The sequence below is a fragment of the Musca autumnalis genome, unplaced genomic scaffold (genome assembly GCF_047663935.1).
Source record: "Musca autumnalis isolate F117 unplaced genomic scaffold, ASM4766393v1 scaffold_1, whole genome shotgun sequence".
Taxonomy (NCBI): domain Eukaryota; kingdom Metazoa; phylum Arthropoda; class Insecta; order Diptera; family Muscidae; genus Musca; species Musca autumnalis.
Genome location: NW_027411644.1, coordinates 31601904 through 31746082, shown reverse-complemented (window position 1 = coordinate 31746082; position 144179 = coordinate 31601904). Strand labels below are relative to the sequence as shown.

At 34.6% G+C, this 144179-nt stretch overlaps 2 protein-coding genes and 19 non-coding genes across 21 annotated transcripts; 8 read left to right on the top strand and 13 right to left on the bottom strand.

Annotated features, from left to right (window-relative positions):
- Positions 1-10071: 10071 nt before the first annotated feature.
- On the bottom strand, positions 10072-10143 carry TRNAP-UGG (transfer RNA proline (anticodon UGG)). The gene has a single exon. It is a non-coding gene; the product is annotated as a tRNA-Pro (tRNA).
- A 29033-nt stretch (positions 10144-39176) lies between these two features.
- LOC141390414 (attacin-A-like) lies at positions 39177-39893 on the top strand. Its single transcript, XM_073963324.1, has 2 exons — positions 39177-39396; positions 39453-39893. The coding sequence occupies exons 1-2, from the start codon at positions 39233-39235 to the stop codon at positions 39850-39852; spliced, it is 564 nt and encodes a 187-aa protein (XP_073819425.1). The 5' UTR covers positions 39177-39232; the 3' UTR covers positions 39853-39893.
- A 13409-nt stretch (positions 39894-53302) lies between these two features.
- Positions 53303-55434, bottom strand: LOC141390413 (NACHT, LRR and PYD domains-containing protein 3). Its single transcript, XM_073963323.1, has 6 exons — positions 55002-55434; positions 54478-54900; positions 54207-54384; positions 53837-54033; positions 53525-53775; positions 53303-53466 (listed from the first exon to the last, which is right to left on the bottom strand). The coding sequence occupies exons 1-6, from the start codon at positions 55396-55398 to the stop codon at positions 53326-53328; spliced, it is 1587 nt and encodes a 528-aa protein (XP_073819424.1). The 5' UTR covers positions 55399-55434; the 3' UTR covers positions 53303-53325.
- Positions 55435-62091: 6657 nt separating this feature from the next.
- TRNAV-AAC (transfer RNA valine (anticodon AAC)) lies at positions 62092-62164 on the top strand. The gene has a single exon. It is a non-coding gene; the product is annotated as a tRNA-Val (tRNA).
- A 5329-nt stretch (positions 62165-67493) lies between these two features.
- LOC141391620 (U6 spliceosomal RNA) lies at positions 67494-67600 on the bottom strand. The gene has a single exon (XR_012409700.1). It is a non-coding gene; the product is annotated as a U6 spliceosomal RNA (small nuclear RNA).
- A 2417-nt stretch (positions 67601-70017) lies between these two features.
- On the bottom strand, positions 70018-70091 carry TRNAT-AGU (transfer RNA threonine (anticodon AGU)). The gene has a single exon. It is a non-coding gene; the product is annotated as a tRNA-Thr (tRNA).
- A 559-nt stretch (positions 70092-70650) lies between these two features.
- Positions 70651-70757, bottom strand: LOC141391619 (U6 spliceosomal RNA). The gene has a single exon (XR_012409699.1). It is a non-coding gene; the product is annotated as a U6 spliceosomal RNA (small nuclear RNA).
- Positions 70758-74881: 4124 nt separating this feature from the next.
- LOC141391618 (U6 spliceosomal RNA) lies at positions 74882-74988 on the bottom strand. Its single transcript, XR_012409698.1, has one exon. It is a non-coding gene; the product is annotated as a U6 spliceosomal RNA (small nuclear RNA).
- Positions 74989-81141: 6153 nt separating this feature from the next.
- Positions 81142-81248, top strand: LOC141391617 (U6 spliceosomal RNA). The gene has a single exon (XR_012409697.1). It is a non-coding gene; the product is annotated as a U6 spliceosomal RNA (small nuclear RNA).
- A 20406-nt stretch (positions 81249-101654) lies between these two features.
- On the bottom strand, positions 101655-101727 carry TRNAA-AGC (transfer RNA alanine (anticodon AGC)). The gene has a single exon. It is a non-coding gene; the product is annotated as a tRNA-Ala (tRNA).
- Positions 101728-101924: 197 nt separating this feature from the next.
- On the top strand, positions 101925-101996 carry TRNAP-UGG (transfer RNA proline (anticodon UGG)). The gene has a single exon. It is a non-coding gene; the product is annotated as a tRNA-Pro (tRNA).
- Positions 101997-110253: 8257 nt separating this feature from the next.
- TRNAA-AGC (transfer RNA alanine (anticodon AGC)) lies at positions 110254-110326 on the bottom strand. The gene has a single exon. It is a non-coding gene; the product is annotated as a tRNA-Ala (tRNA).
- Positions 110327-115310: 4984 nt separating this feature from the next.
- On the bottom strand, positions 115311-115383 carry TRNAA-AGC (transfer RNA alanine (anticodon AGC)). Its single transcript has one exon. It is a non-coding gene; the product is annotated as a tRNA-Ala (tRNA).
- Positions 115384-115836: 453 nt separating this feature from the next.
- On the top strand, positions 115837-115908 carry TRNAP-UGG (transfer RNA proline (anticodon UGG)). Its single transcript has one exon. It is a non-coding gene; the product is annotated as a tRNA-Pro (tRNA).
- A 518-nt stretch (positions 115909-116426) lies between these two features.
- On the top strand, positions 116427-116498 carry TRNAP-UGG (transfer RNA proline (anticodon UGG)). The gene has a single exon. It is a non-coding gene; the product is annotated as a tRNA-Pro (tRNA).
- A 1234-nt stretch (positions 116499-117732) lies between these two features.
- Positions 117733-117805, bottom strand: TRNAA-AGC (transfer RNA alanine (anticodon AGC)). The gene has a single exon. It is a non-coding gene; the product is annotated as a tRNA-Ala (tRNA).
- A 3286-nt stretch (positions 117806-121091) lies between these two features.
- Positions 121092-121164, bottom strand: TRNAA-AGC (transfer RNA alanine (anticodon AGC)). Its single transcript has one exon. It is a non-coding gene; the product is annotated as a tRNA-Ala (tRNA).
- Positions 121165-123986: 2822 nt separating this feature from the next.
- TRNAP-UGG (transfer RNA proline (anticodon UGG)) lies at positions 123987-124058 on the bottom strand. Its single transcript has one exon. It is a non-coding gene; the product is annotated as a tRNA-Pro (tRNA).
- An 8483-nt stretch (positions 124059-132541) lies between these two features.
- Positions 132542-132613, top strand: TRNAP-UGG (transfer RNA proline (anticodon UGG)). The gene has a single exon. It is a non-coding gene; the product is annotated as a tRNA-Pro (tRNA).
- Positions 132614-132886: 273 nt separating this feature from the next.
- On the bottom strand, positions 132887-132959 carry TRNAA-AGC (transfer RNA alanine (anticodon AGC)). The gene has a single exon. It is a non-coding gene; the product is annotated as a tRNA-Ala (tRNA).
- Positions 132960-133217: 258 nt separating this feature from the next.
- LOC141391615 (U6 spliceosomal RNA) lies at positions 133218-133324 on the top strand. The gene has a single exon (XR_012409696.1). It is a non-coding gene; the product is annotated as a U6 spliceosomal RNA (small nuclear RNA).
- The last annotated feature ends 10855 nt before the right edge of the window (positions 133325-144179 follow it).

The window sequence follows — 144179 nt, the reverse complement described above, 5'->3', positions numbered from 1 at the left end:
CCCCAAAAACCAACCAACAAACTGATTTGGGTGATTTGTTTTGTAGGAGACCAAAGGCCACCAGCAGCAGCAAACGTTTTATCCTTTTTACTGTTTGGTCCACCAAGCTAATCACTTTACACGCTTGAATTAACCACAAATTTTAATGGTGGTCCGTTCGTTCGGTTGTTATCTTCTGTCAGAGAAAGAGATTTTCATGGAAATGTTTAATTTGGGAATTTAATGAGGAATAATTTATATTATTCTAAATGTTTTCTAAAGACAGAAGACTTTCTAAATACCCTTTAAAGGTGTTCTTAGAAAATAAGACCTTCTAAAGGTCCTCCATTGACATTAGGCCCTATAACGGTCTTCTCTGGACAGAAGACCTTTTAAAGGTATTTAATGGACTTAAGACCCTCAAAAGGTCTTCAATGAATGGAAAACATTCTAAAAGCCTTCTATGGACCTTCAAAAGGAATATTTTATGGACAAAAGATTTTTTTAATGTTTTTTATAAATAAAACACCTAATAATCTCCTATGGCCAGAGACTGTCTTCTATGGAAAAAGGTCCTTTGAAAGGTCTTCTATAGACAAATCATGTTATAACATTGTTGTACAGACAGACGGACTTCTTTAGGTCTTATATAAACAGAAAATCTTCTAAAAATCGTACAATAGTTGTCTTCTTAGGGTTCTCGAAAGCCTTTTAAAAACTTCTAAGAACATGTGACCTTCTAAAAGGACTTTTAAGGACGGAATGCCTTTCAATGACAAAAGACGTTCTAAGGACGGTAGTTTTCTAAGGACAGAATATATTGTAAGGAAGCGGTTTTCTATGGAAAAAAGGAACTTCTAAAGATATTCTGTGGACCAGAGGCTTTTTGGACAAAATATCATCTAAGGGGTTTCTATAGACTTAAGACCATCTAAAGGTCCTCTAAGAAACGAAGACCTGTTGAAGGTCGTCTAAGGACAAAGAACCTTCTAAGGGCCTTGTATGGACAAAATATATTTTTTAAAAACCTTCTAAAGGTCTACTATTGACAGAAATCATCTGAAGGTCTAATATGGACAGAAGACCTTTTCTAAAGGCCTTCTATGGCAAAAGATCTTTTAAAGGTATTCTATGGCTGGAAGTCCTTCTAAAGGTCTTCTATCGACAGAAAACCTTCTAAAGGTCTTCTAGGTAAAAAAAACCGTCTATAGGTCTCTTACTACAAAAGATTTTCTAAAGGTCTCTTACGAAAAAATACCTCCTAAAGGTCTTCTATGAACACGAGACCTCCTAAAAGTCTTCTATGGACAAATTACATTGTAAGTGTTTTCTATGCAAAAAATACCTTCTATAGGTCTTCTATGGACGAAAGACCATCTAAAGATTTTTTCTTTAGGTCTTTTAAAGACAGAAGACCTGCTAAGAGTCAGTATACTCATTACAAAAGACTTTCTAAAGGTCTTTTACGAAAAAATTGCTTTTTTGTTTTTCAAAATAGTCAGGCTTAATCCCATAGTCGTTGTTTTAATATTTTATTAAAACAACTTTAATTTATTAGTGGGAAAAAATTGGCGATGTTTACCAAGGAGTAAGGCAGGGAAGACTATAGTTTCAAATCTCGCCACAGATCTTCATCAGTTCCCTTGTTCCTTGTTTTTCAACAAAAAACTTTTTATACACAAGTGTCAATTGCCCGCTCAAATAGATACGTGTGCAAAGAAACACTGATCGAGAATTTCTTTGGCACTACCTAAACTTAAGCAACTTCACTTGCAAACAAAACCAAATCCTTCCCACTGCTATGGGAAAGATCTTCTATGGACACGAGACCTCCTAAAAGTCTTCTATGGACAAATTACATTGTAAGTGTTTTCTATGCAAAAAAAAACCTTCTAAAGGTCTTCTATGAACGAAAGACATTCTAAAGATTTTTTATGGACGAAAGACCTTCTGGGGACAGAAGACCTTCCAAAGGTGTTCTATGGGCAAACTACCTTATATGGACCTAAAACCTTCTGAGGGTCTTCTATGGAAAAAAGACCTTCTAAAGGCCATCTACGGACATAAGACCTTCCACAGGTGTTCTATGAACAGAAGATCTTCTAAGGGTCTAACGGCTATAATATCTCTTATACAGTGTTGGCCAAAACTAAAGCACCCCCTCAGTACATTTTTTTTAAATGATAATTTTTTTAAGAAAACAAAGTTATAAATTTATTTTTTTATTTTTCTTTTTTATTTATTTATATCTGTATTATTGGAAACACAAAAATAAGAAATTCAGAATTTAATAAACAAAAGTTAAAATTCAAAAAAAAACATTTTAGGTCGCAAATCTAAGCGGACAAAACTAAAGCACCCTCCCAATTTGAGGTACAACAAAAGCTATTGAAAGCAATATTTCGTTGCGAATACTCTATTCTGGATGACACAAGCACATCTTTTAAGCATAGAGGATACTAAATTATTAATTATTGCAGGCGAAATAATTGCTTTTCGGAAAATTTAGCTTAAATCTCCAAAATACTGAAAATCGGGAGGTGCAGTTATATGGGGACTATACCCTTACGTGGACGCAGGTCGACGATTTTTGTTGGAAATGTTTTGTGACCAATAGGAACCCTATGTACCAAATTACAGCTAATTTAGTAGGGAAATGTGGCTTAAATACCCAAAGTACCAAAGTTCGGAAGGTACCGCTCTAAGGGGGCTATACCAAAACATTGGCCGATATTGTTCATATGCATTCAAAAATGATGCTACAGCATCTCTGGTCCAATACAAAATTGCTTAGATTTAAAAATTAGCAAAAGAACGATTCACAGAAGAACGGTAGACGCCGGCTCATTCAGTCGACGGCCAGCAAAAAAAAACCTTTCATATCGACAAAAATGAAGGAGTCAGACTGGAATTCGCCAATCCCCCTTTGAACTGGATTGTAAAAAATGGAGGACTTTGCTGTCTTCCGATGAATCTATGTTTAATTTAAAGTATTTAGATGGTAAAAGGCATGGAGCAAATGGGCAACGGTTAAATCCTAAATATTGCAGACACTGTATACAAAAAAAAATATTTCAAGAATTTTTACATATTTTCGTTCGAGATGTAGTTTTTCATATTGTACAGGAACATACCTCACATAAGATACATGTGCAGTTTCTTATTTCCATCCGAAAGCCCTATGTGGGGAGGGTATTATAAGTCGGTTTTGGCCAAAAAGTTTGTAACGCATCGAAATAATGGTCGTAGACCCATTAGTATGAATGAAAATGAATGTCTCGACGAGCTGAGTCGATCTGGCTATGTGTGTCCGTCCGTCCGTCCGTCCGTCCATCTAAACCTTGTAATCACGCTACAGGTCGCAATTTTGATAGGATCGTCACCAAATTTTGGGTGTTGATGAGGGTCCCGGAGGGGAAGAAGCCTATTGATTTTAGAAAATATCACCTTTACAAATATGTAAAGTAGGTTGTCGTAGGTGGTCAAACAACAGAGATATCGCAATAGTCGGTAATACTTTCCATTTTCCGATTTTTTGTAATCACGCTACATGTCGCAATTTTGATCGGATCGCCACGCAATTTTGGGGGTTGATGGTGGCCCCACAGAAGAAAAAGCCTATTGCTTTTGGTGATAGTCGGATAATATTTAGGGGTCGGAATGGGGAAAAACGTATGAGGAGACAAATTCAAAGTTTTATTCTTTGTGAATACATCGGCTTCTAGTAGGGGTATTCCAACGGTAAAGCCTGTTAATGGAAGAATAAAATATTACCTTTACATTGGAGTATAGTAGGTAGGTGGCCAAACAAGTGAGATACCACAATAATGGGTAATGCATCCAATTCTTCCATTTTTTTGCAATTGCGTTACAGGTCGCAATTTTGATCGGATGGTCACGAAATTTTGGTTGCTTATGGGGGTCCCAGAGAGAAAAAGGGAATATTATGTTTGGTGGTAGTCGGATTATATTCCCTAAATGAAATGTTTACCAGTGAAAAGCTTATGCAGAGGGGTAGTGGTGTAAGGTTTCACATGGTCGGCCCCGTCCCGACTATAGCCTTTGCTCACTTGTTTTGCTTTATAAAAGGCGTTCATAAAATGCAGAAATTTTAACCTTGGCAAGACTTTATGAACACTATTCCTGAAATGCAGTAATTATTGTTTTCTGTGTAGATATTTAAAAATATTGATTCACCAAAGATTGATTCCAAAATCGGATGCGCATCAACCGACTTTGAATGATTGTAATTTCAATATTATTCTAAAGTTCCTATCATTAAAGTTATCAGATTATTGTATGGGATTTCAGCGAAATAGTTGGAAAACTCCCACATATTTGTTTCTGATTTTCCTAATTGAACCAAAAAATATTTTTGGAATAATATTTAAAAAAAAGTTTTTTTCTTTTGTTGTTGCTACATTATTCAATTTATAAAGCCAATGTTGTTGCTGTACGTTTTTTTTTTATTAATTTATATTTAAGAGGTTTATACGGACCCTGGGGTAGTATAATTTAGATATTCTTCCAAATACTCCACTCAAGCAATCCAAAATATTCTTCCAAATTTTTTTATTTTTTTTTTTTTTGATTTTCCGCGAAAATAAAAACAAATTTTAGAAATTATTGTGCATCTACGGATGGATGTCAAATGCCGTTACTGAAATATGCATACATTTTATCAATGCAAAAAATAAGAAATTTTAAAATATTTTTTTCTTTATAAGTAGACAGCGGAATCCTATGCAAATGCATATATGGTTAGGATGGTCGTAGAGAAAATCTGATTAGACAGAAACTTGTTTTATCACAAAATAAAACGAATAAGGTCCAGAAATGTTTGCATATTTTGCATTTCGTGCATATTTTGAAATATTTTTACATATTTGCATAAAATGATCTTGCATACGATCATTACCATAGAACCATCTGCAAAAATATATACAAGGATTTGTGGTCTAAAAATCCCACCGAAATGGCTGAAATGTGGTATTAAGTCTTCGTTAGGGGTATGAAACGTTACACCTGAAATTTGTCCTCATGTGTCCACGTCTTCATATAGACCCCATTGAACGGTACCTCCCGATTTCCGATATTTTGAAGGTTGTGGCCTCAACATCAGACTTAAATGGCTGACATTTTGAATTCTTTGGGAGTATAAAACCTTCCACCTGAAATTTGTCGGTATAGGTCTACGTTTCTAGCCCCCATAGAACGGTACCTCCCGATTTTCGGTATTTTGAAAGTTGTAGCCTCAATATCCCACCGAAATGACTGAAACTTGTATTTAGCCTTCGTTGGGGGTATAAAACTTTCCACCTGAAATTTCTCGGTATAGATTCACGTCTTCATATAGCCCCCATAGAACGGTGCCTCCGGATTTCTGGTATTTTGAAGGTTGTGGCCTCAACATCCCTCCAAAATGGCTAACATTTGGTATTTAGTCTTCGTTGGGGGTATAAAACTTTCCACCTGAATTTTGTCGGTATAGGTCCACGTCTTCATATAGCCCCATAGAACAGTACCTCCGGATTTCTAGTATTTTGATGGTAGTGGTCTAATATCCCGCCAACATGGGTGAAATTTGGTATTAAAACTTTCCACCTAAAATGTGTCGGTATAGACCCACGTCTTCATATAGCCCCCATAGTACGGTACCTCCCGATTTTCGGTATTTTGTGCGCACGATAACTCTTGAAGGGAGTAACAGATTTGGTCCATACTTTGCCCATCGTGAAATGTGTACCAGGCTTAGATAAGGTTTCAATATGGACTTAATATACTCCTTCGGGTACCTCCCACACAAAATTTCGGAAAAGTTCAGTTTAGGGCCATCTCTCGAATCGCTTTGATTTTTGTTTTAGCATCTTGTATTCACTGCCCTTCATACAACGGTACAAGTTTCATCAGGGGCAAGTCCACACTTCCTGAGAAAATAGCCTGAAAGTTGCAAAAAAAACCCCTGTGACACCGTGTGAGGTGGTTGGAGCGCAAGATAACTCTCGAACGGATCTGCCGATTCGGTCCAAAATTTGTCCTTAGTAATATTTTGTCCAAACATAGTTTAGGTTTGAAGATAAGCCAAATCGGTCCACTCCTTCAGGTACCTCCCCCACTAAAGTTCAAAAATGTTCGGAAAAATTGTTCCTACGATAACTCATGAAGGGTGTAACCGATTTGGTCCATACTTTTCCCATCGTGAAATATGTACCAGACTTAAATAAGGTTTCAATATGGACTCAATCGGTCCACTCCTTCGGGTACCTCCAACACAAAATTTCGGATAAGTTCACTTTAAGACCTGCTATCGAATCACATTGATTTTTGTTGAAGCAACTTGCATTCGCTACCTCAATTACGATGGTAAAAGTTTTTTAGGGGCAAGCCCATACTTCTTGAGCAAACAGCCCGAAGAGTGTAAAAACCCCCTATGGCACCATGTGTTGTGGCTGGAGATCCACTTCCATAATGGTCAATGTCGATCCATTCCTTTTAGTATCTCCTCGGCAAAACTTTTGATCTTTAATCCTAATCAAAATTTTTTTCGGTTCAAACGCCCAAAAATACGTATTTTGGGAAAAAATAGTTTCAATATTCACAGCCTGAGGGTATATCTCTGTCGGCAAAGCCGACTGATACTTTTTTACTTGTTTCAGGTTTTTTTGACTAACGGATTCCAGAAATATCGCGCCTTGAAAATGTCGAGTTCTCTAAAAACTATGTACAAAGTAATACTCACAACTTCTCTAATATTGGTCCAATTTTAAAAATATTTTTTTTTTAATTTTTTTGTTATTTTATCAGCTATTTATTAATATTTAAAATCAATTTTTAATAATGATTGTACTTTTCGATTTTCTAGAATTTTGGAATTTGGGAAGTTTGCGAATTCTGAATCTACAATGTTCATAGATGAGAAAAATCAAAACACAAAAAAACGAACAAGTGAGCAAAGGCTATGGTCGGGACGGCGCCTACTATGTTATACCCTACACCACTACCCCTGTGCATACGATTTTCACCCGTAAACATTTCGTTTAGGGATATACTAAAGTTTTCACCTATCTGGCTTTTATACCAAATGACTTGAAGCGAACTGAACCAAAATAATTAATATTGAATTTTATGTTTGACTACTGTCGACATCTACCTGGTACTGATTGATAGCTTTACTGGTCTTCTTGATTAGAATTTTACATGTCTTTAATACACTAAATAGAAGCGGGGGTATTTGTCATTAAAGTAAAAACTTCAATATATTAAAATTGTGATAGTTTAGCACCTTTTGCAATAATTCTGATATTTTACCATAAATGCCACATTTTGTAATAATTTAAAGCTCAGATGGTTTAGTTTCATTATCAAGCTCTCTCCTTGGAATATATTGAGCAGAAGCAGAAATATATGACATGGAAATAAAATTCCATAAATTGGAAATTGGGATATCCCAGCGTCTTGTTCAACATCACAAGCATTTCACCAATTTTGGTAACGCAATTAGGAACATTTTTAAGCTTAGAATGTCTATATTGCTGTCTTCTATGGACAGCATTTCTTCTAAAGATCTTCTATGGGCAAAAGAACTTACAAGGGTCTTCTATGGATTGAAGACGTCCAAAAGATTTTCTATGGAAATAATATCTTGTAAAGATTATCTATGGACAAAAGACATTCTAAAGATCTGCTATAGACAATAGGCCCTCTAGATGTCTTCTATGGACAACAGACCTTCCAATAGTCTTCCATAGACAAAATATCTTCTAAAGGTCTTTTATGAACAATAAACCTTCTTAAAGTCTTCTATGTCTTCGAAGGACAGAAGACCTTCTAAAGGACTTCTATGGACAAAAGTTCTCCTAAAGGTCTTCTACGGACAAAATACTTTCTAAGGTCAAAGGAACTTCTAAAGATTTTCTGAGGACATAAGATATTATCTATAGACAAAAGATCTGCTAAAGGTATTCCATGGACAAATGCCCTTCTAAGGGTCTTCTAGGGACAAAATGCATTATAAGGGTCTTCTATGGACAAAAGGCCTTCTAAGGGTCTTCTATAGACGAATACCTTCTCAAGGTATTCTATGCACAAAATACATTCTAAAGGTATTATATGGATAAAAGGCTTTCTAAAGGTCATCTAGAAGTCCTTCTAAAACATGTTTATGGACAACAGACCTCCTAAAGGTCCTTTATGGACAAAAGACTTTCTTCTGTGGACAAAATGTCTTGCATGGATAAAAGAAACTTCTAAAGGTCTTCTGTGGACAAAATACATTATAAGTGTCTTTTATGGATCGTAGACCTTCGAAAGGACTTTTGAGGACAGAATGTCCTCTAACGGCCTTTTATTCACAAAAGACGTGCTAAAGGTCTTTTATGGATCTTCTAGGGATATTCTATGGACAAAAGACCTTCTATTAAACTGTGTGTAATTTTTTGTGTCATGGAAAATTAACCACATTCTGAAACAAGGTCAAAATCGTTAAAGTCAAGTTTCCGTTATAATTTTTTCTCAGATTTTGGCCTACAGATATCAAACCGATCAAAATTGAATCAAACAACCAACTACAAAAATGTCCTTAGATCTCAGTAAACAACTTTCTAGAACATACGAACCCTGTAGAAATGGTTCTTAAAGGTCAAAATGGCAAAACAAATGCAATTTTAATTTTCTTCTTTCGGTTTCTGCTCCATAGAAATTAAACCATTCAAAATTCAAGAAAACATTCAACCACAATAATGTAGCGAATATATCAGTATACAACTTTGTGGAACATCAGAGCACACTACGAACTGTTCTTAAAAGTCAAAATAGCAAAAAACTTTAGAAAATATTCGATTTTTATACTTTTTTCTCCGATTCTGGTCCATAGATACCGAACCGTTCAAAATTCAAGAATACAAGCAACTACAAAAATTTACCTAAGATCTCAGTTAACAACTTTCTAGAACATATGAACATTCTAGGAGCGGCCCTTTAAGCTCAAAATTCCATTAGTTTTACCCATTCTTTACTGGTCAGGTCCGTAAATAACAAACCTTTCAAATTTTCTAGAGTGTTGAACAGTTTGTTATTTCCAGACCTGAGCATTAACCATAATATAATTGTTAGTGAATTTTGAACATGAAGGACCGTTCCTAGAATGTTCATATGTTCTAGGAAGTTGTTAACTGAGATCTTAGGTACATTTTTGTAGTTAATTTTATTTTTGAATTTTGAACGGTTCGGTATCTATGGACCAGAATCGGAGAAAAAAGTATAAAAATCGAATATTTTCTAAAGTTTTTTGCTATTTTGTCCTTTAAGAACAGTTCGTAGTGGGCTCTGATGTTCCACAAAGTTATATACTGATATATTCGCTACATTATTGTGGTTGAATGTTTTTTGAATTTTTAATGGTTTAATTTCTATGGAGCAGAAACCGAAAGAAGAAAATAAAAGTTGCATTTGTTTTGCCATTTTGACCTTTAAGAACCATTTCTACAGGGTTCGTATGTTCTAGAAAGTTGTTTACTGAGATCTAAGGTACATTTTTGTAGTTGGTTGTTTGATTCAATTTTGATCGGTTTGATATCTGTAGGCCAAAATCTGAGAAAAAATTATAACGGAAACTTGACCTTAACGATTTTGACCTTGAAGATAAGGTTGAATGGTTTTTATGTCTTCACAATTATTATTCTTTAAGATGAGAGCTACAGCTTTGCCTCCACGAGTAAATCGAAATTCTTAGCGGTTTAGAAGATATGAGCCTGACAAAATGGTCCTTTTTGACATCAAGGCCTCAGGTCTTTGGGGGCCCATAACCGCGAAATTCGAAGTAACAGGGAAAAACGCCGAGACACGTGTCTTCTTATTTTTCGTCTTCTATCACGCTGCGGTGTCAGAATGTGGTTAATTTTTTTCGTGTCGCACAGTGTTATGGTATTCTATGGATTGAAGATTTTTTAAAGGTCTTCTATGGAGAAAAGATTTTCTAAGGGTTTCTATGGATTGAAGGGCTTCTTAAGGTCTTCTAAGAACAGACACCCTTCTAAAGGTTTTGTTCGACAAATTATCTTCTAAGACTACTAAAAATATGGCAAAAAACTGGTCGGGCTCAACCGGGATTTGAACCCGGGACCTCTCGCACCCAAAGCGAGAATCATACCCCTAGACCATTGAGCCGCTTGATATTATATTTCCACAAATAATACATTCAATAAAAGTTTTTTAAATTTTTTTTTTTATTTTTTTAATTTTTTAATTAATTATTTGAATCTTTTTGCTTGGGTTTTTTCAATAAACCACTTGAAATATTATATATTTTCTACCGATATTATCTGTGTTGGCAAGCATTTTGACAGGCTTCACTGTCAGCGGCACTTAAATGATAGTGATGCAATTGTTTACATCTATATGGATAACTAATAATTGTAAAATGCAGTAGTTACTAACGTAAAAGTATTTATTTTTGTTAAACATTTGATACAATTGTTGCCCCTTAACTCCCTCTATACCTACCTTGCCAGAATCCCAGTGGGTGATTTTATATCTCTCTGTACGTGGTTGACCAAATATTGTTTGTTATGATTTAGTACAATTTTCATTTTGACCATGTTTAGTTGGTTTCCGTTTGTATTCTTCTTCTTATTCCCATATTGGTCAGCATCTCTTGCCTTTTTTAATAAAATTGTTCTGTAATAAAATAAAGTTATTGTTTTCAGTTAGTTAAGCTTATGTGGTTATCTGGAGAAAGCAAACATTTTCACTTCACTCCATTTGAATATCCTTTGACCGACCGACAATATGAGGAGTGTGTGTTCCGAATGTATTTTCTGGTAAAGAAGTTTTGTCCCAAAATCCGCTTAAATGCCATGACAATTCTATTCTCGTTGCTTATTGCTTTAGTGAGACGAGAAGGGTGAAGAAAATGTTGTGTGGACAACTGATAAAGTTAAACAATGATGACGATGATATATATTTTTTAATATTAAAAAATGGTTACTTATATAAATATGGAGTTTTATTTTAATCCGATGCTTAAGTACTCTCCTCATGTGTGTTGTGGTGTCTGTGAAAACTAAAATGTAAATGAAAACTATAAATTATTACGAAATAGTAGAGTGTAAAGCTTATTTTTTGTTTCAGGTGGCCTGGAGGACAATGGACTTACATTGGGAAGGGGGGAACGTAAGAGGTCAATAAACGTGAATTGCTTGAAGAGTTTTGACGGGGACACAAGAAGACAAATATAGTGGACATCATCAAGTTTTCCTAAAAGGAATGATACACTGATTTAAATCATTCATTTTGGGAGGATAATAATAATCAAAATTTATGGTTTTGAGGTATCAAAGAAATCTTTAGAGACTTTAATTCATCTCCCCTTTGGTTTATCCTTTCCAGCAATAACATTGATTTATTCTAATAGCAAAAGAAAATTCATAAATTGCCAAACAAAATTAAACCGGAAATCAGAACTCATAAACCGCAAAAATATAAATTTCAATGTGTGCTTTTCGCAATGCAAATATGTACCTTGTATTCCATTTGCAGCAAAAGGTTTTTAATGTAGCCAACATTTTGCCAAAGATATGTAGTTAAGGCAGATAGGGTGAGTCTAAGTAAATGTTTGGCATTTTATAATGTGTAACCTTTAACGTCAATTTTATGCAAATTATATTGTTCAGAATTGTTTAATGTTCGGAAGGAGGAAAGTGGTCTTCCACACACTTCTCTCTCTTCGTGCGTACAATCCACATTTGATATAACTTTAGTGAATGACTTGCTTCAATGAATTCCCAGCTTTTCATGTGGAATACTTACTGTCCCTTCCCCTTTGTTACAACATAGCAAATATACTCGTTGTACTTCGTCTTATTCAATAAACACGATGCTTTTCCTAAAAAGAAAAATATAAAAGTTTACATAAAATGAAGAAAGTGCAAATAATAATAATAATCATCATCGTCGTTGTTGTAGTCATAATAACGACGAGCCGACAAGTACTTATTGTTTGATTTATGCGTCTGTGTAGACATAGGCGAATATACTCGTAGTATCTACAATAACAACCGCAATTACCATACCGCAACAACAGCAATAACAACCATATCCTTGGGAAAAGATCTTCATAGGCAAGTTTTCTGAAAGCCCCACACCCAATAATGCCAAAAAAAGTGCAAAAGTTAACTAAGGCATGCTTCAAGTGGGATCAAGAAATTATGATGTACGACTGACTGCTCCATGAATGTTACTCAGGAGAGATTTTCACCAAGCTGCGAGTGGCATCATGGTTTCCAAAACTCATTTGCATTGCATAAGAAGAAGAACTTTTGAATGTTTGGAAAAATTAATTACATTACATGCTCTTATTTGCAGGCTAAAATATTAATTACAATGGAATTGGCAAGTGAATAATAAATGTGAGATTGTTTCAAGGGGTATAGGTACGGTAACCAATCGTACTCTATTGTAGAGCACAGTACCCTATTTTGAATAATATTGCCTTGGTTTAAATGAAATCACTGATTTTTCTGTTGGTTTTGGATAGTAAGTTTTTAGTAACAGAAGCATTATTAAGCGCCAAAAAAGCAATTTTTACAAGAATTCTACTTAACTTTTTAGACAAATTTTTCATCTGAAAGCTAATTCCGGATTTATTTTTTCGAAAATAATGATTTTTTTTACAAATACGCGTATACGAGACACTGCTTTACTGAAGCAGTTTGCGGTGCCCACGAATCATTATGAACCTAAAAATCTTCTTCTTAAGCAAAAAAATATTCGTTTAAAAATAGTGAACTGTCAAAGTCAACATTTCGATTTTAACGGAAAAATTGATTGTTTTTTCCTATAAATACGGACAACGAAAATATATTTTTTTATTATGTTTTTAATAATCCAAAAAAACATATGAAGATCGGATCATCTGTTTTCGACCTACATGTGTTTCATTTTTTTTTCACTCATGGATAAGTAGTGAATTAAGCTGTTATTGGGCGCTTTTTGAAGGTAACGAAATCCGAATGAATATTACAATACATATAGATGGAATTCTACCGGTATTTACCCAAGTTTTAGGTAAATACCAAATAAATATTTTTTTTGGATGTTTATTTGGGTAAATAAAATTTTATTTTGAAATCAAAATTTTGTTTTTTCTGTCAGACAGAAAATCAAAAAGAATACCAGAAAAGCGGTAAAACCACGCGTACTAAACTTTTTATACATCAAATCAGTCGTTGGAGTTGCTTGTGCGAAACAGGAGGAGGACTCAAATCTCAAGATAATACGCTGAAATTGTGATATATCATAAAGTTTGGATTTCGATCCAGCATTTATGATTTTCTGCAAGAAAATATACAACAAATTGCTCTAAAAATTTTCAAATACCGAAAATATGATGTCACAATATATGAGAGATTTATCATATTTTAACTTGCCACGTATCCAAAAACGGTAATTTTATTCCTAGTCATTTAAAATTTGGCAAAACACTGCGTTTTCGCATCTAATTTCATGATTTAATTTCTGTAGTTTATACCCACAATTTGGGTAAATGCCCATATTAATGTTATTTACCATTTGGGTATTTACTCATTTCCTACCTCTAACAATACAAGACCCATAAAGAATATCGTAAAAATTTCAAGGAATTCACCATCAGTAGTTGAAAAGTTTTAATTAAAGTTGACAGCACTATTGCTATCGGAAGGAATTAACTACTACTAAATTTAGGTTGCTATCTTACCGAAAAATTTCGCTAATTACTGAAAAACTAAGATACCGAATTCCACTACAGATAACCATTGCCGTGTATAATAAAACAGAACAGATAGGTGTAATACAAATAACCTGGGCTTCTTCGCACAAACAACACAACGCACAATGCATTGTGGTTCCGCCCGTGGACAAAAATTAAAAAAAAATTATGTAGACAAATTTGACTGCGATTGAAATAAATATTCTCTAAACACATTAAATTTTTATTATCCAGTATTAGTTTTGCCAATTTGAGATTTGTATGTGGTACCTTAAAAACGAAAAAAAGATCCGCAAAGCATTCGTAGCTTATGAGTGAAATTATAAAAAAACAAGTAAAAAAGTGTCAGTCGGCTTTGCCGACAGAGATATACCCTCAGCCTGTATATATTGAAATAATTTTTCCCAAAAAACGTATGTATTTAGGGGTTTTTAAAAATATTGGGAATTTGAACCGACAAAAATGTTCGTTAGCAACATTTTGCGGAGGAGATACTTAAAGGAATGGATCGACATCGAAGTGGATCTCCGGCCACTACATATGGTGCAATAGGGGGTTTTAAAACCTTTCGCGCTGTTTGCTCAAGAAGTATGGACTTGCCCCTGAAAAAATTTTACCATCGTAATTGATGCAGCGAATGCAAGTTGCTTCAACAAAAATCAACGTGATTCGATTGCAGGTCTTAAAGTGAACTTATCCGAAATTTTGTGTGGGAGGTACCGGATGGAGTGGACAAATATAGTCCATATTTGAACTTGATCTATATCTGGTAGATATATTAGGATGTGTAAAGTATGGACCAATTCGGCCACTCCCTTCAAAAGTTACCGTGCGAACAATTTTTCCGAACATTTTTGAAGTTTTGTGGGGGAGGTACCTGAAGGAGTGGACCGATGTGGCTTATCTTCGAACTTAAACTATGTTTGGACAAAATATTACTAAGGCCACATTTTGAATCGAATCGGCAGATCCGTTCGAGAGTTATCTTGCGCTCCAACCACCTCACACGGTGTCATAGGGGTTTTTTGCAACTTTCAGGCTATTTCCTCAGGAAGTGTGGAGTGTGTGTGCCCCTGATGAAACGTGTACCGTCGTATAGGGGGCAGTGAATACAAGTTGCCGAAACAAAAATCAAAGGGCTTTGAGAGCAGGTACTAAACTGAACTTATCCCAAATTTTGTGTGGGAGGTACCCGAAGGAGTGGTCCGATTGAGTCCATATTGGAACCTCATCTAAGTCTGGTAGAAATTTCAAAATGTGCAAAGTATGGACCAAATCGGTTACTCCCTTCAAGAGTTATCGTACGCACAAATTTTCCGAACATTTTCGAACTTTTGTGGGGGAGGTACCGGAAGGAGTGGACCGATATAATCCATCTTGGAACTTGAACTAAGTTTGGACAAAATATTACGAAAGTCAAATTTTGGACCGAATCGAAAAATCCGTTCGAGAGTTATCTTGCGCTCCAACCACTACACACGGTGTCATAGGGTTTTTGTAACTTTCAGGCTATTTTCTCAGGAAGTATGGACTTGCCCCTAATGAAACTTACAGCGTCATATAGAGGACAACGAATACAACTTGCGTAAACAAAAATCAAAGCGATTCGAGACCAGGTCCTAAACTGAACTTTTCCGAAATTTTGTGTGGGAGGTACCCGAAGGAGTGGACCGATTGAGTCCATATTGGAACCACATCTAAGTTTGGTAGAAATTACACGATGTGCAAAGTATGGACCAAATCGGTTATTCCCTTCAAGACTTATCGTGCGCACAAGTTTTGCGACAATTTTTGAACATTTGTGGGGGAGGTACCTGAAGGAGTGGACCTATATGGCCCATCTTCGAACTTAAATCGAATCTGGACAAAATATTTCGATACCCAAAATTTGAACCGAATCGATTAATCCGTTCGAGAGTTATCGTGCGCACCAGCCAGCCAGACAGACGGACAGACAGACAGACAGACAGACAGACGGACGGACATTGCTAGATCTACTCAAAATTGTCTGAAACGGATATCGTACAAACATACTTGGGGTCTAAAACCATTATTTCGATGAGGCACATTTTTGGTCGTATCAAAGTGTAAATACCCTCTTTAGCCTAAAGGCTGAGGGTATAATTAAGAGGTAAATATACCATTTCCAAAATGAAACTTATAGTTGATGGTATTGACAGTATTCTTACGAAAAAAAAAAACAAATTTAAAATTCGTTTTCTAAGTTCCTTAAAAATAAATTCTTTGTAAATGACTTTTTGCGCTTTTTGCTATACATTTATGTTGAGTTTTACTAATGTTGGGCCCGTAAGGACAAGTCCAACTTTTTTTTTTTAAATACAGGGGAAAGTCTCTAGTTTACGATAAAAAGAAATCCAGCTGCCACCATCTGCCAACCTGTAAGTTATTCCCCTTATACCACGCCTGTAAAATCGCCAAAATTCCAAAAATCGGGAGGCACGGTTTATATGGGAGCTATACCGAAACGTGGACCTATATTGAACATTTTTTGCAAAAAGGTATGGTGTTCCCTCAGAACTTAAAATGCAAAATTACAGCCAAATCGGTCGGAAAATTTGGCTAAAATAGTCAAAATACCGAATATCGGGAGGTACGTTTATATGGGAGCTATACCTAAACTTGGACCTATATTGAATATTTTTTTGCACGGACGTAAGATATTTCTTCCGAAGTCAAAATACAAAATTACAGCCAATTCGGTTAGAAAATCTGGCTAAAATCGTCAAAATACCGAATATAGGGAGGTACGTTTATATGGGAGCTATACCTAATAGTGGACCTATATTGAATATGTCTTGCAAGGTGGTATGTTGTTCCCTCAGAACACAAAATGCAAAATTACAGCCAAATCGACTGGAAAATTTTGCTAAAATCGTAAAAATATAAAAAATCGGGGGTACCTTTATATGGGGGCTACAGCCAAATGTGGACCTACTACATCCATTAAATTTGTTTTTCTCCCTTTTGGGCTCGTTATAAAACTATGTTTAAAATTTCGAGGCGTTAACTCGATTAGAACTATTTTTGGCAGTTCTTCCCATACAAGTGGATCCACTGTGCAACCGGCGTATCTATAATCTTTCTTAAAATATATAAAGTTATTTAAGACTGGCATGATGTTCTAAATTAAACTTCCTAATCGGCTAGACCGACTTTGATGAAATTTTGGTTGCAGGTTTATAAGGTGGAAGAATACCGAAAATGGAGGGTGTGGGGGACCTCCCCCACAACGGGTTTAACAAATCGCGAAATCTTAGAGATTATTAGACGTTTTAGTATTTAATACAAAAACAATTGTGGTCTCTGCCATTTATGTGTGTTTTGGAAGCAGAATACTGCGTCCAATTTTTGAAAACTTTATTCTTACTGATTAGATTTACAAATTTAGTAAGTGGGACAGCAAACATGCCATAAACATTTACTTTAATTCTTGGAAAAAAACGATCAGGACCACGTTTTTAAAATTTTTGAAGTCATTTTTATGAATCACTGATGTTTTCATGTTTAGGAGTGTTATATAATAACATGTTCCATGAAACAGCACTTTTTAACAACAAGTTCGACGACGTTAAGTTTTATATATTGAAATCAGGTTTCAGCAATTTCGGTTGAATGATGTGGCTAAAATATTCAAAATCGCTAAAACTTCGATTGGTATCGTTTCATGTCCAACGACAATTCTCTGCTAAAATATTTGATACCTCCAAGGGAGACTAAATACCTCCAAGGGAGACTAAATTTTGAGCTTAAAGGGCCGCTCCTAGAATGTTCATATGTTCTAGAAAGTTGTTAACTAAGATCTTAGGTAAATTTTTGTAGTTGCTTGTATTCTTGAATTTTGAACGGTTCGGTATCTATGGACCAGAATCGGAGAAAAAAGTATAAAAATCGAATATTTTCTAAAGTTTTTTGCTATTTTATCTTTTAAGAACAGTTCGTAGTGGGCTCTGATGTTCCACAAAGATGTATACTGATATATTCGCTACATTATTGTGGTTGAATGTTTTCTTGAATTTTGAATGGTTTAATTTCTATGGAGCAGAAACCGAAAGAAGAAAATAAAAATTGCATTTGTTTTGCCATTTTGACCTTTAAGAACCATTTCTACAGGGTTCGTATGTTCTAGAAAGTTGTTTACTGAGATCTAAGGTACATTTTTGTAGTTGGTTGTTTGATTCAATTTTGATCGGTTTGATACCTGTAGGCCAAAATCTGAGAAAAAATTATAACAGAAACTTGACCTTAACGATTTTGACCTTGAAGATAAGGTTGAATGGTTTTTATGTCTTCACAATTATTATTCTTTAAGATGAGAGCTACAGCTTTGCCTCCACGAGTAAACCAAAATTCTTAGCGGTTTAGAAGATATGAGCCTGACAAAATGGTCCTTTTTGACATCAAGGCCTCAGGTCTTTGGGGGCCCATAACCGCAAAATTCGAAGTAACAGGGAAAAACGCCGAGACACGTGTCTTCTTATTTTTCGTCTTTTATGTGGTTTCAGAATGTGGTTAATTTTCCATGACACAAAAAATTACACACAGTGATATCTTATGGTGGAGGCTATAATAAAAGTAATCTGGAGATACCATTTCATGAGGGTTTTACCAAAACATCGACTTATTGTCAATTCGATTCGAAAATCTAGAGGGATCAATATTAGATAGATAAATTGTAGATAGATTACTTAGGGTCAGCAACGCGGAACCGGGTCAGCTAGTTTTTTTTTATAAAATATAAAAAAATTTAACACAGACTAAAAAAACATACCTATACCATCAATTTGGAAATTATAATATAAATAACGGAAAAAAATACTCCCCACGGCAATGACTGAATTTCAGGAACATGCACAAAAAACCCCTAAACACTTCAACAGTTCTCAAACAGCTGACTACATTTTTTACTTTATTCGATTATCTTTAAAACTAACGGGAATTGTCGTTATATTGACAGATTACATATAAACAAAAAACTGGCTTACAACATTTTTTCTTAATAAACACGTTGACCCGTGGGTCATGACAAAAATAACAGGGACATGAGTAAAATGTCTCAAAATCATAATTTAAAAAATAAAATTATATTTATGGAATTAAAAAAGACTTTGTTCATTCTTCTAGAATAACTCAGCGTACTTCACACGGTGCGCCTTAACTAAATCTAAATGAAAGGTGTTTACACCTGGGAAGTTTTTGCGGATTCTGAAACTACAATGTTCGTAGATAAGAAAAAACTAAAAAAATCGCCGGAGGGATTTTCAAATAAATCGTTTTTGCATGAATAAAGCAAGTCTTATCGATGTGGGACCTGTGAAAATCTTATAACTGTGAAAATTCTCTACAAGATTGATTGTGTGATTTTTTTAAATATATAAGTTTAAGTTGCAATTTCCAGTCATGGCATTGTTTTATAAGGAGACGATACAGTCAGTCCATAGTCCCATTTTGGACTTCAATATCTCAAAAATGGTAAACCCTAGGAAAATGTCATAAAGGCCAATCCTGCAGAGAATTATTACTGATACAACATTTTCTCTAGTCCGATTACGATACGACTCGTGGTTTCCATAGAGACCCTTAGAAGGTTTGCTGTTCAAGAAGACCTATAGAATGTTTACTGTCCACAGAAGACCCTTAGTGGGTTCTATCCATAGAAGACTTTTAAAAGGTCCTCCTAGCAGAAAAGACATTTAGACAGTCTTCTGTCCATAAAAGATCTTTAGAAGGTCTTCTGTCCATAGAAGACCCATAGACGGTCTTCTGTCTATAAGAGATATTTAGAAGGTCTACTGTCGATTGAAGAGATTTAGAAAGTCTTCTATATATGGATGACCTTTAGTATGTCTTTATTTTGCCAATAGAAGGAAGAAATAAGTGTGCAAAATTATATCGAAATCGGTTCAGATTTGGATATAGCTCCCATATATATTTACGCCCAATTTCACGCTACATATGTTTGATCTCAATGAAATATGGAGTGTGTCACTGAATTCGGTCTACAAATTACTGTGCCAAATTACATCGAAATCGGTTCGGATTTGGATGCCAAACACGCTATACACGTCCGATTTTGATGAAATTTGGAATGTTTGATTGAATTCAGTCTAAAAATAAGTGTGCCAAATTATATCGAAATCGCTTCAGATTTGGATATAGCTCCCATATATATTTTCGACCAATTTCACGTATTTGCTCCACCAAACACCCTATATCTGTTTAATTTGATGAAATTTGAAATGTGAGACGGAATTTTGTCTAGTAATAAGGGTACCGTATTATATAGAAATCAGTTCAAGTTGATATGTATCTCCTATATATGTTTTACATATTCACAGTGGTGTAGGGTATCATATAGTCGGCCCCGCCCGACTATGATTCTTTCCTTACTGGTTGTATATGTTGCTGGCAGGGTTTCAGAGGTTCCATGTCATATAAATCAATGTACAGAAATATTTTTTCCGCACGTATCTTGGGCCGTGCCTTGTGGCGTGTGACCTTTTTGTTCGGCAGGTGGGTTTTACATTTCTTCTTATCTCAAAACTGAGATTGTTTTGTTTTATTTAGGGCGGAGCCGTGCTAGATACCGACTATACATGAAACTATCAACTTGACCTTATTTGGGTTTACTATCTGTCCTGCATTCTCCCTTGACATCTTCAGAAGAGATCATATGGTCAGCAAAAAGATCGTAAGTATAGTGTTTTTCCAAAAATTTCCATATTACCAATCCAACTCCTCATTTCATGAGTTTTATCGTAGTTGAACTTGTAACGCGGCACATGGCTCACTTTCATTAGCGGCTGTCATTTCCATGTAGCAAAAGAAAATTACAAACATTGTCCATATTTATATTAGGCCATTTTCCTTGCGGCAATTGTCACTTTGATAGAGAGAGAAGTGAGGTAGTATATGGAAAACCTTTAGATACGACTTTTCATCGTCATAATTTCCATTTTAACTTAGTCCCAATTTACATTAGGCGAGTTTACTTGCGGCAATTGTCAGTTTGTAGGTGAGAGAGGGTGCTGAGAGGCAAAGGGTTACCATATGCCTCACCTCTCTCTCCGACAAAATGACAATTGCCGCAAGTAAACTCGCCCAATGTAAATTGGGACTTACAAAATATTTACGAAAAAAATATTTTCATATGAAAAAGGTTTTCAATTTTTATTCACAGTTACACAACAAAATATTTCATTTCTCATTGTTTCCTTCAAGGCATATTCATATAAGATAGAAGTGACAATCAGCTGTATTCTTACTTTTTTGTAAATTTAGTTTTCAAAATGTACCCTATTACTCATGAAATTTGAAGCTTCGAAATTTGTTACCATAAAATACTGCTTTTCATCCTAAACGTATAATAAAAATTACCAACGAGAGTTCTGAATGCGTTATACCTATTTACATTTTGATTTAAATTTGTTCTATTTTAGAGGATTTTCAAGATGTATTTATGTTTTCCTGAAAAAAATTGGAACGAACATATTATTCAATATTTTCTTTGACAATTAATTTTCAATAACAACAATGTTGTTTTTGTAAATTTGTTAGTTGTTGTAATTCATGCATATACCTTATATAAATTTGCCTTGGTTTCCTTCACATGAAAAACTCAAAGACGTATAGCAATAAAGACCCGAACAAATGCATTTTCCAAAAACATATGCTAATAGTTCCACATTTTGGTTACAGATGGCTACACAACTCACTGGAATTGATAACAGCAATGCCAATCGTTTTTGATTCCCATTTCTCGAGGCAGAAAACATTAACCAAAGACATAAATACAACAAGATAAGAAATTTTTTTTTGCTATCATTCTTCAGTGAATGGCTTTTGAATTTAACATAATGTTATATCACGATATGGTGATATGACATTTTTTTCTTTTATACATTTTTACGTATTTAACCAAATTTACCGATCCAATTGACATAGAATTATTCTTGAATAGATCCTTGAATTCATAAATTTCGTTTCTGATACCATTACATGAAATGTTCCTCCTTGGTTGCGATTTTGAATTAACTGCAACCTGTTAAGGGTAATGTTTCTATACAAAGTTTCGTAAACATTTTTTTGTTGCATGCATTTTGTCTAGTCTTAGTTGTATTTATGTCTTTGCATTAACGTCGTGTTTTGTGGCTGAAATTTATTTCTTCACTATTTCTTATTTTTTATTTAATAAAAAAACAAAAGTCAACGCCGTAAAATTTGAGTTTTAATGTTTTTCTTGTCAATATTCCAATGAGTAACAGTTTTCGTTTAACAGAATGTTGCTATGATATCATAGCAACAGAGGTTAACTCCCACTACAGTTAATTTTTCACAATTGACTTTTCCTATCTTATGCCAAGTTTACACTTGCGCTCCAAAATCCACTGGACTTCACGAAATCCTGAAATACACCCCGGTGTTTATACTTATTTTTTGTGGATTTCAAACATATCACAATGATCAAGGTAGATGCATATGCGCAGCTGATCGAACATGAATTTTCAATACAAGTTGGTGTAAATTGAACTAATCATCAAATATATACGACAATATAGAACTTTACAACTTTATTTGGAAAATTATCTATATATCGTATTAATTGTGTATAATACTAACAAATGAAAAAAAAAAAATATTTTATCGTTGTGACATCATAATAATAAGTTTTAATAGATAAAAGTTGTGTTCAGAACCTGCAAAATATTACTACTTGCAGTAGTTTTCCCGTTTAGTGCTACAAATGCGTTCCCGTACTCCGAAATCTAGCAAGACTTGCACTTTTCTATAAACAAAAATAGCGTTGAATAACAAACACCCTTCTCTCCTGTTTTCTGCTATACAAATTTGGCATAGTAAAAACTAGAAGCATGTTTATTGGCATCTGAATATGATAGGTGATGCATTGATTTTGACATTTCTGCTGGAGTTTTTGCAATTACCGTCAAATAAATTTTTGACTATTCGCTCGTTTTTCTAACATTACCATTAAAAAAGTACGGCAACACAATGGAAAATATCCTTGTAACAAATAAATTTAATATTTTTTTCACATTTTTTACACATTTTGATACTAAAATTTTTTGTTGCAGCAATTGACCATCTACCTTGTTTATTGTGATACGTGAAAAGTGTTGCAACTTTTGGTACTTTTTTAGGCAAAAACAGGGTTGTATATCATGTGTACTGTGATTTGAATGTTGATTTCGCTGAAATCACGAAATGAGATGATTTCATTTTTATATGCGAAATCATGATAAGTGTCGCTTGATTCCGCGCGAAATCACGAAACATCGTCGAAATCACGAAACGACGCCGAATGTAAACCAAACATTATAATATTGACATCTTTGAAAAACTGTTTTTGTTTTTGCATAGAACCTAAATGGAATGAAAACGTAAAAATGTTTTTCATTTTTTCATAGAACGAGAAATGAGCTCCTGCTTATACTTTAAAATAGTTCGATACAAAAATTTTCGATTTTCTGAAATTTACAAGTGGAGGTCACCCCTTAACCCCTCGTCAACCAATTCAAATTCGAACAAATTGGATTCCATTAAAACCCTAATTACCCAAACGCTTTGGTGTCGAACGAATACTACTTTCACTTTTGTTTAGGTAATTACGATTGCCTTAATAAATCAATTGTCCATAAAGTGTCTAATAAAAAACCGGTATCAATCAAATATACAGCAAAACTGGGTGCAATTGCAGTTGACCAATTCAAAACTATTTCATTTGGTATTTCAATTACATTCAAACCAGAAGTCACACCCAAACACTCAACACAACAAAAAATTTTCAGTACCGTTATTTATGTGGGGATGTAGCTCAGATGGTAGAGCGCTCGCTTAGCATGTGAGAGGTACGGGGATCGATGCCCCGCATCTCCAAATATTTTTTTTTTTAATTTCAATTTTATGTTGAAGGTTATGATTTATAGATTTTTAATCATTTTAATGGCCTTTGTTGTTACTGCTGCGCTTTTAATTTAATTCAAAAACTTTTGACAGCTTTTGGAAAAGAAACCCTTTTTGTAGGCATTTTATGCGGAATGTAAAAAAGCAACTGCGGCACATGATGAAATTAATAAAATGATAATAAGTTTAGAGTTAACTTTTGGCGCCATTGGGTATACGTTATTCGCAGTTATGATGAGCCATCCTTGAAGCTGATTTTAACAATTAACAAGGATTGTTGTCTGTTCGTTTTTTTTTCTGCCTCAGCTGACCCGCCATACCCATTTCATGCTGAGTCAAATATAATAAAAATGAAATGACCCAAGAAAAAAACCTTTCTCTGTTTTGGGGAATGGGCAATGGGCGACCTAAGACAATTAACTTAAATTCATTGAATTAATTGGAGATTTGTTTTGTTTAGTCAGCGGAAATCCTTTTCAAGGAAAAAACTCGCGAAACAAAAAAAGAAAAAAATCATAAATAAATGAAAAAAAGTTTTGCTCATATTAGTGGAGCTTTTTCTTGAATCGGCATAAATTTTATTAAGTGCGTAAGATATGGACCTTCATAAGAGAAGATAATAAATAATTGAATATATAAAAGTACATACAAATACACAGATTGGTCGACAAAACCAATTTACGACATCTAGAAAGAAAGCCCTCAGGTCCATTCGATGAATATATACCTATAAATAAAAATCAATGAAATAAATGTTCGTCATAACCCAACTTTGTTTTTTATGCAAAGACATTTTGACCACGCCCACTTTTTTCAATTTTAATCTTTTCTACAAAAACTACTGAATCTATTTTCCTGAAATTGTATTAGAATGTACAGGGATGGCCCCCGGTGAAAAACATATTTTGTTGAAGTTCCGAAGGTGCGGGGTACTTCCCCTATACCCCATTTCTTTTAAAAATGATATATCTTTATAAATAAAAATCAAATGTCTTTCGTTGGTTATGGCATCAGTTGAGAACGGCTGGACCGATTTGGATAATTATTATTATTATTTTGAAATGTTCGTCATAACCCAACTTAGGTTTTTATACAAAGAAATTTTGACCACGCCCACATTTACAACCACTTTTTTCAATATTCAATTTTAATCTTTTCTACAAAAACTACTGAACCGATTTTCCTGAAATGATCAGGGAATGTACAGGGATGAATAAAAGGCTACAAAAAAAGTTTTGCATGTGGCGGGGTACTTCCCTATGCCCTATTTTTTAAAAATTAAATATTTACAATAATTATGAATGTATCGGTTTGGAAATTAATTTGCTAGACAATTGTGGTTGTGTCTCCGACCTTACCTACTTTTTTAGGACCCAAAGACTTGACCACGACCACTTTTTAAAATATGTTACACCTAAAAAACTACTGAACCGATTTTCAAAAAATTTTCAGGGATGGCCCTCGGTGAAAATAAGATGTATATATTTTTAAATTTCAAAGGGTCGGGGTACTTTCCTTTGCCTTATTTAAAAAAACGTCATATCTTTATGAATAAAAATCAATATCATAATCCAACTTAGGGTTTTATGGAAAGAACATTTTACCTCGCCCACTTTTTTTCAATTTTCATTTCAATTTAAATTTTCAATTTAAAGTTTTTCTGCAAAAACTACTGAACCGATTTTCTTAAAATTGTCAGGGAATGTGCAGAGATGGCCTCCAAAAACAGGCTACATATTTTATTAAATTCCAGAGGGGGCAGGGCACCTCCCCTATGCGATAGTTTTAAAAAAACGCTATATTTGCAAAAATTACGAATGTAACGGTTCCGTTACCTCCCCCACAAAAGTTCGAAATTGTTCGGAAAATTTGTGTGCACGATAAGTCTTGAAGGGAGTAACCGATTTGGTCCATACTTTGCACATAGTAATATTTCTACCAGACTTAGATAAGGTTCTAATATGGACTCAATTGGTCCACTCTTTTGGGTACCTCCTACACAAAATTTCGGAAAAGTTCAGTTCCTAATATTTTGTCCAAAATTAGTTTAACTTCGAAGATATGCCATATTGGTCCACTCCATCAGGTACCTCCTCCACAAAAGTTAAAAAATGTTCGGACTATAACTCTTGAAGGGAGTGACCGATTTGGTCCATACTGTACACATCCTAATATTTCTACCAGATATATTTGTCCACTCCTTCTCCCACATACAATTTCAGATAAGTTCACTTTAAGAACTTCTCACGAATCACTTTGATTTTTGAAGCAACTTGCATTTGCTGTCTCAATTACGACGGCAAAATTTTTTTCAAGGACAAAAACCTCTATGACACCATAGCTTTGTTCCAGAACTAAAAAGTTTTTAAAAATTTTACGATTTTTACACATTTTACCCGAAAACCCGTTCCCGTACACAAAAAAGTTGTAAAATGTTTACTTCTTTTTGAAAAAATGGCGCTGAATGGCGCTCTCTTTAAAAACTTTTTACTCGACAAATTTGAGCGTGTAAAAATTAGGAACATGGTTGCCGGCGTCTGATTGACAGATACGCCGACTTTGACATTTGTTTCAGTTTTTTGACGTATTTTCCATTTTTCCGTTCCCGAACTATTTCAAAAAACTTTTGTGTAAGAAAACATTTTTTACAGCTCATTCTTTTACGAGTTTTGCTATTAAAAAGTACGGGAACGAAGCTCATATGTAGTGGCTGGAGAGCACGATAACTCTCGAACTGATCAACCTATTTGGTCAAAAATTTGGCCTTCATTATAATTTGTTCAAACTTAATTTCAGTTCGAAGATGGGCAATACCGGTCCACAACTTCCGGTACTTCCCCGCAATATATAAAAAATGTCACTAAAATTGGATGCACGATATCTCTTGAACGGGTCAACCAATTTGGTCCAAACTTCGAATCTCCTAATATTTTGTCCAAATTTAGTTTACTTCTAAAATGGTGCATATCGTTCCTCAAAGTTTAAATGTCCAAAAAGTACCACAAAATTCTGAAAAAAACCCTAAATACAGTCGATTTGTCCCTAGATGAAAGTTTCAATTCACATAGGCTGAGGGTATATCTCTGTCGGCAAAACCGACTGATACTTTTTACTTATTTTTAATATAAATTAAAAGCCATATAACATAAAAGTGCCGAGGAACGGACATTAATAAATTTAAAATGTAAATGGGGAATATATACTGGCTGAAAACAGGCAATCTAAATAAAAACTTCGGAGGTTTTAACGCTTAAAATAAATTTGTAAGTTATCATCGGGATTAGAGAGATAATAAAGTCCAACATTAATTTTGAACCTTAGGACCAATATATAAACACCTCACGGTGCTCTTGAAGCAACTTTAAATGGAAGGTGCTTACACCTGGGAAGTTTTTGCGGATTCTGAAACTACAATGTTCATTGATGGGAAAAATCAAAAAACAAAAAAATCGCCGGAGCGCTTTCTACATAAATCGCGATTGAAGTCTTATAATGTAGCGATACAGTCAATGCATTGTCCCAATTTGAACTTCTATATCTCAATAAAGATAAAACCTACGAAAATATCTTAAAGGTCACTCTTTTAGAAAATTTTCATAGCTTCAACATTTTCTTTAGCCCCATTTCGATAGGACTTGTGGTTTCCAAGCAAAATCGTGAAAACCTAAAAACCTCTACAAATGTCAACATGAATCGCGATTTATTTTAAAAGCCCTCTGGCGATTTTTTTTTGTTTTTTGAATTTTCTCATCTATGAACATTGTAGTTTCAGAATCCGCAAAAACTTCCCAGGTGTAAGCACCTTCCATTTAAGGTTGCTTCAAGAGCACCGTGACCTAAATACGGAGCTATTCACGAATTTTTAAGGAAATTTTAACACCTAAAGTCTGCTTCAAATCCATAGATCACTTATTATATTTCTACATTCATTTGGTAAATTCAGTGACGGTGCAATTTCCAATTGATAAAATTATCTATTCCCTGGGTGAGTGGTGTTGATGAAAGCACACTTTTTTTTATTATTTCTCTCCCTTGTTTATTTCTTCTTCCTTAACCATAAAAAAGTAATATTTAAAAAGAACACCATTATAAATCAAACATGAAAATGTATTCGCTTAAACCATACAAGATTTATGTGGTGCTAAATATACGAAAGTAAAACTTTTATCACAACTGTTTTGTTTTTGTCTCTCATCGTCATCCCCTCCCTCCTCATTGCAACGGCTAAGGCTGCTTCGAGTCATGGTAAGGGTAAGGATTTGCTTGTCAAGTGGTTTTTGTTTGTCTTTTTGCCAAAAACAAAAAGAGGATTTTTTTGCCAAAACTTGTTACTTATAAAAAGTAACAATTTAAAAACCTTTTAAGCAGACTCATACATGATGGATACTCAACAAACTACGGTAAGAAACAGACAAATAAAAATTGGAAATTTCTCTCACTTGTGACCTGATCAGGTACTACAGTGGAATTGAAGTCTTCCTAATTGTCCTTTTTAATATTGGGTTTGCACAAAGTTTGAGATAAATGCCCGAGTGGATATTGTCCCTGAGATGAGTCTTTTGGCACTCCTTGGGTACCTAATGAGATGGATTTGGTGATGATGGACTGCTTAATACTGTCGACCTAAGGAAGTAACCTAAAAAAAGTAAAAAGCATCAGTCGACTTTGCCGATAGAGATATACCCTCAGCCTGTGTGAATTGAATCGTTCATATATGGATAGGTGCAATATCGGCTACCAAACAAAAACAACCTTCCCCAAAAATGTTTATTCAGGAGGTTTTAAAAATGTGTGTCCCTTTTTTGACGTATGGACTTTCCGACAAAGGGAAGGAATAGACCGCGTTGTCCATTTAGAAGAGGATCTCATTTTAGGAGTCATTCATTTCGATATCTATCGACCACCGCATTGGTCACAGTATCATTTAGAGCTTTGGACCTTCATTTGGGCAAAAATAATATGGACCAAATCGGTTGCTCTGTTTAAGAGATATCACGAGTACTATTTTAGACAATAATTTTGATCTTTTGTGAAGGAGATACCGGATATGCCATGTTTGGACTAACGCAGTATTCCATTCGAGAGTTGTCGTACGCACCAAACACTAAATACGATGCTTCTTTTTTTACAGCTTTCGGGTCAGTTTCACAGGAAATATGGACTTGCTTCTGAAAAACTTTTACCATCGTCCTAAAGGCAACCAGTTGGAAAAAAATTAAAGCGATTGTAGAGGAGATCTTAAACTGCACTTTTTCGAAATTTTGTGTGTTAGGTACAGAAAGGGTACAGTCTATATTCGAACCTGATCCATGTCTGCGAACTTAAACTAAATTTGAAGAAAATATTACGAATGCCAAGTTTTGGAATGAATCTGTCGATCCGTTTAAGAGTTATCGTGCGCACCAACCAGCCTAACAGGCGGACATGGCTAAATAGACTCCAAATTGTCTGAAACAGATTTCGACAATAAGGTGTCTTTATCTGAACCCCTACACACAGAGAAGAGATATTGTTGGAACAATCATATTCTAAGAACAAAATAGTGTATTTTAAAAATCTGAAAATATATATTGTTGTTTCAACCATATATTTTTTATTAGGAAACATGATGACACAAAATATATTGTTGGGTCAATAATACATATTTTAAGAATTTTAAAATACACTATTTTGTTCTTAGAATAGGATTTGTTCTTAGGAATTTCAGCTTCTTGCAGATAGCTGTGCCATGAGCGGGCGACATGAACATACTGTCGAATTAGAACCCTACAACTTTGGGTTAGTTGGTGGTCGGAATTATGTTACAATGGACCATGTCATTCAACTCAGTGCTTACCTCTTCCGTCAATGTGGTGAACAGAGTTGCAGTGGATTTAGTGGCGGAGGATATCATATTCCTAGCGAGGATAAAGTTGGTAAGATAAATTAAATAGGAGTTTAGCTCTTCAAAATTAACATCAGGTAAGGTACCTGACGTCAATATGAACATATGCGGATACGTTACTATATCAATGCCGTCTGTCGGAGGTGGAATAATCAGCTCCGGAAACATCACCCCACTTTGGGGAACTCCCTGTTCCCCTCTACAGAGCTTGGACTTATTGTTCCTAAATTCCAGGTAGGACTGGGGTCCATACATATAATTGTTTATCCAACGTTTCGATCTTGGCCGAAGAGTAGTCTGCTCAATATTCTCAAACAGCGTGGAGTGCTTGACGGCGTCAACGACTTTTGATAAGTCGAGCGCCACCATCACTGTTCTATCAACCGACTTGATCTGGTTGAGTCCTCGACTATTAGGTGTTGAGATGGCGTGCAAGGCTGTTGTTGTACTGTACTGCTTACGGAACCCATGTTGATTCTCGGCAAATGGATAGTTATTTGTGACGCTTAGGAGGATTAAAGCCTCAAGGGTCTTTGCTACGGGCAACAAAAGTGAATTCGGTCTGTACGATTCACCTTTGCTGGCATCCTTGCCTGGGTTCAGTAGCAGGAACACCCTGCAAATTTCCATGGGTGGCTAGCGTTAGGTTGAGAACTTTAGTGAGATACTCCACTTTCGGTTTATCAAGCTATTTCAGCATTAACATGGAGATTCTGTTAAGGTCCAACGCTTTTAACGATTTAGCGTTCCTGGCGGCATTCGCAACATCATCCATTGTAAATTGTTGTGGTTCCACCTCGGTAGGAAGAGTCCAATGCGATATAGTACTCTTCTTTTCCTCCTGTCACTCTCGAGGTGCTCAACATACTTTCGATTAAATAACATGTGCACATTTTCGGATCAGTCAGGATTTTACTATCGCCTGTGCTTGATATACAACCATATACCTTTACTGACAGTTTTCCGAACTTTACGATATACATCTTAATATATAAAAGAAAAGGGTACGAAAAGTACTAAAAGGTACTAAATATGGTACCCTTTGTATTAGGCAAACGGGAAGAGCTGATAGGGAGTTAGAAAGATCTACCAAAGGTACCAATTGTATATTTTTAACGGAACCTTGAAACTTGGTATGGGAACCAAGTTTGAAAAGTGGTGTTCAGAAACGTACGCTAGGGGCCCAGGGTGCCCGGCCACACCTAAATTGTTTGGTCCGACAAAATTTTTTGAGCTACTTTAACAAATTATTACTTTTTTCTCTAAAATAATTTTTTTTTTGAAATTTCAAATGGAAAGTTATACTTTATTAATAAGTTGTCTAAGAAATATTTAAACATTTATTGTTTGAATACTCTTTTTGAGAGAAACTTCATTAAAACTGAATTCCTTCTTTATGCCATGCCAGTGTTTTGGAATTCTTTAATGAATATAAAGGCCTTGAGGATTTAAACCTCATTCAATTAGAAAATTGTTTTACTGCCTTAATAGAAATGTTGTATTCCTATTTTATATCAACTAGGGATACGTAAAATCGATTTCGGTCTATCGATTAATCGATTATTTGCCGCAAAATTTCTAAAAGTCATAGTCGACTATTGACTGTGCGAAAACCGGATAATCGATTATTCTTAATCGACTTTCGAAAGACGGAGTCAACTATTATTCATAGTCGACCATTAGTCGTAGTCCATTATTATTCGTAGTCGACTATTAATCGTGGACGACTATTAGTCGTAGTTGACTATAGGGTGTGCTAAAACCGCGTAATGGAGGTAATTTTTTATACATATATACATCACGGATCGCATCAACGAAAATGGTCGATTATATTCGATTATAATCGGTTTTCGGCGGTTAACGAATAATCGAAAGTCGACTTTTAGTACACTATCAAATAATCGACTAACCGAAAATCGAGTTTTAAGTTTTTCACGAAAACCGTATAATCGAAAAACCGATTATTGCATTCTACTGCGTATCCCTAATATCAACTTGTTGCTAAATAGTGGGAGAAAAGAATGCAGAAACATTTATTGTTGTGCATCATAAAGTGATAATAGGTCTGTTCGATAACTCAAAAATTTTGGAAATTTGGACAAACTTTTACAAAATGCTGTTCGATAACAAACTTGTTCAGTAAAAGAGAACTGAGAGAACTTGCAAGAACTTAAAAGTACTTTTTACTTGCGAAGTTATCGAACAGACATAATATCTGCTATAAATAGCATGTCCATCTGAATTTTTTCCTATCAGTAATAAATTTGTATCTGAAAACAACCGTAAGCGAGACCAATGCTCAAACTTTGGTTATACGTTTTAAAATCTGCTGTAATTTGTATTATATATCACGGTGTTCTTGAACCAACTTTAAATAAAAGAAGCTTACACCCCACGGTGCTCTTGAAACAATTTTAAATGGAAGGTGCTTACACCTCAGAAGTATTTGAGGATTCTGAAACTACAATGTTTATAGATAAGAAAAATCAAAAAACAAAAAAAATCGCCGGAGAGCTTTTTAAATAAATTGCGATTTAAGTTGACATTTTTAGGGGTTGTTTAGGTTTTCTCGATTTGGCTCAGAAACCGCAAGACCTATCAAAAGAGGGCTAAAGAAAATGTTGTAGCTATGAAAATTCTCTACAAGATTGACCTTTATGGTATTCTCGTCGGTTTTACGGTTTTTGAGATATAGAAGTTCAAATTGGGACAATTCAAATTCAATTCTGTATCGCCCCCTTATAAAAGAATGTCATGGCTGCAAATTCCCAACTTAAACTTATATATCTAAAAAATTTTACAACTTTGGATAAGTTACTTAAGCCAGTCTTGTAGAGAATTTTCACAGCTTTAAGATTTTCTCAGTTCCCATATCGATAGGACTTACCGTATTCAAGCAAAATCGCGAAACCCTAACAAAAAAACCTAAAAATGTAAACTGAGCTTCTTTATCTCAAAAATGGCACAGGCTAGAAACAAATGATAAACGTAAATCCTCTAGAGAATTTTCACAGCTACAACATTTTCTTTAGCATCATTTAGATTGGACTTGCGGTTTCCAAGCAAAATCGTAAAAACCTAAAAAAACACCTAAAAATGTGAATTTTGACCGCGATTTATTTAATAATCCCTACAGCGATTTTTTCTTGTTTTTGGATTTTTCTCATCTATGAACACTGCTGTTTCAGAATTCACAAAAATGTTCCCTGTGTTAGCGGTTTTCATCAAAAGTTAGTTAAGGCGCACCCTTCATGACATTGTTTTATAAGGGGCGATACAGTCAGTGCATTGTCCCAATTTGAACTTCTATATCTTAAAAATAGTAAAAACTACGAAAATACCATAAAAGTCGATCTTGTAGAGAATTTTCATAGCTACATTTTCTTTAGTCCCATTTTTATAGTGCTTGCGGTTCTAAGCAAAATCGTGAAAACCTAAACAACCCCTAAAAATGTCAACTTAAATCGGGATTTATTTAAAAAGCGCCCCTGCGATTTTTTTTTTGTTTTTTGATTTTTCTCATCTATGAACATTGTAGTTTCAGAATGCGCAAAAACTTCCAAGGTGTAAGCACCTTCCATTTAAAATTGTTTCAATAGCACCGTGACCTGGGTTCATTGATGGTTCATAGATGAGAAAAATAAAAAAACAAAAAAAAACTTCGTAGAAGCGCTGATTCAGAATCCGCAAAAACCTCCCAGTTGTAAGCTCATTTAACGTTGGTTCAAGACTACCGTGATATTGAACCCTCAACCGTTAGGCTAAGGATAAAAATGTACCTCATTGAAATAATGTTCTTAGACTAATCAAATGTTTTGACGAAACCCGCCCATATATCCCAGTTCGTCCGTCTGTCTGGCTCGAGCGCACTATAACTCTCGAACAGATCAACAGATTTTGTTCAAATTTTGGATCTCCCAATACTTTGTTCTAAATTTAAGTCATATCGGTCCACTTCCCCGCATGACTTCAAAATGTTTCCCTAAAATCTTGAGCACAATAACTCTCGAAAGTCCAAATCGATTTTTTCGAGACATAGATCAGGTTCGAATATGGATTATATCGATTAGATTTATATCGATGGTTGAAAATTCTGGGATACACCAAAACGTTAATCTATTTGGGTAATATTCATTTGAAAGAATGTTTAGTTATTCCTTCAATAGTGTTGGAGAATTTAGCTAAAAACTTACGGTTCATTTTCATTTCTTAACATCCAAGGACTAATATATTATACTTTGTTCCAAATTTCAGTCTTGCATCTAAAATAGTGTGATCTCTCTCTATTGAAGGTATATAATTTGTGGCAATATACATAAAATCAACTAAAAAAAGTTTAAAATAGCTTTATGTAACGATACACAACATTTTTAATATTCATGATTTTTGGTCAAGTTGGACCCTCCTGCGCACGTCCCTGGTGGTGTTGATATATGGAAATGGTTTTGGAAATTCATACTTATGTGCACGAAAAGTACAAAATGCTACTAAATTTAGTACAACTTGGAACGGATAGAGCTGGGAACCTCAAATTTAGAATTAAGATTACTGTTGGAGAGTACGACTGAGGTAGGTTTGAAAATTCGTTCTTATAGGGAACTGATAGAGTTGGAAATGAGACCCGCGGTTGGTTTATTGGGTTGATATAAGAAGGTAATTTTTGAAGGTTATACCTAGGTATAATCGGAAACTTCAAGTGTTTATCAACCGCTGCCTACGGGAAATTCTGAGAATCTTGTGGCCGAACAAAATATCAAATTCAGAACTTCTGCTCCGAACTAATTGTAGCCCTGTTGAAATAGAAATCCGCAGGAGAAAATGGGTCTGGTTAGGCCATATCTTACGCAGGCCACACAGTGACATTGCCAGAACCGTGCTAGACTGCAATCCGCAAGGACAACGAAAAAGAGGAAGTCCAAGAAACACCTGGATTCGCTGTACCAAAAAATAACTTGAGTCAGTTCATATAATCTGGGGTCAAGCAAAATACCTGGCCAACGATAGAACAAGATGGAGAGAGCTTGTCGATGCCCTATGTTCAACCTGAACTTTTTACATCTGTTTTGTATGAACTTACATTATGTAAGACATACAGATATAAATAAAGGACATATATATACCTAGGTGTACGTAAAGTGCTAAATTTGGTACCATTTTAGTGTTGTATGAACGATAATATAAGGAGTTTTTTTTTTTTTTGAATTGCTTACAAATTCTGAAATTTAGCATGAAGGTCGCTGAGGGTTGAAATCGTATTGGAAATACCTACTATAAATCTATGGGAAAGTACTAAATGGTACTAAAATTGGGTGTACTTTTTACACTAATGTTTTGCCATCTGAGGACAGAAATCCTTAATTAAAATGCCTCAAACAATGTGTCTCGCTGTTGGGGTGTAGGCTGATTTTCTTACATCAAACTAAAGTACTACGAATAGTACTTAAATAAAAATAAATATTAATTAAAATTGGTATTAGTACAACAAAATTTTCAGTGTTCACCTTTTACCATATTAAATATTAATTTGTTTTTTTTTTTTGTATCCTTTCCGCATACAAAGTAGCGAACACTATGCTAGTATATTATATTTCTATTTTCGCATAAATTTTTAGGGGCCATCGCAATGCTCATCGTACACCATAACTTTCATATTTTCAAAAATATAACGCAATCTAAGTACTCCATAAGACGTGAAATGTTCTCTATAGTAAATCGGAATTGTTTCTCCATCATCTTTTTTTATCTTGTCCCACTGTATTTTTTATAAATTAAACAAGGATTGTTTTTTAGCTATACGTAACGGGTGACCATTGTCACTTCGCATAGATGTGAGTTAATTTTCATGGTTTCAGTTCAATTGAAATGGATTTTGTGTGCCTTCTTGTCCATTCTTCTAATTTAATTTTTCTAACCACTTTAGAATTCCTCATGATTCCACACACACACACACACATCCATTCATATCTTTTCTATATTAATTGTAGTGTTGAGTGGAGCACTTTGCTCATCCAAGGAGTAACCACTTTGCTATTCCCCCCAGAAAAAACAGTCCTAAATAAACAAACCACGAAAAAAAACACATACACACATCAAAACAAAAAACCAATAAAAAAAGATATATGCAGACAGAAAAACAATTTGATTTTAATTGAAAAATAGCATAAATATGCGAAAAATTGCCAAGAGAGAGAGAGAGAGAGAGAGAGGGGGGAGGATAAGGAGTAAGAGCAAACAAAAACAATCCATCTAAAAATAAATAACATTATTATTGTTGTTTGAAAAAAAATGTGGATGTGCTTTGGCGAGCTTAATGAAGTATCTTCCATTATGGCATCATTCTAAATATCCTTCAAATCCGAGACCATTTTAGGTATAACAATATTTCTTTAAAAAATCTATTTTAGAAATTCACGTTCATTTACCTCTTCATAGCCTTTGAATATTCTTAAAAATTCTTCAGAAGTTTTTGTTTGGCTCGAGGTCATGTAAAAAAACAATGAAAATATTTTCAGTTTTATTATTTTATTTTCAGTTTTATTATTTTATTTTTATTTTCCAATATTTCGACCGTTTTTGACGATCATCATCATAACAATTTAAAAAAGATTTTTAAAAAAATAGGTAAAAAAACTTTTTAAGTTAAACGGTTTTATGTTAAACATACATTGCAATGTTTAAGATAAATGTACTAAAAACCAAATTCGTGGGAATTATAAACATATGCATAGACTAGACTAAAACAAAACCGTGGGGCACGTCAATTGTCTACAGTCGTTGATTAAAATGTTTGTTTTGTAAGGTTACACTATAATTAGGCAGTTGTTCAACCGACAACGATGGACGTGTGATAAGTAGGGCTAGAATGTGGAAACAAGCTAGCAAGCTCGATTATAAGCGAGTTTTAGGGTTTCATAGTGGTGAGCGAGTAGTACTTTGTCGATTAAAGACAAACTACGAGCAGTGAAACGCTTCCTCGCCAGGCAGCAATGTGAATGTCCAACGATAAACTAGTTGAAACATCTCTTTTATTTACATGGAGTGTATAACTATTGGAATTTCCTCACCGTCTGCGGGCCAACTGCCTAACGACGAATTAAACGATTCTTCTATCGCACACTAAGTCGATAATTTGTAGACAATTGACGTGCCCCACGGTTTTATTTTAGTCTAGTCTATGCATATGTTTATAATTCCCACGACTGTATCTATTTTATTATTTTTTGGTTTTTAGTACATTTATCTTAAACATTGCAATGTATGTTTAACATAAAACCGTTTAACTTAAAAAGTTTTTTTACCTATTTTTATTTTCTAGTTTTTAGTTTTTATTTCACATTCTGTTTAATTCATTTAGTGCTTCATTATTGCAAGGTTTCTTGCCCGTTAGTTTATTGCAGTCCAACTCCTCTACACCATTTTCACATGTAATTCGAATAATTTCAGTTGTAATTCGAAGAATTTCAGTTGTAATTTGATTATTTCATTTGAAATTCGAAACATTTCACTTATAATTTGAGAATTCCAATTGTATTTCGAATTATTTCATTTGTAATTTGAGAATTCCAATTGAAATTCGAATTATTTCATTTGTAATTTGAGAATTCCAATTGAAATTCGAATTCATTCATTTGTAATTCGAATTTTTTCATTTGAAATTCGAATTATTTCATTTGTAATTCGAAATTTTCCATTTGTAATTCGAATTATTACATTTGTAATTTGATGTTTTTCATTTGAAATTCGAATTATTACATTTGAAAATCAAAGCATCTGAAATATTTTTAAATTAAGGGTGGTGGCAACGATGATCCATTTTTAAGTTTTTTTTAAGGTTGTGGATCATCCCAGATGGTTGAGAGGGTGTTGGAAGCGTACACTTAAAACGTCGACACAATGATGTGGAAAAGTATTATAAATAATAATAATTTAAATATGCGATAAAAATTTAATCAAAAATGTTAGAATCATATAAAGTCAGGGATTTGTTATTTTCCCAATCATAAACCAAGGGATTGGCATGTAAGGATACACCTATATTACCCTCCAAAGTTTTTGGAACTTTTAAAAGAAGACCCGATTGCAGGAAAACTATACGTTTTAGAGAAAAAAGTTAATTATTACAAAATGCTTAAAAAGTCTCAAAAATATAATTTTCATAAAAAATTTTAAGTTAAGATGAATACGATCCTTTATTGATTTAAGCGTTATGGTTGGATTATCTTTACCTTAGTATAAAGAAGAAATGAGAGTATTTTTGTTTTTATTACAAATAAAATAATTCGATTTTCAAATGTAATAATTCGAATTTCAAATGGAAAAATTCAAATTACAAATGTAATAATTCGAATTTCAAATGTAATAATACGAATTTCAAATGAAAAAATTCGAATTACAAATGAAAAAATTCGAATTACAAATGAAATAATTCGAATTTCAATTGGAATTCTCAAATTACAAATGAAATAATTCGAATTTCAATTGGAATTCTCAAATTACAAATGAAATAATTCGAAATTCAATTGGAATTCTCAAATTACAAGTGAAATGTTTCGAATTTCAAATGAAATAATCAAATTACAACTGAAATTCTTCGAATTACATGTGAAAATGGTGTATACGTAGTCCCTGCAAAGATCTTACTCTACTAAGAGCCACGTAGGCTTGACCTTCTTCAAACAGTTTCGCACCTAAGTATACGACTGCGTGATCCACAGTGCTGCCTTGCATTTTATGTATTGTAGAAGCCCATGATAGTATTAAAGGCAACATTCTTCTTTCAGCCGTCCTGTAATTGTACTTAGCTGGAAACTGTATGGCTTTCGGGTGTATAAGATGTACTGTATAGTGCACTGTATTCTTCTTGTCAAGCCCTTTTATTTGATACCCATATTGGTGGGATTGATAAAAAATTGTTATCAGCCATTTTGTAGAGGCCGCCATCTTAGATTTTAATTTTATATAGTACATTGTATTCTACTGGTTGAGCACTTTCATTTGACACCCATTTTGATGGCATTGATAAAACCTACGTTATCCGTCATTTTGTAGCGGCCGTCATCTTGGATTTCAATTTTTTATAGTATATTGTATTCTGCTTGTTGAGCCCTTTCATTTGATACCCATATTGATGGGATTGATAAAACCTGCGTTATCCGCCATTATGTAGCGGCCGCCATCTTGGATTTCAATTTTTTATAGTATATTGTATTCTGCTTGTTGAGCCCTTTCATTTGATACCCATATTGATGGGATTGATAAAACCTACGTTATCCGTCATTTTGTAGCGGCCGCCATCTTGGATTTCAATTTTTTATAGTATATTGTTGTTGAGCTTGTTGAGCCCTTTCATTTGATACCCATACTGATGGGATTAATAAAACATAAATTATCCGCCATTTTGTAGCGGCGGCCATCTTGAATTTATAATGATAATGAATAAATATAATTGTATTGTCACCAAAATCCAAAGTGTATACAAAATTTCAGATTAATCGGTTGACAGGAAGAGGGTGAAATTTGAATTACTAAATTTGACCCAAGAATAAAACAAACGGGGTGAGCTAAATAAAACCATTTAAAAATCTAAAAATTACTCATCATTTAGAACAATATCAACAAGTGACAATTTTTTGAAAATTTTCATTTTCAAAATTTTTTGTTTTGAAAATTTCTTTTGTTTTTATTTAATGGGAATAACATTGTCCACCAATAGCCAAGGTCTGAACAACATCAATGCCTACATCACACAAAAAGTGGAACATGACAATTTGAAAATTTTATCGGGGATCTTTGCCAATGTGAATTTGGATGGAGCTCCTCTGATTCGTGGTGTTTTTGGTGAAATTGAAAAGTAAGTTCCAACATTAATGCCACCCTTAAAACTAACCTCCGCAATTCGTTTTTCAGTTCTTGTATCTCTCTAGGCCTAACTTATGCCCATGTAGGAGTCGATGGCATAAATTTACAAAAGAATTTACGTCTGAATATCTATAAAGATGAAAAAGAAGCAATGGATTTGAATTTCTTTCACCATGAAACTAAATTGGGAGTGAATTTTAAATTTGCCCGTTATGGTGGTAATCTAAGCTGGAGTTGTCTTAAGGGTCACACGATGTCATTTGGTATTTCACACACCGCCCTTTTTAATACCACTGCCATGGAAGCGGCATTTAAGATAAATTTGTGGAAGTCGGAAAATGGTTCAAGTAGTTTGGATGTTGGCACCAATATGGCCCACTTTGTGCGAGGACCCTTGGAGGGTCATCAGGATTTAATGGTTACATTGGCGTTTTCTTATAGTCTGTGAAATTTAATCAAAATTAAACTGTAGTAAATGTTTAAAATCGACTGTTCTTATGGTAAGTTTTTTTTTAGAAATCTCTTATTCTTCTCATGCTGTAAGCGTATATTCTTATTGCCTTTCTTTTTACACTCGCTGGGGGTGTGTTAAGTGTTGTGTTTATTACAAAATGATTATGACCGAAAATTACATGACACAAAGCCGCGATTATCTTAGAAATTTGCATAAAATGTTAAACGCAAAAAAAACAAAAAAAAAACAAGTAAAAAAGTATCAGTCGGCTTTGCCGACAGAGATATACCCTCAGCCTGTGCAAATTGAAACACTTTTTTCCACAAAAAACTTATGTATTTAGGGGGTTTTAAAATTTTGGTCGTATGAACCGACAAAAATGTTGATTAGGGTTAAAGTTCAAAAATTTTGCGGAAAAGGTACTTAAAGGAATGGACCGACATAGACCATGGGGGTGCCATAGGGGGTTTTTACACCCTTCGGGCTGTTTTCTCAAGAAGTATGGACTTGCCCCTGAAACAACTTTTACCATCGTAATTGAGGCAGCGAATGTAAATTGCTTCAACAAAAATGAAAGTGATTCAATAGCAGGTCTTAAAGTGAACATATCCAATATTTTGTGTGAGAGGTACGGGATGGAATGGACAAATATAGTCCATATTCGAACCTGATCTATATCTGGTAGATATTATGTATTATGAGAATGTGTAAAGTATGGACCAAATCGGTCACTCCCATCAAGAGTTATCGTGCGCACAATTTTTCCGAATATTTTTGAACTTTTGTGGGGTAGGTACCTGAAGGAGTGGACCGATTTGGCTTATCTACGAACTTAAACTAAGTTTGGAAACAATATTACGAGGGCCAAATTTTAGCCGGAATGGGCATTTCCGTTCGAGAATTATCTTGCGCTTCCACCTATAAACATGGTGTCATATGGTTTGTTTTTCAACTTTCAGGCTATTTTTCAGGAAGTATGGACTTGCCCCTGAGGAAACTTGTACCTTCGTATAGGGGACAGTGGATACAAGATGTTACAACAAAAACCGAGGCGATTCGAGAGCAGGTCGTAAACTGAACTTTTCCGAAATTTTGTGTGGGAGGTACTCGAAGGAGTTTACCGATTGAGTCCATATTGGAACCTCATCTAAGTCTGGTAGAAATTTCATAATGTGCAAAGTATGGACCAAATCGGTTACTCCCTTCAAGAGTTATCGTACGCACAAATTTTCCGAACATTTTCGAACTTTTGTGGGGGAGGTACCGGAAGGAGTCAACCGATCTAATCCATCTCTGAACTTGAACTAAGTTTGGACAAAATATTACGAAAGCCAAATTTTGGACCGAATCGGCAGATCCGTTCGAGAGTTATCTTGCGCTCCAACCACTACACACGGTGTCATAGGGTTTTTTGTAACTTTCAGGCTATTTTCTCAGGAAGTATGGACTTGCCCCTAATGAAACTTACAGCGTCGTATAGAGGACAGCGGATACAACTTGCGTAAACAAAAATCAAAGCGATTCGAGACCAGGTCCTAAACTGAACTTTTCCAAAATTTTGTGTGGGAGGTACCCGAAGGAGTGGACCGATTGAGTCCATATTGGAACCTCATCTAAGTTTGGTAGAAATTACACGATGTGCAAAGTATGGACCAAATCGGTTATTCCCTACAAGAGTTATCGTGCGCACAAGTTTTGCGACAATTTTTGAAAATTTGTGGGGGAGGTACCTGAAGGAGTGGACCTATATGGCCCATCTTCGAACTTAAATCGAATCTGTACAAAATATTTCGATACCCAAAATTTGAACCGAATCGATTGATCCGTTCGAGAGTTATCGTGCGCACCAGCCAGCCAGACAGACGGACAGACAGACAGACAGACGGACGGACATTGCTAGATCTACTCAAAATTGTCTGAAACGGATATCGTACAAACATACTTGGGGTCTAAAACCATTATTTCGATGAGGCACATTTTTGGTCGTATCAAAGTGTAAATACCCTCTTTAGCCTAAAGGCTGAGGGTATAAAAACACAACAAAATAAAAAAACGCAAAAGCCAACCCCCGCAATCAAAAGCGGATATTAAGGCAACAAGCTATGAGGTTTTTTTGTGATTTCTCAGCTTTATTGTTACACAGATTATGTAAAGGGAATATTCAAGCGACGTATGGAAGAGTCTGCGGAGCTCAATAAATGCGAATTTTCAAACAATCGCGAATAATATATTAATAAAATGTTTGAGGATATACTAAGGTATGTACGAGTATATAAATAATTATATTGGGAGGCTTTTAAGCTATGTCTAGATCCTAAAGATTGATTTTTATACATATTTCCAAGGATATACTATGGTCCTAAAGGCATTAACATACCGGAAATGCGATGGAACGAGGAAGGGGTCATAAAAAACCACAACTATGTAATTCATACCAATCCCACGGCTCACAGTGTCACGACAGCGGCCAAAAATGGTCAAAACCAAGTACCTCGGACTACAAATATATTGATGGGAGTCGATAGAAAACATTCCAATTAGAATGATTTTGAATTTTGGCATTACTTACTTACTTACTTAGTTGGCCCATTACAGAACATTTGTTCCATAGACCGAACTAAGAAAAGATCTCCATTCCTCTCTGTTTTTCGCTTGACTTTTTGGAATACCGCGCCTTTCCATTTCTTCATCCACTTGTATGCTCCATCGAAGCTTAGGCCTACCGATTCTGCGTGCACCGCCATGTGGCATGTATTCATACGCCTTTTTAGCGGGTTCATCATCGCTCATTCTCATGATATGGCCTAGCCAACGCAATCGTTGCATCTCGATACGTTTAACTATATGCATGTCTTTGTATAGCTTATATAGCTCGTGGTTCATACGACGTCGATATTCACCGTAGATCTTTCGAAGAATTTTCCTCTCAAACACACCAAGCACTGCCTTATCTGCTTGCGCAAGTACCCATGCTTCGGAGCCATACATTAGCACGGGTAGTATCAGCGTTTTGTATAGTGTTATTTTTGTTTGACGAGATGTGGCTTTGTTTTTAAATTGCTTACTTAATCCATAGTAGCATCTGTTGGCCAATACAATTCTTCTTCTTATTTCACAACTGATGTTGTTTGTTGTGTTTATGGCAGTGCCGAGGTAGACGAAGTCTTTAACTACCTCAAAATTGTAGGTACCAACTTCCACAGTTGGCCCGAGCTCTATGGACGCTTTGCGCGTCGACACCATCAATTTGGTCTTTTCGCCGTTTACCGCCAGACCCACTTTCGCAGATTCTGCTTCAACCTTCCTAAAGGTATCAGTTACTTCCTTTACTGACCGTCCCATGATGTCTATGTCATCAGCATAGGCAAGTAACATGTGGCTATTGGTGTAAATTGTGCCATTTCTTTTGACATTTGCATCTCGTATTACCTTTTCCAGCAAAATGTTGAATAATCACACACGAAAGGCTGTCTCCTTGTCTGAAACCTCTTTTGGTACAAAATTCTTCGGAGAGGTTCTTTCCAATTTTAACTGAGGACCTAGTATCAGTTAAAGTCATCTTACAAAGCCGGATGAGCTTTGCGGGGATACCAAATTCAGACATTGCGTGGAATACCTTTGATCGGAGGGGACTGTCGAATGCTGCTTTATAATCGACAAAAAGGTGAAATGTGTCGATCTGCATCTCTTGGGTCTTCTCGAGGATTTGCCGCAGGGTAAATATCTGGTCAATGGTGGACTTGCCAGGTCTAAAGCCACATTGGCATGGTCCAATTATTTCGTTGACCATTGGCTTTAGTCGTTCGCACAATATCCCTGACACTATCTTATAGGCAATAGGGAGAAGACTTATGCCCCTATAGTTGGAGCATACAGTCTTATCTCCTTTCTTGTGGACGGGACATAGGATGCTCAGGTTCCAATCGTCGGGTACGCGTTCTTCCTGCCAGATGGTGCTAACTAGCTGATGCATACACCTCAGCGCGTCGCCTCCGGTTTTAAACAGCTCGGCTGGTAAGCCATCGGCTCCTGCTGCTTTATTATTCTTCAGCCGGTTGATTGCTGTTTTTACCTCATCTTGGCCGGGCGGTATACATTCTATACCATCTTCTGGGATTGGATCTGTGGTATCATCGTCTTCGCTACTATTGGATACCAGCAGATTGGAGAAATGTTCCTTCCATATCCTGAGCACGCTGTCAGTATCTGTTACCAGATTACCTTGCTGGTCTCTACAGGAGGATGTGCCTGTACCAAAGCCATCTGTTTGATTTTTCACTCTTTGGTAGAATTTTCGGACTTCATTCTGGCTCCTGTACATCTCGATTTGTTCACACTCCCGCTTTTCCATTTCTCTCTTTTTCTTGCGGAAAAGACGTTTCTCTTCTCTCATTTTCTCCCGATATCTCTCTCGTGCGCTACGCGTTGCTACTGATTGTAAAGTAGCTCTATATGCCGCATTTTTCTCTTCGGTAGCAGCACGACACTCCTGGTCATACCATGAATTACTTTGTGGAGGTCTATGGAATCCAAGTATGGATTTTGCGGCTGTTTGCATGGAGTGGGCAATATGTTGCCATTGTGCTGTTATGTTATCGGGACAAGGAGTGCTCGCGTTAAGCAATTGGGCTAGTTGAGTGGAATATGCTGTGGCTATCTGTTGTGTTTGCAGCCTATCGATGTCCAACTTCAGCGTTGTGTCTGTTCGTGCTTTATTTGCAACGTTTAGACGGGTACGTACCTTTGCTGCAACAAGGTAGTGGTCCGAATCAATGTTTGCGCCTCGGAACGATCGTACATCCAACACGCTGGATGAATGTCTTCCATCTATTACAACATGATCAATTTGATTACTTGTTCTTTGATCTGGAGACAGCCAGGTGCCCTTATGAATATCGAGATGATTAAATCTGGTACTGCTAACTACCATGTTTTTTTGCAGCTGCAAAGTCTATCAGCCTCATACCATTGTCAGATGTTTCACTGTGGAGACTGAATTTCCCGACTGTTGGGCCAAAGATATTCTCCTTTCCAATTTTGGCATTAAAATCGCCTAGAATGATTTTAATGTCATGGGCAGGGCAACGGTCGTGTGTTTCTTCTAAGCGCTCGTAAAATATATCTTTGGTCTGTTCGTCCTTTTCTTCAGTGGGAGCATGAGCGCAAATAAAGCTGATGTTGAAGAATTTAGCTTTTATTCGAATTGCAGCAAGTCTTTCATTCACTGGAGTGAAGCTGGATACCAGATGTTTTAGTCTCCGACTAACTACGAATCCGTAACCAAACTCATGCTTTACGTCATGGCAGCTATAATACAGTGCGTCACCTTTAGGTGTTGTTGTGACGCCTTTCCCAATCCATCGTATTTCCTGTATGGCAGTAATATCGGCCTTGTACTTTTCAAGTACGTCTGCCAATGCGAAGACTGCACCTTCTCTATAGAGAGTGCGAACATTCCAGGTGCAGATTCGCAGATCATGGTCCTTAAAACGTTTGCGGGGTTCGTCAACTTTAGAGGCGTTTGTTTTTCTTTTCTTTCGTTTTTTCATAGTAGGATGTTTTTTTCTAGGGGAGGGTTACTAACCCGACGCCCAAACCCAAGTTTTTAACGTTCTTATGGGTGAACGCGCGGCACATGTTAGCTCACTACCTTTAACGGGTGTTAAAGGCAGTTCCCCAGGTGACACCACGGGGAGGTCTGTGTCCACTTGAGATGAAAGAGGGACCAAGATAAATCCTGGGCTTTGCCATGTTAAAGCCGGTCAAGACCGTTGCTTGGTATCATTCATCCCCTACGTCACCCAATTTTGGCATTGGTAGGTCAAATAGTTTTGTCAATATGAGGGTTCAAATCTGATAATTGTTGGTCATGTGCATTTTCTCCATATTTTCCAAAAATTAACAAAATACTGAAAATCGGGAGGTTCCGTTCAATTGGGGCTATATCAAACCGTGGAACTATGTCCATAATTTTTATCGGAAAAGTTTTTGCATCAACTGGGAACCCTGCAAAATTCAGCCTATTTGATCGATAAATTTAGCTAAAATATAAAAAATATCGAACATTCGGAAGTCCTGTTATATGTGGGCTGCACCAAAACAGACCGATATTTTTGTCTTGGACATTGTCAGCTTACAATAAGTACTTGTACCAAAATTCATCCACCTACGCCAACTCCTTCTATTTTTGGCCATCGTTTATATGAATTCGCAACATTTTATTAACATTAAAATAAATAAATAATTCGAATATACAAATTTCGAATGATTTGTGATATAAATGCTAGTCTCCAAGCTTAGCCTTCGTCCACCCACTAAAAAACACCATTCAATATGCCTGATGATCGGTCTAACCACCCGTGAAACGTAGCATAGTGGTTGAATGTGTGGGACTTCGGTGGATTCCTAATTTTTCAATGTACCTATTAGGTCTAAATAGCTCAACTCGAAAGAGAATTAATTCAAATATGTGTTTGTGTTCGTATATTTTTCACCATGGTAGCGGCAGTATATCCTTAAATTCCTGCTCTTAGTCCTTGCCGGGATAGAAAAGTACCCCGGACCATGGATCACTTCAGATTGCCAGATCTACCATATGTCAACTTCGGTGTGATGTAAGAAATGTAGGGAATGAGCGCACTTCCGATTCTGATCAGGTCTTCGTCGCCTCTAGGATTACTGCGATAGGAGTTATATTGCGATAGGAGATATATTTCTGATTGCACAGCAGTATACGAGACACACCCGAGGTCGCCCAGTGGTACGTGTTAACATATTCCGATTGCGCTCAAACTTTGCCAATCTTAAAATATATCAAAACTAAACAATTTAGGGAGCGCCGCCTCCGACATCGATTTTTCCCTTTGAGTAAAAACCATTATAGTGTATATCCCGGCTATGAATAGCTCTGCATTACATTATATGCCCGACATAAGTTCGCTTTTGGAGGTCAATAACCGTCGTATGCAATACTCATCATCAACTTTGGCATTCCATCCAAGGCAAGGACAAGAGGGACACAACGCTGGCCGAGGAAATTGATAGTCCAACATTTTGCACGGTGGGTGAAGACGCTCGTATGAGTATAAAAGGAGATTGTCACAGTTCGCCAGACATCACCATTGTGTTACCCAGTCTGGCAACCGGTTACTAGGATCAGACCATCTTCCGATCATCGGCTGACTTTTTTTCTGAGCCATGGAAAAGCTGATCGGCAAGTGTTTAGGGAATTTTCAAATCACCACTTTAGAGAGCTGTCCGTTCCCTCAGATCCTTGGGTAGCTGAGAGAATTTTCCGGGATATCATCACAGCTGCAGCCGCTCGCTACATACCTGCTAGTAGACTACCCGAAATCATACCAAATTTTCCAGCAGAGGCGATGGGACTAGTAAATGATCTTGAAGGGCTTCGTCACACGAACCCTGAAGACCCACGAGTTAGAGAACTTACACTTGAAGTCAACGGCCGGAGGGCGAGTATAAACCGAAAAAGTGGCTAGACCACCTAAAGCAGTGCAACATTGGTTCAGCATCAAGTAAATTGTGGCCAACGTTTAGAACACATTCGAATCCGGGAAAGAAGAGCGATAGAACGGCTATTACTTTTAACGGCGTGACAGTGACTGAACCGAAGAGGTGCGCGTGTTACTTTATCCTGCAGTTTATGGGGCCCTAGGGCGAAGAGTAGTTGTTTACGCCGTATAAGAGCTCTCTAAGCCGAGGAGGTAGTCAATCTATCGTAGTTGAAGGGCATGGTGGTTGAAGCTCTGCAAGTATGCCAGCTGCGGCGAATCGCACAGGCCGATCCCCCTCTTGTCGCCAGTAGCAAAGCATAGATTCTAGACAATACACAGTGCCACACAAAAACCAAAGGGATCTACTGTGCATAGAAAATATCTTAAAGGTTTTTCTATACTCAGAAAATCTGGCAAAATTGTCTTATATACTTAGAAGATGCTTTAAAGTGGTATCCTATTCTTAAACGACCACGTAGCGTGGTATTTTATGCATAGAAGACCTCGAAAAGTTATCTTCTTTACTTGGAAGAGCTTGTAAATGGGTCTTCTATACATATTCGTAAAGGGGTCATCTATACATACAAAATCGTAGAAGAACGCGTAAAGGGGTATTCTATACTTAAAATACCTCGTAAAGGGGTCTTCTATATTAAGAATGTTTCATAAAGGGATTTTATATTCCAAGAAGATCCCGTAAAGGGGTCTTGATTATAATTAAGAACTCTCTAGTACATAGCAAAAGCATTGGAACGCTCCTTCAGGCAGTTATGGCCCCGAGAATGTGCACATTTTTCGGAAAATATCGATAAATTACACTGTGCTACAAAATTTGACTCAAAGTCAGTGGGTGGAAATTTCCTTTTGGAGATGAAAGCTCTTGGTGAGTGTACTAAAAACGCAAAAGGAAATTTGCAGGATAGGTCAAGTTTCTGACATATGGTTTGGCCAAAATATCCTTGAAAACAATTTCAATTCAAAATGCGGGGGCTCGATTTTCACCATAGACATATGGTCTAGTTAACCTTTTTGCTCAGTACAATCCAATGAATCAGAAACTCCAGTCGCCCACTATCACTTTTTTCCTTCCATACAAATCGCCCCGGCCTAGTCTTGATACTTAAAAGATCTTGTAAACGGGGTCTTCAAGACTTAGAATTCCTAATAAAGGTGACTTCTATACTTAGAAGATCTCGTAAAGGGGTCTTCGATACTTAGGGAATCCCGTAAAGGGGCATTCGATACATAAACTATCTCGCAAAGGGGTCCTCTGTACTTAAAAGGCGTCGTAAAGGGGTCTTCTATACCTAGAAGCTCTTGTAAGGGACGTCGGATACTTAGCAGATTTCGCGAGGAGATCTTCCATACTTAGAAGATCACGTAAAGGGGTCTTCGATACATAGAATATCTCATAAAGGGGTTTATATACCATTTTTACCATTTCTAGAAGAACTTTTTATTAAGTTTCCTAGAAGGCCTTCTATGTATAGAAGACCCCTTTAGGTGGTCTACTATGTATAGAAGTACCATTTTGGGGGTCTTCTATATATGGAATATACATATTTTTAGGAAGCTTTCTCTTTATAGAAAAACTCTTTAGGCGGTAGTCTACCGTTTTAAGAAGACCACTTCACGGGTTTTTCTAATTAAAGGAACTTTTTTCGGAGGTATAGATCGGATCGAAATCCCTCTTAATCGCCCGAGGTCCCTCTTAAGATATCTTAGATGTAAAGAAAGTCCCTCTTGGTGTCTGTTGGATATTGAAGACTTCTTTAGTAGTTCTTCTACGTTTTTAAGATGCCTCTATCAGATTGTCTGTGTATAGTGGTACCTTTGAGGGGGTGGGGCCTCTACCCGTTAATTCTATAAATAAGTCTTATCACTTGAGAATATCACTTAAGGGGATCCATTATCTATTGAAGATTTAGTGCGCCTTATATGTATAAAAATGTTTACTCTTGAAGTAACATCGGCCTAATTCAGATGATATTGGGAGCTGGGAACTAGTATAATATTGAGATACCTACCTTCGCTGGCTTCATTTACATTAAATATTATTCCACCCTCCCCCATTTTAACATTCTCTTACGGAGTTTGCACTCTTCCTTCATTTTAAAGATTTCAATTGATATTCAAAGCAATTCATAAATGTCGAAGATTTGAATTGACATTTCCCCAATGTCAGAGATATCAACAAAAAAGTATTGACTTGGTTTGTTTTCCTTTTCCCCTAAACCGCACACACACACATCCACTTAGACAAATTTATTTACATTTCTTACCTTTATCAGGGATGCTGTGGTTTATTTGTACAACAGCTTTTTGTTGTTGTTGTTGTTACAAAAGAACAAGAAATGAACAAGTTTCCTTCAGCAGCAGAAGCAGCTTCTCAAGTCAATTCAGTTTCAGTTACCCAGTCAGATTATGGTTTCTCAAGTGAAGAGAAAACTGCGAAGGTGTTTTGTGGTGTTGAGGCGGTATTGGCGGCAAATTTATCTGGGATTAAGTTGAGATTATGGCAGCTGACATGACTTTGGTGAAAATAGCAGCAGCATGATTAAGTTGTTCATTCTTTGTTGTTGGCCATGGTGAAAAGAGAGATGTTTTATATCCGCAAATAAACAGCAACTTAGAGTCTTTGGCAGGGTATACCCCAATCTTGTTCTCCAAAGAAAATTATTATTTGTTAGGAGGGGTATGGGAAAAAATTAATAACCATACTCAAATTTCATGACAAGCATTATTATGGCCAAATTATGCACCTCTAAGGAAACGTGGCCATAAATACAAACACAACATCTAGCCACACACCGCACAGTCTTCCTGTATGTCATAAAGCCAACTCTAGATTGCCTTCCCATTTTGTAGTGAATATTACTTGTTTTGGATGGTTGGGGGTATCTGGGTCTTGCTATTTTCTATTGCTGTAAAGCAATTTATTATGAATTATTTTTATGTTTATTTTTTACAATCATCCGCAAGATGCCATTGTCAACCAACCAGCCAACCCATGACGTGTATATCCTTGCAAGGATATTGTTGTGAAAAAAATGGAAAAATTACATTGACAATTTCCAATTTTTATAGATCACAAATTTGTTAAAAAATGGTTTGCCACCAAAGCGATATTGGGAGGGGGATAGGAAATTATTATGAATACTGCCTTATTACAGGAAACGGAAATAAGTTATACTCTGTGTGGTAATAAAGACAACACTTTTTTAAACAAAAAGGTAATTGAAGAGCAAGACTGATAGGAAGGGAGGACAGTGTTGAAACAGACCTTTGCGTATTAAAGGCAAATATTTACGAAATTGTAGCCTATTTATAGCAGAGCTTTAACTCCTTTGAATAGGAGACCCCCTTATGATATCTCCTATGTATGGAATTCATTTTTACGAGATCCACAACTTATAGAAGACCCTCATACGATGTCTTCTAATGTCTTCTTAATATTGACGACTGATTGATTTGATTTGATTTAGGAGATTTTCTAAGTACGGAAGACCCCTTTAGGTGGTCTTCTAAGTATGGAAGAACCCTTTACAAGATCTTCTTAATATTGACGACACTTTTCCAAGATCTTCCAAATGTTGAAGACTATTTTACTAGATTTCCTAAGTATCGAATAGTCCTTTACGAGATTTTTTTTAGTATTAGCGACCTTCTTACGTGATCTTCTGAGTACAGAAGACCCTTTTTAGGAAATCAGAAGACCCCTTTGCGAGATATATTACGCTATAGAGTATATAATGCTCATTACGTATATATGTATATGCTCATAAGTACAGAGATATTTAAGTATCGAAAACACATTTACGAGACCTATCTTAAAGGGATCTTCGATACTTAGAAGGTAAAGGGATCTTCGATACTTAAAAGGTCTTACAAAGGGGATCTTCTACACTTAAAAGACCTCATAAAATGGTCTTCTATATTTAGCAGATCTCCTAAAGGGGATTCTATTCTTAGAAGATCTCCGAAAGGGGTCTTCTATATTTAGAAGACCTCCGAAAGGGGTCTTCTATTCATAGAAGATCTCCGAAAGGGGTCTTTTATTCATAGAAGATCTCCGAAAGGGGTCTTCTATATTTAGAAGACCACCTAAAAGGGTCTTCTGTGTATAGAAAGGGGTCTTATATATTTAGAAGACCTCCTAAAAGGGTCTTCTATATATAGAAGACCTCCGAAAGGGGTCTTCTATTCATAGAAGATCTCCGAAAGGGGTCTTCTATGTTTAGAAGACCTCCGAAAGGGGTCTTCTATTCATAGAAGACCACCGAAAGGGGTCTTCTATTCATAAAAGACCTCCTAAAGGGGTGTTCTATATTTAGAAGACCTCCTAAAGAGATATGCTATACATAAAATACCTCCGAAAGGGGTCTTCTATATTTAGAAGACCTCCTAAAAGGGCCTTCTGAGTATAGAAAGGGGTCTTATATATTTAGAAGACCTCCGAAAGGGGTATTCTATGTATAGAAGACCTCCGAAAGGGGTCTTCTATGTATAGAAGACCTCCGAAAGGGTTCTTCTATGTATAGAAGACGTCCGAAAGAGGTCTTCTATATATAGAAGACCTCCGAAAGGGGTCTTCTATGTATAGAAGACCTCCGAAAGGGGTCTTCTACATTTAGAAGACCTTCTAAAAGGGTATTCTATGTATAGAAGAACTCCGAAAGGGGTATTCTATATTTAGAAGACCCCCTAAAACGGTCTTCTATATATAGAAGACCTCCGGAAGGGGACTTCTTCATTTAGAAGATCTTCTAAAAGGGTATTCTATGTATAGAAGAACTCCGAAAGGGGAATTCTATATTTAGAAGACCTCCTAAAAGGGTCTTCTATGTATAGAAGACCTCTGAAAGGGGTCTTCTATATTTAGAAGACCTCCGAAAGGGGTCTTCTATATTTAGAAGACCTCCTAAAAGTGTATTCTACATTTAGAAGACCTCCGAAAGGGGTCCTTTACATTTAGAAGACCTCCGAGAGGGGTCTTTTACATTTAGAAGACCTCCTAAAAGGGTATTCTATGTATTGAAGACCTCCGAAAGGGGTCTTCTATATTTAGAAGACCTAGTAAAAGGATCTTCTATGTATAGAAGACCTTCGAAAGGGGTCTTCTACATTTATAAGGCCTCCGAAAGGGGTCTTCTATATTTAGATGACCTCCTAAAAGGGTATTCTATGTATAGAAGACCTCCGAAAGGGATCTTCTACATTTAGAAGACCTCCGAAAGGGGTCTTCTATATTTAGAAGACCTCCTAAAAGGGTATTCTATGTATAGAAGACTGCCGAAAGGGCTCTTCAATGTATAGAAGACCTCCAAAAGGCGTCTTCTATGTATAGAAGACCTCCTAAAAGGATCTTCTATGTATAGAAGATCTCCTAAGGGCTGAATTCGGTACATAGAACACCTTCTATTAAAAGGACCTCATAAAAGGTGTGTCTTTACACTGAAGATCTAGTAAAGGGGTCTTATTTACATAGAAGACCTATTTAAGTGGTCTTCTGTATGCAGAAGACTTTCTTAAATAGTCTTATGTTCATAGAAGACTCCCTAAAGGGGTATTCGATACTTCAAAGTGCTCCTATAAGGATTTTCTTTACTCGTGGTCCTCTAAACATAAACAGCATCCTAAAGGGGTATTCTTTACATAGAGCGCCTACGCTTACTATAGCGGGTCTTCTATATATAAAATACCTGTTTAAGAGCTCTTCTCCATATTAAAGGATGTCTCCTATACATCAAAAGACGGTCGAAAGAGGACCTCCATACAAACAAGGCGCTAATGGTCTTCTAAAGGGGTCTTCTAAACACAGAATACATTTTAAAGAGCTCTTCATTTTCTTCTTCCGCAAAACATTCTTAAGGTCTTCTCCATATCCTTAAGTGCCATTCTCTACATAAAAAGCCTTAAGAGGGTCTTAGTTATAAAACCATAACTCACTTTATTAATCCCAATTCTTGAAATTCTTTTTCAATATAACCTTAATCATGTTACACATTTCCAGAGTCAAGCCCGTGTTTCTCAGATCCAAAGCCTTCAAATAGCGATTACTGCCAATGGAATTTAACAACTGCTTACCAAAATTCTGTAAAAAAACAACACCAATTTTATAACTTCTTTCTTTCGAATATGCAATAGCTCACCATTCCCAAATCATTATTGCTCATATCGATATACCACAAGCTGCGATTATGTCGGAGGAAATTAATAAACAACAAGGTTATGCTATCCGTTATGGAACAGCCAGATATATCAACATTTCTCATGGGTAGGCAATCGAGAATGCCAAAAATGGCAGCAGCACCATCACTGCCAATTGGATTTAGACGCAGACTTATTTTCTCCAAGTTGAGATTTTTGATTACTCGTGCCAGGATATAGGCACCATTGGAGGCTAGAGAGAAAGATTTAAATTTTCTAAAGTTATCCCAAGGGTCATAGACGAACTTACATACATATTTTATTATTTGTCAAATCCAAATATTTCAAGGTAGCAAACGACTCCTTGTTGCAGGCACTCAAAAATTGGCGAATGCCCTCATCACCCAGACTACAATGTTCCAAAGATAAGGCCGTCAGATGATGGCAACCCTTGTCCAAACTATGAGCAAATAATCCCAATTGATATGGCTGCAAGTTTGTGTTGTGAAAACTAAGGGAAAAGAGGGTTACGATGAAAGGTAAGTTAGAAATGAACCGTGTCTCCTTGTTTTTCCCAAAGTCATACCCTCTTTTGTGGCAACTGTGGAAAAAACTAGAAGACACGGGTTTTCTTTTGGTTGATTATCACGTGATTATGTCCTTATAAAAGGCCCTTGAACTCACCAAAAATTCACCAATTCATGACACTGAGCCAAGCCCTTGGCCAAAATGTTAGCATCCCTGCGTGACATGGTATTACAGCCCAAATAGAATTGTGTTCCAATAGTTTTGGTACAATATGTCAGACGTAATGTACGCAATTCCGGCAGATTACTCAATATGAAATCAAGTGGAATGTGATCTGAAACAACAACAATAACAACAACATCATGCAAATATAACTACACGACAGATGTCAACCTTAAGACAGAAAACAACTTCTTTGTTGTCTTACCATTATTACCATCCATGCTGGGCTGCAAGTAGTTTATCTCCAATTGATTTATATACGCCGCACAAATGTCCAATACATTTGCCTGAATATTTTCCTGTTCGTATTCGGCTGTTGGTAGATTTTCAATAAACTCCTGTAAATGCCGCTCCATGTAAATGTTAAGCCATGGCTTTTTTGTCGTAACGCTTTTACCCTTTCGCCGTGGACATGAAAGTGTGAGTGGTGCAGCAGGCCGTGGCGGATAACAAGGGTAAGTGTATGACATATAGTAGAGTGTCTTCCAACGGTGTTGATAGCATTTACGCCAAAAGAAATCATCACGAATGTGCAAGCTTAAAATCTTCAACGGTAAATTTACATCCAAGTTGCTTAGAAGGTAGTTGCGATCCTTTTGCTCGGGGATATCCGTGTAGATAGGATTGTCTTGTGTCGACAGGAAATGAAATTCAAAATACATAAATAAGATATAAATATTAGTTGACGCTTGTCTTATTGCATCAACACCCTCCTTGAAGGACACATACCACACCAATTCTCCAGGAAAAAATCCAATACCAAATGTCTTAGACTTTTGGGTTGATACACATCCGAAACACCATCACCATCATCGTAATTGACGTTGAATGTTTTTGCAACAGATTTAGGCAGTTTACATTGTTTCAAATCAAAGTAGGTTTTCAAGGTGTTGAGTTCCACAGATATTGGAAATTCATTATAAGTAAAATCCATGAATGGGACGGACTCAAAGCATTTACCTGGGAGGGACTTTTCTTCAAACTGATTTGTTTTTTGAAATATTGGAATACAACTTGGAAAAGAAGCAGTTGGTTTAGCAACAAACAACGAACAGGTTGTCAAGGTAACAAACAGTAAGCACTTGGTTTCTTCCTCACAACAAAGTAGCACAGCTGTCAGGGACATGCCAAAGGTGTTTATTTTAGACTATATTATAGTATTATAGCCTATAGTAAATAACCTCCTATAGACTTTCACATATATAGAAGACCTTCTTAATGGACCTACTGACATGATCTTCAACAGATGATAGACCCCTTGAAAGTGTATTCTACATATAAAGGACCTCTGAAAGGGATCATCTGTAGAAAGAAGACTTCTTCAATGGTTATTACATAGATAGAAGACTTCCTCTATAGATCTTCAACAGATGGAATAATGCTTATTTGGGCCTTCCCTAGATCCTAAAGAGGTTCATCTATAGAGAAAATACCTCCTAAAGAGGTATTTAACAGCATGATGACCTTCTTTAGACGTCTTCTATACATAGAAGACCTCCTGCAAATGTCTGTTATATATAGAACTCTTTTTAAAAGGGGTCCTCTATGGATTGGAAGGATTCTTCTACATATATACGCCCAGTTCAGGGATCTTAACTATCTTCATATTAGATAGAAGACCTTCTAAGGTGATCTTCTATATATACCAAACCTCCCAAAGGTATCTTCTAGCATAAAAGACAATCGAAAGGAGTTTGCTATGGATAGAAGATCTCCTAAAGGTGTCTTCCATGAAAAGAAGTCTTCCTAAATGAGTATTCATGGATAAAAGACGTCCTGAAGGCGACTTCTTGGGTTGAAAACTTTCCAGAGCCGTCTTCTAGAGATAGAAGATTTTATAAAGGTGTCTTCTATGGTCAACCGAAAATAACGGGCTTCGTCAAGCGATACTCTATGTATATTATACCTCCCAAGTGGTATATAGAAGACTTTCGAAAGGATCTTCTATAGTGAGAATACTATCTAAAGGGATCTTCTATAGGAAGAATAAATCCTAAAGAAGACCACCAAAAAATGTCTCCAATGGACAGAAACCCTCCTAAAAGTGTCTTCTATGAATGGAAAAGCTCATAGGTGAGGTCTTCCACATATAGAAGACGACGTTCTTCCAAAGATTAAAGGCCTCCTGAAGGTGTCTTCTATAGATAGAATACCTTGTAAAGACGTCTTCTAGATAGAAGATCTCTGGAAGAGTAATCATCAGACTTCTTAAAGAAGTCTTCTACTTATTGGATTGAAGATCTTCTAAAGCGGTCTTCTATGAATAGAAGAAAGATCCTACAAAGAAGTGTCCGTTGGATAGAAGAATGGTGTATTCTGTAGATAGAATACCTACTCCACTGATAGAAGTCCTTCTATATATTTCCTTTTGGATAGAAGACATCCTGGAAGTGACTTCTTTGATAGAAGACATATGAATAGAATACTTCCTAAGGTGACTTTTATAGATAGAAAGCCTTCCACAAGGGTCTTCTATACGCAGAAGGTCTCCTAAAGGGATATTCTATACATAGAAAGCCTGCAAAGATATTCTTCTATACATAGGAGGCCCTCTAAAGGGGTCTTCTACAGATATAAGTCTTTCTAACAGGCTCTTCTATACATAGAAGTCCTCCCAAAGGGTCCTCTATAAATAGAAGTCCTAATAAAGGGCCTTCTATACATAGAAGTTCTCCTAAAAGGGGTCTTCTATACGTAGAAGTCTTTCTAACGGATGCTCCTATTTATACGGGTCTTCCTACAAGGATCTTATCTACACTGAAGTCCTCCTGAAGGGGTCTTCTACAGATAGAAATAGTCCTACAGGGGTCTTCTACTCATATAATTTCTCCTGAAGGCGTCTTCTATAGATAGAAGTCCTTCTGAAGGGGTCTCCTTTACAAAGAAGCTCTCCTGAAGGGACATTCTACAGATAGAAGTCAACCTAAAGAGTCTTCCCTAGTTAGAAGTTCTCTTTAAGGAATCTTCTATTGAAAGAAGTCCTCCTAAATGGGTCTTTTATAGATGGAAGTCCTCCTAAGAGGACCTCTATAGACAAAGTCCTCCAAAAGAGGTATTTTATTGATAGAAGTCCACCCAAAGGGGTCTTCTTCAGATATAAGTCCTGCTGAAGGGGTTTACTTTACAAAGAAGTTCTCCTGAAGGGGTCTTCTACAGATAGAAGTCAACCTAAAGGGGTCTTCTCTAGTTAGAAGTCCTCTTTAAGGAATCTTCTATTGAAAGAAGTCGTCCTAAAGGTGTCTTATATTGATGGCAATCCACCTAAGGTGGTCTTCTCTAGATAGAAGTCCTCCTATAGGGGTCCTCTATTGATAGAAGTCATCCTAAAGTGGTTTTATGTTGATAAAAGTCATCGCAAAGAGGTCTTCTTCAGATTGAAGTCCTACTAAAGAAATCTTCTCTAGATAGAAGTCCTCCCAAAGGGGTATTTTATAGATAGAAGTCCACCCAAAGGGGTCTTCTACAGATATAAGTCCTGCTGAAGGGGTTTCCTTTACAAAGATGTTCTCCTGAAGGCGTCTTCTACAGATAGAAGTCATCCTAAAGGGGTTAGTTAGAAGTCATCTTTAAGGAATCTTCTATTGAAAGAAGTCCTCCTAAAGGTATCTTATATTGATGGCAGTCCACCTAAGGGGGTCTTCTCAAGATAGAAGTCCCCCTAAATGGGTATTTTATACATAGAAGTCCTCCTAAAGGAGTCTTATGTAGATAGAAGTCTTCCTAAAGGGATCTTTTATAGATGGAAGTCCTCCTAAGGGGACCTCTATAGACAAAGTCATCCAAAAGAAGTATTTTATTGATAGAAGTCCACCTAAAGGGGTCTTCTACAGATATAAGTCCTGCTGAAGGGGTTTCCTTAACAAAGAAGTTCTCCTGAAGGCGTCTTCTACAGATAGAAGCCCACCTAAAGGGGTCATCTGCAGATATAAGTTCTCCTGAAGGGGTTTCCTTTACAACGAAGTTCTCCTGAAGGAGTCTTCTACAGATAGAAGTCATCACAAAGGGGTTAGTTAGAAGTCCTCTTTAAGGAATCTTCTATTGAAAAAAGTCCTCCTAAAGGTGTCTTATAGTGATGGCAGTCCACCTAAGGGGGTCTTCTCAAGATAGAAGTCCTCCTAAAGAAGTCCTCTATTGATAGAAGTCCTCCTAAAGTGGTTTTATGTTGAAAAAAGCCATCCCAAAGAGGTCTTCTTCAGATTGAAGTCCCACTAAAGGGATCTTCTCTAGATAGAAGTCCTCCTAAAGGGGTATTTTATAGATAGAAGTCATACTAAAGGATTCCTCCTAAAGGAGTATTTTGTAGATAGAAGTCCTCCTAACGGAGTCTTCTGTAGATAGAAGTCCTCCTAAAGGGGTCTTTTATATATGGAAGTCCTCCTAAAGGGACCTCTATAGACAAAGTCCTCCAAAAGAGGTATTTTATTGATAGAAGTCCACCTAATGAGGTTTTCTACAGATATAAGAGCTGCTGAAGGGGGTTCCTTTACAAAGATGTTCTCCTGAAGGCGTCTTCTACAGATAGAAGTCCACCTAAAGGGGTCTTCTAAAGATATAAGTTCTCCTAAAGGGGTCTCCTTTACAAAGAAGTTCTCCTGAAGGGGTCTTCTACAGATAGAAGTCAACCTAAAGGGGTCTTATCTATTTAGAAGTCCTCTTTAAGGAATTTTCTATTGAAAGAAGTCGTCCTAAAGGTGTCTTATATTGATGGCAATACACCTAAGGGGGTCTTCTCTAGATATACATAAGTCCTCCTAAAGGGGTATTTTTATAGATAGAAGTCCTCCCAAAGGAGTCTTCTATATATATATATATAAGTCCTCCTAATGGGGTATTTTATAGATGGAAGTCCTCCTAAGGGGACCTCTATAGACAAAGTTCTCCAAAAGAGGTATTTTATTGATAGAAGTGCACCCAAAGTGATCTTCTAAAGATATAAGTCCTGCTGAAGGGGTTCCTTTACAAAGAAGTTCTCCTGAAGGCGTCTTCTACATATAGAAGTCCACCTATAGGGTTCTTCTACTGATATAATTTCTCCTGAAGGAGTCTGCTTTACAAAGAAGTTCTCCTGAAGGGGTCTTCTATAGACAGAAGTAAACCTAAAGGGGTCTTCTGTAGTTAGAAGTTATCTTTAAGGAAACTACTATTGAAAGAATTCGACCTAAAGGTGACTTTTATTGATGGTAGTCAACCTAAGGCGGTCTTCTTTAGATAGAAGTCCTCCTAAAGGAGTCTTCTGTAGATAGAAGTCCTCCTAAAGGGGTATTTTATAGATGGAAGTCCTCCTAAGGGGACCTATATAGACAAAGTCCTCCAAAAGAGGTATTTTATTGATAGAAGTCCACCTAAAGGGATCTTCTACAGATATAAGTCCAGCTGAAGGGGTTTCCTTTACAAAGAAGTTCTCTTGAAGGGGTCTTCTGCAGATAGAAGTAAGCCTAAAGGGGTCTTCTCAAGTTAGAAGTTCTCCTTAAGGAATCTTCTATTGAAAGAAGTCCTACTAAAGGTGTCTTATATTGATGGAAGTCCACCTAAAGGGGTCTTCTCTAGATAGAAGTCCTCCTAGAGGGGTCTTCTACTGATAGAAGGGGTATAGAATATACATAGAAACCCTACTAAAGCGGTCTTCTACACTTAGGCTTTCTCCTAAAAGGACAATCTCTCGATATAAGTTTCCTAAAGGGTTCTTCCATGCACGGACGTCCTCTTTAAGGGACCTTCCATACGTAAAAATCCTCCAACAGAGGTCTTCTTTTGATAAAAGTTGGCTTCAAAGGGTGCTCTCTAGATAAAAGTTCTCCTAAAGGGGTGTTCTTTTGATAAAAGTCCCCCTCAAAATGAGGAACAAATGGGTTTTCTCTAGATAGAGATCCCTTTAGTGGTCTTCAATAAATAGATGCCCACCTAAATGGGTATTTTATACATAGAAGTCACCCCAAATGAGGCTTCTCTAGATATTAGTCCTCCTAAAGGGGTCTTCCATGCTTAGAAGTCCTTCTAAGGGGCCTTCTATACAGAAAAATCCTCGTAAAGGGGGCTTCTCTAGGTAGAAGTCCTCCTAAAGAGGGCGTATATAAATATAAGTCCTTCTAGAGAGGTATTATTTATACTGAATACCGACAGAATGTGAACTTTTTAGGACACATTCAATGTAGATAGAATCTACTAAAGGAGTCCTCCATGCATAAATGTCCATCTAGAGCACTGCCGACCAAGAAGAGGGCACACAAAATGCTGAATATTGGCATATTTTGACAGTGTGTTAGTAAGGTTGTATGCATGCATGCTGCAAAACAAAAACAAATCAAAACATTTGCTCTCTTTTGTGTGCTCTTTCTTTTAATATACGAAATTCAAAAAAATCTGCCACCCAAATAAGGCTGGGTTCTCTGGGTCCTCTGTACTCTATTCTCCATTTCTGTTTTCTGTTTCTTTAACTTATTAAAAATCCTTAACATTCCTTGACAAATATGTCAACAAAATGTTAACAATTAAACAAAATACTCTTCCATTAAACCTCTAAAAACAACAACACCACCAACAAAAAATAACCAAAAAAACTTTAAAATCCCTACAGGCATTTTCATTATCTTTTGCGCTGAACCTTTCTTTTTACTTCTACACAACAAACTTACACAAGTGCGTAACATGAAGAATGGAAAAAAAACAAATGTTGAGAAAATATTAGCTTAAGTATCCTTTATAATGGATAAATCCCCCCTTCCCCCTAATTTAACCTTCCATATAAGACCTTGAAGCAATCCCAAAGGAATTTGGCGCCTTGAGAAAAAAGTTACACTAAAAAGCATCGGAGCGCCACAACCTGCTGTCTAAGCATTTTGTCATGGCAAAGTTTTTTTAGTGTTTTTACGGTTGTTGTTTTTGTTGGCGCAACACTTTTACTCTTTTATGGTTTGTTTTTGTTTCCTTGTTTTGTTTTTCTAATGTCCTTCTTGGCGAGAAAGACACAGTGGGGTATGAGAGAACAATTTTGAATAATATCCATATAATGGGAGTGTACGATAGATAAACTATATCTAAGATTGACATTTAAAAAATTAAAAAAAAAAAATCCGTAACAAGCCCACCTTCAAGCGACAAAACAGCTTCGGCAGGTAGTCAAGATCTCCTACAGGTCTGAAGGCCATCAATACATCTTTTATAGGTCTTTATTTGTTACCCATATAACCTTATAAAAATAGCCAAAGGACTTATTAAGACATTTGTTGAATCATCTCCATAAAATCCCTAACATCCCAACCCACTGTGCCCCAATTTTTCCCAAAATAAAGTTTGTTTTGTTTTTCTTGCTCTTTCCTATTAAAGAGTAGCAGTAGCAGAAAATACACAAAACTTCTAAATTTCGCCAAAAGGGATCAAATGCGGTGGAGACATGGGTGGAGAATAAATGTAACAAACATAACAACAATAAGCAGAATAATTGGTATTTGCCCAGTCTTTTTTTCCACTTTGGCTAATGGTTTTAAGAGGGTTAAGATGCTGAACTTCTCGGCAGCGTCAATCTAATTACATTAAAATACGAGCATTTAATTTGTTTAGATGCCCCCATGCGATTACTACAACAACAATAAAGACAACAATGAAAAACTTATTTTTTGGCAGCGCTTATCAGAGGTCACAACACCACAAAAATACGCTGCGAAAGTGTTAAGCGAAGTAAAATTTTATTTTAAAATAATTTCATTATTATTTTTAAAATAGATTTTCGTTAGCGGAAGTGGAACAAACAACCCTATAAAAATAAATTTACATAGTGGGTTTTCAAATGAGAAATAAATTAGTGTGCCCGGGTCTACTATATGTTTCCGTGGTGTAGTGGTTATCACATCCGCCTAACACGCGGAAGGCCCCCGGTTCAATCCCGGGCGGAAACAGTTGATAATTATGTTTTAATGAGCAGAATCTTCTAAACGGAATTGAATTGCACCGCATGAGCTTTTTTATAGATCTGTAGTGGATTCTCCAACTCTTTTTTTGAGTTACCGACAAATATCGGTAAAATTAAAACGCAAAATTATGAATGAAAAGTGTAAATAAAAGTTTACAGCACTCTTACAATAGGTAAAACTTTACGACTACTTCTTATTCGTCGCTAACTTACCGAAGATCATCGTTAATTACCGAAATTATAAGCATATTAATGTTAACGATTTTTGTCGGTAACTCAAAAAATGAGTTAGAGAATCGCACTACTGAGGTCAACAATAAATGTGAATTTTCTGTTTTAAATTTTTAAGAGAACCTAAAAACGGCAATACACTTGGTATTCTTAAAGATTATTGGAGGATTCAAAGACGACAATGAATGTAGATTTATTAAAGATTATTGTCAAACCCGAAGAGGACAAACAAAGTGCATTTATAGAAGATGTTAAAGGGACCCAAACAATACAATACACTTGAATTTTTTATAAAAAAAATTATGAGGACTTAGCGAGGACAAATAAAGTGGATGTCTTAAAGATTTCAGGAGGAGGACCATAATCCTGTTTTTTTTTAGAATTTTTAAGGTGGATACAAAAGGGGCACGTACATATGTATATACATACATTAGGCCGGTCTTTCGAACAAGTTATTATTTTTTTAAATCGGTTAACAAATGGCTAAATTATAGCGGTTTAAGTCAGAAAACCTCCAAAAAAAACAATAACTGAATTTCTCACAATTTTCAAAATAAATATTGAAAAAAAAAAAACAAAAAAATTATATTTTTGAAAATTATGAGAAATTCAATTATGGGGGTTATCATGAACGGCAATTCCCCGTGAATTTTTTCAGTTTCTCCCTTAAGTTGCAACGGCGGAAAAACAAAACTCAGGGGGAAATTTCATTCATGATAACCCCCTATAGTTTTTTGTGGGTTTTTTTCAGACTTAAACCACTATAATTTAGCTATTTGTTAACCGATTTAAAAAATAATAACTTGTTCGAAAGTTATAATTCACCCCTTTAAAAGGAAGAAGGATCAATAGAAATCCGTTGTGAAAAAAAGATGTGCCCGTTAAAATTTGAAAATGTAAGAAACCCAGATTTTCACTTTTGCCGTTATAAAAAAAATAAAATAAAACAAAGTGCTCCAAACAAACTAAAGGCATTTTCGTTCTCCATGGATCCCAACACGATAGAATTTTGCATCAGAAAGCTTTAATTTTTTCTGGCCTTTTCAAGGCCAAAACCGCCTGAAGGAGCATTCCAATGCTTTGGTGATGTATTAAAGAGTTCTTCATTACTGTCTTGACTACAATTTTTGTCTTTGTGTTGGATCGAAAATCTCAATGGCTTGGCCGTTATATGCTAAAATATCAAAAAACGTGGATAAAAAAACTTAAAGTCAAAATCGGGTGGCTCGATTTTCACCGTAGACCTATGTATGGTCTTGTGGACTTTTTTGCTCAGTTCAATCCCAGGATTCAGAAACGCTAGGGGTCATTAAGGTTTTTTTCCTTCCATACAAATCGCCCCGGCCTAATATACATATATGAAACCTTCAGGTGGTATTCCTCTATTAAAAGTCTTTTATGTATAGAAGACTCTTTCGGGAGGTCTTTAAGGAATAGAAGATCCTATGTATAGAATACTCCTTTGAGAGTTCTTCCATGTGCAGAAGATCCTCGTATAGAAGACCATTTAGAGGTCTTCCATGTATAGGAGGAAGATTTCCAGAATATAATACCCCTTTTGGTGACCTTGCAAGTATACTAGGCCAAATTAGGAGGATCTTTTTAGGAGATATTGTACGTATAGAAGACTCTATTAGGAGGTATTATATGTATAGAAGGCCTTCTATGTATAGAATACCCCTTTAGGAGGTATTTTATAAATAGAAGGCCCCTTTAGGAGGTCTTCTACGTATAGAAGACTCATTTAGGAGACCCATTAGGAGGTTTTCTATCTAAAGGAGGCCCCTTTAGGAGGTCTTGTGTGTAAATAAGGCCCCTTAGGGAATTCATCTATAGAAGTTGTAGTTGCGAAGTATTTGACTATATGAACTTTGTTTTTTCAACACCAAACGCACTGTAGTTGTTTGGTTTGTCGGTTTGTCAGTTAACTAACAACAATTTTTGCGACAGTGGTAGTTGTTGTGTATGTGTGTGGTTTGTTAATAAGGCTTTCCGCAGCTGCGAGAGCCCCGTTGTTACTCTCTTTGACAAAAATCCTATCCACCCATAAATAATATGTTCTAACATAAAAAATATGTTGGTACCCAAACATATTAAATTGAGATATGTTACAAAATGTTGCAAACATATATTTGTTTGGACATAAACAAATTATGTTTGGATCCAAACATATGTATACTTGTTTGCTATCAGTCCTAAACAAATCTTTGTTTGGATCCAAACATATTTCTAACATATATTTTTCTGCGTGTAGAATACTCCTTCGAGAGGTCTTTAATGAATAGGAGTTGGTTTTAGGAGGTTTTCTTTTCTTTGGGAGTTCTTCTATGTGTAGAAGATCCATGTTGTATAGAAGACCCCCTTTAGAGGTATACCATGTATAGAAGGAAGAAGATTTCCTGAATAAAATACCCCTTTAGGCGGCCTTGCATGTATAAAGACCAATGTAGGAAGATCATTTTAGGAGATATTCTACGTATAGAACACTCTTTAAGGAGGTATTATATGTATAGAAGACTCCTTTAGAAAGTCTTCTATGTATAGAACTCTTTTATGAGGTATTCTATAGGTATTCTATACATATAAGACCCCTTCGGAGGTCTTTTAACACTTTTTTAAATGTTATGAAATTACATGGGTATTTTTTTATACCCTCCACCATAGGATGGGGGTATATTAAGTTTGTAACTACTCAAAATAATCATTGTAGACCCCACAAACTATATACATATACATATTCTTGATCAGCGTGCAATTCTACATCGATATAGCCATGTCCGTCCGTATGTCCGTCTGTGGAAATCACTCTAGAGTCCGAACGGATTGACGTAAGTGGATGAAATTTTGGGAAAATCTATTATATATACGTAGGACTTTTGGTATTGAAAGCGGGCTATGTAGGTCCACGCTTTCGTATAGCCCCCATACAAAGTGACGCGTGACGCGTCGTCGTTTTAATTAATTTTTAAGATATTTGTCCCATTTTACCACCGAATTGGTTGTAATTTGGAATATGGTGTCTCCACAGGCCAAAAAACATTCCTACCGAAGTTGGTTTCTATAGGTCCTAGTTTTGGTATAGCCCCCATATAACGCCCCATATAAAGTACGCGTCATTTTAATATATTTTGAATGTTTTAGTCCCATTTGACAACCGAATCGGTTGTAACTTTGTATTTTGTGTTTCCAGAGTCTAAGAAACATTTCTACCATAAAATATCTATATAGGTCCACGTTTTGATATAGCCCCCATAGGACGATATCTCCCGATTTTCGGTATTTTGAAGGTTTTAACCTCATTATCACACCGAGATGGCGGAAATTTGGTATTTAGCCTTCGTTGGGGGTATAGAACTTTCCCCAGAAATTTGTAGGTATAGGTCCACGCCATCATATAGCCCCTATAGAACGGTACCTTCCGATTTTCGGTATTTTGAGGGTGGTGACCTCAATATTCCACCGAAATGATTGAAATTTTGTAGTTAGTCTTCGAAATTTGTTGGTATAGGTCAACGCCCTCATATAGCCCCCGTAGGACGATATCTCCCATTTTTCGGAATTTTTGGAATTCACTTCAATACAGTTCGTGGTGGAGGGTATAAAAAGTTCGGCCCGGCCGAACTTAACGCTTTTCTAACTTGTTTAAACTTAAAGTATGTGTTTTCCATACCGTTTCCCATATACATACATAAATTATAGCTTTTTCACACAAATGGATATTTTTTTAAATATGAGTTTTTAAACGCGTTATAAGAGTTTTATGAAACCCCAAGGAGAGTTTTTTTTCAACTTTAAAAAAACTATATATTTTTTGAAAAAATTAAAAAAATAAAAATTTCAATTTGTTTTTAATTTGTTGTATTTTTATGGTTTGTTTAATGGGGTTTGACCTTTTTAAATAGAAGGCAGCTTATTCACAAAAGTTTGAAATTTTCGCTTAAGTACACTTTACAGGTTGTTCGATTGTTGTTTGGATTTTTATACCCTCCACCATAGGATGGGGGTATATTAAGTTTGTCACTACGTTTGTAACTACTCGAAATAATCATTGTCGACCCCACAAAGTATATATATTCTTGATCAGCCTGCATTTCTACATCGATATAGCCATGTCCGTCCGTCTGTCCGTCTGTCTGTCTGTCCGTCTATGGAAATCACTCTAGCGTCCGAACGGATTGACGTAGGTTGATGAAATTTTGGGAAAATATGTTATATTTACGTAGGACTTTTGGTATTGAAAGCGGGCTATGTAGGTCCACGCTTTCGTATAGCCCCCATACAAAATGACGCGTGACGCGTCGTCGTTTTAAGGAATTTTTAAGATATTTGGCCCATTTTACCATCGGTTGTAATTTAGTACTATGTGTCTCCAGAGGCCAAACAATATTCCTACCAAAGTTGGGTTATATAGGTCCACGTTTTGGTATAGCCCCCATATAAGGCCCCATATAAAGTACGCGTCATTTTAAAATATTTTGAATGTATTAGACCCATTTGGCCACAGAATTGGTTGTAATTTGGTATTTTGTGTCTTCAGAGGCCAGAAAACATTCCTACCAAAGTTGGGTTATATAGGTCCACGTTTTGGTATAGCCCCCACATAAGGCCCCTTATAAAGTACGCGTCATTTTAATATATTTTGAATGTATTAGACCCATTTGACCAAAGAATCGGTTGTAACTTTGTATTTGGTGTTTCCAGAGGCTAAGAAACATTTCTACCATAAAATGTTTACATAGGTCCACGTGTTGATATAGCCCCGTAATACAATATCTCCCGATTTTCGATATTTTGAACGTTTTAGCCTCATTATCACACCGAGATGGCTGAAATTTGGTATTTAGTCTTCTTTAGGCGTATAAAACTTTCCCCAGAAATTTGTAGGTATAGGTCCATGCCATCATATAACCTCCATAGAACGGTACCTTCCGAATTTCGGTATTTTGAAGGTTGTGGCCACATTAATCCACCGTAATGGATGAAATTTGTGGTGGAGGGTATAAAAAGTTCGGCCCGACCGAACTTAATGCTTTTCTTACTTGTTTATTTTAAACTTCTCTATGTTTTAAGCAAAAAAAATTACAAAAAATGTGGAACGCTTCACGATTTTGCGTGTCATCCTTGCGCAGGGGCCATGCTAATCTTCTCTGTATCGTTCCAATTTTAGTATATGTTCTGCCGAAGCAAGAACGATGTACTTTGATTGAACCAACTACTTATACTTACATTTCAACAAAAATGTAAATGCGAATTATAAGAGATCATCGACCATCATACGCTGAATCAATGAAAATGCGTAAGAAGGGTGGTTTCTACAGTAGTGAGTTTTTTTACTACCTGGCTTTGAAATCTATAAATAGAAATTCGTACAAATATGTTTTTCAATAGAAAAGGCGATACGTTTTAATAACGAGCACTTGTTTTTAAGACAATAAAATTTCTCTGAGATAAAATTATTCTAAACTATGTATGTACAGTGAATCACTTTCAAAAGTATCCACTACAGTTTCTTTCATTAAAACTGCGATTGCTAAAAATTGGTTAATGATAGCGATTTCATTCTTTTTTATATTTTTAGTACATTAGTGTCTTAACTTAAATATAATAAAATATAATTAACGAAATTCAGGGAAATTTAGATAAAAAAATAAAAATGGTTAAACAACATCGATTTCTACCTCACATTGAAAAGTATGCACTCTAAAAGTTGCATGAAACAAAAAGGATTTTTTAGGGTTTCAGTCCTTGGTATGACATCCTTTGTTATCCTTTACAGCTTTTAGCCTTTTTTTGGCAAAAATTTAACTAAATTTTCGGTGCACGATATCTGAATTTTTCCCCATCCTTCCTGCAAGGCATTTTCAGGGTTCCTATACTTTAGATGTTACGATTTTTTATATTTGTCTCCAAAAGACTCCATAAATTATCTATAGGATTCAAATCCGGAGATCGGGGAGGTGTTTGAATCACTTTTGGACAGTTACATAGCATCCATTTTGGAAAAATATGTATGTGATTTGTGCTCGGGCTCATATACTGATAAAATTGGAAATTGCCAAATCCCATTTTTCAGCGCCTAAATTTCAAATTATCCTTTCAGAATGTTTAAATAATACATCTTATCCTTAATTCCTTCAATAAAGACAAGATTTCCTACACCGGAAGCACTCATGCAACGCCATACCACAACAGAGTCTCCTCTGTGATTTACTTTTGAAATTGTGTGTTTAGTTTCCAAGGCGGTATTTGCCCTATGACATACCTTAATTGGTCCGTATGACCAAAACAGGTTAAAGTTGTCTTCATTGCTTTCATTGGCAGCCTGCTTTGGTCATATGGACCAATTAAGGTATGTCATAGGGCAAATACATATTTATTATTTAGAATGCATTCATCAATGGAATACCCCGTTTAAATTCATTTATTAAACAAACACTTGGTACTTGTCATAACTGGAACAGATTTAAAAATCTCTTTCTCCCAGTAAAATTTTTAATTACTGCACTTTCCCAAAACAACACATTGCAACGTACACATTGCTTTGTGGGTATATTGCAACATGAAAATGTGTTGCATTTATTTCGAGCTGTTGCATCCCTTGTAGTCCTTTTTTTCCTGATGTTGTTTTTGGATTGCAAATTCATTTGTTAATTTGTTAGGCAAATTTTATCCTCAGGCATGCAAATGTTTGCCATCTGCCAACATAACGACCGACATATGCAAAGTGTTTACATAACCACATTGTCCACAATAACTGTTGGACATGAGCTTTGCCATCGATAGCCTGCCTCGTTACCACCTTCTCCCTTGAATACTTTTTACAAAAGTGCACTTCTCTTGTGATTGTTGTTTGCATGAAGTGTAAGGGTTTCCTGATTTTATGTTTGTTTTCCATATTTTCCCCCTTTCTACTTTTTGTAGGACAACAAATGCAACAACAGGTGGCATATGTCCTATGGATATTTTGGGAAATTGGTGAGGGGTTTAAGAAAATATTGATTAATTGATTTATTCACTTGTTGTTGATTTATTAAAAGCAGTGAATTTAAATTGTCAATCATATCAGGGTAATTATGAATAAGTCCCTCGGAATTTTCCGCACGGAAAATAATTTTAAAAAGTGAAATTCATTTAAAATCAATACTTATTTTAAAACTTTGAAAACTACTTGAATCACTTAAATGTGGAATATTCTCACCGAATCGACAAACCTATTCCCTTTGTGGACATAAATATGAAAATAAAAAATTGTGAAATTTGGGAAAGGGAAGAAATTCCTCACGGAATTTTTATTCATGATTGCCCTGTATGTAATAATAATAACAGTTTATTGAATACGTCCTGGGGAAATATGTTGTGCAAAACTATAGTTCGATTCTACCGCTAGCTAACCACTATAGCCGTTAAATTGGTATTTTTAAAATTCTCCATATCATTTTTAATTATCAAAAATTGTCGTTAAAAAAGTAACCATAATAAAATGTTAGCGGCGTTAAAATAAGGCTACAACCGATTTCTACTGATCTACTTATTTCGATAATCCACTGTAAAAACAAAACATAAGAACAATGTTAAAAAAAAGCTATTGCGTGATCTACCTTGATCACTAGGCCCCGGCGAGATTCGAACTCACGATCTCCTGTTTACTAGACAGGCGCTTTAACCAACTAAGCCACGGCGCCCACGTTGCTTGCCGTAATGAAAAACAGTTTTGTTCTTGATGCACACGCACTTCTGCCCATCTCAATGATCAATGTGGGCACATGTGGAAGCGATAAGAACACTTATAGAATAGAATAGTCAATTATGACAAGAATTAACGAACTATTATTTCAAATTAAACATATTATTTTATTTTTCTTGAATATGTCCAATTATTAAACAAACCATAAAAAAATAATTCTTTAATTTATAATGTGGAAAGTGTTATTTTGACAATTTTGTTCCGTAGATAAAAAATTCCTAAATATAAAAATTCTGCGGAATTTTTATATTTTATTGCAAAAACGTCAAAATAAAATTTTCAACATCTGTAAATTAAAAAAAAACATTGTTTTATGATTTATTTAATAATTGGACATAGGTATTCAAGAAAACATAAAATACGACATACTATACCTACCATATTTTAATCACTAGTAAAATTGTGTGAAAATCAAGAGGATTCATTAAACATTTTATCATTAAATCATTTTATATAAAATAATTTTCCGTCGTACTTTAAGAAAAAAGATTTCACAAAAAAATGTGGAACGCTTCACGATTTTGCGTGTCATCCTTGCGCAGGGGCCATGCTAATCTTCTCTGTATCGTTCCAATTTTAGTATATGTTCTGCCGAAGCAAGAACGAGCACTGATGGTTGAACCAACTACTTATACTTACATTTCAACAAAAATGTAAATGCGAATTATAAGAGAGCATCATCATCATCCTACAGTGAAGACAATGAATATGTGTATGAAGCTACCCTTCTACAGTAGTGAGTTTTTTTACTACCTGTCTATATTTAAACAACTGAGGGTTGTATATTTCAAAGACATGTTTTTGTTGTTTGCGACAATTAAATTTTAACGAGATAAAAATTTCTTTCTAAACGATAGTAGTGGTATACTATAGAATTAGATAGATATGAAATAGTAGATGTTTTTCATGTTTGCCTTTTAAATAATACAGTAGGTATTCGACTCATTCCAATTAATTTAATGTCTAACGACAATGCTTTCAGAATATCAATATGGGTCCGTACTAAGGAACTATTTTTATATCCTCAGCTAACGAGGGTGTATACACTTTCATACGGGAAAAATGTGCCTCATCGAAATAATGGTTTTAGACCCCAAGTATGTTTGGACGAAATATGTTTCAGACAATTTGGAGTCGATTGAGCAATGTCCGTCCGTCTGTCTGTCTGGCTGGCTGGAGCGCACGATAACTCTCGAACGGATTAACCGATTCGGTTCAAATTTTGGCTTTCGTAATATTTTACCCAAACTTAGTTTAAGTTCGAAGATGGGCTATATCGGTCCACTCCTTCCGGTACCTCCCACACAAAAGTTCGAAAATGTTCGGAAAATTTGTGCGCACGATAACTCTTGAAGGGAGTAACCGATTTGGTCAATACTTTGCCCATCGTGGAATGTGTACCAGACTTAGAAAATGTTTCAATATGGACACAATGTCCACTCCTTCGGGTAGCTCCCACACACAATTTCGGAAAAGTTCAGTTTAGGGTCATCTCTCGAATCGCTTTGATTTTTGTTTTAGCAACTTGTATTTACTACCCTCCATACGAAGGTACATGTTTCATCAGGGGCAAGTCCATACTTCATGAGCAAATAGCCTGAAAGTTGCAAAAAACCCCGATGACACCGTGTGTAGTGGTTGGAGCGCAAGATAACTCTCGAACGGATCTGCCGATTCATTCCAAAATTTGGCCTTAGTAATATTTTGTCCAAACATAGTTTAGGTTTGAAGATAAGCCATATCAGTCCACTCCTTCAGGTACCTCCCCCACAAAAGTTCAAAAATGTTCGGAAAAATTGTTCGTACGGTAACTCTTGAAGGGAGTGGCCGAATTGGTCTATACTTTACACATCCTAATATATACCAGATATATGTAGATCAGGTTCAAATATGGACTATATTTGTCCACTCCATCCGGTACCTCCCACACCAAAATTCGGATAAGTACACTTTAAGACCTGATATCGAATCACTTTTGTTGAAGCAACTTTCATTCGCTGCCTCAATTACGATGGTAAAAGTGCTTTTAGGGGGAAGTCCATACTTATTGAGCAAACAGCCCGAAGAGTGTAAAAATCCCCTATGGCACCATATGTTGTGGCTGTAGATCCACTTCCATAACGGTCAATGTCGATCCATTCCTTTTAGTATCTCCCCCGCAAAACTTTTGATCTTTAATCCTAAACAACATTTTTGTCGGTTCAAACGCCCAAAAATTTTAAAACCCCCTAAATACATACGTATTTTGGGAAAAAAATTGTTTCAATATACACAGGCTGAGGGTATATCTCTGTCGGTAAAGCCGACTGATACTTTTTTTAACTTGTTTCTAGACATTTTACTTGTCAACTAAAATCCCCTAAATGCCAAAAATTGGGTGGGGCCGTAATATGGGGGCTATAACAATACACACGGTGCTCTTGAATCAAATTTAAATGGAAGGTGCTTATAAGCACCTTCCAGGTGTATACACCTGGGAAGTTTTTGCGTATTCTGAAACTACAATGTTCATAGATGAGAAAAATCAAAAAACAAAAAAAATCGCCGGAGCGCTTTGTAAATAAATCGCGATTCAAGTTGTCATTTTTAGGGGTTGTTTAGGTTTTTGCGATTTTGCTTGGAAACCGCATGTCCTATCAAAATAGGAATAAAAAAATGTTGTAGCTATCAAAATTCTCTACAAGATTGACCTTAATGATATTTTCATAGGTTTCACAACTTTTGAGATATAGAAGTTGAAATTGGGACAATTCAAATTCAATTCAATTCTGTATCGTCTCCTTATAAAACAATGTCATGACTGCAATTTTCCAACTTAATCTTATATATCTACAAAAATGGTACAACTTAAGAAAAATTACATAAGCCAGTCTTGTAGAGAATTTTCACAGCTATAAGATTTTCTCAGGTCCCATGCCGATAAGACTTGCCGTATTCAAGCAAAATCGCGAAACCCTAACAAAAAAACTTAAAAATGTAAACTGAGCTTCTTTATCTCAAAAATAATACAGCCTGAGAACAAACTGTAAACGACAATCCTGTAGGAAATTTTCACGGCTACAACATTTTCTTTATCCCCAGTTCGATTGGACTTGCGGGTTCCAAGCAAAATCATGAAACCCTAAAAAACACATAAAAATGTGAATTTTGACCCCGATTTATTTAAAAATCTCTACAGCGATTTTTTCTTGTTTTTGGATTTTTCTCATCTATGAACATTGCTGTTTCACAAAATTCACAAAAACTTCCCCTGTGTAAGCGGTTTTCATTAAAAGTTAGTTAAAAAAATGACAATTTGAATCGCGATTTATTTACAAAGCGCTCCGGCGATTTTTTTGTTTTTTGATTTTTCTCATCTATCAACATTGTAGTTTCAGAATACGCAAAAACTTCCCAGGTGTAAGCACCTTCCATTTAAATTTGATTCAAGAGCACCGTGTACATGGTCCTATCGTGACCATTTTTGGTGGGGACTTTTTGTCACAACTAGGAACTTCAAATGTCAAATTATAGATAGTTCGGTCGGTCAAAAGTGTACCTAAAATTCTCAAAATACCGAAAATAGGAAAGTACCGATATATGGGGGCTATATCAAAATTTGGACCTATGTTGACAATTTTTGGTTGAGATGTTTTTTGATCACTGGGAATATCAAATGTTAAATTACAGGCAATTCCTTTAACAAAATGTAGCTAAAATATTCAAAATACCGAAAATCGGGATGTACCGTTATATGGGGTCTATACCAAAATTTACCTATTTTAACAATGTTTGGTGGAGATGTTTTTAAATGTTAAGTAACAGGTAATTCGGTCAACAAATTTAGCTAAAATCCTTAAAATACCGAAGTTATATGGGGACAATACCAAAACATGGACCTATGTTGACAGTTTTTGGTGGATATGTTTTGTAATATCTAGGAAAATCAACTGTAGAATTACAGGTAGTTCGGTCGAAAATTGTAGCTAAAATCCTCCAAATACCGAAAATCGGGAGGTACCGATGTATGGGGCTATACTAAAACATGGACCTATGTTGATGGAGATGTTTTGTGACCACTGGGAACCTCAAATGTAAAATTTCAGTTATTTCGGTCAAAAAATTTAGCTAAAATTCACAAAATACCGAAAATCGGGAGGTACCGTTATATGGGGGCTATACTAAAACATGGACCTATGTTGACGGTTTTTGGTGGAGACGTTTTGTGACCACTGGGAACTTCAAATGTTAAATTGCAGGTAGTTCGGTCAAAAATTGTACCTAAAATTCCAAAAATACCGAAAATCGAGAAGTACCGTTTTATGAGGGCTATGCCAAAACGTGGGCCGATATAGCCGATCTTCGAACCTGACCTGCCTATAGAAAAAATATACTCGGGTGCAAAAATATAGCGCTCTAACTCAATTATTGCTGACGCTAGAGTGATTACAGCAGACAGACGGACAGGCCTACGTCGTATTAGAATTTAATATTGATAAAGAATATATATACATTATAGGGTCGCAAATGATTAGTTCGATGTGTTACAAACAGAAAACAATCTTAATATACCCTCCATACTATGGTGGAGGGTATAAAAACAAATAAAGCTGTCTTCTATACATAAAAGACCTCCTAAAGGGGTCTGCCTTCAAAAGGAATCATCTATAAATGAAATTCTTCCAACGACATCTCGAAACTTGACATCATAACATTGTAGAATAATAAGGCTTGTGAATTGACTTACTAAAAAATGTGGAACGCTTCACGATTTTGCGTGTCATCCTTGCGCAGGGGCCATGCTAATCTTCTCTGTATCGTTCCAATTTTAGTATATGTTCTGCCGAAGCAAGAACGAGTGCCAATGGTTAAACCAACTACTTATACTTACATTTCAACAAATATGCATATGAGAATTATAAGACATTTCATTTAAAGACCAATAAGGATTAACGTAGTCACATTTCGAAATAAATCATGTATAATATAAGGGTGGATTTTGAAAAGATGTTTCGGTAGCACATTTTCTACCTGAGTTTTAAGGAACCCATACGACGAGTTTTAAGGAATCCATACGACGATAAAGGGTGACGTAGGGGATGGAAGATACCAAGCAACGGTCCTGACCGGTTTTAACATGGCAAAGCCCAGGATTTATCTTGGTCCCTCTTTCATCTCAAGTGGACACTGACCTCCCCGTGGTGTCACCTGGGGAACTGCCTTTAACACCCGTTAAAGGTAGTGAGCTAACATGTGCCGCGCGTTCACCCATAAGAACGTTAAAAACTTGGGTTTGGGCGTCGGGTTAGTAACCCTCCCCTAGAAAAAACAACCTACTATGAAAAAACGAAAGAAAAGAAAAACAAACCCCCCTAAAGTTGACGAACCCCGCAAACGTTTTAAGGACCATGATCTGCGAATCTGCACCTGGAATGTTCGCACTCTTTATAGAGAAGGTGCAGTCTTCGCATTGGCAGACGTACTTGAAAAGTACAAGGCCGATATTACTGCCATACAGGAAATACGATGGATTGGGAAAGGCGTCACAACAACACCTAAAGGTGACGCACTGTATTATAGCTGCCATGACGTAAAGCATGAGTTTGGTTGTGGATTCGTAGTTAGTCGGAGACTAAAACATCTGGTATCCAGCTTCACCCCAGTGAATGAAAGACTTGCTGCAATTCGAATAAAAGCTAAATTCTTCAACATCAGCTTTATTTGCGCTCATGCTCCCACTGAATTAAAGGACGAACAGACCAAAGATATATTTTACGAGCGCTTAGAAGAAACATATGACCGTTGCCCTGCCCATGACATTAAAATCATTCTAGGCGATTTTAATGCCAAAATTGGAAAGGAGAATATCTTTGGCCCAACAGTCGGGAAATTCAGTCTCCACAGTGAAACATCTGACAATGGTATGAGGCTGATAGACTTTGCAGCTGCAAAAAACATGGTAGTTAGCAGTACCAGATTTAATCATCTCGATATTCATAAGGGCACCTGGCTGTCTCCAGATCAGAAAACAAGAAACCAAATTGATCATGTTGTGATAGATGGAAGACATTCATCGAGCGTGTTGGATGTACGATCGTTCCGAGGCGCAAACATTGATTCGGACCACTACCTTGTTGCAGCAAAGGTACGCACCCGCTTAAACGTAGCAAACAAAGTACGAACAGACACAACACGAAAGTTAGACATCGGTAAGCTGCAATCACAACAGATAGCCACAGCATATTCCACTCAACTAGCCCAATTGCTTAATCAAAGCCCTCCTCATCCCGATAACATATCAGCGCAATGGCAAAGCATTGCCCATTCCATGCAAACAGCCGCAAAATCCATACTTGGATACCAGAGACCTCCACCAAGGAATCCATGGTATGATGAGGAGTGTCGTGCTGCCACCGAAGAGAAAAATGCGGCATATAAGGCTACTTTACAATCCGTAGCAACGCGTAGCGCACGAGAGAGATACAGGGAGAAAAGGAGAGAGGAGAAACGTCTTTTCCGCAGGAAAAAGAGAGAGATGGAAAAGCGGGAGTGTGAAAAAATCGAGATGTACAGGAGCCAGAATGAAGTCCGAAAATTTTACCAAAGAGTCAAGCATCAAACTGATGGCTTTGGTACAGGCACATCCTCCTGTAGAGACCAGCAAGGTAATTTGGTAACTGATACAGATAGTGTACTCAGGATATGGAAAGAACATTTTTCAAATCTGTTGGTATCCAATAGCAGCGAAGACGACGAAGATACCACAGTCCAAATCCCAGAAGATGGTATTGAATGTATACCGCCCAGCCAAGATGAGGTAAAGACAGCAATAAATCGGCTGAAGAATAATAAGGCAGCAGGGGCCGATGGCTTACCAGCCGAGCTGTTCAAAACCGGAGGCGACACGCTGATAAGGTGTATTCATCAGCTAGTTAGCACCATCTGGCAGGAAGAACGAGTACCCGACGATTGGAACCTGAGTATCCTGTGCCCCGTCCACAAGAAGGGAGATAAGACTGTATGCTCTAACTATAGGGGCATAAGTCTACTCCCTATTGCATACAAGATCGTGTCAGGGATATTGTGCGAACGACTAAAGCCAATGGTCAACGAGATTATTGGACCATACCAATGCGGCTTTAGACCTGGCAAGTCCACCATTGACCAGATATTTACCCTGCGGCAAATCCTGGAGAAGACCCAAGAGATGCAGATCGACACCTACCACCTTTTTGTCGATTATAAAGCAGCCTTCGACAGTCCGCTGCGCTCAAAGGTATTCCAAGCCATGTCTGAATTTGGTATTCCCGCAAAGCTCATCCGGCTTTGTAAAATGACTTTAACTGACACGAGGTCCTCAGTTAAAATAGGAAAGAACCTCTCCGAAGAGTTTGGTACCAAAAGAGGTTTCAGACAAGGAGACAGCCTTTCGTGTGACCTCTTCAACATCCTGCTAGAAAAGGTTATACGAGAGGCAAACGTCAAAAGAAGTGGCACAATCTACACCAACAGTCACATGTTACTTGCTTATGCTGATGATATAGACATCATGGGTCGATCAGTAAAAGAAGTAACTGATACCTTTATAAAGGTCGAAGGAGAATCTGCTAAAGTGGGTCTGGCGGTAAACGGTGAGAAGACCAAGTTGATGGTGTCGACGCGCAATGCGTCCATTGAGCTCGGACCGACTGTGAGAAGACCAAGTTGATGGTGTCGACGCGCAATGCGTCCATTGAGCTCGGACCGAATGTGGAAGTTGGTTCCTATAATATTGAGGTAGTAAAAGCCTTTGTCTACCTCGGCACCTCCGTAAACACAACAAACGACATCAGTAGTGCAATTCTGTAACTTTTTTTAATAACGAACCGACATCGGTAGTTAACGAAAATAGTCGGTTGAGTTAACGAATGCGCTATTCTGTAACTTTATGTTAACGATTGTAGAAATCGTTAACTCATACCGACGAACATCGATGGGAAGGAAATGTCAAATATTATATTTAAATATTAATTAAAATATATTTTGAAGCTGAAAACAGTATTTCGTCGCGAGTACAAACTATAAAGTGTTTAAGAAGGAAACAATACAGATTTTTGAAGGAATGTGGCTCAAATGTGTGTATTTTTGATGACTATGGATGTCAGTAAAGAAGCATTTCTTAAGATGTTTTATTGTGTGTGTGATTTAAAAGTAATAAAAGTGAAAAACCATCATTAATCTTTTTTAAAAGCGCAGTTGTATTTTTTAATTAAAAGTTGGGATCATATTTTGGGTTGTGGCGCTCTGTATGGAAATTCAGCTTTGATATTTGACATGACCCCCTTCAGTGACCGTGAATCCACGTTACCGTCATTTGAGTTTATATATTCACATATTCAATTCACGCCCACATTAAATGAAATTTCTCATAGCGGAGAGTATGAAAATTCGCAAATCCAAGCTTATACGCCATTTTTAGCTTTCTGATTATTAGTGATGCTAAGTTTAAATCTATAAGATTATCACAGATCAAAGTAGGTTATAGTAATACTATTCACGTGTTGGCCTCAATGCTAAATTAAAGCAAACAAAAACCTCCTAGAAAGATAGTGTTAAGGACATTGGTATAGCAGTACCACCCTTGAGTTCTTTTGAAGCATTAGCTAACGTTTTTCCTCTTTAATAAGTAAAACAAAGGTTAGCGCAGTCTTCATACGTAGGGTAGCATAGGGCAGCTTCGCCACAGTTACGCCTTCGCCAGCGCCGATTTAATTGATGCTACATAAAGGTGGTCTAATGGAAAGTAATGAGTTAATCGAAGATCTACAAGTTCTCTTTGATGATCTTTATGCAGTTTCAATAAAATCGGCGCTGTCGAAAGCACAACAGTGGCGAAGCTGGCCCATGTTATTCTACACAGTTAACACTTATGTAAATGCATTAAGAAGATTTTTCTCAATAATGCGGAATTTACCTTGTGTACCCTCCTTATTAACATAACATATGTTCATATAAAACACCGTTGTTAAAAGAAATCAGCGAAATATTGTAATAATGTACTGTCGTTAAGACTTAACGACTACTTTTTTTTGGTTGTTAACTTAACAATAATTTTCGGTAATTTACAACAAAATTTACCGACAAAAATCGTTAAAATTGGTATACAGAATAGCACTTACCGAAAATTGTCGTTAACTACCGACATTTGTCGTTAATTCTGTCGTTAAGGAGTTATAGAATCGCACTACAGTTGTGAAATAAAAAGAAGAATTGTATTGGCCAACAGATGCTACTTTGGTTTAAGTAAGCAGTTTAAAAACAAAGCCACATCTCGTCAAACAAAAATAACGCTCTACAAAACACTGATACTACCCGTGCTGATGTATGGCTCCGAAGCCTGGGTACTTGCGCAAGCAGACATGGCAGTGCTTGGTGTGTTTGAGAGAAAAATTCTTCGAAAGATCTACGGACCAATCTGCGTTGACGGTGAATATCGACGTCGCATGAACCACGAGCTGTATCTTCTATACAACGACATCAATATAGTTAAACGTATCGAGATGCAGCGATTGCGTTGGCTAGGCCATATCATAAGAATGAGCGATGATGAACCCGCTAAAAAGGCGTATGAATACATGCCACATGGCGGTGCACGCAGAATTGGCAGGCCAAGGAATAGATGGCGCAAACAAGTGGATGATGAGATGAAAAGGCGCGGTATTCCAGAGTGCAAAGCAACAAATAGAGAGGAATGGAGATCTCTTCTTAGTTCGGCATATAGAACAAATGTTCTGTAATGGGCCAGCTAAGTAAGTAAGTAATACGACGATAAATAAATATTTCTATTCTTTATGAAAATGTCTTACGAAGCACTTTGTTTTTCCTGCTTTATATTTTAAGAAAAGAGAACTCAGGTAGAATATGACACCAGTTTAAGCGTACCAACGAAAATATAAAGCCAATTAAACATAATTTAACTCAGTGTTATAATTCTCATATACTTTTTCGTTAAGTACAAATAACTCAGAATCGCGAGTCTTACAAACCTATAAATGAAAAACTTTTTTCCAAAACGCCACTAAAGGAAAGTATCAAAAAACACTTATAATCTGGATTATTTAATTTTTTTGGAGACGCAGATCAAATTTTGAAAAACAATAGACAAAAAAATTTAACTGCAATGAAAGGGAATAGAAAATTTGCTATGCTTTGAATGTGTACTAATCGTTGAACAGTTTACTTTTCATTCATTTTTTGCAGTTTTTCTAAAAAAGAATTACATTTTTAAATTTTGTATTTTGTCTGTCATAATTACTTAATTTCGATAAATGCTCTCATTTGTTAGAGATGGAACATATTTTATCGTTGTTCGGAGAGTATTTCTACTAGAACAACGTAGAAAAATCGTCGTTCGTTCACAAAATTTTGTATGGGGAATCAAGTAATTTATTCGTATTTGGGTGTCGAACAACGAATAGAGAACGAACGACGTACCGTGGAAACGGCACATTAAGTAGTTTTTCTTTAGTTCGGCATAGTGAAACAGGCTGTAAGTGTTTTTTGATATTTTCCTCTAGTTGCGTTCTGGAAAAAAGTTTTTCATTTATAAGTTTGTAGGACTCGCGATTCCGAGTTATTTGTACTTAACGAAAAAGCATATGGGAATTATAACACTGAGTTAAATTATGTTTAATTGGCTTCATATTTTCGTTGGTACACTTAAACTGGCTTCGTATTCTACCTGAGTTTTTTTTTTTTCTTAAAATATAATGCAGGAGAAACAAAGTGCTTCGTAAGACATTTTCATAAAGAATAGAAATATTTATTTATCGTATGGGATCCTTAAAACTCAGGTAGAAAATGTGCTACCGAAACATCTTTTCAAAATCCACCCTTATATTACACAAATGATTTATTTCGAAGTGTGACTACGTTAATCCTTATTGGTCTTTAAATGAAATGGCTTTTAATTCTCATATGCATTTTTGTTGAAATGTAAGTAAAAGTAGTTGGTTTAACCAAGGACACTCGTTCTTGCTTCGGCAGAACATATACTAAAATTGGAACGATACAGAGAAGATTAGCATGGCCCCTGCGCAAGGATGACACGCAAAATCGTGAAGCGTTCCACATTTTTTAGTAAAATTTAATTCACAAGCCTTATTATTCTGCAATGTTATGATGACAAGTTTCGGGATGTCGTTAGAAGAATTTTATTTGTAGGTGCTTCCTTTTGAAGGCAGATCCCTTTGGAAGGTATTTTATGTATAGAAGTCAGCTTTAGCTGTTTTTCTATGTAAACAAGGCCATTTTACAAGTTCTTTTAATTATAGAATTCCCTTTAAGTGATCTTCTATGTATAGTAGGTCCCCTATGTATAAAACGCCCTTAATATAAGTCCCCCTTTGGGGAGTTGTCTATGTATAGAAGTTCCTTTTGTAGATGAAAGCCCTTGGTGTGTGTATATTAAAAACCCCGAAGGACAAATGCGCCGTGAGTCGATCTTCCGCGTTATGTCGTGATGAAGTTTTTGCAAGAATTAGCATTATATCTTTGTTTGTTGTTTTTGTAGAGCACTTAAGCAACAGTGAACAAAGATATAACGATGGCCCACAGAGTCTCTAACAAAAATTTCATCATGCCGTAACGCGGAAGTTCGACTCACGGCGGATCTGTCCTTCGGGGTTCATAATATACTCACCAAGGCATTTCTTTCCTAAGAGGAATTTTCCGTGCCCCAGACTATCACCTCCTTTTTGTTGCACAGTGTTATCTAATCTAATTTAAAAAAAAAAATGTGTTCAGCTAGGTGAAAGGTACCACCTACGGGGCTATAGCAAAGACCTTTTTTTAAATTTTTTGGCGGAAAAGTTGTATAGCTGCAGGGAACTTCAAGAATCAAACTGAGGGTAGTTTCATCAAAACAATGTAGACCCTCAAAAATGGACCCATGTTGACGAATTTTAGTGAAGAAATTTCGTGACCACTGAAAATTCCCGAAAATCGGGAGGTACAGTTATATGGGGGGATATACTAAAACATGGACCTATATTGACTATTATTTTTGAATAGCCAAAATTGTAGCTAAAATTCTCAAAATACCGATCATTACAGCTAGTTCGGTTAAAAATTGAAGCTAAAATTCTCAAAATACCGAAAATCGGGAGATACCGTTATATGGGGGCTATACCAAAACATGGACCTATGTTGACGATGTTTCCTTGGAGATATTTTACGACCACTGAGAACTTCAAATGTCAAATTACAGCTATTTCGGTTAAAAACTGTAGCTAAAATTCTCAAAATACCGAAAATCGGGAGCTACCGTTATATGTATGGGGGCTATACCAAAACAAGGACCTACGTTGACGATGTTTGGTGGAGATGTTTCATGGCCACTGAGAACCTGAAATGTCAAATTGCAGATAATTCGGTTACAAATTGTGGCTAAAATTCTCAAAATACCGAAAATCGGGAGGTACCGTTATATGGGGGCCATACCAAAACATGGTCCTATGGTGACGATGTTTGGTGGAGATATTTCATGACCACTGAGAACCTCAAATGGCAAATTACAGCTAGTTCGGTTAAAAATTGTAGCTAAAATTCTCAAAATACCGAAAATCGGGAGGTACCGATATAAGGGGGCTATACCAAAACAAGGACCATATCCTTTGGGATATAAGTTTGTTGATCACTAGGAACCCTAAGTACCAAATTATAGCTAATTCGGTCTGCAAATGTGGCGAAGAACGTCAAAATACCTCAAATCCGGAGGTACCGTTATATGGGGGCTATACCAAAGAGTGGACCGATATAGCCCATCTTCGAACTTAACCTGCCTATGGAAAAAAGACCCTCGGGTGCAAAATTTCAGCACTCTATCTCAATTATTGCGGACGCTAGAGTGATTACAACAGACGGACGGACGGACATGGCTAGATCGTCTTAGAATTTTATCCTGATCAAGAATATTTATACTTTATAGATTCGCAAATGATTAGTTCGATGTGTTACAAACGGAATGACAAACTTAATATACCCTCCATACTATAGTGGAGGGTATAAAAAAATAATCGCCGGAACCTTTTTTAAATAAATCGCGATTTAATTTGATATTTTTAGTGGTTTTTTAGGGTTTCACGATTTTGCTTGTTAACTGCAAGTCCTATCGAAATGGGCCTAAAGAAAATTTTGTAACTGTGGGAATTCTCTACAATAACCTGTATGATCTTTTCGTAGGGTTTACCGTTATTGAGATATAGAAGTTCAAATTATGACAATGGACTGACTGTATCGCCCTCCTTAAAAAAAAATGTCATGTACGGTTCACCTTAACTAACTTTAAATGAAAACCACTAACACCAGAGAAGTTTTTGCGGATTCTGAAACAGCAATGTTTATAGATGAGAAAAATCTAAAAACAAGAAAAAAATCTCTGGAGGGATTCTTAAATAAAACGCGGTCAAATTTCACATTTTAAGGATTATTTAAGGTTTTCGCGATTTTGCTTGGAAACAGCAAGCCCCCATCGAAATGGGGTTAAAGAAAATGTTGTAGCTGCGAAAATTCTCTAGAGGGTTGACTCTTATGATTTGCTCCTCGGTTTCAGCATTTTTGAGATATAGAAGTTCAAGGCTCATCATTTTTTTTAGGTTTTCACGATTTCTTTGAAAATTAAATTATCTACAAGATTGGTTTTCGTAACTTTTTCTTTGGTTGTTCCATTTTTAAGATATATAAGTTTAAGTTGGGAAATTGCCGTCATGCCATTGTTTTATAAGGAGACGATTCAGTCAGTGCATTGTCCCAATTTAAACTTCTATATCTCAAAAATTGTACAAAAATGCAATGGAGGTCAATCTTGTAGAGAATTTTCATAGCTACAATATTTTCTCAAGTTCCATTTTGATAGGCCTTGCGGTTTCCCTGCAAAATCGTGAAAGCCTGAGAAACACCTAAAAAAGCGCTCCGGCGTTTTTTTTTTATTTTGTGATTTTTCTCATCTATGAACATTATAGTTTCAGTATCCGCAAAAACTTTCCAGGTGTAAGCACCTTCCATTAAAAATTGGCTCAAGAGTACCGTGTCTACTGTACAATAAACCATGGGCTTTTTGTCCAATTAAATGTGCTGTTCATATCGACACCTCCAAATAATAGTATGCTAAGTCTAAAAAGTGAGTTTTGGAGGAGAAGCTCTCAAAGTTTGGACATTTTTTTGAACTTCAGTACTATGCTAAGCCAATATTTGTTTATAACTTCTGTTCGGATTGACCGATCATTACCAAAATTAGACAGAATTTAAGTTAAAGGTCGTTCGACACCTCCAAATAATAGTTTGTTAATTCTGAAAAGCGAGTTTTGCAGGACAAGCTCTAAAAGTTTGGAAATTTCTTTGACCTTCAGTACTATGCTAAGGAAATATTTGTTTATAACTTCTGTTCGGATTGTCCGATCATTACCAAAATTTGACAGAATTTAAGTTAGAGGACGTTAAATATAAAAATGTAAAGAACTTGAAAACATGCTAAGTCGACTTAGCATACTATTGTTTGGAGGCGTCGATATATCATAAAGAAGAAAATGGTCTTCCCTATAGAAGATCTTGATATTGTATCATATAAAAGAACCTGGTCTTCTACGATATAAAAGACAGGGGCCTTCCATCATTTAGAAGTCCTTATCGTATACCTTATAAGACATTTTCGTCTAACCCAAAAAAGTTCCCGTCTTCAGCCCTTATCGGAAATCCAAATAACTTCTTCTCGGAAATGCAATTGTATTTATTTTGCGTTATCTTGTAGTAAATTTTATGTTCCGATGATGAGTTTACTGCTGCTGCGGTGGTCAAGAACATTTAATAGGCATCGTAACAAATTGAGAAACGAACAAAAGCAATTTTTATGTGTTTTTCCAATTGTTTCGATAGTTGAGATAAGTTTTTTTGCTGACATGGCAAATTTAGAGGAAAGTACATACAAAAATAATAACAGCAACAACAATACCACAACATTAAGGCGTTCATAGACAAAAAAAGTCCTTAACAAAGCATTTAGTTTTTGACCAACCTCTATTGTGTATGGCCGGACATTATTTTTATATCCTTCAGAGCCATGTTAACAATAAAGTGATAAATATGTAAATACATACATCCATACATATGTACGTATGTATAGATGTGTGTTTTTTGTTCGACAATCATCTACATGTGTATTTAATAAGTCGTCCTTATTTCGGACAATGTCCTGGAAGTTGTTAAATGTTTTCTATTTATCCTGTTTAACGTTTGATTTTAGTTTTGACCATGGAGATGGGACTCTCATCGTTTGCTGCACTTTGTATTTGAAGGTTATTGCCATCGGTGTTACTGATTATTTTGCTATGAGCTGGGTTCAGCCACTATTGTCCTGTTCAAATGTAAAATATAACTTTATTTGTTAGACATTGTCCTGCTGAAAACATGTGGGCGTTTCTTTTTACAAAGCTTAGAAAATATTAACATAATTTATGGGATTTTTTTTGGGAAACGGGAATAAAAATCTTCCTGGAGTGAACAACATTGGCAGATTTCAAAAAAAAAATAAAAAATAAACTGAAAGAAAGTGTGCGTCTGAAGACCCTTCCGCAAAGAAAAGGTGCTTCAATAGACACTTTCTAAAACAAAGGGTGCTTTTATAGAACCTTTCTTTTAGAAAGGGTGTTTTATAGACCCTTTCTTTCAGAAAGGGTGCTTTTATAGACCCTTTCTTTCAGAAAGGGTGCTTTTATAGACCCTTTCTTTTAGAAAGGGTGCTTTTATAGACCCTTTCTTTCAGAAAGGGTGCTTTTATAGACTCTTTCTTTCAGAAAGGGTGCTTTTATAGACCCTTTCTTTCAGAAAGGGTGCTTTTATAGACCCTTTCTTTCAGAATGGGTGCTTTTATATACCCTTTCTTTCAGAAAGGGTGCTTTTATAGACCCTTTCTTTCAGAAAGGGTGCTTTTATAGACCCTTTCTTTCAGAAAGGGTGCTTTTATAAAACCTTTCTTTCAGAAAGGGTGCTTTTATAGACCCTTTCTTTCAGAATGGGTGCTTTTATAGACCCTTTCTTTCAGAATGGGTGCTTTTATAGACCCTTTCTTTCAGAATGGGTGCTTTTATAGACCCTTTCTTTCAGAATGGGTGCTTTTATAGACCCTTTCTTTCAGAATGGGTGCTTTTATAGACCCTTTCTTTCAGAATGGGTGCTTTTATAGACCCTTTCTTTCAGAATGGGTGCTTTTATAGACCCTTTCTTTCAGAATGGGTGCTTTTATAGACCCTTTCTTTCAGAATGGGTGCTTTTATAGACCCTTTCTTTCAGAATGGGTGCTTTTATAGACCCTTTCTTTCAGAATGGGTGCTTTTATAGACCCTTTCTTTCAGAATGGGTGCTTTTATAGACCCTTTCTTTCAGAATGGGTGCTTTTATAGACCCTTTCTTTCAGAATGGGTGCTTTTATAGACCCTTTCTTTCAGAATGGGTGCTTTTATAGACCCTTTCTTTCAGAATGGGTGCTTTTATAGACCCTTTCTTTCAGAATGGGTGCTTTTATAGACCCTTTCTTTCAGAATGGGTGCTTTTATAGACCCTTTCTTTCAGAATGGGTGCTTTTATAGACCCTTTCTTTCAGAATGGGTGCTTTTATAGACCCTTTCTTTCAGAATGGGTGCTTTTATAGACCCTTTCTTTCAGAATGGGTGCTTTTATAGACCCTTTCTTTCAGAATGGGTGCTTTTATAGACCCTTTCTTTCAGAATGGGTGCTTTTATAGACCCTTTCTTTCAGAATGGGTGCTTTTATAGACCCTTTCTTTCAGAATGGGTGCTTTTATAGGCCCTTTCTTTCAGAATGGGTGCTTTTATAGACCCTTTCTTTCAGAATGGGTGCTTTTATAGACCCTTTCTTTCAGAATGGGTGCTTTTATAGGCCCTTTCTTTCAGAATGGGTGCTTTTATAGACCCTTTCTTTCAGAATGGGTGCTTTTATAGACCCTTTCTTTCAGAATGGGTGCTTTTATAGACCCTTTCTTTCAGAATGGGTGCTTTTATAGACCCTTTCTTTCAGAATGGGTGCTTTTATAGACCCTTTCTTTCAGAATGGGTGCTTTTATAGACCCTTTCTTTCAGAATGGGTGCTTTTATAGACCCTTTCTTTCAGCCCTTTCTTTCAGAAAGGGTGCTTTTATAGACCCTTTCTTTCAGAAAGGGTGCTTCCGTAGACCCTTTCTTAAAGAAAGGGTGCTTCTATAGACCCTTTCTTAAAGAAAGGGTGCTTCTATAGACCCTTTCATTCAGAAGGTGTGCTTCTATAGACCCTTTCTTTCAGAAAGGGTGCTTCTATGAACCCTTTCTTTCAGAAAGTGTGCTTCTATACACCATCTCTTTCAGAAAGGGTGCTTCTATAGACCCTTTCTTTCAGAAAGTGTGCATCTATACACCTTTTCTGAAAAAAGGTGATTCTATAGACCCTTCCTGGAAAAAAGGGTGCTTCTATAGTCCCTTCCTTAAAGAAAGGGTGCTTTTATAGACCCTTTCTTTCAGAAAGGGTGCTTTTATAGACCCTTTCTTTCAGAAAGGGTGCTTTTATAGACCCTTTCTTTCAGAAAGGGTGCTTTTATAGACCCTTTCTTTCAGAAAGGGTGCTTTTATAGACCCTTTCTTTCAGAAAGGGTGCTTCTATAGAACCTTTCTTTCAGTAAGGGTGCTTCCATAGACCCTTTCTTAATGAAAGGGTGCTTCTATAGACCCTTTCTTAAAGAAAGGGTGCTTCTATAGACCCTTTCTTAAAGAAAGGGTGCTTCTATAGACCCTTTCATTCAGAAGGTGTGCTTCTATAGACCCTTTCTTTCAGAAAGGGTGCTTCTATGAACCCTTTCTTTCAGAAAGTGTGCTTCTATACACCATCTCTTTCAGAAAGGGTGCTTCTATAGACCCTTTCTTTCAGAAAGTGTGCATCTATACACCTTTTCTGAAAAAAGGTGATTCTATAGACCCTTCCTGGAAAAAAGGGTGCTTCTATAGTCCCTTTCTTAAAGAAAGGGTGCTTCTATAGTCCCTTTCTTAAAGAAAGGGTGCTTCTATAGTCCCTTTTTTAAAGAAAGGGTGCTTCTATAGTCCCTTTCTTAAAGAAAGGGTGCTTCTATAGTTCCTTTTCTTAAAGAAAGGGTGCTTCTATAGTCCCTTTCTTAAAGAAAGGGTGCTTCTATAGTCCCTTTCTTAAAGAAAGGGTGCTTCTATAGTCCCTTTCTTAAAGAAAGGGTGCTTCTATAGTCCCTTTCTTAAAGAAAGGGTGCTTCTATAGTCCCTTTCTTAAAGAAAGGGTGCTTCTATAGTCCCTTTCTTAAAGAAAGGGTGCTTCTATAGTCCCTTTCTTAAAGAAAGGGTGCTTCTATAGTCCCTTTCTTAAAGAAAGGGTGCTTCTATAGTCCCTTTTTTAGAGAAAGGGTGCTTCTATAGTCCCTTTCTTAAAGAAAGGGTGATTCTATAGTCCCTTTCTGAAAGAAAGGGTGATTCTATAGTCCCTTTCTGAAAGAAAGGGTGCTTCTATAGTCCCTTTCTGAAAGAAAGGGTGCTTCTATAGTCCCTTTCTGAAAGAAAGGGATCTTCTATAGTCCCTTTCTTTCAGAAAGGGTGCTTTTATAGACCCTTTCTTTCAGAAAGGGTGCTTTTATAGACCCTTTCTTTCAGAAAGGGTGCTTTTATAGACCCTTTCTTTCAGAATGGGTGCTTTTATAGACCCTTTCTTTCAGAATGGGTGCTTTTATAGACCCTTTCTTTCAGAATGGGTGCTTTTATAGACCCTTTCTTTCAGAATGGGTGCTTTTATAGACCCTTTCTTCCAGAATGGGTGCTTTTATAGACCCTTTCTTTCAGAATGGGTGCTTTTATAGACCCTTTCTTTCAGAATGGGTGCTTTTATAGACCCTTTCTTTCAGAATGGGTGCTTTTATAGACCCTTTCTTTCAGAATGGGTGCTTTTATAGACCATTTCTTTCAGAATGGGTGCTTTTATAGACCCTTTCTTTCAGAATGGGTGCTTTTATAGACCCTTTCTTTCAGAATGGGTGCTTTTATAGACCCTTTCTTTCAGAATGGGTGCTTTTATAGACCCTTTCTTTCAGAATGGGTGCTTTTATAGACCCTTTCTTTCAGAATGGGTGCTTTTATAGACCCTTTCTTTCAGAATGGGTGCTTTTATAGACCCTTTCTTTCAGAATGGGTGCTTTTATAGACCCTTTCTTTCAGAATGGGTGCTTTTATAGACCCTTTCTTTCAGAATGGGTGCTTTTATAGACCCTTTCTTTCAGAATGGGTGCTTTTATAGACCCTTTCTTTCAGAATGGGTGCTTTTATAGACCCTTTCTTTCAGAATGGGTGCTTTTATAGACCCTTTCTTTCAGAATGGGTGCTTTTATAGACCCTTTCTTTCAGAATGGGTGCTTTTATAGACCCTTTCTTTCAGAATGGGTGCTTTTATAGACCCTTTCTTTCAGAATGGGTGCTTTTATAGACCCTTTCTTTCAGAATGGGTGCTTTTATAGACCCTTTCTTTCAGAATGGGTGCTTTTATAGACCCTTTCTTTCAGAATGGGTGCTTTTATAGACCCTTTCTTTCAGAATGGGTGCTTTTATAGACCCTTTCTTTCAGAATGGGTGCTTTTATAGACCCTTTCTTTCAGAATGGGTGCTTTTATAGACCCTTTCTTTCAGAATGGGTGCTTTTATAGACCCTTTCTTTCAGAATGGGTGCTTTTATAGACCCTTTCTTTCAGAATGGGTGCTTTTATAGACCCTTTCTTTCAGAATGGGTGCTTTTATAGACCCTTTCTTTCAGAATGGGTGCTTTTATAGACCCTTTCTTTCAGAATGGGTGCTTTTATAGACCCTTTCTTTCAGAATGGGTGCTTTTATAGACCCTTTCTTTCAGAATGGGTGCTTTTATAGACCCTTTCTTTCAGAATGGGTGCTTTTATAGACCCTTTCTTTCAGAATGGGTGCTTTTATAGACCCTTTCTTTCAGAATGGGTGCTTTTATAGACCCTTTCTTTCAGAATGGGTGCTTTTATAGACCCTTTCTTTCAGAATGGGTGCTTTTATAGACCCTTTCTTTCAGAATGGGTGCTTTTATAGACCCTTTCTTTCAGAATGGGTGCTTTTATAGACCCTTTCTTTCAGAATGGGTGCTTTTATAGACCCTTTCTTTCAGAATGGGTGCTTTTATAGACCCTTTCTTTCAGAATGGGTGCTTTTATAGACCCTTTCTTTCAGAATGGGTGCTTTTATAGACCCTTTCTTTCAGAATGGGTGCTTTTATAGACCCTTTCTTTCAGAATGGGTGCTTTTATAGACCCTTTCTTTCAGAATGGGTGCTTTTATAGACCCTTTCTTTCAGAATGGGTGCTTTTATAGACCCTTTCTTTCAGAATGGGTGCTTTTATAGACCCTTTCTTTCAGAATGGGTGCTTTTATAGACCCTTTCTTTCAGAATGGGTGCTTTTATAGACCCTTTCTTTCAGAATGGGTGCTTTTATAGACCCTTTCTTTCAGAATGGGTGCTTTTATAGACCCTTTCTTTCAGAATGGGTGCTTTTATAGACCCTTTCTTTCAGAATGGGTGCTTTTATAGACCCTTTCTTTCAGAATGGGTGCTTTTATAGACCCTTTCTTTCAGAATGGGTGCTTTTATAGACCCTTTCTTTCAGAATGGGTGCTTTTATAGACCCTTTCTTTCAGAATGGGTGCTTTTATAGACCCTTTCTTTCAGAATGGGTGCTTTTATAGACCCTTTCTTTCAGAATGGGTGCTTTTATAGACCCTTTCTTTCAGAATGGGTGCTTTTATAGACCCTTTCTTTCAGAATGGGTGCTTTTATAGACCCTTTCTTTCAGAATGGGTGCTTTTATAGACCCTTTCTTTCAGAATGGGTGCTTTTATAGACCCTTTCTTTCAGAATGGGTGCTTTTATAGACCCTTTCTTTCAGAATGGGTGCTTTTATAGACCCTTTCTTTCAGAATGGGTGCTTTTATAGACCCTTTCTTTCAGAATGGGTGCTTTTATAGACCCTTTCTTTCAGAATGGGTGCTTTTATAGACCCTTTCTTTCAGAATGGGTGCTTTTATAGACCCTTTCTTTCAGAATGGGTGCTTTTATAGACCCTTTCTTTCAGAATGGGTGCTTTTATAGACCCTTTCTTTCAGAATGGGTGCTTTTATAGACCCTTTCTTTCAGAATGGGTGCTTTTATAGACCCTTTCTTTCAGAATGGGTGCTTTTATAGACCCTTTCTTTCAGAATGGGTGCTTTTATAGACCCTTTCTTTCAGAATGGGTGCTTTTATAGACCCTTTCTTTCAGAATGGGTGCTTTTATAGACCCTTTCTTTCAGAATGGGTGCTTTTATAGACCCTTTCTTTCAGAATGGGTGCTTTTATAGACCCTTTCTTTCAGAATGGGTGCTTTTATAGACCCTTTCTTTCAGAATGGGTGCTTTTATAGACCCTTTCTTTCAGAATGGGTGCTTTTATAGACCCTTTCTTTCAGAATGGGTGCTTTTATAGACCCTTTCTTTCAGAATGGGTGCTTTTATAGACCCTTTCTTTCAGAATGGGTGCTTTTATAGACCCTTTCTTTCAGAATGGGTGCTTTTATAGACCCTTTCTTTCAGAATGGGTGCTTTTATAGACCCTTTCTTTCAGAATGGGTGCTTTTATAGACCCTTTCTTTCAGAATGGGTGCTTTTATAGACCCTTTCTTTCAGAATGGGTGCTTTTATAGACCCTTTCTTTCAGAATGGGTGCTTTTATAGACCCTTTCTTTCAGCCCTTTCTTTCAGAAAGGGTGCTTTTATAGACCCTTTCTTTCAGAAAGGGTGCTTTTATAGACCCTTTCTTTCAGAAAGGGTGCTTTTATAGACCCTTTCTTTCAGAAAGGGTGCTTTTATAGACCCTTTCTTTCAGAAAGGGTGCTTTTATAGACCCTTTCTTTCAGAAAGGGTGCTTCTATAGACCCTTTCTTTCAGAAAGGGTGCTTCTATAGACCCTTTCTTTCAGAAAGGGTGCTTCCGTAGACCCTTTCTTAAAGAAAGGGTGCTTCTATAGACCCTTTCTTAAAGAAAGGGTGCTTCTATAGACCCTTTCATTCAGAAGGTGTGCTTCTATAGACCCTTTCTTTCAGAAAGGGTGCTTCTATGAACCCTTTCTTTCAGAAAGTGTGCTTCTATACACCATCTCTTTCAGAAAGGGTGCTTCTATAGACCCTTTCTTTCAGAAAGTGTGCATCTATACACCTTTTCTGAAAAAAGGTGATTCTATAGACCCTTCCTGGAAAAAAGGGTGCTTCTATAGTCCCTTCCTTAAAGAAAGGGTGCTTTTATAGACCCTTTCTTTCAGAAAGGGTGCTTTTATAGACCCTTTCTTTCAGAAAGGGTGCTTTTATAGACCCTTTCTTTCAGAAAGGGTGCTTTTATAGACCCTTTCTTTCAGAAAGGGTGCTTTTATAGACCCTTTCTTTCAGAAAGGGTGCTTTTATAGACCCTTTCTTTCAGAAAGGGTGCTTTTATAGACCCTTTCTTTCAGAAAGGGTGCTTCTATAGAACCTTTCTTTCAGTAAGGGTGCTTCCATAGACCCTTTCTTAATGAAAGGGTGCTTCTATAGACCCTTTCTTAAAGAAAGGGTGCTTCTATAGACCCTTTCATTCAGAAGGTGTGCTTCTATAGACCCTTTCTTTCAGAAAGGGTGCTTCTATGAACCCTTTCTTTCAGAAAGTGTGCTTCTATACACCATCTCTTTCAGAAAGGGTGCTTCTATAGACCCTTTCTTTCAGAAAGTGTGCATCTATACACCTTTTCTGAAAAAAGGTGATTCTATAGACCCTTCCTGGAAAAAAGGGTGCTTCTATAGTCCCTTTCTTAAAGAAAGGGTGCTTCTATAGTCCCTTTTTTAAAGAAAGGGTGCTTCTATAGTCCCTTTCTTAAAGAAAGGGTGCTTCTATAGTCCCTTTCTTAAAGAAAGGGTGCTTCTATAGTCCCTTTCTTAAAGAAAGGGTGCTTCTATAGTCCCTTTCTTAAAGAAAGGGTGCTTCTATAGTCCCTTTCTTAAAGAAAGGGTGCTTCTATAGTCCCTTTCTTAAAGAAAGGGTGCTTCTATAGTCCCTTTTTTAGAGAAAGGGTGCTTCTATAGTCCCTTTCTTAAAGAAAGGGTGCTTCTATAGTCCCTTTTTTAAGAAAGGGTGATTCTATAGTCCCTTTCTTTCAGAAAGGGTGCTTTTATAGACCCTTTCTTTCAGAAAGGGTGCTTTTATAGACCCTTTCTTTCAGAAAGGGTGCTTTTATAGACCCCTTCTTTCAGAATGGGTGCTTTTATAGACCCTTTCTTTCAGAATGGGTGCTTTTATAGACCCTTTCTTTCAGAATGGGTGCTTTTATAGACCCTTTCTTTCAGAATGGGTGCTTTTATAGACCCTTTCTTTCAGAATGGGTGCTTTTATAGACCCTTTCTTTCAGAATGGGTGCTTTTATAGACCCTTTCTTTCAGAATGGGTGCTTTTATAGACCCTTTCTTTCAGAATGGGTGCTTTTATAGACCCTTTCTTTCAGAATGGGTGCTTTTATAGACCCTTTCTTTCAGAATGGGTGCTTTTATAGACCCTTTCTTTCAGAATGGGTGCTTTTATAGACCCTTTCTTTCAGAATGGGTGCTTTTATAGACCCTTTCTTTCAGAATGGGTGCTTTTATAGACCCTTTCTTTCAGAATGGGTGCTTTTATAGACCCTTTCTTTCAGAATGGGTGCTTTTATAGACCCTTTCTTTCAGAATGGGTGCTTTTATAGACCCTTTCTTTCAGAATGGGTGCTTTTATAGACCCTTTCTTTCAGAATGGGTGCTTTTATAGACCCTTTCTTTCAGAATGGGTGCTTTTATAGACCCTTTCTTTCAGAATGGGTGCTTTTATAGACCCTTTCTTTCAGAATGGGTGCTTTTATAGACCCTTTCTTTCAGAATGGGTGCTTTTATAGACCCTTTCTTTCAGAATGGGTGCTTCTATAGACCCTTTCTTAAAGAAAGGGTGCTTCTATAGACCCTTTCATTCAGAAGGTGTGCTTCTATAGACCCTTTCTTTCAGAAAGGGTGCTTCTATGAACCCTTTCTTTCAGAAAGTGTGCTTCTATACACCATCTCTTTCAGAAAGGGTGCTTCTATAGACCCTTTCTTTCAGAAAGTGTGCATCTATACACCTTTTCTGAAAAAAGGTGATTCTATAGACCCTTCCTGGAAAAAAGGGTGCTTCTATAGTCCCTTTCTTAAAGAAAGGGTGCTTCTATAGTCCCTTTCTTAAAGAAAGGGTGCTTCTATAGTCCCTTTTTTAAAGAAAGGGTGCTTCTATAGTCCCTTTCTTAAAGAAAGGGTGCTTCTATAGTCCCTTTCTTAAAGAAAGGGTGCTTCTATAGTCCCTTTCTTAAAGAAAGGGTGCTTCTATAGTCCCTTTCTTAAAGAAAGGGTGCTTCTATAGTCCCTTTCTTAAAGAAAGGGTGCTTCTATAGTCCCTTTCTGAAAGAAAGGGTGCTTCTATAGTCCCTTTCTGAAAGAAAGGGTGCTTCTATAGTCCCTTTCTTAAAGAAAGGGTGCTTCTATAGTCCCTTTCTGAAAGAAAGGGTGCTTCTATAGTCCCTTTCTTTCAGAAAGGGTGCTTTTATAGACCCTTTCTTTCAGAAAGGGTGCTTTTATAGACCCTTTCTTTCAGAAAGGGTGCTTTTATAGACCCCTTCTTTCAGAATGGGTGCTTTTATAGACCCTTTCTTTCAGAATGGGTGCTTTTATAGACCCTTTCTTTCAGAATGGGTGCTTTTATAGACCCTTTCTTTCAGAATGGGTGCTTTTATAGACCCTTTCTTTCAGAATGGGTGCTTTTATAGACCCTTTCTTTCAGAATGGGTGCTTTTATAGACCCTTTCTTTCAGAATGGGTGCTTTTATAGACCCTTTCTTTCAGAATGGGTGCTTTTATAGACCCTTTCTTTCAGAATGGGTGCTTTTATAGACCCTTTCTTTCAGAATGGGTGCTTTTATAGACCCTTTCTTTCAGAATGGGTGCTTTTATAGACCCTTTCTTTCAGAATGGGTGCTTTTATAGACCCTTTCTTTCAGAATGGGTACTTTTATAGACCCTTTCTTTCAGAATGGGTACTTTTATAGACCCTTTCTTTCAGAATGGGTGCTTTTATAGACCCTTTCTTTCAGAATGGGTGCTTTTATAGACCCTTTCTTTCAGAATGGGTGCTTTTATAGACCCTTTCTTTCAGAATGGGTGCTTTTATAGACCCTTTCTTTCAGAATGGGTGCTTTTATAGACCCTTTCTTTCAGCCCTTTCTTTTATAGACCCTTTCTTAAAGAAAGGGTGCTTCTATAGACCCTTTCTTAAAGAAAGGGTGCTTCTATAGACCCTTTCTTAAAGAAAGGGTGCTTCTATAGACCCTTTCTTAAAGAAAGGGTGCTTCTATAGACCCTTTCTTAAAGAAAGGGTGCTTCTATAGACCCTTTCTTAAAGAAAGGGTGCTTCTATAGACCCTTTCTTAAAGAAAGGGTGCTTCTATAGACCCTTTCATTCAGAAGGTGTGCTTCTATAGACCCTTTCTTTCAGAAAGGGTGCTTCTATGAACCCTTTCTTTCAGAAAGTGTGCTTCTATACACCATCTCTTTCAGAAAGGGTGCATCTATACACCTTTTCTGAAAAAAGGTGATTCTATAGACCCTTCCTGGAAAAAAGGGTGCTTCTATAGTCCCTTTCTTAAAGAAAGGGTGCTTTTATAGACCCTTTCTTTCAGAACGGGTGCTTTTATAGACCCTTTCTTTCAGAAAGGGTGCTTTTATAGACCCTTTCTTTCAGAAAGGGTGCTTTTATAGACCCTTTCTTTCAGAAAGGGTGCTTTTATAGACCCTTTCTTTCAGAAAGGGTGCTTCTATAGACCCTTTCTTTCAGAAAGGGTGCTTCCATAGACCCTTTCTTAAAGAAAGGGTGCTTCTATAGACCCTTTCTTAAAGAAAGGGTGCTTCTATAGACCCTTTCATTCAGAAGGTGTGCTTCTATAGACCCTTTCTTTCAGAAAGGGTGCTTCTATGAACCCTTTCTTTCAGAAAGTGTGCTTCTATACATCATCTCTTTCAGAAAGGGTGCTTCTATAGACCCTTTCTTTCAGAAAGTGTGCATCTATACACCTTTTCTGAAAAAAGGTGATTCTATAGACCCTTCCTGGAAAAAAGTGTGCTTCTATAGTCCCTTTCTTAAAGAAAGGGTGCTTCTATAGTCCCTTTCTTAAAGAAAGGGTGCTTCTATAGTCCCTTTTTTAAAGAAAGGGTGATTCTATAGTCCCTTTCTTAAAGAAAGGCTGCTTCTATAGTCCCTTTCTTAAAGAAAGGGTGCTTCTATAGTCCCTTTCTGAATGAAAGGCTGCTTCTATAGTCCCTTTCTGAAAGAAAGGGTGCTTCTATAGTCCCTTTCTTAAAGAAAGGGTGCTTCTATAGTCCCTTTTTTAGAGAAAGGGTGCTTCTATAGTCCCTTTCTTAAAGAAAGGGTGCTTCTATAGTCCCTTTCTTAAAGAAAGGGTGCTTCTATAGTCCCTTTCTTAAAGAAAGGGTGCTTCTATAGTCCCTTTTTTAGAGAAAGGGTGCTTCTATAGTCCCTTTCTTAAAGAAAGGGTGCTTCTATAGTCCCTTTTTTAAGAAAGGGTGATTCTATAGTCCCTTTCTTTCAGAAAGGGTGCTTTTATAGACCCTTTCTTTCAGAAAGGGTGCTTTTATAGACCCTTTCTTTCAGAAAGGGTGCTTTTATAGACCCCTTCTTTCAGAATGGGTGCTTTTATAGACCCTTTCTTTCAGAATGGGTGCTTTTATAGACCCTTTCTTTCAGAATGGGTGCTTTTATAGACCCTTTCTTTCAGAATGGGTGCTTTTATAGACCCTTTCTTTCAGAATGGGTGCTTTTATAGACCCTTTCTTTCAGAATGGGTGCTTTTATAGACCCTTTCTTTCAGAATGGGTGCTTTTATAGACCCTTTCTTTCAGAATGGGTGCTTTTATAGACCCTTTCTTTCAGAATGGGTGCTTTTATAGACCCTTTCTTTCAGAATGGGTGCTTTTATAGACCCTTTCTTTCAGAATGGGTGCTTTTATAGACCCTTTCTTTCAGAATGGGTGCTTTTATAGACCCTTTCTTTCAGAATGGGTGCTTTTATAGACCCTTTCTTTCAGAATGGGTGCTTTTATAGACCCTTTCTTTCAGAATGGGTGCTTTTATAGACCCTTTCTTTCAGAATGGGTGCTTTTATAGACCCTTTCTTTCAGAATGGGTGCTTTTATAGACCCTTTCTTTCAGAATGGGTGCTTTTATAGACCCTTTCTTTCAGAATGGGTGCTTTTATAGACCCTTTCTTTCAGAATGGGTGCTTTTATAGACCCTTTCTTTCAGAATGGGTGCTTTTATAGACCCTTTCTTTCAGAATGGGTGCTTTTATAGACCCTTTCTTTCAGAATGGGTGCTTTTATAGACCCTTTCTTTCAGAATGGGTGCTTTTATAGACCCTTTCTTTCAGAATGGGTGCTTCTATAGACCCTTTCTTAAAGAAAGGGTGCTTCTATAGACCCTTTCATTCAGAAGGTGTGCTTCTATAGACCCTTTCTTTCAGAAAGGGTGCTTCTATGAACCCTTTCTTTCAGAAAGTGTGCTTCTATACACCATCTCTTTCAGAAAGGGTGCTTCTATAGACCCTTTCTTTCAGAAAGTGTGCATCTATACACCTTTTCTGAAAAAAGGTGATTCTATAGACCCTTCCTGGAAAAAAGGGTGCTTCTATAGTCCCATTCTTAAAGAAAGGGTGCTTCTATAGTCCCTTTCTTAAAGAAAGGGTGCTTCTATAGTCCCTTTTTTAAAGAAAGGGTGCTTCTATAGTCCCTTTCTTAAAGAAAGGGTGCTTCTATAGTCCCTTTCTTAAAGAAAGGGTGCTTCTATAGTCCCTTTCTTAAAGAAAGGCTGCTTCTATAGTCCCTTTCTTAAAGAAAGGGTGCTTCTATAGTCCCTTTCTTAAAGAAAGGGTGCTTCTATAGTCCCTTTCTGAAAGAAAGGGTGCTTCTATAGTCCCTTTCTGAAAGAAAGGGTGCTTCTATAGTCCCTTTCTTAAAGAAAGGGTGCTTCTATAGTCCCTTTCTGAAAGAAAGGGTGCTTCTATAGTCCCTTTCTTTCAGAAAGGGTGCTTTTATAGACCCTTTCTTTCAGAAAGGGTGCTTTTATAGACCCTTTCTTTCAGAAAGGGTGCTTTTATAGACCCCTTCTTTCAGAATGGGTGCTTTTATAGACCCTTTCTTTCAGAATGGGTGCTTTTATAGACCCTTTCTTTCAGAATGGGTGCTTTTATAGACCCTTTCTTTCAGAATGGGTGCTTTTATAGACCCTTTCTTTCAGAATGGGTGCTTCTATAGACCCTTTCTTAAAGAAAGGGTGCTTCTATAGACCCTTTCATTCAGAAGGTGTGCTTCTATAGACCCTTTCTTTCAGAAAGGGTGCTTCTATGAACCCTTTCTTTCAGAAAGTGTGCTTCTATACACCATCTCTTTCAGAAAGGGTGCATCTATACACCTTTTCTGAAAAAAGGTGATTCTATAGACCCTTCCTGGAAAAAAGGGTGCTTCTATAGTCCCTTTCTTAAAGAAAGGGTGCTTTTATAGACCCTTTCTTTCAGAACGGGTGCTTTTATAGACCCTTTCTTTCAGAAAGGGTGCTTTTATAGACCCTTTCTTTCAGAAAGGGTGCTTTTATAGACCCTTTCTTTCAGAAAGGGTGCTTTTATAGACCCTTTCTTTCAGAAAGGGTGCTTCTATAGACCCTTTCTTTCAGAAAGGGTGCTTCCATAGACCCTTTCTTAAAGAAAGGGTGCTTCTATAGACCCTTTCTTAAAGAAAGGGTGCTTCTATAGACCCTTTCATTCAGAAGGTGTGCTTCTATAGACCCTTTCTTTCAGAAAGGGTGCTTCTATGAACCCTTTCTTTCAGAAAGTGTGCTTCTATACATCATCTCTTTCAGAAAGGGTGCTTCTATAGACCCTTTCTTTCAGAAAGTGTGCATCTATACACCTTTTCTGAAAAAAGGTGATTCTATAGACCCTTCCTGGAAAAAAGTGTGCTTCTATAGTCCCTTTCTTAAAGAAAGGGTGCTTCTATAGTCCCTTTCTTAAAGAAAGGGTGCTTCTATAGTCCCTTTCTTAAAGAAAGGGTGCTTCTATAGTCCCTTTTTTAAAGAAAGGGTGATTCTATAGTCCCTTTCTTAAAGAAAGGGTGCTTCTATAGTCCCTTTCTTAAAGAAAGGGTGCTTCTATAGTCCCTTTCTGAATGAAAGGCTGCTTCTATAGTCCCTTTCTGAAAGAAAGTCTGCTTCTATAGTCCCTTTTTTAAAGAAAGGCTGCTTCTATAGTCCCTTCCTGAAAGAAAGGCTGCTTCTATAGTCCCTTTTTTAAAGAAAGGCTGCTTCTATAGTCCCTTTCTTAAAGAAAGGGTGCTTCTATAGTCCCCTTCTGAAAGAAAGGGTGCTTCTATAGTCCCTTCCTGAAAGAAAGGCTGCTTCTATAGTCCCTTTCTGAAAGAAAGGCTGCTTCTATAGTCCCTTTTTTAAAGAAAGGCTGCTTCTATAGTCCCTTCCTGAAAGAAAGGCTGCTTCTATAGTCCATTTCTGAAAGAAAGGCTGCTTCTATAGTCTCTTCCTGAAAGAAAGTCTGCTTCTATAGTCCCTTCCTGAAAGAAAGGCTGCTTCTATAGTCCCTTTCTGAAAGAAAGGCTGCTTCTATAGTCCCTTTCTGAAAGAAAGGCAGCATCTAAGTCCCTTTCTGAAAGAAAGGCTGCTTCTATAGTCCCTTCCTGAAAGAAAGGCTGCTTCTATAGTCCCTTTCTGAAAGAAAGTCTGCTTCTATAGTCCCTTTCTGAAAGAAAGGCTGATTCTATAGTCCCTTTCTGAAAGAAAGGCTGCTTCTATAGTCCCTTTTTGAAAGAACGGCTGCTTCTATAGTCAATTTCTGAAAGAAAGGGTGCTTCTATAGACCTTTTATTTCAGAATAGGTGCTTCCATAATCCCTTTCTGGAGGAAGACTCATAAACACATATAAGACTGCAGTCCGTTAGTAAATTAAGCGTTTTAATATATCAGTATGATACTGAAATCATTCCAATACCTCTACATCTTACCCCACATGCTCATATCTTCGCTCGTTTATGCTTTAATTCAATTTCTTGTTTATTTACCTAAATAAATAAATCAAATTAATGTTAAATATATTCAGTTGAAATCAGTGGCGTAGTACACCTTTGGCTGAGAGGAACTTTTAACAGCTTTCCGGCAAATGCTGATATGATATACAAATACAGGATAAATAAAATCTAACATCCTGAGCACAAATGCAAAGAGTAGAAAAAATTAGCCCTGATCCCATCCACAGAAACCAATCTTGACGCCACAGCAAACGCAATATCATAAATATATGCAAAACACGTTCATTATGGGAATATTTTTGGCACACGAATTTATGATGGTCTGGCCAGGTCTTCTTTGTTTAAGCCAACCAATCATTTTTCAAGATTTCACCATGAATACCTTTTAGACAGGAAGCCGCCGCACCTAGCTATCTCTACAGCGAGCTACTGCACTTTAAATGGCAAATGACAGCAAGTTCATATAAGAATATATGGGTCGATATCTACCTCTTCACGGTAGTCGTCATGCCACCCTCATTATTATCATTGTGACACTTTGCGTACGTTTTTTGAAATTATATTGTTGAGACATGTTTAAACAGGCCGTGGTGAGCAAAAAAAGAAATATCACAGTAAAACGTGCAAAAATTTATTGGCACGTTTTTTTGCACTAAAATACCGGAAGGATGTCAACGACGACAACAAAAAGCAAGCATCACCAGGAACAAAAAGGGATAGGTATGGAGATGAGCTGGTGAGCGAACGAATGAAAACAAGTGGAATATGTTAACATTCCACAGGGGTTTTGGGTGGCATTTGGTGTGTGATTTTTGTCACCTACCAACCAGGTTATGCGGGATACACATAATTTATGTCCAAAAAGGATATGTTGCCAAAAAAAGGTGCGAACGCAAGATGTAACATTGGGAAAAAGGGAAGAAAGATTTTCAAGGTTAGTGAAGTAAGAATTTTATTCTAAAATGACAACTAACCTTAATTATTTAATTTTATTTTGTTTTATAATAATATTTCAAATATATAATAATTAATTAAAAACAAAACAACTTTTGGTAATTTTAGAGCACTTAAAAAAATTATGGGGAAATTTTGTTTTATCTTAAAATAAAAAAAATATAAATAATATTTAAAGGCATTTTTAAGGGTCCGTTAAAATATTTCTATATAATAAAGAAACCAAATATTGTTATTACAAAATTTGTATTATTGTATTTATATTTAAAAATTCTTACAAAATTAAAAATATAACTTTAGTCAAAAAACAAAAAAAAAATTATTTGGAGATGCGGGGCATCGATCCCCGTACCTCTCACATGCTAAGCGAGCGCTCTACCATCTGAGCTACATCCCCAGATAACGGTACATTCACTAATGTTAGTTTTGTTTAGTTGTTAAGAGTGAACGATCTCTTGCATAAAACTTGTTGTTGGCCAGGCCAACAGAAATTGTGTTGTAGTGACTGTTGGTGTGACTCATTGATTTTTCACGTTTGTTTTGAAAATTATTCGTTTAGTTTTCTCTTTGGAACGATAGATGGCGCTTTCAGGCGGCTCAATGGTCTAGGGGTATGATTCTCGCTTTGGGTGCGAGAGGTCCCGGGTTCAAATCCCGGTTGAGCCCGTTGATATTTTTTTCCGTTACAATATTATGTTGTGATATGTGGGTTATTGTAATATTGTAATAATTTTTGGTCAAATGTTTGTAACGCATAGAGGTAATAAAGAAGGCCGCCAGGTAAATAAAACCCACATGAATGCATGAACCTTTACTTAATAATTACCAAAATACTTTCAATGCTTTTTTTGGGTGAGGTTTCTTTATAAAGTCACCTTATTTATTTTTAAGCGATTTATTTATTTTTAAGCGTGTTTATTTAAGATTAGATAACATTTTACACATAAGATTGATTTTTTCTGTCCATCGAATGCATAGAAGATCTTTTAAGACTATATAAAGACCTTTCTCACGTTGCGCCTTAACTAAATTTAAATGAAAGGTGCTTACACCTGTCACGATAACACTCGAACGAAACAACCAATTCGGTCTAAAATTTGGCTTTTATAATATTTTGTCCAAACTTAGTTTAAGTTCGAAGATGGGTTATGTCGGTCCACTCCTTTCGGTACCTCCCCCACAAAACTTGGGAAAAGTTCCGAAAATTGTGCGTATTATAACTCTTGAAGGAATTAAACGACTTGGTCCATACTTAGCACATCGCGAAATTTCTACCAGATTTAGATGAGGTTCCAATATAGGATCGATCGGTCCACTCATTCGTGTACCTCCCGCACAAAATTTCGGAAAAGTTCAGTTTAGGACCTGCTGTCGAATCGCTTTGATTTTTCTTGTAGCAACTTGTATTCACTGCCCCCCATACGACGCTATAAGTTTCATCAGGGGCAAGTCCATACTTCCTGAGAAAATAGCCTGAAAGGTACAAAAAGGTACAATATCCAAAGTGTGGACGAACGTAGTATTCGGTTCGAGCTCTCCAGCCACTAAATACACTGCCGCTCACTTGAATAGAACCCCCCTGCAACATTTTATTCAACCTCCATTTTTTTCCGAATTCTACAAGATATGAAGTTTTTAACATTTATTATATTTTGCTTCATGTGTTTGGAGTAAACTTAGTCATTCATTTGCATTCTAACCCAATTTATACAAGAATTATACAAGAAAAACAAAATAAAGTCAAAAATTGGAGTAAAAAATTTGGCTCATTTGAATAGAACCCCATTTAGAACTTGCGAATACAGAAAGATTGTATTAGAATATCGATGCATATTCACTCTATATTGAAAACGAAGTACTTTCATGCGGATATCCTGGAGGGGCCGCCATATTCTACAGTGGTAAATATTCTCTAAACTGTATGGGAATGACGTATACGTAAAATACGCGACTCTAGGAGACAGTACGCTTCCAAAAATAAACTTGTTGACAGAAAACAGCAAGCTTTGTTAGGCATTACACCTGATTATTTAAAGAATCCTTGCCAAAGCAGTTTATACGGGTGTATCCTTAATAAGGAGGGATATACTTTTACCTGTATTGAAAGTACTTCGTTTTCAATATAGAGTGAATATGCATCGATATTCTAATACAATCTTTCTGTATTCGCAAGTTTTAAATGGGGGTTCTATTCAAATGAGCCAAATGCTTTACTCCAATTTTTGACTTTATTTTGTTTTTCTTTTATAATTCTTGTATAAATTGGATTAGAATGCAAATGAATGACTAAGTTTACTCCAAACACATGAAGCAAAATATAATAAAAGTTAAAAACTTCATATCTTGTATAATTCGAAAAAATATGGAGGTTGAATAAAATTTTGCAGGGGGGTTCTATTCAAGTGAGCGGCAGTGTATTTAGTGGCTGGAGAGCTCGAACCGAATACTGCGTTCGTCCACACTTTGGATATTGTAATATTTCTTCGAATATTAGATGAAATTCGGTGGTGCACATAGGTCCACTCCTTCCGGTACCTCCCCCACAAAAGTTCGAAAATATTCGCTAAAATGGTACGCGCGATTGTCGAAACTTAGTTTATGTTCAAATTTGGGGCCTATCTGTCCAATCCTTGTGGTACCACCCACACAAATATTCAACATTTTTTGTGGTTAAGGGTCTGTTCGAGGATCCTTTGGACATTTTTACCGAAGGTTTTCCTAATGGCCCTGTTTACAGCGATATTATGTTTTTAGTAGGCTAGTGTGATAAAAAAGGCCTATCTATCGTTATCCCCGCAAATTCTTGAGCTTTAATCATAATTATACTTTTGTCGATACGCCCAACTTTTTGAAAAACCCCTGAATACATAAGTTTTTTTTTTTTGGAAAAAGCCGACTGATACTTTTTACTTGTTTTATGTACAGAAGACCTTTATAAGGTGTTTTAAGCATCATAAACAGGGGGCCTAATTGTTTTACTAAATGACCCAATCAACACTGACCACCGATGTAGTCAGAGGTGGTGCCGGGGGCCATTCTGTCAGGTAGCATGGGCTGGTCCATCATAGGAAAACCAGATGTACCTTCGGTAGAAATGCCAAAACAAATCATGAACGGCACTTAAAAATGTTGAACCATTCTCCGATATATTCCATCTTCGAACATGAATTAAGTCTAAGAACAGTATTACGGTGTGCAAAGTTTGAACTAATGTCAGTAACTCCTTTCAATAGTGATCACCAGACATCGTAGGGTTACAAATATATCGCAGTAAATACAAGGAGTGTACGTTAGGGTTATGACTTTTTTACAACCTCATATCCGAGTATCATATTTTGATTTTCATTTTTACCAATCTATGTAAATCTGTTGATAAATTTAAAATCCTTCTCGTTTTGACAATGGACCGAATAAGTGAGGTAGAAAATACCTATTTTTGAATTGTCAATCATAAAGTCGATAAAAAGTTTTCATTAAAACTCATTACGACGGGCCAGCAACGCGGACCGGGGTCTGCTAATGATTACATAAAATCTTAATTATAAAGTGATTCGATAAAAAATCTTCCGCACAAAAAGCTTTTCGTTAATCAGCACTTGTGACAATTTTCACTGTAATACACTGTGCAACATTTTTTAGGTGATCTTGTGCAAACAATTCGAACTGAGGATTTTTTGAAAGTACAGACCCAAACGACAAGAAATCCTAGTTGGGTTTTGTTGTGTCAGATCCAGCTCGTATTTTATAGGCCCCATCTAAACCAATGCCGTTCTTTGGTATTGTTGAAGTTACGAAGTTTTTCGGCAATTCACACACACAAGACCCGAACGCAACGAAAGAGCACACAAATGTTTTGATTTGTTTTTGTTTTGCACAACCTTACTAACAACTGTTAAAATATGCCAATATTCAGAATTTTGCGTGCTCTCTTCTCGGTCGGCAGTGATCTAAACATGGTCAAATATTGAGTTTTTAAAGAAATTCGTGGCTATATCTCTGAAATCAATGCGAATCTTCTTCTGACCTTTGAAGAAAATTTGTAGATAAGGACAAGAATAAAATATTTGGAGAAATAATGAACTCGAAAAACTACATTTATTGCCTCAAATTTCAAAATATATGCAAAAATTCCACAATTTTTACACATTTCGAACCGTATCTCCAAAACCTTTAATTTTTTCTGAATATTTTCTTTTGGAAAAATATTCTCTGGAATGTAATACACAACTCTTCAGAACATGTCATTGTTGTAAAATGCCGACGATTTAATAAAAATGTCAATAATGTAGTGAAATCCGAAATGCGAGAATAAACTGTTGGTGTAAACTGTGTTTGAAATACGTGTGGTGTAAACTGTGTTTGATGCAAAATACCGCTGAAACAACATGAAGTAAGCATTTTAGAGTTTCAGAATGAATGTTGAGAACTTTATTTGGAAGATTTTTGCAAAAGGTTACTTGGTTCAACTCTCAATAGTCTAGCCGACACTGACCAGAATTTCAGCAATTATGTAAAATTTTCTATATTTTATAGATTTTGATGCCCTAGATGGAGTTTTTCTTATGGGGTTTTTTCAAAAGATAAGTTCTACTAGTTTAGGGCTACAATATTGCTAAAGACAGGAAGACCAAATTCCTATTCGTTTCTGAGATAAAGACCTGATAAATGCATAAAAGTGTAGATTTAGCCCGTTTTAGATGAGGACATAAAATCCGAGCTGGATCTGACAGGACAAAACCCTACTAGGGTTTTTGTAGTCTAAATATGTATTTCAAAAAATGCATACTAGAAGTTGTTTGCATTTTCAGTGTTGCATAGTGATATACAGATATACAACTGAAAACAAACTTTGGGGCCTGACGACATAACCAAAATGACATAAACGTTTGTTTCTCACTAATGTGATTATCATATCATTTTATATTATATATAACTTTATTCCACATATATTACATCCTTTGAAAGTGGTTTGTGTTGAACCTTTTTTAACCATTAAATGGAATGATGGAGTGCACTATAGGCCCAATGGCATGTTTCTGAGGCAAAAAGTCTATTTTTCAAGTCATATATTTGAATAAAGTAGTAACGGGATCAGATTCTTGACACTTTGGATTACTTAATAAGAAAAATATTTCAACCTGACAACGCTTCATGCACGCAGAGAAAAAATATTTTTCGGTTTTGTTGGAACAATAATATCTATTTTGGTTCCAAAAATGTGTTTGTTTTGTACAAACATTGCAATCCAAATCCAAAAATACCATATTTTGTTCCGAACATAGAAAACAAAAACAACTTTCGAATTTCCGCAATATTGTAAAAATCGTTAGCAATACCGATTGTAGGAACAATCATAATCTACATTTTTTACAAAACATATTATCAGCCCTGAAAACCAGATACTAAATTTTTTGATTTGAGTGTATATACTTCTCATATACACTTTCCACACAACTTTGATATAAATATCGCGTATAATATTACGAGCATTGACGAACGCAATACATGCCCTGTAGGGACTGTGGCCGATTTAAAGCTCACATAAAGCTAGCTTTTTTTTAAACATAAGTGGCATTTTATCGATAATTTTGCCTTATGCCAACTGACTAATTTTACAAGGCGATGAGCGCCTGAGTAGTCAGTATTGTCCAACGCCAGATAACTTTTCGACTGATAATAAACTAACTTTTTTTGCCTGTTTTTAGTCAGTTTAAAACATAATGTGAAAAAAACAATTTTTGTTTCTGTGTGTTTTTTATTTTTGACTTTTCATATTCTCTCTCTCCCTCTCTTTGTCTCTCTCTCTCTTTTGTTAGAGAGAAGGAGGGGCAAATTTGTATATTTCCTTTGTGTTCCTTTTTAATTCCAGAATAATATGAGTAATATGTACGAATATGTTCAGTCCATCAACACTGTATTCTATAACTGGATGCTGCATTTATACGAAGAATATTAAGAAAAAGCAAGTGCGAATTATTTATACATTTGTGCCTTATTTCTTCGACAAACACAAATACTTTGCAGACGGTACATGTTTCTGTTTTCAGAGTGGTTAATCTCTAGATAACTTTTCGACTAACTTTATATTGGTCGAAAAGTTATCTAGACATGGACAATTGCCGAAATTTTTTTCTGTTCAAAGTGGTTCATCTCTAGATAACTTTTTAGCCAGTTTTTAGTCAGTTTAAAAATTATCGATCTATTATCAATCATTTTATCAACTGGTTAATAAAAGTCCGACAGGGTGGTTTGCTACTTTAGCTGACAACAAAGACAACAAAAAGCCACAAGCAGCCACCACTACATAGGAATAATTAAACACCATAACAAACATGAAAAGGAAAGAAGAATGAAATAAAGAAGAAGAATGAAACAAAACAGAAACAAATAAAAACAAGAGTCTCATTGTTGGTATACATACACACAAAAACAAAGATAAAGGCAGCATGTCATACAAACACCACAACTCACCAAAATTCTTTTTTCAACACGGCATCGAATAGCGAGAGAAGAGAAAAAAAATTTCGAAGAAAAGAGAGAAATATTGTTCAGTTGACACAAACTATTTTTGGATTTAACAAAAACGATTGTTGGATTCACAACACTACATAAGGAATCCAACAATATGTTAACAAAACATATTTTGCTCTTGGAATATTGTTGAATCAAACATATTTTTTTCTCTGCGTGTATATGCCGTAATATATTTTTCAATATAAACTTAAGTTTTTCACTCAAAAATACTTCATTTAAGTTAGTTCCATTAAAAAAAAACTGTTTATTATACGATGCAAAACCTAATAAACATAATCTTAGGTCAACTTCAAAAGTTTGTCTCTTAAGTTTCCTTCTCAACAAAGCGTTTTGAAAAATGTCTCATATGTGCTAATCATTCAATTATTCAAAAATTAACAAAACAATGAATTCTGCGTGCAGTTAAGATGCTGAGGACCTCAAAACATTACTTGATCGAGGAAGTAATGTCTTATAGATACGTTTTTTTTGGCAGATCCTTACTTAAAGAGGTAATGGAAACCGGCTTTAAATTGGCTCAAGGATCAAAATACACAAATTTCCGAGATTCCGATCATTATATATTGTTCGAGATAACAGCCAGAGCATCAAAAAACTCTAATTACTAAAGTTTTGTCTACAAAATTCATTGAGTTACCCAATAAGTGCTCAATTTATGGAAAAAATCGCTGCAAGGACAATCATCTATTTTTAGGCTACCTCCAAAGGACTTTTGTTTTCCAACAGCCACCAAATCTCATAAAATCTATTAGATTCACTACTGTCAACTTAAATATATACAATTTTGATCTTAAACTCAACTAAAAATATTTTTATTGGCCTTTCTCTTTCGCACTCCTATTTTTTTGAACAACAAACTTGAAGGCGATTTATAATGTTGGTGTAAACAGTAAATAATTTAAAACGAATTGCCACATTTCTGCTAATGAGTTGACCGTTGGGATGTCAACTATGTTAAATAAATACAAAATATGCCAAAATGGAGAAGTTTAACCATGTTTATTCGACCATTTCCTTGGTGTGAATGAACACTCCTATTATTTTGAACACAGCTGTATGTGGTAGAAGATAATAGTGAGTACTGCAGGTGTAGACAAATTTATCCACGTATGGCCGCGTAAACTTATAGAAACCTATTGATAGATAGTGTGACACATACAAAAATTTGGATATTTTTAAGTATTGGGCTGGGCTGAGAGTGAAACTTGTCAATATGACACAAGTCGCCAAATTCGATAGTTATCTAAATCAAGTTATACCAAGCATTGAAATCATTTATGTTCAAGATCTCTTAATTTAATAAGTGGGACTACAAACACCTACTAAATTTAAAAATTTTAACCTGTAATTATAGATTATTCAAAAATCGGACGAGATCGCGGTATTCTACTTCCAAATCATCAATTAATGATGAAGGTCACAATTACTATTGTATTCTATACCAATACGTCTAATAATCTCTGAGATTTCGCGTTTGGCTAAAACCCGTTGAGGGGGAGGTCCCCCGCCCCCTCCATTTTCCGGTATAAAAACTACCTTACGATCTATTCTAATACCTAAAGAGCCTACAGTCAAAGTTTTATCAAATTCCGTCCAGCCATTTCAGAGGATTTATATTTCGAACATCATGGCAGACCTGAATAATTTTCTATATATATATATGTAGATATATATAACTGAACCGATCAGAACCAAATTTTCCGGACGTGATTCTAAATTGAACAGGATTTACCATATCAAATTTTAAAGCGATCGGATGCAAATTGTGACCTTATTGCTGCTTAAATATAAATTCGGATAAAATCGGTTGAAACATATATATGGAAGCTATATCTATATCTGAACCGATGCCTTCCAAATTTTGCAGATGTATTTTTATTCTCATTATAAACATCGGACGAAATTTGAAAGGCCAAGCAGCTTCCATTGACTTGTTGCCTCAAAAACTTGTCATTGGGCCCATAGTGGAGTGTACCGGTATAGACCATATTAGAACCTTATCCATGTCTGGAAGAAATATTACTATGTGCAAAGTTTGGACCAAATAGGTTATTCTCTTAGAGAGTTATGGTGCGCATGATCGACATGGTCATCTTTGAACTTTATCTAAGTTTGGACAATATATTACGATGCAACAAGTTTAGACCAAATCGATTGACCGACCCGTTGGAGAGTTATCGTTGCGCAAAAGTCAGCCCGACAAATGGACGGACAGGACTAGGAATACGCAAGCTGTCTATCGATTAATAATTATTACAATCGTTCGATAGTTTTCTATTCTTACTAGTTTGCTTTAAGAATAAGAGTCAGATGACTTAAAAGGAAGTTTGTTGACCTTTTAACATTTAAAGTGCTATGCCCTCTTCTATAGTACACAAAAAATTTCAATTGGAGATGCGGGGCATCGATCCCCGTACCTCTCACATGCTAAGCGAGCGCTCTACCATCTGAGCTACATCCCCTGATGAAAAAGTGTTGACAATTTTGCCCCTCGTCGCTGGCACCCACAAATTTTTCTCTATAAATGTAATAGTCTGTTTCTCTTAAGCGGTGGTGCTCAAAATATTTTGTGCATCAGTCTCTCTGAGCGAGTCTTTCCTTTGCTAAACCACGACAGATGAGAATAAAGAGAACATATTTTGTTGTTGCAGTCACGTTAACGTATATGGGTGATCTTGGCTGCTCTTAAGGTAAGGTCACATTAGACAAAATTTCATCCGAATTTGTTTTCCCACATTTGACCAAACAATTTTGAATTTCATAATTTTTCAATATTTTTACTCCCCACTATCTATCACCTGTTTCGTTTTTTGCCTTTGAAAAATTCATGGTGGTCAGATTGTGGCAAACAAATACCTATTTGTCTCTTTTTGTCAAATATTTTCTCAATGTGACCTCGGTCAATTTGGTTTCGAATCGTCTTAGAGAAATATTTGATTAATAAATAATGATATTGGTCCATTCCTTTTGCAAATTAGAATTTATCAAATGCTTCTCAAAGACGATTCGTAACCAAATTTTCTTAGAAAAAATTTGAAATTCCCAACTCTAACAATTTATTTGTACCAATTTGTATCTTCTTCTTCTTTATTTGCTAATTCGATTTTCGAATGTAAGCGACCATACAATTATATCGAGGTACATTTCATTTACTTATTTATATACATATTAAATTTGATATTATTTAGTACTATATATTTATAAATTATTAACAATTATCTCAAAAGTGTTTCTATTTCTTGCCGCATTTAGAAGGTTTGCCGAATTATTATATTTTGTCCATTCTTCTATGTTCTTTAGCCAGGTCATCTCTTTTCGGCCTCTGGTACGCCGACCTTCAACTGTTGCTTTCAGGATTTTTTGCAATAATCTATATTTTGCTTTTGTTTCGATGTTTATATCATGATTGACAAGGATTTTCTTATATTTAAAAAATGCATCTCTTGCCATCTCTATCCGACATCGTATTTCCTTCGAGCAATCCCATTGGTCATTAATAAGTACACCCAGGTATTTGAAGGTCTGTAGTCTCTCGACATATGCATTATTTATTTTTAATTTAGCTTCATTATGTTGATTTTTCTTACTAACAATCATTAGCTTTGTTTTGTTAGTATTAATTCCGTAAATGCCACCAAAGTAGGAGTTAGCCCCATCATTGTAGTTTTTTTGGACCACACCAAATTGTGCATGTGAGAGCCCATATGACACCTATATTTTCACTGCACCATAGCCGTAGACCTCTAATGTATTTTCGCATGCAATATAAGTAACCAATGGCTTATCCTAACTACGGAATTTAAGTTGAAAATATTAAAAATACGCAATTTGGGCAGGTCCAATGTGGGTTTTTTATATTCCAAATATATATGCACCACAAATATTTCAAAAATATTATGAATGGAACGCACAACATCTTCTGTATGAATTCACAACGAAAAACCATCAATATGATATTTACAGTATCCAATCTTAACGAGAAACTGTATGAAAATTGGGAAATATGGCCCTAAAACATATATATCAAAAACAAGTGCTGCTAAGAATGTTATATACTATAGTTACAGATTTCTTTTATTCAGAGACCCATAATGAAATTTCATTTGGAACATTTCTTTCTTTAACAATATTCCCAAAAAGTAAAGGATTTTGCTAGATTTTGATCCAGTATGGAATTATGTAAAATTAACAGTCAAAAATTAAAACATATAATTTCATCCATATATATATAAATTTGGAATCTAATTTTTGTAAGGAAATAGCATAGCTAGATATATGGTTTATTCTGAAACTCATAGTGAAATTTTGTGTAGAATTTTTCATCTTTTGACACTTTTCACCTATAACCAAGTTTCATATTACTTTAATGTATAAACTCGAAAAAAGAAGGAACAATTTTTCATCAAAAATATTGGGAAATATTTTCATGTTTTTTCAGCAAAATTGATACTGATATTTTTATGATATATAATGTAAATAGGCATTTCATTTCTTTGGTGACCTATAGTAAAATTTGAAGGAGAATATTTTTGTCTTTGACGTCATCCCTCTAAAATTATGTTTTGTTGGACAATTTTGAATAAACTCAGATGAAGTCCGACTTTAACCCTAAAACGTGTTTTTCGTTTTTAGTGATTCCTGGCGATTAAACAAGAGTTACAGATTTGGTGTATTCTAAGACCTATAGTAAAATTTTATGGCGAACAATTTTGTAGAATATTTGGATTTGATACAATCACATTTTTAAGGAGTTTTTGAAAGATTTTTGAAAAAAGGACAAAAAAGACCCCTTTGATGAACCGCATGAGGGTTAAAATTTTTAACAAAAATATTGCCCACGTACTCTTCTGTAAAGTTTCCAAAGACACTATATACCTGAAATGCAAGGATTCAAAGATATCTTAACTCGAATATTTCGAAAAAATTAAAAATGGGCGGAACTTGCCCCGCCTATTTTGGTTACTTTCCGACGTAAACTTTTAAAACGCCGATACACGTGTCTCATATTTTAGCTCTACTTTCATAATCTAATCGATTTTTCCCATCATTTTGAAAAAAATTGAATTTTGTTGCACAGTGTTTTTAGTCCATATGATTCGCTACATAAGGTGAGTTGGGTTACTAATTTTTGGAGTCCTGATATGCTATCAGCGATTATAGTAGTATCATCTGCATATCTAATGTTGTTTATAAAGGTGCCATTTATTAGTATTCCTTCCCGGATATTTGTAGTGGATTCTTGGAAAATTCTCTCTGAGTATATATTAAATAGGAGTGGAGATAAAATACATCCTTGTCTGACTCCTCTCGATATTGATATCTCATCTGTCAGACTTCCATTGACATTTATCTGTGCAGTTTGCTGCCAGTATAAGTTTCTAATGCACCGGATTTCTTTATCATCAATTCCGATAGACACAAGTATTTCCATTAACTTGTCTTGTTGCACTGTGTCAAATGCTTTCTCATAATCTATGAAGCACAAGAAAATGTCCTTGTGAACATCTCGGCATTTTTGTATTAGGACCTGGACACAAAGTAGAGCTTCTCTCGTTTCCAGCCCTTCCTTAAAGCCAAATTGATTTGATCCCATAGCTTGTTCGCATTTTTGATATATTCTTTTGTGAATAATTCGTAGAAATATGTTCCTGGAGTGGCTCATTAAACTGATAAGGCGGTAGTCGCTACACTGTTTGGCGTGACTTTTTTTAGGAATCGCTATAAACTTTGATTTTAGCCAGTCTTGTGGGTAAAAGCCTGTATTGTATATGTGGTTCATCAAACTTTTCAAGAGATCAATGTTATTTTCGTCAATCATTTTTAGCAATTCAGCGGGAATTTCGTCTGGTCCCGTTGCTTTCCTATTTTTCAGTGATGTTATAGCACTTTCAACCTCCATCTTCGTAATACTTGATCCAGTCAACGGTTCTGGTGTATGGTCATTAAAACATGTTCTGTTATTATCAGTAAATAGATGTTGGATATACTCCTTCCAAATTACTTTCTTCTCTGATTCTTCAAACACTGCCTCTTTTTTGTTGTTGTAAAGAATTGGCGAAATTGTTCTGTGATATATTCCTGCTGTCTCTTTCAGTTTTTTGTGCAAATTAAAATCGTCGTGCAAGCTTTGCAATTTTTCTATTTCCTGGCATTGGTTATTTAAATGTTTATTTTTTGCAGCTCGAATTTGTATTTGAATTTCTCGGTTCAATTCCCAATACTTGTCATAGTTCGAGTTTTTATATTGCCGTCTTTCGTTTAATAGTTCCTGAATTTCAGTTGTCATCCAGTCTTTTGTTTTTGGTCTTACGAAATTTCCCAGAGTATTTTTTCCGATGTTATGTATAGTATTTTTGATTTTATCCCATATATTTTCCACATTTTCCCTATGGATGTCATTTAGTTCCGAATTAATAAGACTTTTTACATGTACTTTAGTGGCTGGATCGTCAAGTTTGCCAAGGTCAAGTTTTCGATGATGTTTTTTCTTCAGCGGAGCCCTAATTTTGTTGTATATATTGGCCATAAGGAGATTGTGGTCAGATGGTACGTCTGCTCCTGGATATGTAGATACTTTCGATACTGGAGTGGAGTAACTTTTGTTAACCAGAATGAAATCGATTTGGTTTCTTATTATGTTTCCAATGCTATCCTGGGGGGATTTCCAGGTGTAGAGTCTTCTAGCTGTCTATAGACAGAACATGGTGTTTGTTATCTTCATCTGGTATTCTTGGCAGAACTGTATGAGTCTGTCACCTTTCTCATTTCTTTCTCCCAATCCATATTGTCCAGTAACTCCTGTTACTGCCTCTTTTCCTACTTTAGCGTTAAAGTCACCTTGGATGATGGTTATTTCATGTTGTTTTGTCAGGTGTAGTAATTCTTGGATTTCATTGTAGAACGCCTCTATTTCTTCATTGCTTTTGTCCGACGACGGTCTGTTGCAATTATTCCAACCCCATTCCTATGCGTTTTGTTGAGATTGCCTGAGTAAAACATTTTCGAGTTTTGCGATATAAATTCTCCACAATCTGGCCACCACGTTTCGCTTATACCAAGTATATCAATGTGAAGTCTATTCATTTCGTTTAGAGTATTAGCTAGTTTTCCAGCTTCGTAAAGACTGCGTACATTCCATGTACCGATGTTAAGTTTTTATTTTGTTTTACCTCCGGGGATTCTTAGCACCCTTGTGATGCCGGAGACTAAGGGCCGTTTGTTTTTGTTTGTATTCATGATTGTATGGTTTTCTAGGGATAGTACTTCAGTGGTTTCCCGTTGCCTTCTGAAGGGTTTGTATACTTGTTCAAAATTCTTAAGAGTTGAATTAAACACTGAAGGTATATTATATGTTTCTTATTTATTTACAAACATCGAAAACTTCGGTCAACTTTAGATTTCTATGTAAATCAAATGTAAAAATCAAAATATGTAAAAAACACATTTTGGAGATGCGGGGCATCGATCCCCGTACCTCTCACATGCTAAGCGAGCGCTCTACCATCTGAGCTACATCCCCACGTGAAAACAGGGTTACCACACATTTCCCGAGAATTCCAAATGAAAGGGAAATCATATATTTATGAGTCTTAAAATGCATTTTGTATTGAATATTAATGAGCCACAATGTTGGTTAATAGACACAACTTTTTTTTTTTTTAATTTGGGTCAGTAATCAATCAAGAAAATGCAACGTGAATACAAAACATTAATTTAAAATGTATTCGAGACTAGTTATGAGTCTTCAAGGTGACCAAATATACATAATTTTTAACACTTTAGACATCATCAATCAATTACGAGTGGGTATATTCATGAGAATAAAATAAACGGTTATTTTTTATTAAGAAAAATCTGTTGGATACATCAGTATAGACAAATGGAAAGAATATTTTTAAACAAGTGAAAGGCAACTATGGAAATTTTGAAAACATCATTTTCTTATTTAATTACTTGAGCAGGGTTGCCATGCGGCTCAATGGTCTAGGGGTATGATTCTCGCTTTGGGTGCGAGAGGTCCCGGGTTCAAATCCCGGTTGAGCCCGTTAAATATTTTGAATTTTTATAAATTAAAAACAAAATAATAATTCAGCTTAATCTCAGTTAAAAAATCTAATAAAACAATTATTTTAAAGTGGAAGGAAGTTAAAATTCACTTACTTTCGGAAAGGCGGAGTTTCGTTTCAGATGCCGCCACATATCCTGATTAATTCTTATTTTTTATTGAAATAAGCAGTAACAATAACTGTTCTTGTTATAACAAAGTTGGGCAAGAGTTTTCAATACAAAAACAGACCATATTGGACTGTACCTTTCTTTTGTTGTAGAATATATATTTTTAGACCCTCTAAATTTAAAAGTATTGCATTTTAAAATCCGTTCAGTAGCAAAAGGAAAAATATAATAAAAAAATCCGAGCTACTGCAAATCATTTAAATAATGAATCGATTTGTTTATCCTTATTCTTTTCTCTTACAACATAGTTTGGTATCGCTCACTTATAAATTATATCAAAAATGTGGCAGCGAGAGCACTGGGATGCCTCGAACAGGGTTGCCATGCGGCTCAATGGTCTAGGGGTATGATTCTCGCTTTGGGTGCGAGAGGTCCCGGGTTCAAATCCCGGTTGAGCCCGTTGAATATTTTGAATTTTTATAAATTAAAGAAAAAATTCAGCATAAACTCAATTTTGTTGTTTTAAATTTTAAAACAAGTTTTTTGTTGAAATATGAGTTAACTAAAATTTATTGGCTTTCGGATAAACAGGCAAGACCATAGTTTCGAATATTGCCACATATCCTCTCTTAGTTAACATGAAACTGAATTACTTTACAAATACATAGTAAATAATACATCTCAACAAAACTGCCGATGTGAAACTAAAATTAACAAATAAATAAGATTTGTATATGTAAATACATACGAATAAATTGTCGATACTATAACTTCATGGTCATTATCATGTAAAGCAAAACTTGTCAATATATTTCCAACTTTTCTTTATTTCAATTTGAAAACAATCGGTAAAACAATTTCTGGACAATTGTTTAAAGATAAGGGAGTTTTTTTTTATCAAAATGTCCATAGAGGTTTGCAGCCTTTATTTCACTATCGTGTTGGTGATATGGAGCGTGTGTGTGAAATGTGTTTTTGCATTATTTTCCGTACAAAGTTCGCCATGCTCCGTTGGTCATTTCTTCTCATCGTCGTCGTCGTCGTCATTATCATCAGCAGTAGCAACCATCCATTATTATTTTTACACTTGGACCTAAATAAACACTGCCTTCCATTATGGCCAAGACAATAAGAAAACAATTCATTTTTAATTGAAAATTGTTTGAGAGGTAACAAAAAAAAAACACATCAGCCAAATAACAACATAACATTATCCAAATAAATCGAGAAAGAGAGAAAAAAAAACTACAAAGAAATGGACAATGATAATCGAGCAAATTGGTAGTTCATCATTGCGAAATAGGTGGATGGATGGATAGTTTGGTGGTGGTCACACAACATACTCAAATGTATTTGTTATCATTAGTTTCACAAGTTTTTCACCTCGACTTCGGTCCAGAGCACTTTATCAATGTGAAATATAACAGTCACAATAAAAATATCAAAAGTCATAGTCAATGGTCAAAAAAATAGCATGGGCAAGTCATGGTTTATTTAAAGAATGTTTCTATACCCATGGGCAAGTCGTGGTTCATTTAAAGAATATTTTTTGAACCACCTACAAGTCATGGTTTATTTAAAGAATATTTTTTGGAACACCTATAAGGCGTGGTTTATTTAAAGAATATTTTTTGAAACACCTACAAGTCGTGGTTTATTTAAAAAATATTTTTTGACCCAAAAAAAATTGATTTGGAGATGCGGGGCATCGATCCCCGTACCTCTCACATGCTAAGCGAGCGCTCTACCATCTGAGCTACATCCCCATGCGAAAAAAGGGTTACCACACATTTTGGGTGAATTAATTGAATATTAATTTGCCACAATGTGTCTATTAAATAACTTCAAAGTTGAATATGGGTCAAGTGAAATCAAGAAAATGCAACGTGAATACAAAACATAAATTTTAAATGTATTCAAGAGAAGTTATGACCGAATATAAGTAGTGCTTTATTTAAAGAATATTTTTTGAAACACCTACAAGTCGTGGTTTATTTAAAGAATATTTTTTGAAACACCTACAAGTCGTGGTTTATTTAAAGAATATTTTTTGAAACACCTACAAGTCGTGGTTGATTTAAAGAATATTTTTTGAAACACCTACAGGTCGTGGTTTATTTAAAGAATATTTTTTGAAACACCTACAGGTCGTGGTTTATTTAAAGAATATTTTTTGAAACACCTACAGGTCGTGGTTTATTTAAAGAATATTTTTTGAAACACCTACAGGCCGTGGGTTATTTAAAGAATATTTTTTGAAACACCTACAAGTCGTGGTTTATTTAAAGAATATTTTTTGAAACACCTACAAGTCGTGGTTTATTTAAAGAATATTTTTTGAAACACCTACAAGTCGTGGTTGATTTAAAGAATATTTTTTGAAACACCTACAAGTCGTGGTTTATTTAAAGAATATTTTTTGAAACACCTACAGGTCGTGGTTTATTTAAAGAATATTTTTTGAAACACCTACAGGTCGTGGTTTATTTAAAGAATATTTTTTGAAACACCTACAGGTCGTGGTTTATTTAAAGAATATTTTTTGAAACACCTACAGGCCGTGGGTTATTTAAAGAATATTTTTTGAAACACCTACAAGTCGTGGTTTATTTAAAGAATATTTTTGAAACACCTACAGGCCGTGGGTTATTTAAAGAATATTTTTTGAAACACCTACAAGTCGTGGTTTATTTAAAGAATATTTTTTGAAACACCTACAAGTCGTGGTTTATTTAAAGAATATTTTTTGAACCACCAACAAGTCGTGGTTTATTTAAAGAATATTTTTTGAAACACCTACAAGTCGTGGTTTATTTAAAGAATATTTTTTGAAACACCTACAAGTCGTGGTTTATTTAAAGAATATTTTTTGAACCACCAACAAGTCGTGGTTTATTTAAAGAATATTTTTTGAAACACCTACAAGTCGTGGTTTATTTAAAGAATATTTTTTGAACCACCTACAAGTCGTGGTTTATTTAAAGAATATTTTTTGAACCACCTGCAAGTCGTGCTTTATTTAAAGAATATTTTTTGAACCACCTACAAGTCGTGCTTTATTTAAAGAATATTTTTTGAACCACCTACAAGTCGTGCTTTATTTAAAGAATATTTTTTGAACCACCTACAAGTCGTGCTTTATTTAAAGAATATTTTTTGAACCACCTACAAGTCGTGCTTTATTTAAAGAATATTTTTTGAACCACCTACAAGTCGTGGTTTATTTAAAGAATATTTTTTTAACCACCTACAAGTCGTGGTTTATTTAAAGAATATTTTTTTAACCACCTACAAGTCGTGGTTTATTTGAAGAATATTTTTTGAACCACCTACAAGTCGTGGTTTATTTAAAGAATATTTTTTGAACCACATACAAGTCGTGGTTTATTTAAAGAATATTTTTTTAAACACCTACAGGTCATGGTTTATTTATAGAATATTTTTTTAAACACCTACAGGTCATGGTTTATTTATAGAATATTTTTTGAAACACCTACAGATCGTGGTTTATTTAAAGAATATTTTTTGAACCACCTACAAGTCGTGGTTTATTTAAGGAATATTTTTTGAACCACCTACAAGTCGTGCTTTATTTAAAGAATATTTTTTGAACCACCTACAAGTCGTGCTTTATTTAAAGAATATTTTTTGAACCACCTACAAGTTGTGCTTTATTTAAAGAATATTTTTTGAACCACCTACAAGTCGTGGTTTATTTAAAGAATATTTTTTGAACCACTTACAAGTCATGGTTTATTTGAAGAACCACCTACAATTCGTGGTTTACTTAAAGAATATTTTTTGAAACACCTACAAGTCGTGCTTTATTTAAAGAATATTTTTTGAACCACTTACAAGTCATGGTTTATTTGAAGAACCACCTACAAGTCGTGGTTTATTTAAAGAATATTTTTTGAAACACCTACAAGTCGCGGTTTATTTAAAGAATATTTTTTGAAGCACGTACAAGTCGTGCTTTATTTAAAGAATAGTTTTTGAAACACCTACAGGTCGTGGTTTATTAAAAAAATATTTTTTGAAACAACTACAGGTCGTGGTTTATTTAAAGAATATTTTTTGAAATACCTACAGATCGTGGTTTATTTAAAGAATATTTTTTGAAACACCTACAGGTCGTGGTTTATTTGAAGAATATTTTTTGAAACGCCTACAGGTCGTGGTTTATTTAAAGAATATTTTTTGAAACACCTACAAGTCGTTGTTTATTTAAGGAATATTTCTTGAACCACCTAAAAGTCGTGGTTTATTCCAAGAATATTTTTTGAGAAACCTACAAGTCGTGGTTTATATAAAGAATATTTTTTGAAACACCTACAAGTCGTGGTTTATTTAAAGAATATTTTTTGAACTACCTACAAGTCGTGGTTTATTTAAAGAATATTTTTTGAAACACCTACAAGTCGTGGTTTATTTAAAGAATATTTTTTGAACCACCTACAAGCCGTGGTTTATTTAAAGAATATTTTTTGAACCGCCTACAAGCCGTGGTTTATTTAAAGAATATTTTTTGAACCACCTACAAGTCGTGCTTTATTTAAAGAATATTTTTTGTACCAACTACAAGTCGTGGTTTATTTAAAGAATATTTTTTGTACCAACTACAAGTCGTGCTTTATTTTTTTTAAGTATTTTTTTTTGAACCACCTATATCCTGTTTCGTTTTTTGCCTTTGAAATATTCATGCTGGTCAGATTGTGGCAAACAAATATTTGTCACTTTTGTCAAATATTTTCTCAATGTGACCTTCGGTAAATTTGGCTTCGAATCGTCTTAGAGAAACATTCGATTAACAAAATAATGATATTGATTCATTCGTTTTGCAAATTACAATTTATCAAATGTTTCTCAAAGACGATTCGTAACCAAATATCCTTAGAAAAAATGTGAAATTCCCAACTCTAACAATATATTTGTATCACTTTGTATACTTGTTCAAAATTCTTAAGAGTTGAATTAATCCCTGAAGGTATATTATTTATTTCTTATTTATTTACAAACATCGAAAATCAAAATATGTAAAAAAACACATTTTGGAGATGCGGGGCATCGATCCCCGTACCTCTCACATGCTAAGCGAGCGCTCTACCATCTGAGCTACATCCCCATGCGAAAAAAGGGTTACCACACATTTTGGGTGAATTCCAAAAAAAAGTGAAAACAATGCATTTTGTATTGAATATTAATTAGGCACAATGTGTCTATTAAACCACTTTTCAAATTTGAATATGGGTCAAGTGAAATCAAGCAACTTGAACTTGAATACAAAACATAAATTTTAAATGTATTCAAGAGTAATTATGAACGAATATATGTCGTGCATTATTTAAAGAATATTTTTTGAAACACCTACAAGTCGTGCATTATTTAAAGAATAATTTTGAACCACCGATAAGCCATGGTTTATTTAAATAATATTTTTCGAAACACCTACAAGCCGTGCTTTATTCAAAGAAAATTTTTTGAACCATCTACAAGTCGTGGTTTATGTAAAGAATATTTTTTGAAGCATGTACAAGTCGTGCTTTATTTAAAGAATATTTTTTGAACCACCTACAAGTCGTGCTTTATTTAAGGAATATTTTTTGAACCACCTACAAGTCGTTGTTTGGTTAAAGAATATTTTTTGGACCACTTAGAAGTCGTGCTTTATTTAAAGAATATTTTTTGGACCACCTACAAGTCGTGCTTTATTTAAAAAATATTTTTGAACCACCTACAAGCCGTGGTTTATTTTTTGAACCACCTACAAGTCGTGCTTTATTTAAAGAATATTTTTTGAACCACCCACAAGTCGTGCTTTATTTAACGAATATTTTTTGAACCACATGCAAGTCGTAGTTTATTTAATAAATATATTTCGAACCACCTACAAGTCGTGCTTTATTTAAAGAATATTTTTTGAACCACATGCAAGTCGTGCTTTATTTAAAGAATATTTTTTGAACTACTTACAAGTCATGGTTTAATTAAAAGAATATTTTTTGAACCACCTACAAGTCGTGGTTTATTTAAAGAATATTTTTGAACCACCTACAAGTCGTGCTTTATTCAAAGAAAATTTTTTGAACCACAGACAAGTCATGGTTTATTTAAAGAATATTTTTTGAAACACCTACAAGTCGTGCTTTATTTATAGAATATTTTTTGAACCACCTACAAGTCGTGCTTTATTTAAAGAATATTTTTTAAACCACCTACAAGTCGTGCTTTATTTAAAGAATATTTTTTGGACCACTTACAAGTCGTGGTTTATTTAAAGAATATTTTTGAACCACCTGCAAGTCGTGGTTTATTTAAAGAATATTTTTTAACCACCTGCAAGTCGTGGTTTATTTAAAGAATATTTTTTAACCACCTGCAAGTCGTGGTTTATTTAAAGAATATTTTTGAACCACCTGCAAGTCGTGGCTTATTTAAAGAATATTTTTTAACCACCTGCAAGTCGTGGTTTATTTAAAGAATATTTTTGAACCACCTGCAAGTCGTGGCTTATTTAAAGAATATTTTTGAACCACCTGCAAGTCGTGGCTTATTTAAAGAATATTTTTACCCATTGACAAGTCGTGCTTTATTTAAAGAATATTATTTGACCCATTGACATTTCGTGCTTTATTTAAAGAATATTACTTGACCCATTGACAAGTCGTGCTTTATTTAAAGAATATTACTTGACCCATTGACAAGTCGTGCTTTATTTAAAGAATATTTTTTGACCCATGGACCCATAACGACGATTGTCGGTAGTTACGTCGTTAACTATTTGCAGAATCGCACTACTGATGACTTCCTGACACAATCAACATCGATGTTATGGCATACTTACTGGGGACAACATTTTGGAGGAGTTGAGTATCATTGCTGTTGAAGATTCTCATTGAAAATAATGTACTTTATATATTTATATTTGTACTTTATATATTCGAACTATTCTATGTTCTAATTGTTGTTATTTTTCGTAAGGTAATTAAGGAGATTTCTGTAACTACCCAAGTGTGGTAGCTATGCGGGATTTTCCTAAATGCTTTTCCCGCATAACTGCTTAAATTTGCTATATTAATTGAACACCTCTGTAGTATCATAACTTATATGTCCTATGTTCATGGACTAAGTGTATATTTTTTGAGAAGTGATGATGAATTATTCTTCAAGAAGATTCATTTGTGAAATATGTAAATGTTTTGATTTCATCATAACTGAGAATAAACAAAATAACATAACAACGACCTACCACCATCAACCAAACAACCCGTGAAACAACACCAAATATTCAGCAATAACATTTCCATGCAGCTTCCCATGCCTTCTGGAGCAACAATCACAAATAGCTTTAAGTACCACATAGTAGACAAGTGTGGACGCAACAAAGCAAGGAAGGCAGTAAATAAACACCCAATAGTATCTCTTCCATGAAGAATATCATCATCTACTTGAATGTAGTTCACATAGAATAACAAACGTTTGTACAACTTCCTCCATGACTATACAAAATAAACATATCCTCAAGGATAATGGATGGATGGACATATCAAACATGCACATTCACACACTCCTGATACTTGATAAACAAAAAACAACATGCTACAAATACATATCTTCATTGGACATATGAAGAAGATATTCTTTATAAAGTTGTCTTGTGGTAGCAAAGAGGAAAATGAGGTGTTTTCCCACACAACACCACAGAATCACTTAACAGGTTTAAAAGAATTTATCTAAAGGAACCACAGGCTGGTGGTCGCATAAGTATGTTATGGACATACATAAATACGCACATATGAATACATATCTATAACACATGTTCATGCTAATATGCTTCAGCTTTACAACAAATTTCCCATTAAATTACAGACTAACTGCTTCTTTATGCTTTTTAATTAATTTTAAATTACATATTAAAAATAATAAAATGATTTATAATAAAAAGCTGGGCTCAACCGGGATTTGAACCCGGGACCTCTCGCACCCAAAGCGAGAATCATACCCCTAGACCATTGAGCCTCTTGGATGGATCGAGCAATTCACACAACATCTACTTGCGAGCCTTTACAAATGGTAGAGTGTTACAACTTTTCCAGATTTAAAAATCGCCAACATTTCACAAACGCACTAACACAATTGATTGTGCTGTTAATCTAACGTAAACGGAAAGTGGCGATACCCTTGACGTAGTTTCGATACGAGGGTATTATATGTTTCTGGTCTAGTAAACGTGAATACAGTCGAAATTGCTTATAACGTCATCGTTTATTACGTCATATCGCTTATAACGACAAAATCCAAAAAACCCGAATTTCTGTACTTTATATCCCATACAAATAAATATCGCTTGTAACGACATCGTTTCTAACGACATATCGGTTGAAACGTCGTCTATTTGGCAAATATTTGGATTTTTCTATCGGTTATAACGACGAAACATACGAAGAAGAAACATTTTGCATTTTTCAAACTCAAACAAGCGATCAGGAATATGTACTCGTAAAATAACCATCATATGTATGTATAACATGTTCGAAGATGGGGCTGAATTACGACCAACAACCTATGACTTATTTATAAGAAACAAGTTCGACTGAAGTCTTTCTTCGAATAGCCTTGTGTGAGAAACTGAAAACACAATTCAGTTCAATACAAAATCTTGTGAAATGAGGGTCACTGCACATTATGTTCTTTATTATATATTTTTTTAGCGAAGTTCTTGCTAATTATGTTAAATACGATACTGTTGAGCCATAATATTACATATGTTCCAACTGTGTCAGATGGCTAGCTGTAGAAATTCTTTAAACATTTCTTTACTCATAAGATGTTACAAGCAAACAAAGTATTTTGGAAAGCCTTTAAAAGCCAAGATCTGAGTTAGATTTAAAACTTATGAATGCCTAAAAGTCCTATATACGAAAAAGGTAGGAAAATTACATTTATTTAATAAAAAGCTAACATATTTATACCCAGAAACACTATATAGTACATAGTCATCTCATTTTATTAAAATTTATTAACGATAATTTAATAACTTTTACTTCCGCTCAAACCAATTGTTGACGCACTGTTTCCACTCCGAACGAGACACCTCCAAAACATGACTTTTGAACGCTTCAACAGCATGTCTGGCGAAGAAAATTGTTGGCCACGCCTCACAATGTCGCGAGTTCATATTAACTGTGGCCAAAAATAGAAGGAGTTGTCGTAGGTGCATCAATTTTGGTACACGTACCTATTATTGACTTGCAATCTTCAGGACAAAAAATTGGGTTGGTCGGCCCATAGAACCGTACCTCCTGATTTTCGGTATTTTGAATTTTTTAGTCACAATGACCAACCGAAAGTATTCAAATTTTGTGGTTAGCCTTCGGCAGAGGTATCAAACATTCCAACCGAGAATTGTGGGCTTAGGTCCACGTTTTGATATAGCCCCCATACAACGGTACCTCCCGATTATCGGTATTTTGAAGATTTTAGCCTCATTATTACACCGAAATTGTTGAAATTTGTTATTTAGTCTTCGTAGTGGGCATTATACCTTCTCCTTGAAATTTGTCTGCATAGGTCCACGCCTTCATATAGCCCCCATAGGACGGTACCTCCCGATTTTCGGTATTTTGGAGGTTTTAGCCTGATTATCACACCGAAATGGCTGAAAATTGGTATTAAGTCTCCGTTGGGGGACTTATAACCTTCCACCAGAAATATGTCGGTATAGGTCCTCGTCTTCCTATAGCCCCCATAGAACCGTGCCTCCTTATTTTCGGTATTTTGAGTGTTTTGGCCTCAATATCCACCCGATATGACTGAAATTTGGTGTTTAGTCTTCATATTGTTTGTGAGCATATTCAATATATCAAACTCTTGTCTTTATATATGAGAAATTTCCTTTAAAAAAATTTTTGACCGATTAGTGGTCAAAAACGGTAAATTTTTTATAAAAATTCGAATTTCAATATTTCGCTGCTCACATTTTTTTTAAAAATTGTTTTTTTTTTTTAAATTCTATCGGTTGAAAGCAAGATTATTAGGTACCTAATAAGCCCACAAAAATATATGATGATCGGTTTATTCGTTTTCGCGCTATAGCCAACACCGCAAAACGATTTGTTAAAAAAGTGAGGTGGTCGCTGAAAAAGAGAAATGACACATTCGTCTGCAAACCTCTGCAGCTGGGACCTTTATATGTTTGAAGTACTCACTTTTTAATACTCATACAGCAAAAAATATCGATATACACTTTTATACAATTTTTTTCCCACTCCACTCAATTTAAAATTTGCTTCAGAAAATTAATAAACTTAGTAATAAATGTTTGGGTAAATGTAAACACCATATGATTAATATTTACATGCAAACAAAAGTATAGCCAAGTTTATTACATCTCAGGAGAACTTAGGAACCATTTTTGCAGCGACCGTTACTTTTAAATTTTAAATATTAACGCATAATATAATTTATTAATTTTAGAAAAAAAAACACAAAAATACGTATTAATTAAAATTGTCGGATTTAAATCATCATATAGCAAAAACTACTTCACGTATTAGTACCAAAATTCAGATTCTTCTTAATTAATATGTTTTCTATCACTCCCCATCAATAAATTTGTTCAACGAAGTATTTAGTTTTTACCATTTTTGGCCACGGTCGTGACACTGTGCGCCTTTGTTTCTTGATTCGCGGGAATCAAATGCCGTTAATCAAACGTAAACGAAAAGTGTCGAGAGCTTTGACGTAGTAAAAATTTATGATTATTACTGAATCCGGGGAATTGTCGTCGATTTCATGAACGTGGGAGACAACTAAAAGCTTTTCATTTTCGTAATTTTTTGGTTTTCGTAACAAAATCAGATGAACGAATACGTCGGAAATAAACGAATGGAAAAGACACATCGTTTTTAATGAAAACTGCATTATTTGAGTAATAAATGGCACAAAACGCATGAAAACTGGTGGGGAATGTGATTTTATTTATTTTCACAGAAGCACAGAAGAAGAAGTACCGCCGATTCTTCATAATATGTGAATTATGTATTTTTTGAAAATTTTTTTTATATTTTTGTCTTCTTTTTCGTTGTCATCTGTTTATCGGGGTTTTCATCAAGCAAAGCATACTACGTACAGATGCAGATGCAAAATTCACAAAATAAGGATTATGGAAATTCTGAAATATAAAATTCGTTGATGTTCATCCAGTATTTGTACTAGGTCTTTGTTTGGTCTGTTCCAAGAATCAAGAAGAAACTGCAAAAATCTACACATTTTTACTACGATAACAATTTTTCCTTTATGTTATCGAAAAAATAGAAAAAATTAGTACACTTTTGCAGTTTGGAACAGACCATACCTGGCCTGTTAATAGCGTTCCCATTATTAGGCCAGAATCTCATATAATATTCCTCGTATTTTGAGTTCTCTGTGTACAGGAAGCTACTTAATAAAAATTGTTCACATAAATGTGACATATTTCGAAGGTGTTATCCACATTTCCTAACAGAATAAGCTGTAATTCGGTATTTCGATTTCACTATAGAAAAAAATTTCTTTACCAAGAGTTTTTGACTTATGCCAACGTAAATCACTCATATAAAGATACCGATATATAGAATGTTTGTAGCCACATTTTCGAGAAGAGTATGCTGAAATTCCGGATTTCGAGTTCAATATGAAAATGTCAATATAATAACTTGACGATTTTTTTAGTCAAATGATATTTTTGTTTACCAAACTCTTCTGATTGCTCTAATCTACGATAGATTTATGTAAAGGAATAAATGGGGCAATACTGGGTCCTCTAAAAATATTTTTACGTCGTCAGCAGTCAGTCGTCAAGAACGACTGATCCGTTTATACACTATGAACCTCTACGGAATTTTTATTCATGATTGCCCTGAGTAAAACGATGGCTAAATTCCAGCTTTTCGGTTAAGCCTTCAAAATTCCCATAACCGTTCTGTGGGGACTATATGAAAGAAGGACCTATGCGGAAAATTCTCTGCAGGAGGTATTAAAGTCCCCAAAATGAAGTCATTCTCTGCCGGAATATGCTATGTCACAAAACGGTCGGTAAGAGCTATGTATGTATTAAACGTCTGCAGTTGTCACATATGTATTTCCGTATTTATGCCTTTCCACGAAAACAAATGCTACGCTTTGTTCTGTTGTATCAAACAACATAACAGTGCGTGACGTGCAACCAAATTCTCATTGCCTTGCCATGTCGCGTCGGCTCAAACAACACAATAGTACAAGAATTGAATCCCCAAAGCGAATGTTGAATGGTGTGTCAATAAATATGTTCTGCCTAACAATATTTCCATGTAACAACCACCAACGAATGAAAAATATACATTGAAAAATACTACGATGGAAGGAAACATCTTTATAGCGTGAATTAAGAATTTTTATCTGAAGATGTACTTTTTTGTATGTAGTTAAAGGGTTTAAATGCGCAAATTAAATTTTTATGGTGTAAAAATAAATGAAATTAAAAACGGTTATACCTTTGGTAAAATATTTATTTATTCATTCATTTTTAATCCCGAAGGCTTTCTCAAGGCAAACAAAACATATAACATCGGGCATAAGTCTCAATAAATACGTTAATTCAGAAACATTTAGTTTTAATTGAAAGTTTAAATTAAAAAATGTAAAAGGTAAAAATAAATAATAACAAACAAAAATATTTTACTTAATAGGAATTCAATTTACTAAAAAACATAATATAAAAAATAAAACAAAACCATAAAATAATTATAAAAACAAAAATTAATCAAAAATCAATGTTTAAATGCTTAACAGAAACACTTTGTACATTTATGTTATCGTTTAAAAACATAATATGGCCTACACTTTTAGTATCTTTTCCCAGAATTGACTTCCTCTCACATAGCAAATTACGGGCTTTTGAAAATATTCTTTCTGATGGTGCTGAACTAGCAGGTGTAGCGAATATCAACGCAATTAACTTATGGAGGTATGGAAATTCATTGTTATGAGACTCCCACCATTCCAATACATTGAAATGTTTATGGTACAGAACTGTCTGTGTGCTGTACCTTGAAATTTCATTCGATACTTCTTCTCCTGGTATTGTGATCGATGAGTTAAAGATATCTTCTTCCACATCATCTCCCTCAATATCGCCGAAATGACGGTCGTTTGGAATGTTTTCGTACAACTCTGTCATGAGATTTTGTACCTCAATTTGATCAAAGTGTTGAAGTTTATTGGCAGGAGGAAACAGAAATAGAGCCATCTTGTAAATATCTTGTATAATATATCAAAACTATTTGGAGATATCACACTGGATGTGATGTAGATGTTTATCTCTCAATATTTGGGTGACTTCTGAATCTGCTATTTGTGAGCACATATTTTTTAGTTTGTGGATCTGAGGATTTATGCAGTGCAGACTATGATAATTATCAACCTCTAACATTCTCGACGACTCTTCGAAGGGTTTTAAGACGCCGATAATATCATTTATTTCACCCTAATTAATATTCGAAATTCTTCGGGTTTCTCCTTTCTCCTCAAGAATCCGAGATATATCAGACCAGTTTTGTTTAATGGATTCCAAAAGGAAATATACAGTAGGCGAAAAACTTTTAAGCGTAGTTTTAAGAGAACTATTAAGACCAGATTTCTTAAAATATTTCACCAGTTTAGAGCACATTTCTGAAATTGATTTGGAGGAAGCCTCCACTTCAGCAACTGCTTTCTCGACCACATTATTCAAGAGATGAGTTATGCAGAAAATATGCTTATCGTTTCCGAATGCGGTCTTCATATTTGAACCTCTATCAGTAACGATATGCATAAGCTGATTGAACTCTCATCCGAAGTCAAATAAATCTTTTCTATTTTAGACCTTATGTTACTGCCTAAAATTTAAATAGAAAAAATATACTTTAAAATTAAAAAATTATAAATTTGTAAAAATTACATGTATTTTTTTCATTATCCATTCCCCTCATAGCCAGTGTTTTATGGACGAGTATTCCATCTCGTATATAATGAAGTGTGGCACCAATGTATGTTGTCTTTAAAAAATGGCAATTCCATTATTTTTGGCTGTCATTGGTTCATTCTTTAAGATGCCATGATACAGAAAGGCAATATTTCTAGAAACTGTAGTTGATTGGGGGAGTAGCTTCTTTATATCAATATTTTGACTATATATGAGGCGCTCAGCGCCAAAACGGCCTAACCCACATTTTCAAAAAAATCAAACTGACTATGCTGATCGAACAGGTACCTATTGAAATATATAGTAAAAAATTCCCTATTGCATAGGTTAACCTTATGTTATTTTACATGCCGAAAACTGTTTTTCCTTTACTGAAAGTTTGAAAAAATGTGGACGCCAAAATGGCCTAAGCCACATAGGTAAAATCGAATACTGGAAATAAAAAATACGTGTGGGTTAGTCCAAAAACGCATGTTACGTTTTAGTCAGGAGTATATTTGAAAAATAGTATAAAAATAAATTTTCGAGAAGAATTTGTAAGTAAAACCCAAAGGTTAAGTAATAAAGTTGACTTACGCTCTGGCGTCAATGTAAAATATAAGAAGTTTATAATGTGTAGCGATCAATGTGGTGGCCAAAACCGTAACATAAGAATGAACACTATTTGCACATATATAGTCAATAATTCGACTTTCTCAGTGGAACAGACATGCGATGGAACCATTTCACTTGGTAAAGATGACGACAGATGAAATAAAAAGCATATCCTCAATTGAAAAACTAGTATCCGAAGACAAGACTTCAAAAATTGAATAGTTTAAGATTCAGTGTCTTCGATTCCAAAATGCGAAGCCATTTATAATTTAATACAAATATTCAAATGACATAAATGTTTTATTTCAAGAAGTTGATATTTCAAAAAGGAACTCCGCCAAGTACGTAAATTTTGAATTGGAACCGCTTTATCCGGGAGAAAGATTCATTGAAGCTGCAAAGTTTAAGGATTTACAGGAACTCAAGGAGTTCATACCTCCTATAAATCATTCATTCTATAATAATTTAAAAACAAATTCGAGAGCCGAATATGAATATATCCAGGAAGAAGATCAATAATTATTATTAATATGTATTAATTAAAACGCTCACAGTTATTTTTATTATTCATCTGAAGAACTTTTGTTGTTCTAATAAATGGAGCCAAATGGCCTAACCCTCAGATCCTATCAATATATATTTTTTATCTATATAAACTAATACCTAATGATTAACCCAAAACAAATATTACAACCAATATGTATTTATGATTAATGAAAAAAATATAAAAATATTTTAAAAACCTGTTTTCTTTCAACTTCGTTTTTCTCAGATTAATTTCATTGTGGGTTAGGCCGTTTTGGCGCTCAGCGCCTCATATGTGACCGGTCATTTACCTTGGTCATATGTGACCTTGGCCATTTACAATATTAAATGGTAAACAATTGCCAACAATCCGCTGCACCACTAATTCTAAGCATTTCTTCTTTAGTTCATAATCTGGGTCCGCTTTAACATTATCGGATACATTGTCCTTTTTATATTTCTTATAGCAATTATGCCTCAATAAATTTGATGTACACTTCTTATTACACTTGTGTACGTTCTTACATCTGCTGCAAACCACTGTATATTTTAAAATGGTTCCATTTTCATCTTTTATGTCCATAAATATATTAAAAACTTCACTTCTTGACACTTTTTACTGTCGTTGTATTCTCCACATTTTATTTTATCTTTTATATAACTGAAATTTTCCATATTGAAACTACAAGGACACAACCTTTTAACTGAAACACTTATACACGATTGAAAGACTGAAATTTGCAAAAAAAATGCACATATTCAAATTGGCAAATAATGAAAACAGGAAAAACGTACCTGTTATTATGACAAAAATATTGAATGACACCTTGAAAGTAAGATTTCCCGAAGTCTTTTCATAATTTCTACACGAAATACATTACCTGTATTTATGACAATTGGATTTCCCTACGCGTTTCCGTAATTATAGATTCAAATGGTTGACAATGGTTTCCCAAAATGGAACACTATACCAATAAGGCAACAGGGGCCGATGGTTTTCCAAACGAGTTGTTCCAGACCTGAGGCGACATGCTGATGAGGGGTAAGCATCAACTAATAGCCACTTGAAAATTCATTGGGGCTTTTCTCCCAAAGACATCGTATAATTCAAATTTACTTCGTAATAATAATTTATTTCATTTATTTTTTCTCAACCTATAATTTTCTTCTTCTCTTTTTTTACAAAAATGTCTAGCAAATTGTGCCACATTATCAAAAATGCCTCACGTCTGTTACAATAAATGATAGGATGTGAACCCACATAAGATCAAGCACATTAATGTAAGTTATTGTGAATGTGGTTAATGGTATACATAACATCTGCTATTAGTTATTGTGAATGAAAATAAGGAATAGCAACAGTCTCGTTTCATGTGAATGAATGAACACACAACCGTTGTGAGGCTCAATGGTCTAGGGGTATGATTCTCGCTTTGGGTGCGAGAGGTCCCGGGTTCAAATCCCGGTTGAGCCCGTTGTTTTTTGTATTTTCGACATTGCTCTTTAATTGTATTTAAACAACGGACAAGTTATATGTAGGTATTGCTTGTAGTAAAGATAAACAGAAGAATAAAGTTTTAAATTTAAAATACTAACTATATTAAATATTTGATATTATTCGTCCATCGAAGACCTTAACAAAAAATAAAGTAATGTCTTACTAGTCTAAAAAAATCTTGCGTCTTTTTGCTCCATATCAATACAGTTTTTACACAATATTATTGTAATTATTCAAAAAAATTGTAACTGGAGATGCGGGGCATCGATCCCCGTACCTCTCACATGCTAAGCGAGCGCTCTACCATCTGAGCTACATCCCCGATGTTTCCATTTGCGACAAAAACTATATTTGCCGTTGGCCTGTATGGCTACTCTTAAAAATGTAAACGTTTACTAAGTGGATAAACTACATGCTATAAACAGCTGGCAACAGCCATGCCATTGCTACCTGAAGGAAATACCAAAGCAAACAAGGGTTGCTTTTTATGCCTAGACGTCTACTTTTGTGTGACTTATATTTCGCATTTACAATTTCGTTCAAATGTACGTATAAGTAGTTAGTTTAAACCACAACATTCGTTCTTGCTTCGGCAGAACATATACTAAAATTGGAACGATACAGAGAAGATTAGCATGGCCCCTGCGCAAGGATGACACGCAAAATCGTGAAGCGTTCCACATTTTTTTGTGAAAATTTCTTTGATTTAGTTTTGTTGAGGAAAAGTAAAAAATAAGATGGGATGGTATGCAGATTCAGCACTACTGTAGAAATGTAAGGATTATAACTCGGAGATTGAAAGATGCCTTTATGTCGGAAAAAAACATTACAAATGTATACAAATATTTTTTTTAAATTTTGGTTTTATTTCTTTAAATTTTATATGTATAATTTAACAATGGATCTAAAAGAAAACAAAACAGTCGGTTAAAGTTATAAGAATTCATTAAAATTGAAAGGAATACTGTGTATTGGCATATTACTTTTTAATCGTTAAAGTATTAAATGTACTGAACTGGTCTCTAGTAAAAAAAGTAGCAAAAATTGAACATTCTTGCAGGCAAATGAACATATCTTATATGTAGTTTTGTATTTAAAAACAAAAATAGTCTTAGTAAAATGCAGCGTACGTAAAAATACTTTAAATAACATTTCCAATCGTTTCGTTTCGTATTTTCCATAGGAACAATACAAAACGAAACATAACCCACGTTGGCCGAGCTCGCTGTTTAGTTTTGTTTTGTTTACATTCGTGAGTACGAACAAAACGAAAAGCGAAAAGTACTCAACTCCACAAGAGCAGATAGAAAACTAAATAGTACTAAACACATGTGAATAAATCAAAAACGTTTGGTGGTTGATAAAATTCACTGTGTTCACTGTGCTATGCTGATGCTAACTTATAGGGTTGTTAAGCAATCACATGTGTGTGTGTGTCTGAGTGTGCCATTCAATACGCACGGCAAACGTTTCCCAAAAATACTTGCCGTTTCGGTGGTGAATGAAACAACTCGGCAAAGCATAGCCGAAGTTGCATTACAGCAATCGTACAGTTTCCATCTTTTTACATTGAAAAGTTTGTGTTTTTGTTTTGGTTGTGAGAATGAAACGATACAGAGAAGCTGAAAAGTTTGTGGCTTTGTGTGATTGGTACGCGAATCGTTTTGTTTGTTTCCGTTCATTGGTAAAATGTTCCTCAATAGGGAATTTGCCCTGAATATTTGGCATTTGTTTCTGCCGACTGTTTTGTACAAATAATGAAATTATGAATATTTTTATAACACACTTAAACTAGAATACATATTTGAATTTTTTTCTACTTAAATAAATATATAACTAAAAGAAAACAAAACAATTAAATAAACAATAATATTGAATTCGGCTTCAATTCATCTTCCCAACCAGCCGCCAAAGCCAGCTGAGCTGTGGAAGGATGTCTGATAACCACCGCCAAAACCACCAAGACCATGACCAAAGCCATGTCCAAAACCATGACCTAGACCATGGCCAAAACCACCGCCAAATCCTCCGCCAAAACCATGATGTTTAAATCCCAACAATTTAGGCTTGCGATATTTCAGACCCACAAATCCGCCATGGGGACCCTTAAGGGCAACAAATTTCAATTTGCCACAGGAAACACTGAGACAGCCCAGCAACAAGAGTAACACACCAATACAGCATTTCTAGGAAGATTTTATTTTTTCAAAAATTATTTTAAAATCATTTTTCCACTTGTAACACAAATTTACTCACAATTAGATTCATCTTTGTTTTTTATTTTGTTTGCTAATTTTTTACACTGTTGGATTTCTATCTTTTTTTTTTAATATTTTCAATATTTTTTTTATTATTTCAATTGTTTCTTAAACCTTCGTTGTTGCGCTCTTGAAAATAACTAAACCCTCTTTCAAAGCGTCATTTTCTTTTATGTCTTTAACTTCATTGATGAGCCGGCCCTCCATCCTATGCTGTAAATTGGAACTTGTTGACACTAAAATGTGGATAATGTGATCAAAAGGTTCGCAGAATTTACCTTAGTGCATGCAGAGCATTATAGGGATGCCAATTTGTGATATTTGCCAGCAACGGAATTAAGGGATTGGCAACAAAAGTTTTTGTGATGCCAAATAAATTTTGTATATAATATAAAATACAAAATGTATAACATAAAAGGTAAATTATAATATATAAAATATAAAATATAAAATATAAAATATAAAATATAAAATATAAAATATAAAATATAAAATATAAAATATAAAATATAAAATATAAAATATAAAATATAAAATATAAAATATAAAATATAAAATATAAAATATAAAATATAAAATATAAAATATAAAATATAAAATATAAAATATAAAATATAAAATATAAAATATAAAATATAAAATATAAAATATAAAATATAAAATATAAAATATAAAATATAAAATATAAAATATAAAATATAAAATATAAAATATAAAATATAAAATATAAAATATAAAATATAAAATATAAAATATAAAATATAAAATATAAAATATAAAATATAAAATATAAAATATAAAATATAAAATATAAAATATAAAATATAAAATATAAAATATAAAATATAAAATATAAAATATAAAATATAAAATATAAAATATAAAATATAAAATATAAAATATAAAATATAAAATATAAAATATAAAATATAAAATATAAAATATAAAATATAAAATATAAAATATAAAATATAAAATATAAAATATAAAATATAAAATATAAAATATAAAATATAAAATATAAAATATAAAATATAAAATATAAAATATAAAATATAAAATATAAAATATAAAATATAAAATATAAAATATAAAATATAAAATATAAAATATAAAATATAAAATATAAAATATAAAATATAAAATATAAAATATAAAATATAAAATATAAAATATAAAATATAAAATATAAAATATAAAATATAAAATATAAAATATAAAATATAAAATATAAAATATAAAATATAAAATATAAAATATAAAATATAAAATATAAAATATAAAATATAAAATATAAAATATAAAATATAAAATATAAAATATAAAATATAAAATATAAAATATAAAATATAAAATATAAAATTTTAAATATAAAATATGAAATATGAAATATAAAACATAAGGTATAAAATATAAAATATAACTTATACATACATACATATATTATGTTTTATTTATAGAACATCTTTCCAAACTCCTTTAAAGTCTGGTATTATTTGAGATTTTTTATGCATTTCTCTCCAAATTATACCACTGACAACCCTAATTAGTAATAATCATTCATTAAACATACTTGTGGTCGGTCACACGAGCACCGTAACCACGCAAAATCGAATCGAATCCGATAAGTAGGTTTTAGTTTTTGCTTTTTTGTGAGTTTTTGTTCATTTTAATAGCTCAAATCAAAGCGGTTTACATTATGGAAGTCTGGGGTATTTGTGTTTACATTGTTTTTTTTTCTTTTTTTTGCCGTTCAATTTTAGTTGTTGTGCCCCTGAAAAAATCCGGTTTTCTTATTTATTTTTGGCTACCAAGACCAAGAGTCCGAACGAGAGGGAGAGTGTGAGATGCTGTGCAGCAGCAGCAGTTCAAATTGCCAAAAAACCGACCAACCAATTTTTATCAATTAAATCTCCGAATAAAGCATTGGAAGCTGGTTAGCATCAGCAACAACGCGTAAAATGCACGTGAAATAGGTTCGACTTAAGCTAACCAGTTTGAATGTATTATGGATTTTAATTCACATATTGGTTTTTGCATTGAAAAATATTAGTTTGGTGTTTTCCAGATCAACCATTTGAATGACGATGATGATTCAGCCATTGTGGCTTGAGTTATTTATGCGGATTAGGGCATTTCTTATTAAAGATTATTGACCTCCAAATATCTACCGTATTTGGATTATGAATTTTGGATTTTTATGTTGTTACCTTTCGACCTTTTTAATGACAAAAGAAGCTGTATTTTGGTAGTAACAGTTATGGTGTTATTTGCTGTTTATTTTTTATGGGGGAGTTTGAAACCTGTTGGATGTGTTTCAATGAATTTCGGCATAAAAATATAATTAAATAATAATTACAGAATAAGTTGTGTCTAATTGAAATTAAAGTAATTTTAAAAGCCAAGATTGTCGATATGTTTTTATGGAGTTCAGACAGCTCTCCAAAAAGTCCACTTATGTATGTGGGTCTTCGGTATTAAAAGAAGGCTTTCTATACACTGACATCTTAAGGGATAGAGGAATGAAAACATCCTATAGGGGTTTTCTTAAATAAAATACTTATAATGTATTTTATTTAAGAAGAAATTTTCTACAATAGAAGTCTTCCCAAAAGTTTCTTCTTAGGATATAAGATATAAGACCTGAAAAGAAACAGAGGACCTCCCGAATGTGTATTCTTATCATAGAAGGTACCCTAAAGGGCACTCCTAAAGTAGAATACCTCCCAAATTAATGTTCTTTAGAGAGAAATCTTCCTAAAGAAATCTTTTTAGGACAGAAAACCAACTAAAAGGGTCTTCTTAAACAGTTAACCGTCTAAAAGAGAAGTTTTAAGCCAGAAGACCTCCTAAAAGACCTTCTTAGAAAATAAGATCTCTCAAAGATTTATTCAAAAGATAAAAGTACTTTTTAAGGGCCCTTCTTAGGTTATAAAACTAAAACAGAAAACCTCCAAAAGTGGTCTTCTTATTCCAGAAAACTTCTTAAAGTTTCAAAAGGGGTCTTTTTATATTTTATAATTTATAATTTATAATTTATATTTTATATTTTATATTTTATATTTTATATTTTATATTTTATATTTTATATTTTATATTTTATATTTTATATTTTATATTTTATATTTTATATTTTATATTTTATATTTTATATTTTATATTTTATATTTTATATTTTATATTTTATATTTTATATTTTATATTTTATATTTTATATTTTATATTTTATATTTTATATTTTATATTTTATATTTTATATTTTATATTTTATATTTTATATTTTATATTTTATATTTTATATTTTATATTTTATATTTTATATTTTATATTTTATATTTTATATTTTATATTTTATATTTTATATTTTATATTTTATATTTTATATTTTATATTTTATATTTTATATTTTATATTTTATATTTTATATTTTATATTTTATATTTTATATTTTATATTTTATATTTTATATTTTATATTTTATATTTTATATTTTATATTTTATATTTTATATTTTATATTTTATATTTTATATTTTATATTTTATATTTTATATTTTATATTTTATATTTTATATTTTATATTTTATATTTTATATTTTATATTTTATATTTTATATTTTATATTTTATATTTTATATTTTATATTTTATATTTTATATTTTATATTTTATATTTTATATTTTATATTTTATATTTTATATTTTATATTTTATATTTTATATTTTATATTTTATATTTTATATTTTATATTTTATATATATATATATATTTTTATATTTTATATTTTATATTTTATATTTTATATTTTATATTTTATATTTTATATTTTATATTTTATATTTTATATTTTATATTTTATATTTTATATTCTATATTTTATATTTTATATTTTATATTTTATATTTTATATTTTATATTTTATATTTTATATTTTATATTTTATATTTTATATTTTATATTTTATATTTTATATTTTATATTTTATATTTTATATTTTATATTTTATATTTTATATTTTATATTTTATATTTTATATTTTATATTTTATATTTTATATTTTATATTTTATATTTTATATTTTATATTTTATATTTTATATTTTATATTTTATATTTTATATTTTATATTTTATATTTTATATTTTATATTTTATATTTTATATTTTATATTTTATATTTTATATTTTATATTTTATATTTTATATTTTATATTTTATATTTTATATTTTATATTTTATATTTTATATTTTATATTTTATATTTTATATTTTATACTAGCAAATGCCCGCTACTTCGTATGCGGAAAGGAAACGAAATATATATAAACAATATTTAATACGGGAATGGTGAATACTGGAGATTCTGTTGTACTAAGACCTATTTTTATTACCAATATTTGTTCGATTGTAGTCAGAATTAAAACAAAAAAAAATTTGCCGTATCGCATCCCTACACAGCTACCATATTTTTTATTTCGAATTTCCAAAACTACGTATCATATTGCAAATTTCAGATTTGACTCCTGGTTTTACCCCTTCACTAACACAGCATTGTCTTCCAGTACGAATTTCCAAACACTAAACTTTATCTCACCCCTTCACAACAATAATCACGCACATTCACAATTCAAGGTTCTAGCTTTAGCGGTTTCGCCCAGAACCCGAATTGGTCCGTTAAATTTTCGGACACGTTTTCGTATATCCCCATATAACGGTACCTCTCGACTTAGTGTATATTGTCCAATTTTTTTAAATTTGGACCTTGAATACTCAGATATAGAAGTTTAATTTAAAAAATCTCCACTTCAATCCACGTTTATTAGAAGAGATATTTTGAAGATTTAGAGTATTTTGAAGATCTTCTGCACATTTTCCAACCGAAATTCGGAATTTGTGGCATGAAAGGTTAGAAAACTTCTTTACAAAAAATTGTACTTAATGTGCACGGGTATGTCAACCGTATATAACGGAAATTTTTTTGAAGGCATTTCAATTTAGGATTTTTTAATATCAGGGATAAATACCTTCTAGTTAACAAAATTGTCAGATTGGACCACGTTTTCAAATTTACATACCAAAGCGGTCAGAACAAAAAAACATTTTTTGAAAAGATACTTCACGTTTGACTACTTAATTTCAGTACATTATTTAGAAACTCCTTGGCGTTAACATCAAATCAATGGGGCAATATTCAGTACAATTTTTCAAACCCAGAACTTTGTCTCAAACTTTAGAGCGATCTTCATAACAAATATTTTTCCATTTCATATTTTTTGTACAAATAGCGTAATTTTAAATTACATAATCCCAGCTTTGTTCCGACACCCAACACCAAATTTAGTACCATACTATTTAAAATGGTTTTGGTATCAACATGTTACCCAACTTTTCCTACACATAGGTAAACGTTTCAAAAATTACTTCCTTATATTCAACATATATCCTAACCCCAATTCAGTTTTCCAGTTTTACCAGTTCTTCTGAAACCCATTTGAGGACTATTTAGTAGTTTTTGTATAAATAAGTAGGAATTTCCAAACCTCCTCCCTACCTCCACTCTAAAACCAATTGCTAATCTAATACCGAATTTCAAAATTCCAGTTCTACCCTTTACAAAATCACAAATTGTACAAAATTCTATACCATATAGCAAATACCAAAAGGTACCAAATTTTTTACCATTTAGCACTTTTCGTACACGATTTTCCAAAATGTACTTTCATATCTCAGCTCTATCCGTTCACCTAAACCCAAATTATAGCCAATGTAGTTCCATTTAGCACTTTTCCATAAGTACGAATTTCCAAAACTACCTCAATCCTACACTCCAACAATAATCTGTTCACGCAAATACAAATTATAGCGAATTTCGTACCATTTAGTACTACTTCGTGCACATTAGTACGATTTTCCAAAGCTACCTCCATATCTCAATTCTATATTCCAAATTTCAGGATTCCAGCTCTTCAAATCCCAATCATAATAAACTCACTACCATTTAGGACTTTTCGACCTTTGGTACATCTTTCTTACTCTTCATCAGTGACCCCCATTCCAAATTTCAGGATTCCGGCCCTATTCGTTAACCCATACCCAAATTGTAGTATATTTAGTACCATTTAATATTTTTCGTACACTTATAGTTCGAATTCCAAAAACCTTTCATTTTTACTCTTCACCAGTGATCCTCATTCCAAATTTCAGGATTCCAGCTCTATCCGTTCACCCAAATCCAAATTGTACTAAATTTAGTACCATTTATTACTTTTCGTACACTTATAGTTCGAATTCCAACAACCTTTCATTTTTACTCTTCATCAGTGATCCTCATTCCAAATTTCAGGATTCCAGCTCTATCCGTTCACCCAAATCCAAATTGTACTATATTTAGTACCATTTAGTACTTTTCGTACCCTTATAGTTCGAATTTCCAAAAACCTTTCTTTCTTACTATCCACCAGTGACTCTAATTTAAAATTTCAGGATTCTAGCTCCATCAGTTCACCCAAGTCCAAATTGTACTAAATTTAGTACCATTTAGTACTTTTCGTACCCTTATAGTTCCAATTTCCAAAAACCTTTCATTGTTACTCTTCATCAGTGACCCTCATTCCAAATGTCTGTATTCCAGATCAATCCGTTCACCCAAATCAAAATTGTACTAAATTTAGTACCATTTAGTACTTTTCGTACCCTTGTAATTCGAATTTCCAAAAACCTTTCATTTTCACTCTTCATCAGTGACCTTCATTCCAAATTTCAGGATTCGAGCTCTATTCGTTCACCCAAACCCAAATTGTACTAAATTTAGTACCATTTATTACTTTTCGTATACTTATAGTTCGAATTCCAAAAACCTTTCATTTTTACTCTTCACCAGTGATCCTCATTCCAAATTTGAGGATTTAAGCTCTATCCGTTCACCCAAATCCGAATTGTACTAAATTTAGTACCATTAAATACTTTGCGTGCAATTATGGTTCGAATTTCCAAAAACCTTTCTTTTTTACTCTCCATCAGTGACCTTCATTCCAAATTTCAGGATTCCAGCTCTATTCGTTCACCCAAACCCAAATTGTACTAAATTTAGTACCATTTAGTACTTTTTGTACCTTTATAGTTCGAATTTACAAAAACCTTTCATTGTTACTCTTCATCAGTGACCCTCATTCCAAATGTCTGTATTCCAGCTCAATCCGTTCACCCAAATCAGAATTGTACTAAATTTAGTACCACTTAGTACTTTTCGTACCTTACAGTTCGAATTTCCAAAAACCTTTCATTATTACTCTTCATCAGTGACCCTCATTCCAAATGCCTGTATTCAAGCTCTATCCGTTCACCCAAATCCAAATTGTACTAAATTTAGTACCATTCAGTACTTTTCGTACCTTACAGTTCGAATTTCCAAAAACCTTTCATTATTACTCTTCATCAGTGACCCTCATTCCAAATGCCTGTATTCAAGCTCTATCCGTTCACCCAAATCCAAATTGTACTAAATTTAGTACCATTTAGTACTTTTCGTACCCTTGTAGTTCGAATTTCCAAAAACCCGTTGGTACATTTTTCTAGCTCTCCATCAGTTACCCTCATTCCAAATTTCAGAATTCTAGCTCTTACCGCTTGCCTAATACAAAGGGTACCATACCTTTTAGTACTTTTCGTACACTTCTAGGTCGAATTTCCAAAAACCCAGCCTTATCTCACCCCTACACACGAACAGCAACCTACACCCAAAATTTCAAGTTTCTAGCTTCAGCGGTTTCGTCTGGGCGCTGATGAATCAGTCAGTCAATCAGTCAGTCAGTCAGTCAGTCACTCACCTCACTACTCTTTTATATATATAGATTTTATATTTTATATTTTATATTTTATATTTTATATTTTATATTTTATATTTTATATTTTATATTTTATATTTTATATTTTATATTTTATATTTTATATTTTATATTTTATATTTTATATTTTATATTTTATATTTTATATTTTATATTTTATATTTTATATTTTATATTTTATATTTTATATTTTATATTTTATATTTTATATTTTATATTTTATATTTTATATTTTATATTTATATTTTATATTTTATATTTTATATTTTATATTTTATATTTTATATTTTATATTTTATATTTTATATTTTATATTTTATATTTTATATTTTATATTTTATATTTTATATTTTATATTTTATATTTTATATTTTATATTTATATTTTATATTTTATATGTTATATTTTATATTTTATATTTTATATTTTATATTTTATATTTTATATTTTATATTTTATATTTTATATTTTATATTTTATATTTTATATTTTATATTTTATATTTTATATTTTATATTTTATATTTTATATTTTATATTTTATATTTTATATTTTATATTTTATATTTTATATTTTATATTTTATATTTTATATTTTATATTTTATATTTTACATTTTACATTTTATATTTTATATTTTTACATTTTATATTTTATATTTTATATTTTATATTTTATATTTTATATTTTATATTTTATATTTTATATTTTATATTTTATATTTTATATTTATATTTTATATTTTATATTTTATATTTTATATTTTATATTTTATATTTTATATTTTATATTTTATATTTTATATTTTATATTTTATATTTTATATTTTATATTTTATATTTTATATTTTATATTTTATATTTTATATTTTATATTTTATATTTTATACTTTATATTTTATATTTTATATTTTATATTTTATATTTTATATTTTATATTTTATATTTTATATTTTATATTTTATATTTTATATTTTATATTTTATATTTTATATTTATATTTTATATTTTATATTTTATATTTTATATTTTATATTTTATATTTTATATTTTATATTTTATATTTTATATTTTATATTTTATATTTTATATTTTATATTTTATATTTTATATTTTATATTTTATATTTTATATTTTATATTTTATATTTTATATTTTATATTTTATATTTTATATTTTATATTTTATATTTTATATTTTATATTTTATATTTTATATTTTATATTTTATATTTTATATTTTATATTTTATATTTTATATTTTATATTTTATATTTTATATTTTATATTTTATATTTTATATTTTATATTTTATATTTTATATTTTATATTTTATATTTTATATTTTATATTTTATATTTTATATTTTATATTTTATATTTTATATTTTATATTTTATATTTTATATTTTATATTTTATATTTTATATTTTATATTTTACATTTT

Coding starts and splice junctions, on each gene's coding strand:
- LOC141390414 (XM_073963324.1), top strand. CDS start 39,233: ATGGGAATAACATTGTCCACCAATAGCCAAGGTCTGAACAACATCAAT. Junction 39,397..39,452: donor GTTTTTGGTGAAATTGAAAA/GTAAGTTCCAAC, acceptor TTCGTTTTTCAG/TTCTTGTATCTCTCTAGGCC.
- LOC141390413 (XM_073963323.1), bottom strand. CDS start 55,398: ATGTCCCTGACAGCTGTGCTACTTTGTTGTGAGGAAGAAACCAAGTGC. Junction 54,034..54,206: donor CATGAATTGGTGAATTTTTG/GTGAGTTCAAGG, acceptor CTTTTCCCTTAG/TTTTCACAACACAAACTTGC. Junction 53,467..53,524: donor GCAATAATGATTTGGGAATG/GTGAGCTATTGC, acceptor GTTTTTTTACAG/AATTTTGGTAAGCAGTTGTT.